At 39.6% G+C, this 144,179-nt stretch overlaps 1 protein-coding gene and 1 pseudogene across 1 annotated transcript; one reads left to right on the top strand and one right to left on the bottom strand.

The window, feature by feature from the left end:
• The first annotated feature begins 34,113 nt into the window (after nt 1-34,113).
• On the top strand, nt 34,114-133,517 carry Arih1 (ariadne RBR E3 ubiquitin protein ligase 1). The gene is made up of 14 exons (XM_021638793.2): nt 34,114-34,811; nt 66,832-66,899; nt 84,994-85,138; nt 94,935-95,027; nt 95,438-95,493; nt 106,487-106,553; nt 108,519-108,625; nt 112,265-112,307; nt 112,753-112,824; nt 115,362-115,492; nt 119,703-119,760; nt 126,904-127,164; nt 128,867-128,979; nt 130,221-133,517. The coding sequence occupies exons 1-14, from the start codon at nt 34,443-34,445 to the stop codon at nt 130,303-130,305; spliced, it is 1,668 nt and encodes a 555-aa protein (XP_021494468.1). The 5' UTR covers nt 34,114-34,442; the 3' UTR covers nt 130,306-133,517.
• On the bottom strand, nt 69,896-70,686 carry LOC110549564 (large ribosomal subunit protein eL8-like; annotated as a pseudogene).
• Nucleotides 133,518-144,179: the final 10,662 nt, after the last annotated feature.

Genomic DNA, 144,179 nt, shown 5'->3' with positions numbered 1-144,179 from the left:
AACTAGTAGATTCCATCAGATTCTTGACAGGCCTGTGACCTCTTTCATTCCTTATACGTCAATTTTGTTTTACTGAGCAAGATGGATAAAAGCTCTTCTTCAGCATGAGTCCATATGTTTCTTTAGGACCAAGTTGAAAAATTTCCATATCTTGTATGTTCTAGAAGATGCCAGTATTTTCAGGCAATCATAGACCTCTATTTTTCAAGATTTATTTTTATTAGTGTGTGTATCTGTCCTGAGTGCAGGTTCCCCCAGTGGCCAGGAGCATCAGCTCCTCCTGGCGTCACAGGTAGTTGTCAATTATCTGACATGGTTGCTGAGAACTGAACTCAGGTCTTCTGCAAGAGCAATTATTTTGGTGTGTGTGTGTGGGGGTGTTTGTTTTGTTTTTTTGAGACAGGGTTTCTCTGTGTAGCCCTGGCTGTCCTGAACTCACTTTGTAGACCAGGCTGGCTCTGACCTCACAGCAATCCGCCTACCTCCGCCTTCCGGAGTGCTGGGATTATAGGTGTGTACCACCACACCCAGCTAAATATTTTTTTAATTGCAGGTATATAGGAATTCCAAGCAAATGTTTACAAAAACCTAATAGTCAACAATAGACTATTAATTCATTCTACTGAATTAATTTGGGGGGTACACATGACAAAAACTTTAGACTAAAAATGAGAACAAAAAAGAGCAAGCCTATGAAAGAGAAAGAGAAACAAAATAAAAATAATGAAGTTATTTATGTTTAATCTTCATGAAAAAGAACTAGTTGAAATCATAGACATTTAAAAAGTAGGCATTGGAAAAAAAAAACAAAAAAAAACAAAAAACAAAAAAAAATAGGCACTGGAAATTCTAGGCATGGTGGCTCACGTCTGTAATCTCAGCATTCAGGAAGCTAACGCAGTAAGATGAAGAATTTAAGATTATCTTCTATTACATAGCAAGTTGGAGGGTACTGGACTACGTAGGACTATGTTTCAGACTTAAAAAAATCAGGCCTTGTGTGATGGCTCAGATGGTAAAACGGTTTCCATGCGAAGAAGATCTGAGCGAGCACCTACATAAAAATCTGTGCAGGCGTGGCGAGGCTGGGCACACCTGTGTCCCACAATTGACTGCTAGCTTTACTTGTCAACTTGATACTATCTAGAATCACCTGACAAGAGAGTTTCGAGGAGGAATTTTATACAATGGTTTATGGGCGTATCCTTAGGGGACTGTCCTAAGTTAAGGGATGTGGGAAGACCAAGTCTGCTGGTGGTGCCGCCCTTCCCTGAGCAATCAAGAGTGGAGAAAATGAGCTGAGCAAGGTCAAGCAGGCATGTGAAGGTGTACGCACTCACTGCTTCCCTCTCCTGCTAATTTCCAACGTGATAGGACCAGCTGTTTTAAGGTTCAGCTGTTTTAAGGTTCCGCCATGTTGTTTTTTGTGCTCTGATAGACAGTTATATGGAATAAAGCTAAAATAAGCCCTCTCTCTCTTAAGGTGCTTTTTGCCAGGTTATTTTATCATTGCAACACAAATGAAATGAGAACATAGAAACTAACTAGAAAACACACTAATTAGAACAGAAAATAGGCAGGCTTAGTGCTCCGTACTTTACAATCCCAGGACTCAGGAGACTGAGGTGGGGGGAGGTAGAAAGAGAGAGAGACAGAGAGGAAGATTTTATTTTCAAATATCTAGAACATTTACAAAACTATTATAGTTTCAAGAAATCCTAACCACCGTCTTGTAAAATGCAAGTTTTTCCCCATGCCTGCCCTAGCTTTCAAATAATGACATGAAGATTTATTTATTATTAGCTTAGAGCACTAAGCTGGGCAGAGTCTGATCTGTTCTAACCAAATAACGGCCTGGCCTACTTCGAAGCCATGTGGCCCTTTAACCTGGCGGCTCAGTCTTGCCCTGGCTGCTTCTTCTTACTGCATGTCCTCCCCCTCTCTCTCTCTCTCTCTCTCATCCCCAGCTGGGACACCTACCCACCCACCCAAAAGTCCCACTTCATAATCTTGCCCAGGTTATTAGCCACCATCTTTTCATTAAAACCAACCGGAAGATGATGGACAACAGTGTTTACAAAACGTTGAGACAGGATATGCTTCATAAAAATGACAACGCCAAAGTCTAGCCTGAATCAGATCTGCACCTGCACAGAAATCAGCATTTGAATAATACAGAGACAATCAGTGTAAAAAGACATTACCCCACACTGTCACTTTATCCTAATTACAACAAAATTAAACTTAAATTCAGTTAACAGGATGATTTTTAGGAACCTCTTCATTTTAAGAACTTTTAAAAATAGATAAAAGATGGCACAATGGGAATGATAAACTATTTGGAATTAATCAAGAATGAAATAATTCAGAAAATCAACCCCCCAAGGTTATAGCTCAGTGTTGTCTGCTGTGATAGAGGTCTGTGTTGGGGCTCCAACACCACACAAAAATTAAATGAAACCCTAAAAATATTTATCAGAAAAGATATTGATTAAAATAAATGAGTGATGCATTCAGTTTTTCAAGCCTGCAAAATAATTATCTCATTTTCTTTAAATATGAAAAAAATATGTTCAAATATCATCTTTTGAATTAGTTACTTTTTCTGTTGCCATGTTAAAAGTAGCCTGACAAAGGCAATTTAAGGCAGGATTTATTTTGGCTTATAGTCTGTGGGTGAGGCCTGTCCTGGTGGAGAAGTCAAGACAGGAGTTAGAAGCAGCTGGCATCGCATTGTATCCACAGCCAGGAGAAAGGGAACAGTGGCTCCCATTCAGCTTCCTTTCTCATTTTTTAAAATGCAGTCCAGGACCTAAGCCCAGGAAATGGTGCATCCGTACCTAGGGAGGATCTTCCCAGTAAATTAACCTAATCTAGATAATTCCTTGCTGGCATGCTAGCGGCTTTCTCCTAGGTGACAAATGGTCCTGCCAAATTCATGATTACTTTCACAACCAGAATCTAATTCTTTAGATGAAAATGAAATAAAATCAAACTAGAGCACCTGGACAGACTGTCGGTGGTGAAGAGCTTTGACTGCTCTTTGAGAAGACCCAGGTTTGGTTTGTAGCATCCACATGGAGATGCGTAACTGTCTGAACTCCAGTTCTAGGGACTCCGATCTTGTCTTCTGGCCTCTTCTAGTGCCAGGCACACACATGGTAGATAGACATAGAAGCAGACAAAGCATCTGTACACATAAAATTGATTAATCAATGTTAACGAAGACAAGTCACAAACAAGTATAACTGAAGGCAAAAGAGAAGAAAGCTTAAATAAACAGCAAGATCAAAAAGGAAAACGTGGCACACTCCTTTAATCCCGGCACTGGGAAGGCAGAAACAGGCAGACCTCAGAGTTTGAGGTCAGCCTGGTCTACAGAGCGAGTTCCAGAACAGCTACACAGAGAAACCCTGTCTGGAAAGACACCTCCCCAGGAAGGAAGAAAGGAAGAAAGGAAGGAAGGAAGGAAGGAAGGAAGGAAGGAAGGAAGGAAGGAAAGAAAGAAAGAAAGAAAGAAAGAAAGAAAGAAAGAAAGAAAGAAAGAAAGAAAGAAAGAAAGAAAACTTTGGGGCTGGAGAGATGGCTCAGTGTTTTAAAGCACTGTTTGCTCTTCCAAAGGACCAGGGTTCAGTTCCCAGCACCTACATGGCAGCTCACAACTATCTGTAATGCTAATTCCAAGGAATCTGACACCTTCACACTAATGCAAAGAAAACAAAATTAAACAAATTATAGAAAGAAAGAACTTTAAGGACCTTCACAGGGTCATCTGGCTCAGCAGTAGACCTAGAACTCACTGGGCAGAAACTGGAGAATCACTTGAGTCCTGGAATTTGAGATAAGCCCAGACAGCACATTGAGGCTTGTTACTTTAAAAAGTCAGGTAGTGGGACTGAAGAGATGGAGGAGTTAAGAGCACTTACTGCTCTGCCAGAGGACCAGAGTTCAGATCCCAGAACGCACATCAGGTGGCTCACAAAGGCCCTAACGAATGCTCCTTTCTGGTGTGTGTGTGTCTGAAAAGAACATAAAAAGTCAGAGAAAAATTTCAAATCCTTATTTTATCACCAGTACAATTCAGGCCAGTGGCAAGTTCTTCAGAAACAGAATATCAGGTCAACACCCGCCCCTCCCAAATGTTTGTTGGCTGCAAGGGGGAAATGCACCTTTGCAATGGAAGTATCCGGCAAGCGTCACAGTACAGGGGTACGCGTCAGCACTGGGTTGTTGCACTTAGCCACGTCTGACCTGGCTCTCAAGAGAAAGAGTCACACAAACGCAGGGTGTGGGCATCCTCGAAGATAACTGGCCCAGAGTATTCAAGGGCATCGCACTGTGAAGAGCAGAGGGAGCCAAGAGAATGTTCCCACTGGAGGCTGGAAACACTTGCAGCAGGCAGAAGGAAGGAATCCTTTGGTCCTGAACTTCGCGGAGGTGTTTAAACATTCTTTTGACGAGTGAGAGTATGTTGGTAGTTGTATTAAGGTGGTGTTTCCCTCCAAATTAGCAACGATGTGGGTATGTAGGGGACTATCCATCCTTGCTGCTTAGGAGGCAGACGGAAAGGTCTGGAGGTGAACTGTCATGCTGTGTACTTTCTGATGGTCTGGCAAAAAGAAAAAGAAATATATATGTGGCGGCTCAGAAAGCAAATAGGCCAAGATGCTGATAGCTGAAAATACGCAGCCTAGAATAGCGCCTGTTCAGTTTTTCTCTGGGTTTGAAATGTTAAAAGATAAAGTGTATTTTTGAAAGAAAATTTTCTTTTTGGAGACAGGGTTTTTCTGTGTAGCCCTTGCTGTCCTGGGCTCACTTTGTAGACCAGGCTGGCCTTGAACTCACACCTGCCTCTGCCTCCTGGAGCGCTTCCATTACAGGTGTGTAGCACCATACCCGGCTTCCACCACCATTTTTGAGACAGGATTTTTCACTAAATCTGGAGTTTACGGACTTGGCAAGACTAGATGGCTAGAGCACTCCAGGAGTCCTCCTATGTCTGCCTCCCCAGTATGGGGGCCTGTTTTCTTCCACATACACTGATTCTTGCTCCCAACACCCTCCTTTCCTTATTGTGTTCAATCCTAGGATCTTGAGACAAAGAAGAAGAATATGAAATGGGAAAATACTGACATCATTTGGAGCGTTAGGTTCAGCAACTAAGAATAACATGTATTAATGAGCTTTGTGTTTGTACAATGGAACACCAGAGGGAGGATGACTGATAAAGAGAAAAGTTTTTATTTCTTTTTCAAGACAGGGTTTCTCTGTGCAGCCCTGGCTGTCCTGGAACTCACTCTGTAAACCAGGCTGGCCTTGAACTCGAAAATCTACCTGCCTCTGCCTCTAGAGTGTTGGAACTAAAGGCATGTCCCACCACTGCCCAGTGAGAAAAGTTTTATTAGATCCGTTATGAAGGTTCTCCATCTAGGATCAAGCAGAAGGGGCGCTCATTTGGCTTCTGGAGAAGGTGGCACTGGTGACATGCCATGTTGGGAGAACAAGTTTGCTCTTGGGTGCTGGCATTAAAGGCACTCACCACCACAATTTGCTCGATTTCTTTTTTTTAGGATTTGTTTGTTTTATGCTATGTATATAACTGCGTTGTGGTTAAGGGCAACACACATGTACAGACGTAATAGAGGCCAGAAGGAAGATAGAGGGCTCCCCTTGAAAGCAGCGTTTCAGACAGTTGCGAGTTTCCCCTCGTGTGCTGGGAACTGAACCAGGTCCTCACCAACAGCAGCCTCTCAACAGCTGAGCCATCTCCACAGCCCTGTGATTTATGTTGATGAGACCCTTCCGATAATCCTCCCACAAGTTACTTTTTCCAATATTGTTCCCTTGGGGACCAATCATTTGACCTACAGCCTTCGGGGAACATTCAACCTCCAAATCATACCATGATATAATGGAGGGGAAAAAAAGATGAACCAGAAAATGGGGTAAATTTCTTCTCCAGCAACCACTGAGAAAATTCTGCCAGCCAAAGTCAAGGAAGCCTGAGGAGGATGGACTACTTTGTCTTTGCACCATTGCAATAAATGTCTCCATTTATACATGTGTATTTATGTACATATATATACATGCACACAGTCAAACATAACATGCATGCATGCGCATACACACATGTATTCATATGTATAGATACACATTCATACATGCACAACTTTCTCACATAAATATATACAGCTACACATATTCATACATACACACAAATGTCAGGGTTACTACTCAGAAAGAGTCGTAACATTTGTAATTCCAACACTCAGAATGAACAAGAATGAGAGTTTGAAGCCATTCTAGATTACATGAAAGCTCCAGGCTAGCCTGAACTACACACACACACACACACACACACACGAGACAGACAGACACACAGACAGAGACAGAGACAGAGTCAGAGAATCAATTGCCCCAGACTTAACTTTTTGAACTTCTTCACTTTCTTTCATTTATTTTAACAAATACTGCTTGAGTATCTAAAAGGGATCTCAAATGAGATAGATTTATGCCCTGTTTTCTGGAGCTTATGACTTAGTAGCTGAGGCCAACTCTATCGCAGACAATTCATTACTTACCATTGTGCTAAATGATGGGAGGAAAGGCACGGAAAGCTGTGAGTGCGGGACAAGCTGAACCATAGTGCGAGGGAGGATTGCACAGAGGAGGTATTTAGTCTAAGGTTTGAAGAGTGGAATTTGGCCAGCAGGACAAAGAACAGAATTGACAAGGAAGAGCCTGGGCCATTCTCCAGCGCACAGACAAGAGTGTCCTAAGGCGGAACTGGCAAGATGGCAAGAGCTGGCTCCCACAGACAAGGACAAGAGGGTTTAGGGGGTGCTGAGGTGGTGAGAATGAACATCAGTTTTTGGTGTTTTAAATATTTACGTAGGTGGACTCATCAATACATAGAGAGCTGGGGTGTAAATCGGGTGGAGGAATGTTTGCCTAGCATGGCAGAGCCTAGCATTTGATCCCCTGCCCTGCATAACACCAGGGGCAGTAGAACCCACCTGCAGTCCTGGCACCAGGAGGGTGGAGGCAGGGGAATCAGAAGCTTAATCCTTAGGTTGTCCTTACATACATAGCAAGTTTGAGGTCAACCTGTGCTACACGAGACCCTGTTTCAGGATACACACATATACATGTATGTATGTAATACTCCTTTGTGTCTGGTTTTTGGCTAAATGTCCATGAGCCTCATGCATATTTCTGTGTGTGCAACACTTTATTCCCCCTTTTCTCTACTGATTAGTTATTCAGTTATACGAATACACAGACTCTTCATTGATCATTTAGATTGTTTTCACCTTCGGCCATTATGGATAAACTTGCTCTGAACATTCTTGTGAAACTCTTTTGTGGACATAAATGCTCAGTTCTCTTAGAGAAACATTTAAGAAACAAATCTCGGACTGGAGTTGGCTCAGTGGTTAAGAGCACTGGTTCTCTCAGAGGACCTGGGTTCAGGTCCCAGCACCTACACTGCAGTGTATAATCATCTTCAATTCCAAGTTCAGGAGATCCACCTCCCTCCTCTGATGTCCACGGGGACCACGCATGCAAATGGCACACATACACACATGCATGAGGCAAAACACTCATGCACATTAAATTAACATTTTTTGAAATCAATGCTCTCAGGACAGAAAGATACCTTGAAGTACCCCAAGCTTTTTTCTTTCATGCTCTCAGTAGGGATGTATGAGTTTCAGCTGCTCCACACCCTTGCAAATGCTGTGTCTATCAATTTGTTTGATATATGCATTTGCCTGCACATGTGTCTGTGCATCAAGTGTGTTCCTGGTGCCGGGTGATGCCCAAAGAAGGCATCTGACTCCCTGGAGCTGGTTAGAGATGCCTGTGAGCTGCCGCTGGGCTGCTGGGAGCTGAACCCGGGGCCTCTGCAAGAGCAGCCAGTGCTCAGCAGCCCTGTGCTTGTCCGTCTTTTTATTACTTTGTAGTGGAGATTGACTCTAGGGCCTTGCCCCTCGATAACCCCCTACCAACAAATGCCTCTCTTTCTTTTACAGTATATGCTACTGGGTTAGGTTTCTAAATTCAGCTTTTGTTTGTTAACGAGCAAAATTCTGATTCCATCAGTTCTAGGTGGGATCTGAGGCTCCGACTCTTGAGGGCCTTTCAGTAAAGCAGACCTCACTGCCCCACAGACTATGGTCCACGTGGGAAAGTGTTGGAATGGGTAGCCTTGACGCCACATGGCAATTACATGTAATGCTGCTTTGCCCTGATGGCCAGACCGCGTTTGGAATTCCTGTAGTTCTTCCAGCAGCTTTCCAAAGCCCGAGTTACATTTCCTTTCCAAAACTTTTTCCTCCTGCTTCCTTCTCATTTGTGTCTTAATGGCCTCCCCTTTCAGACTTTGTGTGTGTCTAGAGAACAAATTTTTCTTGGTGATCTGTTTACATATTGCTAGGCGTACGCTAGTGTAAACGCCACGCCTGGATCTCCGTGAGATGGAGACAGCAAACCTTCTACAGTGGCTTCTCTGTAGTGGGACTTGGCACAGGGACTGGGGCATGTGGCTCAGCAGGAGAATGCTTGTTTTGTTTGTACTAGGACCCAGGTTTTATTCTCAATAACCATCAAGCAAAAAAACTAAACAAAACAAAAACCAGCAAGGACTTTGTAGACTGTATAGGTAAGCCAACAGCCATTTGAGTGACACTGTAGTGATACACCCAAGGACCCCAAAACTCAGGCCATGTGGTCATTGTTTATCAAGTTTTAAAATTTTTTTTAGCTGTGTGAGGTGTCACACATCTATAATTCCAGCCCTCAGGAAGGCAGAGGCAGCAGATCTCTGTGGGTTCAAGGCCAGCTTAGTCTACAAAGTGAGTCCAGGGCAGCCAAGGCTACACAGAGAAACCCAGTCTTGAAAAACAAAGAAAGAATGATGAGGGCTGGCGTGATGGCTCAGTGATTAGAGCACTTGCTGTTTGTGCAGAGAACTCAGGTTTGGTTCCCAGCACCCATTTGGGAGCTCATAGCCATTTGTAACTCCAGTCCCAGGGATCTGACACTCACTTAGATCTAAGTTCCAGGAAAGCCAGGGCTACACAGAGAGACCCTGTCTCAAAAAATTAAAAAAATTTATACATAAAATTTATTAATATTAGTGTGCATTGTATGTGTGTAGGCATGGGTGTGTCACAGTTAGTGTGTAGAGGTCAGAGAGCAACTTTTTGGACTTGGTTCTCACTTTTCACCTTTTTGTGGGTTTTAGTGCATGGACCTACATACAGGCAAAACATCTATATGCATAAAATAAGAATTAAAAAAAATATTGCTTTCTTGTACTTGTACTGGACCTGGAGGGAGAAAGGGCAGCCTCTCCATGGGAACTACACTAGCAAGTTTGTGGGCCTGTACTTGCTGTGGAAACGCTCTGGGAGCAGCTGCATTGGTGCCAAGGCCCACACCTCCATCCAGGTGACTGTGGCTGAGGCTGATAGGGCCACAGGTGGGTTTAAGGGCCAGTGTAAAACCCACGCTTATCTGCAGGACCAACCTCAGGATGGGCAAGTCAATGATGCTATTCACTGACTGGCTCAGGCTGATGGTGTTGTCTCAGAGAACTTTTGGCCAGAGAAAACTGGTGAATATTTGTCAGAAATAGCAAACAGCCAGATAAGTAAAAAGGAGTTTTGTTTCTATGTGTGAGTGGTTTGCCTGTGGGTATGTGTGGGCACCATGTACATGTAATCTCTAAGTGCCTTTTCCCCAGCCACGAGAAGATATTCTTAAAGGGAAACTGGGGCTCTGGCTCCTTTCTGGCCTCTCTCTTTGCTTCTCAGCTCCAATGAAGTGAATAGGCCATATGCTCCCTGCCTTGACTGATTGCCTGGCTTAAAAGAGAGGCAGATGACTACCAGCTGAAGCCTCTGAAACTGTGAGCCCAAATAAACCTTTTCTTCTTAGAAATTCATTTGTGCTGCTGCTGCTGCTGCTGCTACTGCTGTGTGTGTGTGTGTGTGTGTGTGTAGTCTTTCTTTTTGTTTAATCTGTTTGTTGGTTTTGGTAGAGTCTCACTGTGTAGTCCAGGCTGGCTGGACTATACTATTCATAATCTCCTGACTGAAGCCTGCCATGTGCCTAGGACTGCAAGCATGTACCACCATGCCAGATTATTACATGATGATTATTTCAGATACTTGTTACAATTATGGGAAGATTATTCACTAGGTCATGACTTATCAAGGAAATACCTGGATAGTTTTTAACAATGCAGAGCTCATATTTTCAGCATTTTAAAGAAAAAAAATATCTCTGGAGATGGGCCAAGAAGTGTATCTCTGTATAGTGGAAGTTTTGTTTTCTTTGTAAACTCAGTTATATTATGTAAATATGTTTTTGTTTCAGTCCCAAGTGTGGGATTTTAGTTGGGCTATAGTTTGCCCACAGCTGTTAATTGTTACAGTGAGGGCGTCATCTTTGCCAGCTGGAATAAGGCCTTCTGCTTGTGGCATGGAGAGGGGCGTGGTCTAGAGCTGTGAGGCTATAAATTGAGAGCCCAGAAACAGAAAGGGTGGCATGGCATGGCGTGTGGCATGTGGCACGTGCCGTTTGGAGAGACCAGAGAGACAGATGGTGTGGTGGTTTGGAACAGACATACGAAGAGAAACACTTCAGGGTACAGCGGCCTTGGAGGAAGCTGCTGACTGCGTCTGCTGTTGGAGATTGGTATAGAGCCCTAAAAGACCCATTGACCCATCCCTGAGAAGTAAAGGGGCCTTCTCCCTCCACCGACCTTCTCTCTCCTCCCTAGGTTTGGAAGACTGGGAGGGAGGGTGGCTCAAATGTAGCAGAGTTTAAAGTGAGGGCTACCGCTCTGAGAAGCTATTCATATTTTTTACCCTGGGCTGGCAAGAGGATGACCTGAGTGTGATCCCTGGGCCCCGAGTAGTGGACAGAGAAAACTGATTCTTGAAAGCTGTCTTCTGACCTCCACATGCCACTCCCCAGATAGACAAATCATTGATAAAAATAAGAGCCTTAAAATACAGTCGGTCCCAAGGAATTTTATTTAGGAATGCATGTACTAAATTTTCTTTTTTTTTTTTTTTTTTAGCAGTTGACCCATTTTATTTCTTTTTTTTTATTTTTCTTTATTAATTACACTTTACTCACTTTGTATCCCCCCATGGTTCCCTCCCTCCTCCCATCCCAATCCCTCCCTTCCTCCACCACCCTCTGCCTGCATGCCCCTCCCCAAGTTCACTGATAGGGGAGGACTTCTTTTCCTTCCTTCTGATCCTAGTCAATTAGGTCTCATCAGGAGTGGCTGCATTATCTTCTTCTGTGGCCTGGTAATGCTGCTTTCCCCCTCAGGGGGAGGAAATTAAAGAGCAGGCCAATCAGTTCATGTCAGAGACAGTCCCTGTTCCTATTACAATGGAACCCACTTGGATACTGAACTGCCATGGGCTACATCTGTGCATGGGTCTTAGGTTATCTCCATGCATAGTCCTTGGTTGGAATAGCAGTCTCAGGAAAGACCCCTGTGCTCAGATTTTTTTGGTTCTGTTGCTCTCCTTATGGAGTTCCTGTCCTCTCCAGATCTTACTATTTCCCACTTCTTTCCTAAGATTCCCTGCACTCTGCCCAAAGGTTGGCCATAAGTCTCAGTATCTACATTGATAGTCTGCAGGGCAGAGATTTTCAGAGATCCTCTGTGCCAGGCTCCTGACTTGTTCCCTCTTTTCTCCTTCTTCTATTGTCCAGCTTCTTTGCCTTTCTGGATAGGAATTGAGCATTTTAGCAAGAGTCCTCCCTCTTGATTAGTTTCTTTAGGTGTACAGATTTTAGTAGGTTTATCCTATATTATATGTCTATATGAGTGTGTATATACTGTGTGCATCTTTCTGCTTCTGGGATACCTCACTCAGGATGATCTTTTCCAGATCCCATCATTTACCTGCAAATTTCATGATTTCCTTGTTTTTTATTGCTGAGTAATATTCCATTGTGTAGATATACCATCCACTGAGGGGCATCTGGGCTGTTTCCAGCTTCTGGCTATTACAAATAAGGCTGCTACAAACATGGTTGAGCAAATGTCCTTATTGTGTGCTTGAGAATCTTTTGGATATATGCTTAAATTTTCTAAAAGACTATCAGAAATGTTGAATTTCCATTTTGAGGGGGCAGTTTCAAGACAGGGTTTCTTTGCATAGCCCTGGCTGTCCTGGAACAAACTCTGTAGACCAGGCCTCCAAGCTCACAGAAAAGAACAACAACAAAAAATCTCTTTAACTGAAATATAATGATTGGCTCTGTAAACTTGTTAGAATTTGTTAAACCATACACTGAAATTTTCGTTTTGATTTTTAAGCTTGAGGACAATTTTATTAGAATGTAAAAGAAAAACAAGGCAGGGAAGCTGGAAGTCTGAAGCTGCCTGGAGGCAGAAAGAGAAGAGGAAGAGATCTCACACTGTATGCAGCCACACGTAGAGGGGTGGGAGCGTTCGCTGGAGAGGGAGAAAGCCCAAATAGGGGAGAAAGCAGGCAGACTCAATCAAGGTCTGCCCGGCGTCTAAAGGAAAGAGACGAAGAGAAGAAAAAGAAAAAGTTAGATTTTTTCTGAAAGGGCAGGTAGACCTAGTAGCTCCCTTCATGGTTTCCTAGCTGCTGCTCAAAGCCCTTGAGTTTCAGAACTTGTGAACTGAAATCGACAGGGCTTTAAATGTCCCCTAGCTGGCTGGCTTTGCACCATGTAAATAAGCTTGAATGCCATAGGGCTGTCCTCTCCGCGGATTGTGACAATTTTTTTTTATTGTTTTGTTTTACATTCTCATTCTCAGTTTAGCCATAAATCATGACTATCTTTCCAGATGAAATTATCGCTTACAACACCGTGTGTGTGTGTGTGTGTGTGTGTGTGTGTGTGTGTTTGTTTGTTTTTAAAGATAGGGTTTCTTTGTGTGGCTCTGTCCTGGAATTCAGTCTGTAGACCAGGCTGGCTTCAAACTCAGAGATCCACCTGCCTCTTCCTCCTGAGTGGTGGGATTAAGGGCGTGCACCACCGCCTAGCTTTAACACCATTTTAATGACATGTCATTCACTGAATATTTTCACAACTGAATTTTAAACAAATTTCTTTAGATCAAATATTGAATTATTTAATTAACTATTCCCAGGTCAACAGGCATCCTAATGAAGCTTTTTTTTCTTTTTCTTTTAGTCTATAAATTGCCTTCTAGAAAAGCTGCCCCAAAATGCATCTTAGCAAGTAATCATTCTCTAAGTACCAATCAGATGATCCTGCTCAGCTTTTGAGAGCAAACAAGATTGGGTGCATATGATCATAGACTCAGCAGGTAGTCATTTCATCCCTGTTTTTGTTTTTTGTTTTTCTAACAACATCCCAGCATTAGCACTTTAGAGATTTGATTTTTTTATTTTATTTTATTTTATTTTGAGACGGTTTCTCTGTGTAGTTCTGGCTGTCCTGGAATTCACTCTGTAGACCAGGTTGGCCTCAAACTCAGAGATCCACCTGCCTCTGCCTCCTCCTTCCCTAGTACTGAGATTAAAGCTGTGTGCAATAACCTTCCAGTGAGAAATGCTAAAATAGGTTAAACTGGTAGTTTTTCTTTTTAAATTACACTTATTTGCCAAGCAAGGTGGCCCATGCCCGTGATCTCAACATTTGGGAGGCAGAGGCAGAGGCAGCAGATCTCTGTGGGTTTAAGGCTAGTCTGGTCTATATAGTGAGTTCTAGGACAGTGAGGACTACATAGGGAGACCCTGCCTCAAAAAACAAAACTAACTAAACAACAACAATAAAGTTGAATTTTTTGTAATTTTCTTGGCCATTTGCAGTTGTTTATAGCCAACTTTCAAGCACATTAATATGTATAAATGTTTCTTTAAAATTTATATGAAACTTGTACACATCAAAGACAAATGTACCATGTTATAACTATTTCCCTCAATTTGTCTCTTTTATTCATGGCATTGTTTTTGCAAAGGAAATCTTCCGTGTATGTAATCACACACATCACCATTTTGCTTGGAGACACTGCCTTTAGCACCGTTCTTCAAAGCTCTGGCCACCCCTAGTTGTTCAATGTTCACCTCGTTCTACTAATTCTGTATTTACTTTTATCTTCATAGGACACGGTTCTAAATTGATACAATAAATGGAGAAGCCAATTTTCCTCCTTGTTTTATGTCTTCTGAGTATCAGACCCCATACTTCCTCTGTAGTTTAGAGTGACAAATGCAGTAGATGGGTCTTCTGTTATACTCCACAGGGCAAATTTAATGAAAGCTAAGAAGCACAAGTTCTTCTGGCAGTGTATACTCAGTATTACTTGTTCTCTTCTCCCTGGAGCAGTTGGTCGTTCACAGGCTAGATATTGGTTGAAGTTGAATTAAATAACAGGGGCTAAGGTTGTAACTTCATTGGTGCAGTCCTTGCCTAGCATGGGTTAATACCTCAGTTTGATCTCCAGCACTATAGGACTGGTTGTGGTGGCACAGGTCTGTAATCTCCGGAGACCTGCATCCCGTAATGCAGGCAAGAGGATTGCAAATCTAAATTCAAAGTCATCTTGGAGTACATGGAAAGTTTGCTTTGTTCTGTTTTTTTCTTTTGGTTTTTTGAGTTAGGTTTCTCTGTGTAGCCTTGGCTGTCCTGGACTCACTTTGTAGACCAGGCTGGCCTTGAACTCACAGAGACCTGATTGCCTCCTGGGTGCTTGGAGTAAAAGCATGTGCCACCACACCCGGCTGAGTGCATGAAAAGTTTAAGGCCAGCCTTGGCTACTTGAGATTTTATCTCGAAAGTAAACAGAAATAATAACAAATACTTATCATTTCAGTGTCTGTCAGTCAAAATCTGATTGTTACTTGTCTGGGTTGCCTATCTCAGTATCCATTAAAAGGGTGCAAATAAAGTATTGGCTAGATCTCCCACCTGTATGCCTGGCTGCAGAAAGGTCTGATTCCAAGTTTGCTCACACTGTCCTTGGCACGATTTAGTTCCATAGGCTGCTGGAGTCTTGAGCGTCTCTGTGCAACTTCAGTTTCTCACAGCATTTATTGGCTAAAAACCTCCTTCAGATCCTTGGCTTATAGATCAGGAGAATTCTTTTTTACTTTGGGGCAAGTACTTAAGTTTTGATAAACTGATTTATAAAGACTGTCTTTGCAAAGTAAACAATTAGCATCAGTATCCATATCCTTAGCTGTATATTCAAAAGTAAAATGAATGAATTCACACTGAAAATCCTAATTTGTATTCATTTCTGGTCTACATAAAGTAATATATGCACTGTGCTTGGCTTTATTTTAAACTATTCTTTGTCTCTGTTCCGTACAAAAGTGTGCTTGTCCTATGCAATGTGAAATGCTTTGTGAATGCTCAATTCATCCATCTATTACTTTTACTCATGAATATGGAATTAATAATATAGATACTGCTGCTAATTGTTTACTTCACAAAGTAATGCCTACAATACTGTCAGCATCAGATTTAAAGAATCAGATGAATGTATAGGCACACGCTTGCATGGCCGAGTTCAGGGCTGCCAAACTGCACAAGCCCAGAGGCATATATTCACAGTAGAGCTTATATAATGGGAAGGAAAGGAGAAATAATAATGAGGCTCTAACCATGATATGTTTGGAAGAGAAACTCAAGTTTATACATTATTTCAACGTCAGCCCATTTTATCTAAAGCTTTCTTGTCAAGTTTTTTTAAATATATTTTTCGATGTAGCCCAGGCTGGCCTTGAATTCATGATCTTCCTACTTTGGTTTCCTGAGTGCTAGGATTATACAGGATTATGGGTGAATTGAGCATTCACAAAGCATTTCACACTGCATAGGACAAGCTCACTTTTGTATGGGACAGAGACAAAGAATAGTTTAAGATGAATCCAAGCACAGTGGCATACGTGCAGGGGGCCTAGGTCCAGCCCATGCATGCTCTTTTGTTGGTGGTACAGTCTCTGTGAGCTCCCGTAGGCCCAGGATAGTTTATTCTGTAGGCTACGACTGTTCTTGATAATGCCTTTAAATATTTTCCTCAGAAGCATTTTTTTTTTATTTTAGTTTGTTTCTGAGATTGAAAGAATGTTAATTTGTTTTTCCAATGCTGCAACAAACCACATCCCCATAAATTCATGGCTACATTAGCCACATAATGGCTTTAATTTTTCTATTTGTCGTTCTGGCCCTGTATACTTGAGCCGTCTTGCACTTTGTTTTACCTGAGATAAAATTCCAATCCCTAGAAGCTGAATATTTACCTCCTGAAGAGGCCAATATGGAAGCTAAGATTCTGGTGAAATTATTGTTAAATCTGCTCCTGTGTCTACTAAACCTTCAATTTCAATGCCATTTATTTGTACTTTTAGCTTTGGTCTCTTGTAATTTATAGCAGTTTGCCAAAATTCTTGTCTTCTGGCCTCTCCTGAATTTTTTGTTCTATCTACTGAAGTTGTTCTATCCTTCATTACATCCAGAGTTGTTTTTAATAAGCATTAACATTTTCAGTTTCTCTGTGGATTTTTTTTTCTGCTGACAGGAAATGATTGAATTTGATATTTGATATTGGGGCCTTCTGGAGAAAGTTTAGGGTGTTTCACAATGGCAAAGGCTTGCCTTGCCTGCCCTCGTTGATATGCACCCATTAGTCCAGTGCCGACTTTTGCCACGCCTTCTGCATGCTCCAGAAGGTTGGGGCCTCCTGTTTTAACTACCTCTAGAAAAGATGCCTTGCCTACAATCCCTTTCCAAATGACCTTTTCAAAGGATCTTTCTTACCATAATTAAAACATCTGGGGCTGGAGAGATGGCTCAGAGGTTAAGAGCACTGGTTGCTCTTCCAGAGGTCCTGAGTTCAAATCCCAGCAACCACATTGATGGCTTATAATCATCTACAATGAGATTTGGTACCCTCTTCTGGCATGCAAGCACAATACTGTATACATAAATGAATAAATCTTTTAAAAAATCTGAAAATTTGATTTTTTAAAAGAACTTTTACAAATTCTATCAGAGTAGCATCAGAAATGTGAAATCCAATGTCAGCCATATTTTTAATCCATTCATCTATTGGTACTGAACTAGTCTTTAAATATCCAATCATCATTTTGCATTCTGAAGTAGAATTTTCAAAAGCCAAAGATTCTATTAAAATTTGTCTGATTTCTGAATCTGATACTATTCTATTTACAGCTGAAGTCAATCTTTGCAAAAAAATTAGTGAAGTCTTCTTTTGGGCCTTGCATAATTTTAGTAAATGATTCAGACTCTTTCCTGATTCTTCAACCTTATCTCAAGCATTTAGAGCTGCTAAAGGACATAGCACCAAGTTATGATTATCAAATTCAAGCTGCCTATTGGCCTTTATCTAGCAACAGATGGGAAATATCAACACCTCTATGCCTGTTTCATTCTTCTATGGCCCCATCTTTCCACCACATTCACCACTGTAACTGAGAACCAGCTTCCAATATTGTCACATTTTTCTAGTCTTAGGGGATAATTCTGAGTTGCCCATGAATTTAATATCTGCTTTACATACAGTGAATGCTAACCATTTGAAATGATCATTTCCTTAAATATTCTCAAAGTCAATATTTCTATATAGGATTCCATTCAACTTCTTCATAACCTTGGGGGTGCCTCTCACTTGCTGGTAGGTCTTGTATAGTAATTGGATAAACTAAGGTTGGTTTCCTAGCAACCTTAGGCTGTCCTTCCATTCTGTCATGCAATGGCTTGGTAGGTTCTTGTCTAAATTCCTCTCTGTGATTATCTTATTTTCATTTATAAGTCTTTCTAAAGCTTATATTTTATCAATACACTTTCCATATTTTGAACAAAAAGCCACTGTGACTATTAAGGATGAAACATGAATTACCAGATAGTAATTATATTTGGCATTATATCAATCTCAGTGAAGTCAATTATCCTTTCATTTTCTGCTTCTATTTTCAAGCCATCTGAAGTAGCATTACACAGCGACCTGAAACCTTATATTATGGTATTTTCCATATTTAACTCTCTCTTTGAGAACTTTCCAGGTGACTTACCAAATCTGATGGCTTCTCAGTTTGTCCAAAGCTGGAGTGATTTCTCTGTCCATGAGATCATGTCCCACATGGGCACCAAATTTAGTTTTTGTTTTTTAACAAAATCTTGATTGTTTGATTTTACCAGTAAAGACTCTGACAGATGTTGGGGTGGAAGCCTGCATTCTCAGAGACAGAGAAAGCGCCCAATGATCTTTCTCCTCATCTGATATCCCCATAGGAAGTTCTCCTCCAGGCCACCTCAAAAACCCCTCAAACTCAAAGTTCCTCCCTTCTACTTCCTATGCATCTATCTTTCCATCCTCCTGACTTTCTCTTACTCTCTATGTTTTTTTTTTTTTTCCTATGTTCACTTTCAGTCAACTGGTTGCTTGTTCCACCTCTTGTCTTATGTTGATTTTATTTAATCCTGTCCAAGCAGAAAGCTCGCGGATTAAAGGTGTGTGATAGGGCTGAGTCACAGCACAACTAGAAACAGGTTCACAGTGATCAAATATCCTGCAACACACATACATTCAAATTCTTTCTTTACAGATCATTATTTATTCTCCCAAAAATACTCATTTCAGGCCTTTCACACCCCTAAAACGTTCTGTCAATCTTGTCTGCTTCCTACTCTGAGGCAGATTCCTATCATCTTGTTTCTCAATATTCAAATCATCATCTACTATGGTATTAATCCTTACCATTTTGAGCTTTTTTGTTTTTTCAGACAGGGTTTCTCTGTGTAGCCTTGGCTGTCCAGGCTAGCCTTGAACTCCCAGAGATCTGTCTGCCTCTGCCTCCCTGAGTGCTGGGATTACAGGTGTGCATCACTGCACCCGGTACTACTTACCAAATCATAGTGTGATTCATGGCTTACAATGTGTCTTACTGGTTTGTGACTATGCCAATGGCTGAAATGATTTTATTCATTATCTTAATCTAAATATCTAGCAGTCAAATACTGCTTGAAACTGTTCTAAGTGCCACTACTTTAAAACAGACCAAGTGGGTATTTTTATATATATTTAGGCCAGAACAAAGCTTTGTGTTTCTACGTTGCAAATGATGTGAGTCCTTTACATGAACTTATTCCTCTCTTACAATTCAGGGAAGAAAATAGTTACTATTTTGTATTCAGATGATAGCGAGTTCATAAAATAAACTGCTAAAGGTCCCCTACTTAATTCGTGGGTTTTCCACCTCTGAAGCCTAAAGTGTTAACTGCTGTGTGACAGTACTTTTAAAAGCTGAATAGAGCCAGGAATAGTAATGTATTCCTACGTAAGTCCAGCACACTGGACACTAAGGCAGGAAGGCCTCAAATCTGTCCAGCATGGGCTACACAGAGAGACTCTTATCTGGAAAAACAAACAAAACAGAAAACAATTTCCCCAAAGCTGTGTGTGGTGGTGTATGCCTTTAACTCCAGTACTTGGCAGGCAGAGGCAATGTGGTATAAGATCCAGCTCCAGGACACCCAGAGCTACAATAAGAGGCCTCGTTTCAAAAGACAAAATAAAAAGAGGTGACCAAAGGGAATGGGCTTAGTCATAAAGCCCTTGGTTCAATATCCCAGTATCTCAAAGAAAAACTCTCAAATATCTAATTCTTTACAACATACCTGTCTGAGCCTCTCCATTTGCAACCTTTTACATATATTTATTAGAAAGTTATAAAGTCCCACAGCTTTCATATGCCTTGAAAAAAGTGCCCACACATCTTGCTTTGCATTATATAAAGGAATATGCTAATTGATAATATAGCACTTTGGGACTATTTTATTTAGTAAAACTGAGAGACAATGTAATGACTTTAGTATTTTATTGTCCTTTCAAACTCTTTAAAATGGGAACTCTACTAGTGTTTTGGCATCAGAGTATGTTAATCATGCTTCTAAGCATGTTAAATTCTTTTCTACATCTAGTATGTGTGCATGCATGTACATACATGTGCATGGTATATATGTAGGTCAAAGGACAACTTGTAGGAACTGGTTCTTCTTCCACCCTATGGGTCTCAGGGATCAAGCTCAATGCCATCAGGCTTGGTAAGAAGTGCTTACCCGGAGTGCAATCTTACCAGCTCAAAATTATCTGTTCACAAAAACACAATGTGAAACAATTCATAGAAAAGTCTAGACAAGAAGTCATATAGCACAAGCTTTCCATTATTACTATAATGTTGACTGAGGGAATAGAGAAGCAGGTTCTCTGCCATCCTGAAACACGACTCGAAGAAGTAACATTTGGGTCGTGGAGCTAGAAGAGGTGACATTCAGTTCCTGGAGTTGAAAGCAGTGACTGTGCTGCTTGTGTTGTTGTCTTTTGTTGTTGTTGTTCTGGGGAATCAAGCACAGACCCCAAGTGTTTGCTCGACAAACGTTGTAGTACTGAGCTGTGTCTCCAGCCTAACTATAACTTTAAATCATGGTATTGTTTCCAAAAGAAGAAACCAGAAGAACAAAAAAACCAAAACAAGTAAAAGACAGAAGAACAGCTTTTTCATTTTTGAAATCTTTGATGTTCTGTGGACACAACCCAATGCTGCTGTTTTTGGGTTATGGCAATTAACTTCAGTCTGTAGTCCTTCATTCATTGACAAGCAAGCTGCGCATGGTCTTTGTATCGTGTCTACTTTAGTTCCTGTGTCAATCTTAACTTGCAGTGCAGTATTAAAAGATGGAGAGATGGGAGGTTGGATGGACATGTGCCTCAGATAAGTCCTGGATAAGGAGCGGTGCAGAAGCCGTGGATATCCGGCCTCATCGCCTCCTTTTTCTTCTCTTTCTCACAGCCTTCAAGTTTTCATGGAGACCTAAGAGAATTAGCAGATGAGATATCAATGTTTATTTAATGTTGGCAAGATCCACTATACCTTGAAGTAAGAAATCAATGTTTATTTGCTTACAGCTTCAGGTTTGGAATTAACTAATCCCCATACTAGTGAAAGCCTAGATTCTTGTTGCAAATCGGAAATAAAAGGATTCACAATTCTGGAATGATTTGAAAAACAGTTTTGAAATACATGGATTAGAAAAACAGAGAGATTAGGCAGACAAGACAATAGATTAAAAAAATGTTGAAGCTGGAGAAAGTTTAATGTGATTTCTTTTTAAATTACATTTATTTATATTTATGTATGTGTGTGCACACACATGTATGACTATATGCATACACGTGAACATGTGTGCATTTGGATGCACATACCACTGCAAATATAAAGAAACCTGAGGACAAGTTTCTGGAGTTGGTTCTAGCTTTCTACCAGTTGTGTTCCTGGGCCTGAACTCAGATCATCAGACATAACAGCATGTCAGTGTCTCTCCTCCCTGAGCGCCTCTCCAGTCTGCACATTGTGATTTCTTAGAATAACTGAGCCTAGTGACCCTGCCCTTAGCACCTCCCATTTTTTTGTTTGTGACAGCTCTTCAATTACATTTATAATTAGACTTTTAATTTTAATTGCAATCTATTTCTAAATGAAATTGTGACCGTTTTTACCTTTTCTTTTTCCAGAATGCCTAAAAATGTGTTATATGTACAATACAAGTAATTACTGATTGGTTGAAAGAAAAATAGAACTTGGGGAGGTAGAGGCAGGAGGATCTTTGGGTTCGAGGGCAGCTTGGTCTACAAAGTAAGTCCAGGACAGCCAAGGCTACACAGAGAAAACCCTTTGTTGAAAAACCAAAATCCAGAAAGAAGAAAAGGAAAACATTAACAAAACATGGCTTATGTATTTTAAGTTTTCATTAAGAATGTTAGCTTTATATCTATAAAAACAAAATAGCCAGGCATGGTGGCAGACACTTTAATGCCAGCACACGGGAGTTAGGTGGGCAGATCTCTGAGTTTGAGGCTAGTCTTGTTTACAGATCAATTTCCAAGACAGCCAATGCCACAGAAAAATCCCATCTAGGGGAAAAAAAGTACTCTGAGAGTAAAAGACAACACATTTTGGAATTCAGACTAATTCTATGCTAATCTGTTGAACAGTAGGGTCAACAGCGATTACTTTAGTACAAAGTGATTGTATTAATATGAAGACACATTTTAGAATAAGAACAACACGTCATTACAAGAACTGTATAGAAAACAATGGACCTAAACTCCACAGACTTGGATTTGAATTCAGGTTTTGTGACCTCTTAGGCCCTTTGGCAAATTACTTTCCATTAGTGAACCTCTTTTGTCATCTTTAAATTTCTCATTGGGAGCATGCTGTAATTCCAGTACTACAGAAGCTGAGGGAGGAAGATCATAAATTTGAGCCCAGCCTGGACTACACTGTGATTTCCTAATTAGCTCATGTAGATTTAACATAAGGAGACTCTGTCTCAATAGCAACAACAACCTAAAACAATAAAACCAATTCTATCTTTGCAGGAACAGACAGAATAGCCAGGCATGGTAATGCATACCTTTCATTCCAGTACTTAGGAGGCAGAAGCAGATCTGTCTATAAAGCCAGTTCCAAGACAGTCAGGGCTGTTATACAGAGAAACCCTGTTTCAAAAAGACTAAATAAATAAATAAATCAGAATAAACTTTAAAGTGCAAACCAGGCATGGTGATTTGCATGTTTAAAATATACCTGAAATCCTGGTACTTGGTAGGCTGAGAAAGAAACATTGAGAGTCTAAAGCCATCTGAAGTTACAAACTTATCCAAAACAAAGGCAAAAAGAATAGATGGTTGCCAAAAGCGGTGACCCACACGTTTGGCAAAAAGAATAGATGGTTGCCAAAAGCGGTGACCCACACGTTTAATCTTAGCGCTGGGAGGCAGAGGCAGATGGATCTTTGAGTTTGAGGCCAATCTTGAGTGAGTTCTAGGACAGCCAGAGCTGTACAGAGAAACCCTGTCTCAAGAAACAAGAGACAGACCCTGTTCCCCTTACTAGGGAATCCACTTGGATACTGAGCTGCCAGGAGTTACATTGGAGTAGGGGTTCTAGGTTATATCCATGAATGGATGTTGGCTGGAGTATCAGTTTAAGACCCCTGTGCCCAGATATTTTGGTTCTGTTGCTCTCCTTGCAGAGCTGGAGCTCCTGTCCTCTCCAGGTCTTACTAACTCCCCCTTCTTTCACATGATTCCCTACGCTCTGCCTAAAGTTTGGTTATGAGCCTCAGCATCTGCTTTGATTCAATGCTAGGCAGAGTCTTTCAGAGGCTCTCTGTGGTAGGCTCCTGTCCTGTTTCTTGTTTTCTTCTTTCATTGTCGTCCATCCCATTTTGCTTTCTAAGTGAGGATTGATCATCTTACCTCGGGTCCTCCTTCTTTGTACAGATTTTAGTATGTTTATCCTAAGTGTTCTAGTATCCACTTATAAGTGATTATAAACTGTGCCTTTCTGCTTCTAGGATACCTCACTGGAGATGATCTTTGCCTGCAAATTTCATGATTTCCTTGTTTTTAATTGCTGAGTAGTATTCCATTGTGTAAATGTACCACAATTTCTGTACCAATTCCTCCACTGAGGGACATCCGGATTATTTCCAGGTTTTGGCTATTACGAATAAAGCTGCTATGAACATGGTTGAACAAATGTCCGTGTTGTATACTTGAGCATATTTTGGATATATGCCTAGGAGTGGTATAGCTGGATCTCGAGGAAGCGCTATTCCTAGTTGTCTGAGAAAGCGCTAGATTGATTTCCAAAGTAGTTGTACAAGTTTACATTCCCACCAGCAATGGAGGAGGGTCTCCCTTTCTCCACAACCTCTCCAGCATGTGTTGTCACTTGAGTTTTTGATCTTAGGCAATCTGATGGGTGTAAGGTGAAATCTCAGGGTCATTTTGATTTGCATCTCCCTGATGGCTAAGGACACTGAGCATTTCTTTAAGTGTTTCTACGCCATTCTGTATTCTTCTATAGAGAATTCTCTTTTTAGCTCTGTACCCCATGTTTTAAATGAACTCAGTGGCTGACTCTTTGATACCTCCCCTGAGGGAGGAGCAGCCTTGCCAGGCCACAGAGGAGGACATTGCAGCCAGTCCTGATGAGACCTGATACGCTAGGGTCAGATGGAAGGAGAGGAGGACCTCCCCATCAGTGGACTTATGGAGGGGCATGGGATGAGATGAGGGAGGGAGGGATGATGGGGTTGGGAGGGAATGAGGGAGGGGGCTACAGCTGGGATACAAAGCGAATAAAATGTAATTAATGTAAAAAAATTAAAATTTAATAAACTAATCAATCACCAAAGCCTGAAAAAAAAAAAAGAAATAAGAATGTGTGGTTGGTTTAGCAAATACAAACCAAGTCATTCATTCACCCAAATACATCTACAAGGCAACACAATAAATTAGGGAAATTGGGAACCATAGAGAAGTCTTTTTGAACTTTATTAGAAAATACACTTTTCCAGTTGTGGCACATGCCTATAATCTCAACATAAAGAGGCAGAGGCTAAATGATTGCTACACGTTTGTGGCCAGCCTGAGCTCTATAGCAAGACTCATTCTCAAAAACAAACATATAAACAAACAACATAACATCTGGGTGTGGTAGCTAATCCCAGCACTCAGAGGCAGGTGGATTTCTGTGAGTTCTAGGGATATAGTGAGACTCTGTAATAAACAAGAAATGATAAAGGATAAGTAAGGAGTAGAGGGTGAGGAGAGTGGAGGAAGAATAAAAAGAAAAATCCTTTTTCCTTCAAGTTCACTTTTGGGAGGGTGTGTGTGTGCGTACATGACCCAGGTGTGTGCACCCATATGCGTGCTGGATCCCTGTGCAATGTGGGAGCCAAAAGTTGACATTATGTGTTTTCTTCAATTACTCTACTGGAGATAGGATCTTTCTCTGAGAGCCCGGCAGTGGTGGCACACACCTTTAATCTCAGCAGAGTCAGGCTCATGTCTGTTCAAGGCCAGGCTGGTCTATTCGGTAAGTTCCAGGACAGCCAGGGTTACACAGAGAAACCCTGTCTCAAAAACAAAGACAAATGAAAATAAAACAAAGGATCTTCCACTGAACCTAGAGCTTACAAATTCAGCTAGAACATGTGGCCAGCGAGCTCCAGGGGTTCATCTGTCTTGTTGGGGATACTTAAAGACCTGCATTATCGTAACTGGCTTTTATTTTTACATGGGCGCTTCAGACATGACTTGTCTCTCATGCTTGTCTAGTGTTTTCCAGATTCCAGCTTGTTTTTGTGTTTGTTTTTGTCTATATGGTAGAAGTACACAGCCAAGGACTATGGGAAACAGATACTAGTTCTATTGTCTAACTACATGTAACTTTACTTCTAGATCTCTGCTGGTGGAGGTTCAGCAAGTGCAGACATCCTATGTTCTGACCCTGGTTTGTTTTGGGGATACCTTGTAGCTCTGGTTGGTCTGGAACTACTTTGTAGATAGGTTGGCCTTGAGCTCAGAGATCTGCTTGCTTCTTCCTCTGAGTTGCTGGGATTAAAGGTCTGTGCCTGGTAGTTATTTTATTTCTTGAGGCAGGTTCATATATATTCCAGGTTGGGTTTGAAATCACTATGTAGTTGAGGATGACCCTGAATTCTTGATCCTCCTGCCTCCACCTCTCAAGTGCTTGATTAATAGGCATGTGCCACTGGGCCTAGTCATGTGGTGCTGGAGTTTGAATACCAGGGCTTTGTACACCTAGTCAAGCATTCTACCAGTTGAGCCAAGTCTGAAGCTTCACCTTGTTTTGAGACAGGGTTTCTCTGTGTAATAAGCCCTGGCTGTCCTGGACTCACTTTGTAGACCAACCAGGCTAGCCTCAAACTCAAAGAGATCCACCTGCCTCTGCTGGGATTAACGTCATGCTCCACCACTCCCGACCTCTCTATTTTTTAAGATTTCTTTAAAAACTGTAATAAGAAATATTGGGTTATATTTTTACTTATTATGCTACTATCTCTACCAGACTTCCAGTGAGCATGTTTCTTTATGTTTTAGTATTTACCATTCAGAATCAGTAGAATAAAATCTGCCTCTCAACAATGGTGTAACACTTAAATATGTGTGTTCAATATCTGATTTGAATAGATGTATGTTTTTAAAGAAATACAAAGAACTCAATTAGTTTATCACATTGCTCTGTACTTTCGCTAACATTTACTTTTAAATTAAAGTTAAAATTTAATATTCTTCCAGCCTGATAGAACACAGGAATAACTAGTCACCCGAAAGCAAAAAGGCGGATGGATAGATGAATCAGTGGTTAAGACTACTTGCTGCTCTTCCAGGGGACCTGGGTCTGATTTCCAGCATCATATGGCAGGTAACCAACCTGTTAATCTAGTTTAGTATATATGACACCTTCTGGCTTCCTCAGGCATCTCAGACATTTGGTGTACATAGATACATACGTACAGATAGACCCATACATGTAAAATGAAAATGAATAAATCTTTTTAATATTTAACTTTTATTAATTACAGTTCATTCATTTTGTATCCCCCCACAAGCCCCTCCCTCCTCCCCTCCCGGTCCCACCCTCCCCCCTTTTTGCATGCATGCCCCTCCCCAAGCTCACTGATAGGGGAGTCCTCCTCTCCTTCTTTCTGATCTTAGTCTATCAGTTCTCATCAGAAGTGGCTGCATTGTCAGGGTTCTAGGTTATCTCCGTGAACAGTCCTTGGTTGGAGTATGAGTCTCTGGGAAGTTCCCTGTGTTCAAATTTTCTTGTTCTGTTACTCTCCTTGTGGAGTTCCTGTCCTCTCCAACTCTTACTATTTCTCATTTCTTACATAAAATTCCATTCACTCTGCCCGACAGTTGGCCATCAGGCTCAGTATCTGCTTTGACAGTCTGCATGGCAGAGGCTTTCTGAGGCCCTCTGTGGCAGGTTCCGAGGTTGTTTCCTGTTTTCTTTTTCTTCTGATGTCCATCCTCTTTGCCTTTCAGGATGGGGATTGAACATTTTAGTTAGGGTCCTCTCTTTTGCTTAGTTTGTTTAGATGTACAGATTTTAGTGGGTTTATTCTATGTTGAATATTTATATGATTGAGTATATACCGTGTGTGTCTTTTTGCTTCTGGGACAACTTAACTCGGGATGCTCCTTTCCAGGTCCCACCATTTACCTGCAAATTTCATGATTTCCTTATTTTTCATTGCTGAGTAATACTCCATTGTATAGATGTACCACAGTTTCTGCATCCATTCTTCAGTTGAGGGGCATCTGGGCTGTTTCCAGCTTCTGGCTATTACAAATAAAGCTGCTACAAACATGGTTGAGCAAATGTCCTTTTTGTGTACTTGAGCCTCTTTTGGATATATGCCTAGGAGTGGTATGGCTGGATCTTGAGGAAGTGCTATTTCTAGTTGTCTGAGAAAGCGCCAGATTGATTTCCAGAGGGGTTGTACAAGTTTACATTCCCACCAGCAGTGGAGAAGGGTTCCCCTTTCGCCACAACCTCTCCAGCATGTGTTGTCACTTGAGTTTTTGATCTTGGCCATTCTGATGGGTGTAAGGTGAAATCTCAGGGTTGTTTTGATTTGCATTTCCCGAATGGCTAATGAGGTTGAGCATTTCTTTAAGTGCTTCTCTGCCATTTGATATTCCTCTACAGAGAATTCTCTGTTTAGCTCTGTTTCCCATTTTTTAAGTGGATTACTTGGTTTGCTGCTTTTCAGCTTCTTTAGTTGTTTATATATACTTGATATGAGTCCTCTGTCAGATAAAGGGTTGGTAATGATTCTTTCCCAATCTGTAGGCAGTTGCTTTGTTTTGATGACGGTGTCCTTTGCTTTACAGAAGCTTTTCAATTTCATGAGGTCCCATTTATTGATTGTTGCTCTTAGAGCCTGTGCAGTTGGTGTGCTGTTCAGGAAGTTTTCTCCTGTACCAATGAGTTCTAGGGTATTCCTCACTTTTTTTTTTCTAGCCGATTTAATGTGTCTGGTTTTACTATAGAGCAACAGTTATAAAAACTGCATGGTACTGGCATAGAAACAGAATGGTGGATCAATGGAACCGAACAGAAGACCCAGAAATAAACCCACACACTTATGGACACCTGATTTTTGACATAGATGCCAAAACCATACAATGGAAAAAAGATAGCATCTTCAACAAATGGTGCTGGTCCAACTGGATGTCTACATGTAGAAAAATGAAAATAGATCCATACTTATCACCCTGCACAAAACTGAAGTCCAAGTGGATCAAAGACCTCAACATAAAACCAGAATAAATCTTAAAAAGAAAAAGAAAGGAAAAAATGAAGAAAGGAAGGAAGGGAGGGAAAGAGAGAGAGAGAGAAAGTGGTAGTGGTACATGCTTTTACTCCCAGCATTCCCAGCATTCAGGAGGCAGAGGCAGGAAAATCTCTGAGTTTTAGGCCAGCCTGGTCTACAGAGTGAGTTCCAGGGCTACACAGAGAAACCCAAAAAAATAAAACAAACAAACCAAAAAAAAAAAAAAGCAAGAAAAAAGAAACCAAAAAACAAGAAAAAAGAAAGAACGAACAAGAGAAAGAACGAGGGGCTGGAGAGATGGCTCAGAGGTTAAGAGCACTGCTTGCTTTTCCAGAAGTCCCGAGCTCAATTCCCTGCACCCACGTGGTGGTTCGGAATAACGTAGAATGAGATGAGATCTGGTGCCCACTTCTGGAGTTCTGGTGTACAAGCAGGCAGAAAAATTGTATACAGTATAAAATAAATAAATCTTAAAAAAATAAAAAAGAAAAAAAAAAACGAACGAATGAACGAAAGAAAAGAGCCATGAGATGGCTCAGTGTACAGTTCTGATAACCTAAATTTAATCCCTGGAACCCACATAAAGATGGAAGGAAAGAACTGACTGCATGATGTTGTCCTCAACTTTCTCATGAGTTATATGGCAGGTGTACTTCCTCCTATTACACACACATACACAGCAAAATTTTAGTGGCGTGCCTGATAGGGTGAATGAGGCATCCCTCACCCCAGGACTTGTTTTCCAGGTCCTGAGCTACTGAACTGGTTATTACTTTAGTAACTTGCTATCATTCTGGGCTTTTGTATAGGTTATGGCTGTATTATCCGCCCTTAAAAAAATTACAGTGTTATTCCAATTTTATCTAAAAAGCATCTCATATTTTTCTTGTTGATATTTAGTTCATAACCATTTCATAAGTAAGTACTGATTTTACAGGCTTTGTTTCATGGGTAATTAATAAATTCATGACAATATTCTGTGGGGTTTGGGTTTGTTTTTGAGACAAGGTTTTTTTTTTTATAGAACAGACTGGCCTTAAATTCACGGTCCTTCTGCTTCTTCCTCTCAGTTGCTGGTATTAGGTATGTTGCTATGCTGAGTGAGGCAATATTAGGTTGTTTAGCTTGGCTTCAAACTTCTACCTCAGCTGTAGACCAGGATGGCCTCAAACTCAAAGTTGTGCCTGTCTTTGCCTCCCAAGTGCTGGGATTAAAGGTCCATACTACCATTGCCCTAGTAGTTCTTAAAAGTTGTAATTTCGTGAGTATCTAACATATATATGTCAAGTACTGACTCTAATATATATTTTCTACTGCGCCCGGCTATGATTCTAATATCTATTTATTCTGAGACAGAGAGTACCTAAGACTACAGATATCCATTACTGTGCTTGGCTAGTGTTTGTTTTTCTTCCTTTTTTTTTTTTTTTAATTTTTTTTTGAGGCAAGTTTTCTCTGTGTAGCATTGGCTGTCCTGGAACTCACTCTGTAGACCAGGCTGGACTTGAATTCAGAGAGATCTCTGCCTCTGCCTTCCAAGTGCTGGGAGTAAAGGCGTGCACCACCACTGGCCCATGCTAGTATTTTTCTTAACCTCATTCAGTTAAGATGAGAGTACTGCACTGCCAGAAATGATTCCTTCCTACACCAAGGAAGCATTAGTTTCTCTATTTTTTTTTCCCCAAGGGCCATGTTCTGTTGTTTACAGAGTGCTATACTTCCACCCAGTAATCATCATACTTGATACAACAATAATAGCACAGGCAATGCCTCTCAGAGCAAATCATTAAAAGGAAAAAACAAAACCTTAATAATGTATGTAGGTCATTCTTTGGCCAATTTGGGACCTTAGAGAAGTTGTTCTACTAGTTTTCCTTAAATAGCACCATACATCATAAGCTAACCTCAATCTAAGAGAGTTTCCAAACATGAATGGAATGGCTATTGCTAACAACCTGATTATGAAAGCTTATCCTGGAGTAGCAGAACAAAAATTCAGATGCATTCTGATACTGCTTATAATATTAGCCTTAACAAGATTCAAGAGATCAAAGAGAAAATTTCTGAGAAAAAAAAGATCAATTTTCTTTTCTGGAAACTGTGGGGTAGGGGGCTTAGGAGATGGTTCAATTGGTCAAGTGCCTGATTTGAATTTGATCCTCAGCATTCATCTGAAAAGGCAGGTAGGCTGCTAGCACCTGTAAAACCAGCATTGGAGGAAACAGGTGGATCCCTGGAGCTCACTGGCCAGCCTGCCTAGCCAAATGAGTGAATTCCAATTTTGGTCAGAAACCATGTGTCAAAAACAAAGGGGAAAAGCAACTGAGGAAGAGACGGATCCGTACGCCTACACACGCACACATAAACGTGAGTGTGTACCATACATATATGCAGACATACACTACATATACATATCCAAAAAGGAGGGTCTAGGGTGTACACACATTAACATAATATAAATAAAAGGACTTGTTCTTTTAGATGCTTAAATCTGTTTGGGTATAGTTTTCCCATGGTTGCAGGTGATTACAAAAGGGTTTTGTTTTTGTTTTTTGAGACAGGGTTTCTCTGTGTAGCCCTAGTTGTCCTGGAACTCACTCTATAGACCAGGATGGTCTCAAAGATCTGCCTTCCGCAGCCTCCCAAGTGCTGGGATTAAAGGTGCATACTACCACTGCCCTAATAGTTTTTTAGAGTTGTAATTTTGTGAGTATCTAATATATGTCAATTGCTGACTCTAATTTTTTTTCCCACTTTGCCTGGCTATGATATCTAATATCTATTTATTCTCTGAGACAGGATCTTACTGGGTAGCCTCTGCTGTTCTAGAATTTACTGTGTAGACTATAATGGTCTCAAACGCACAGAGATCCAATTGTCTCCCCTCCTAAATATTGGGATTAAAGGTATGCACCTGTTCTCAAGTACTTTAGTTTTTCATTTGATACAAGTAGTGTGTGTGGTAGAGTGTAAGTGTGTGTGTGTATGTGTTTGTATGTTGCTGAGAATTGGACCTAGAGCTTCATTCATGCAAACGCTCTATTAAAGAGCTATACTCCCGCTATGAGTAATTCTATGAGACTAGGAATTATGATCCTTTAAAGTAAAGCTCATAGAGAGTCAAATAAGTTTCTTAAAATTACAGACAGCAACTGGAGGCACAGAGGTACATTGATTGCCTTCTCTCATCAGAATGGCCCTTTAGGCTCTGCTTACAACATCCTAGGGTTTATTTTGCCCATGTTGTCAAACTTTTTCAAGTCCCTCCTGAAACCAGTTTAGAAAGCCCAAGAATCACATGGCCAGGCTTATCACAGCTTCTTGGTTCCAATTTTCTATAGCACTTTTCTTGTTGCTGTAACAAAAATAAAATCTGATAAAATCTTTTTTTTTGATAAAATCTTTTTTAATTCATGGAAAAAGAGCTTATTCTGGCTTCTGGTTTAAACAGGCACAGGCTCATCATGGCAGGGAGCGCATGACTGAGGAGGCTTACATTGAGGCTGTGCTCTGTGACTGAAACTTAGTAATAGAATGCATATTGCTAGCATTTTCCTGATAGTAGCCAGCCACTTCAGTACCTAAAGAGGTGGAGGGCATGGTACTATTAAAAGAAGGAGGATGCAAAGGTGTAAAGGGTTTTTTTTTTTTTTTTTTTTTTAGAGTATTGACAAATTGTTATGGTTAATATCAACGCGATAGACTCAGAATTACTCAAAAAATAAACTTCCGGGCATGTCTAGGGGACACTTTCTAGATTCAGTAACTGAGGTGGGAGAGCCATCCTAATGTGGGCTGTAATATAGCATGGCCTGGGGTCCTCGACTGAGCCTCACTGCTGATCCAGTGTGACAAACTGGCTCATACTTCTTTCGCCATACTTTCCTTGCCAGGATATTCCTTGTCCTCAAATTGTGAACCAAATTAATCTCCTTTATTAGCTTGCTTTTGTCTGTTATTTTGTCACAACAGTAAGAGTCATAGGGAATTAATGAATACACAAATGTTCCTAAATTATTTCTACAGGTATAACACAACAAGGATGGAGAAGAACAAAGGGTGTTTGTGTCTATGGCTTGTCCCAGTTGTGGTGATAACATGATGACTCAAAGGACCAAGATAATGGTGAGCGGATGTCAAGAGTTCTGATTTGAGCTGGGCACAGTGGTACATGTCTCAAGTTCTAGCATTGAGACAGAGGCAGGACGGTCGGGAGTTAAGGCTCATCCTCGGCTACATGAAATCTTATCTTAAAAAAATTAAAGATGACAATGCAGCCACTCCTGATGTGATCTGATAGACTAAGATCAGAAGGAAGAAGAGGACCTCCCCTATCAGTGGACTTGGGGAGGGGCATGCATGAAGAAGGGGGAGGTAGGATGGGATCGGGAGGGGAGGAGGGAGGGGCTTATGGGGGATACAAAGTGAATAAAGTGTAATTAATAAAAAATAATGAAATAATAAAAAAATTAATCTATAAAAAATTAAAATAGCTCAGCAGGTACCGAAAAGGAAATAAATCTTATCACTTGAAAACAAAACTGACCAATCAATACATACAGCCATATATATATTATGTATATATATATTCTAGAATATATATGTATATTCTACTTCCCAAAGTCAATTTCTAAGGTTCTAAGGGGGATCTGTATCTTGCACATTTGTTAAGCTTTCCAATAAATTAAGGATTCAGTTTCTAAATGGTTTTCAGTCTGGCGGATTCTTCCAGTTACTGGAATGGGGAGGCTTCTGCTTCCTTCAAAACACTTTCCTGGCTCTCCTGTCCTATTTTCAAGGTATTAAGTCCAAAGTAAATGAAACAAGCCAAGTTTTGGAAGGCCATAAAATGCTTTGTCATGACCTCTAAGTAAACTGCCCAATGTTTCCCATTTACCGATTGAATTTTAAGCTGTATTGTAACTATCATGAACCTTCGGTTTTGAGTCGAGGCCATCTTCCCCTCTTCCTCTGCTGAACAGAGGAAGAGATGCCATTCATCCACCCAGCTCACTTCTGCAAAACCTCCAGGTAAGCAGTTTTTTTATTTTTTGCTATATTTGGTCCTTGTAGATGTGGTTTGCCTGCATGGTTTCCTAGAATGATTACTGTAATTTACATGCAAAGTAATATATATTATGTATCAGAAAGCCCGTCTGCTCCACTGCTGGGGACTGAAACTGGGGCCTTTGTTGGGCAAGCATGCCACCACAGGGCTACATAAACTCTTGGCTTTTTTTTTTTTTAATTAAGATCCTCAGGTGCCTCTGCTATAACATGGGTACTAGCACTCAGTGAAAATGAGCGCGAATCTATGGAAGGCCCTGAGGGATCAGTTGAGGAAAGTCATGACTGTTCACATTCTTTAGGACCCTCTTCTAGAAGTGCTTGTCAAGATGACTTCGGGAACCGTCTCACTGCGATGACGTCACTTCACTTCAAGGGGCCCCTAGAACCGCCTCAGGTCCACACTAGTGGACAGCAACACTCCAACTACCTGTCACACAACTTGGAGGCTCCGCATACTACCACCTTCCAGTCAGTAACTTGGGCAACCGGGATTTTAGCTTAGCAGGAGACGTCTTTCCGGAACTAGCCAGGGTGGGCGACAAGCGCCTGCGAGGCCCGGAAGCGAGGAAGGCCCCTGGCGAAAGCCTTCGCTCGGGCGCTCCCCGGGCTCCTCCCCACGGCCCGGAAGGCCTCGGCCCCTCACGTCAAAGACCTACAGGTCCCGAGTCCAGCCCAGCCGCCGCCGCCGCGCCGCCGAGCTCCCATCCGCCTCCGGCCCGGCCGTGGGGTCTCCCCGCACACTACGCAGGGGCGGAGGGCGTGGCGCGGTGACGCTAAGAGGGCCGACGCGATGACGCAGCACGGCGCGGTGACGCACGCCCCTTTGTTGGCTCAGTAGCGGTAGCAGCGGCCGCGGAGGTGGCGCCGGGGACTGTTTTCCGTCCGAGGCCGGAGCGGAGCGGCGTCTGACTGAGGCGGGCAGCAAGAGGCCCCCGCGCTCCCTCCCGCCCCCCTCCGCGCCCTCCCGGCCGCCGCCGCCGCTCCCCTCCAACCGCCGCCCCCGGAGCGCAGCCGCGGCCCGCGGGGCCGGAACCAGGCCTGCGTCCGGACGGCAGCGGGAGCCGGAGCGAGAGCCGGGGCCTCGGCGTCCCCGCCCTCTCCGCGCCGCGGCCAGCGTCCGCCGGGCCCGCGCGCGTCGCGCCATGGACTCGGACGAGGGCTACAACTACGAGTTCGATGAGGACGAGGAGTGCAGCGAGGAGGACAGCGGCGCCGAGGAGGAGGAGGAGGACGACGAGGACGAGCCGGACGATGATAACCTGGACCTGGGCGAGGTGGAGCTGGTGGAGCCCGGGCTGGGCGTCGGCGGGGAGCGGGACGGACTACTGTGCGGGGAGACGGGCGGCGGCGGCGGCAGCGCTCTGGGTCCCGGAGGAGGCGGTGGCGGCGGTGGCGGCGGCAGCGGCCCGGGGCACGAGCAGGAGGAGGATTACCGCTACGAGGTGCTCACGGCCGAGCAGATCCTGCAGCACATGGTGGAATGTATCCGGGAGGTCAACGAGGTCATCCAGGTGAGGGGCCCAGCACGCCGTTTGGCCCCGGGATCGGCATGGGAGCGGACCCAGGCGGCCCGCGCGGCGCCCAGGAGCAGGCTTGGGCCTGGCTCGCCCCGGGCCTGTCCGCCCCGCCGGCCGGTCGGGAGGTGCGCTTGGGCGGTGCTTCCCGGAGTCCTGGCATGGCGGAGGCCTGGGGCTGCCCGAGCGGCTATGGCCGGCAGTTCCTGCATGACTACGGCCTGGTGTTCTTCCTTAGGCCGGAGGGTGGGCTTGCAGGGGTGGGCTGGAGGAGGGGTGAGGGGGGCAGTGTGCAGGAGGTGTCAGAAAGAATCCGGCCCTTTTCTCCAGGTTTATCCTAGCCCTTGAGTCTCGTGAGCAGTTTCAGATGGGATTAGGGCAGGCCCTTCAGAGCAGCTTTGGTGTATGATTGCCCCAAGTGGGCACTGGCTAATAAAGAAATGGATCTCCCTGGCAGTCTTAAGTGGCTACTTAGAGGTGGGGGAAGGGAACCAGTTCTCGGAAGAGGTGTTGATGGACCTGGTTTTCTGATGGTGAGACTTGCTGCCTTACGTTGTTTTGGGGGCCAGGGGGTTCTTTTCTGTTTGGGATCTCACTGCTACTACTTCCTGTGTTAACATGTAACTTGATGGAAGCTGTTGGAATAGTTAGCACGGATTGCCTCTCCACTCTTGCAGCTTTAGCAACAGTAAGACGCACTGTTAATTGTCCAAAGCTACTGTGAGTTAGGAAGTAGAGGCCTTCAGCTTCCGAACTTTCTTTTAAGTTTTCTATTTCGTGCATAGAAAGTTAGACTTGCTTTGAGCCAGTAACTGCAACGCATTTAACATTATATACATGAGGTTTTGTATTTTTGAGCTGTAGGAAATAAGTTCCATTTGTTTGGGGAAAAGTTGTCTGGAATGGAGTATGATTGAAGAAAATGACACCCGGCCCTGTGGTGAAACGTCAGAAATTTCAGCTACTTAGGAGGCTGAGGCAGGTGATGGCAAGTTAAAGACCCACTTGGACTGCAGAGTGATGTCAAGGTTGTTCTAGGCAGCTTGGTGAGACCCTGTCTCCAAATGGAGTAAAAAGACTGCTGGGGATGCAGCTCAGTGGTAGAGCGAGAGACTGGCGTGTTCGAGGCTTAAATTCAGTCCTCACTATTATAAAAACAATTGAAAATGAAATCTTGATTCAGTTTAACTTTTAGAAAACAGTAGTTCCATGGGAGGAACTACATGGGAACAAGAAGTTACTCTTGTTTTCAAGCACATTACTTTGTTTTTAACTGTAGAATGGGTTGGCTTAATAGTCATGAACAGATCATCAGTGTCACTGCCTGCTTGCTGACTTCCCATTAACGTGTTTACGTTCTCATCCAGTAGTCTTTGCAGATTAAGCCATCTAGGCATTAAAGAATGTCTTTGGAAGAATGGAAAAATCTCATCTAGTGCTGTTAGTGGAAATTTCAAGTTTCATTACAGATAATGTCTCAGAAATAAATGGGAGGGTTATAGAAGTCAGATAAGTTTCATTGCTCTATCTTAGTTCTTAGACGATTGAGATTTAAAAAAAAAACAAAAAAGAATTGTGTGAGTAAGGAACTTAGTTAAAACTTGAATTCTTTTTATTTACATGTAATTATATAAAGTCTGATGTTTTCAAACTTAGTACCTAGCTTACTAGGGTTATGTTTTGAAATAACTCAAGAGTATTTATCAGAAATAACTTATGTGTGTTTTACTATAGTAAAGTCTCATTCAGTTTTGTCAGTTCTCACATTTGTCTTAGTTACCTAGGTCACGTTGCTGATGTGTATGACAGAAGATTTTCTTAGAATTCATGAATACCTAAGCATGTATCCCTTGATTAAAATTCATGTTTAAAAATACCAGTCAAGTCAAAGGTAGGACAGATTGCAGACCATCTTTCTTGAACTAGTAGACTTACACATCAAAACTAGGCCTGATTATGTTTTAGGTTGTTAAAACATGGAGCATTGCAAGTGTAATACGTGCACATTGTAAGAAAAACCTCATGAGTAAAGAGAAACTTAAAGAAAAATAAGCCACCAAGAGATGCCAAAATGTGAGCTCTATATTCTTTTCTGGATCCTGCATAGTTACACATATTTTTAAAAAACAACAATGATTTTATGTGATGTTTTGAGTGGAGGAAAAAAAGAAAGAATCTCTGAGGAACTTTCAAAAAAAAGTAACTTTTAAAAGAATTTAGTGATTACACATTAATTTGTTTAATCAACCTATTGCTGGCTTTTTGTGGTTTTTGACTTACAAGCATACATAACCTCACAGGTCAGTCATAGAATGTTTTCTTGTTTCTTGGTATAAGTTCATTTGCAGAATTAGAGAGAAGCTCATTTTCAAGGTGGTGGTGTTTTCAAGTTACACTGATTGCCTAATTGCCATCAAATGGTCATTTAAAAAATTTGCTTTGGAGCCAGGCGTGGTGGAGCACACTTTTAGTCCCAGCATGGGAAGGCAGACACAGGCAGATCTCTGAGTTTGAGGCCAGCCTGGTCTACAAAGTGAGCCCAGGACAGCCAAGGCTACACAGTGAGACCCTGTCTTGAAACAAAAACAAAAACAAAAAAGCTTTGGGGAGCAAGTGGTAGTGGTGCCCACCTTTAATCCCAACATTCAGGATTTAGGGTCAGGTGGATCTCTGTGTAGTTGAGGCCAGCCTGGTCTATGTAGTGTGTCTAGGACAGCCAGAGCCACACAGTGAGACCCTGCCTCAAACAACAAAACAACCCCCCCCCCCCCACAAACAACAACAGGATTTTGTATATAGCTCTGGCTTTTCTTGTCTTGGAATTCTCCCGCAGTCTGATTCAGGTCTGGCATATGCTAAGCAGGTATTCTGTCCCTGAGCTACCCCCAGCACTGTAGATATGTATATTATATATATGTGTGTGTGCATGTCTATACGCACATAATGTGTGCACACATATATACATACACACTGCACACACATAATATATATATGTGTGTATATACACACACAGACTTTTGAAACAGGAGTTTCTGTACAGCTCAGGCTATCCTGGAACTCACGGTTTCTTCCCTCTAGTAGCTGGGACTTAATGCCATTATGCCCTGTATGTATCATCATCCTATTTATGACATAGTGAGCATATATTTATTGTCTTTCCCTCCTTCATGCTTTTTAATTTAGTTCATTTTTTTTTTTTTTTCACATGCAAGAACTGTGTGAGTGTATTGGCGATCGGCTCAGGTCAATAGAGGAAGCTTTAAAAATGGGGAGACAGCTGAGCAAGGTGGCAAAAAGCCAGTAATCCCAGCACTCAGGAGGCAGAGGCGGGTGGGTCTCTGTGAGTTCGAGGTCAGCATGCTCTACAGAGTGAGTCCAGGAGAGCCAGGGCTGCGATGCCAGCTTAGTTAATTTTTTGTTGTTTGGTTTTGAGATTGCATTTCCCTGTGTTGTCCAGGCTGGTGTGCTCCTGGGTTCAGATGATAGTCTTGCCTCAGCTTCTTGGGTGTGTAACTACATTAATACTAGAAATAGCTTAATTATTCCTATTAGGTGTGATGTAATTAGTAGAATAAGATTATGTTTAAGCTGCATTTGATGATTACTACCTTTTAAATGAGAAAATGATTTACTTCTAATTTAAGATAGCTGGATTCCTTGGAACCCATGGTGGTGATAGTGGCAGTTTTTTTATTTTTATTTATTTTTACTTTAAAACATAAAACTGTTCCCCCCCCCCCCCTTTTTTTTTCTTAGAGGCAGGGTCTCTATGTATTCCTGGCTGTTCTGGAACTCTAGATATGTAGATCAGGCCAGCCTTGAACTCAGAGATCCAGTTGCCTCTGATGCTCAGCTAAAAGCCTTCCATTTTTAGCTGTCAAGTAGACTTTTGCAATCATATAATTTAATTTTTTTCTAAAAATTTTGTTCTTTTTCTCAGCTTTAATTGAGGGATAAGTGATTGAAGAGCTTTGTTCTGAATAATGTCACTTCATGTGTTGCTGTGTGTAGTAGGTAGATGGCCAGTTAAGTTGATGGAGAGTGTGGAATTGTAGAATGCAGCTTGGGAGTTTTTACTCAGCTGTTCTGGCAAATCAGCTTTTCAGAGCTTCACTTCAAAAAAAAAAAGTCTGCTTTTCAGGCTAAAGTTTAGGATTAAAATAAAGAGTGCCAAATATTGTTCTGGGACTTCTCCCCATGTAAGGTTTTAAAATGTCCACATTATTCTGTAGAAATTTTTCTTTCCTCTTTTGTTATGTCCCTTTTTTTAAAGGAAGTGTCAGAAGTGACTTGATACATAATATGCTTTGGAAAAAATTACACAAAATAATGAAATATTAAATAACATTTCCTTAATATTGAGCCATTTATTTAGATAATACTAAAAACATATGTAAATCCTGACACTTTTCCTCATGCTTGATTCTTTTTTTAAATCATACTTTTAATTAAGATAGTTCTAATTTCAATTAACTTGACAGTATATCTAACTATGATTTTCTAATGTTTAAAAAAGCTAAGTATTAAAGTCTAAGTATCTCGATTCTTAGCAAGAATTTACAACTAAAAGTTGCTGTTGTTTTTTCTTAGCACTGTGGCATTTTGAACAGGTAATTTTTTTTTTTGGCAGCTCTTCTTTGACTTATCCAATCTTAACTTTTTTAAAATTGATTATTATTTTTAATTGGTGTTTTGCCTGATGTTTGTCTGTGGGTGTCAGACTTGGAGTTATAGTTGTGAGCTGTCATGTGGGTGCTGTGAATTGAACCCCTGTCCTCTGGAAGAGCTTACCTGCTGAGTCATCTCTCCATCCCCCCAGTTGTAACTCTTTGTTCTGTATTTTCTACCGTCCAGTTAGCCCAGGTCAGAATTCCTTTTTTCCTCTTTCTCTTTTTAATAACTAACCCTAATTGTAGACCTCTAATTTTATTTTGGCTCCTCACTCTAGATGTTCATTTCATCTGTTGTACTGCTATCAAACACATGTGGTAGTTATTTTTTTGCCCAAAAGATTTTGTTGTTGATAGTCTAGACCCCTTGTGGCATTCGTAGTTTCCATCTTAATGTCATCTGATTTTTCATACCAGCTGTTCTTGTGCCTTATCTCCCACTGCACTGCTTATAATTATAACATATACTTTTCCTGTTTTTTTTTTTTTTTTTTTTTTTTTCATGCTGTTACCTCTTCTTGTATGAAAGAACATTTCACTTAAACTGCTAGAGTATTTCTTCTTCTCTTTCTGGAGTCTCTTCATCTACCTTTCCAGTGCTTCCTCATTTGTTTAGCACTTTATATGGATATATCTCCATATAAATGATTTCTTTGTTTAGCCTTGGCTAACCTGGACTCCTTTGTAGACCAGGTTGGCCTCAAACTCTGAGCCATCTGCCTGCCTCTGCCTTCCTGAGTGCTGAGATTAAAGGTGTGTGCAGCCCATGGATATTTTGTGTAGCCCACAATAGCCTGTGATACAGCTGTCTCTATATCTAAGTCTTTCTAGTTGGCTAACTATGAGGGCTTTGAGGGTAAAATCTGAAACCCCTTGGACTTTGCACAGTGTACAGCATACTTGATATAGTCTGACAGGAAGCTACTAGGTAAACATTTTAACATTTGTTCTTAGCTAGTAAATACTTGTTACCTCACTTTCTTAATCTGTAAGAAAGCCAAATAAGTTTTTTTTTTCTGATACTAGTAAATTTTGTGTCTTTTAGATGCTGCAAATGTGAGTGATGTAAAACTACAAGCAGTGTTTGAATTCTAGGAGGACCAGCTTTTTAAAAAATTATTTTATTTATTTATTATATATAGTGTTCTGTCTGCATGTACACCTGTACGCCAGAAGAGGGCATCAGGCCTTAGTATAGATGGTTGAGAGCCACCATGTGTTTGTTGGGAATTGAACTCAGGACTTTTGGAAGCGTAGCCAGCTCTTAACTTCTGAGCCATCGCTCCAGCCCGAGGACAAGCTTTTATTTATTTAGTATTGGATCTTTTGAGACAGGGTTTCTCTTTATCGCTCTGGATGTTCTGAACTTGCTCTGTAGACCAGGCTGGCCTTAAAAGAGATGTACCTGCTTCTACTGGGAGGGGTGCTACCACACCCAGCTAAAAGACAGCTTTTAAAAGCCCCTTTATTTAATCTTTGTTTCATTTTTGAGACCAGGTCTATCTGAGACTATTTACCCTTGGCTGGCCATGTAATGTAGAGTGAGCTGGCCTTGAACTCACGGAGCTCTGCCTGGCTCTGCCCCCTGAGTATTGGATGTAAAGGTGTGCACCACCATGTCTAGCTGTTTTAAAACGGGGGTGGGGGGAACAAAAACTGCACACCATTTTCATAATGGAAACCATAAAACAACACAGTCATTTTTTAAAAATCTTCTGTGTAAATATGGTGGTGCCAGGGTCTTGCACTTGCTAGGCGAGCACTCCTCTCTGAGGGACATCCCTAGCCAAGATTGTTTGTTGAAAAAGGAATCTTGCTCTATACCTAGCTCAAGACAAGCCTTAACTTGCTACACAACCCAAGCTTGCCTTGAATTTGTGATCCTTTTGCCTCAAACATTGTTTGGAAGTATAGGCCTATAATCAAACCAGGCTAACAACAGAACCTTTAAGATGCAAAGAACTTAAACTTCAAAAATACATTTTAGGGAGCTGGAGAGTTGGCTCAGTGGTTAAGCTCACTGGTTGCTCTTCCAGAGGAAGATGTTATAGTTTTCAGTTCTGAAATTTCCATTTCTTGTATATTTGGTAATGTTGACAGGGTTTCACTATGTATTGCTCTCGTTGGCTTGGAACATACAGTGATTCTCCTGCTTCTGCCTCTGAAATACCAGGGTTACAGGTGTGTTCCATGCCTGTCATTCTGTTTGATTCATTGATGTTCAGTGTTCTGCTGATTCCGTCTTAGGTATTTTTGTGTGTGCATGCGTGTGAGTGCTGTAGCAATCATGTGGAGATCAGAGGACAACTCTGAAAATCAGTTCTCTCCTTCCACCTTGTTGAGGCAGGGTCTCTTGTGGATATTCCAGGCTTGCTGACCAGTGAGCTGTTCTAGGCAATTCTCCTGGCCCTTCCCCTCCATCTTGCCACAGGAGAACTGGTATTATATACGCATAGCACAACATCCTGCTTTTTTTATATGGGTTCCAGAGGTCAAATTCAAGTCCTCTGACCCAGTGAACCTTCTCACAGGTTTCTCTTTTTATAAATTTTTTCTAGGTACTAAGGATTGAACTTTAAAGCCTCATGCATGCTAGGCAAAGTACACTGACATTTAAAAAACAGAAACAAAGCTGTTTTGTTTTGAGTCAGAATCTCATGTAGCCCCCACTGGACTTTTGAAATTGATACGTGGCTGTGGATGACCTTGCTTTGCCTCTTGCTTTTACCTCCCAAGTGTTGGGATTATAGGCATTTGCCACCATACTTTGTCTTTTTACTTCTAAATTTTGAGATAGGGTCTCTATATGTTGCTCAGGCTGGCTTTGAGCTTGTCATCCTCCTACTTCAGGCTCCTGAGAGCTGAGATTATAGGTGTGCACTTTCTCAAACTGCTTTGGTTCCTCAGGTTTTGCAAAAGTGTAGTATGTGTAGTATTCTAATCAGTTAAGTCATCAGGTATTTATAGTGTGCCATATACTGTGTCAGACTCCATGTGATGGTAGATTCCTCCAGAAAGTACTACTGTGTTCTTTCCTCAGCTTTGTTGTCTCAGTGGTAGATGTACCTTAAACAGGAAGGCTAAGTGTTTGGCCTGTTCAGCCTCTTTTCTGAAGAGTCCCTTCTCTGGGGAGCCTGTACTTTGTGTTTGTTGTTGTTTTTGAGGCAGGGTTTCTCTGTGTAGTCCTGGCTGTCCTGAAACACACAGGGATCCTTCTGAGTGCTGGGAGTACCTGTCACCACCCCCCAGCTCCCATTTTTTTCTTTGTTACCACTCTTAAATGGTTGAAGTTATCACTCATTGCTTCAGAGATTTCCCTTTTGGTTTTTTAGTTTTTAGACCATGTACAGTCCTCAGCCAGCAAATGTCCTGAAAAGAAAAGTAGAGCATTTCTTGAGGTACCTGTCCAAATTCCACTTGATAAAAGCTCCTGTTTATTTTTCTCCCTGCCTGCCTTCCTTCTTGCCTTTCTTCCTTCCTTCCTTGTTGTTGTCTGATAGTTTCTTAAAGGTGGCACCACCACTGCCTGGCTTTATTATTTTCTTATTACTGCTCTAATAAATTACAAATTTAGTGACTTGAAATACAGATTTGTTAGGAGTACTGAAAGTCAGAAGTCTCAATCAGATCTCAGTAGGCTAAAGCTCAGGGGTGTCAGTAGCTTGTGTTTTTCTGGAAGATTGAGGGGAGATTTATTTTTTATTTTTTATTTTTCCACTTCTGGATACCACCTCATTCTTGGCTTGAGACTTTGCTCCATCCTCCATCCAGCATCAACATTTTCAGATTTCTGATTCTGCCTCTTTTTTTTTTCCCCACTCTAAAGAAAAAGAACTAACATGGATAATAAAGGATAATCTTCCTTCAGGGTCAGCTACGTATCAACCTTATTTCTTTTTGCAAGGTTGATTTCCCCTTGCATTATAATATAGTCTTGGATTCTAAGTACTAGAATGTGAACACCTTGGGATCACATCTACTATGCTGTTTTTCAACAGCTCCTTGTGATAGATGGTCAGATTGCTTGCTCCCAGAAGTTATGAGAAAGGTCCCCTGAGGAGAGAAAGTCACTAAAGATGTTAAGGTTCAACAGCCTCAGTTCTTGATACCTAAGCTGTTTCCTGTGACCATCACAAAGTTGACTTCTGGATGCTGTCTGTCTGGTTTTTCTTAGGCCACTGCCTTTAATTTGGCCTTTATAGATTTTATTACCTCTGAAATTACCATTAATCATTTTCTGCCAAACCTATCATCAATTTTTAAAGCCATATGCTTCTATTGATAACTGTGCTTGGTAGAAATTGTACAAAGATGAGCAGAGTATATTCCTTTTCTTTTTAGAGCTCAAAGTGTAGGAAAGCAGAGTACCCTGCATTAAAGGCATTGACTCAGAACTTACTTTACCCAGCTTTAGCCGTGTGTGTCCTTTGTGGTTCTCCATTTCTATACTTGGTCTTGCTCGGTTTCCAAAGTGAAGAGTCTTCGTATGAACGTGGTGGTGCGGGCCTTTAATCTCAGTGTTCAGCAGCCAGAGGAAGGCAGATCTCTGTTCCAGGACAGCCAGGGCTGCGCAGAGAAACCCTGTTCCCCCCCATCCCCCTAGGAAAAAATCTTAGTATGCCACCCTATGGGAACCTGTTCTTCTAGTTTTTGTTTGTTTATTTATTTAGTAAGTTAGTTGTGGGACCCTCATATACTGCTCTGTCTCTGAACTATATCCCCAGAACCTTAAATACTATCTCCACAGGGTGAAATTCTGGTGTGGTTCACTTTTTTGAGTATTGGCCTATTGCAGTCCTGTTTTTTAAAGGACCAGTTAGTTTTTTAGGAAAACAGTATAGTCTTACTAAATACTGTTAGCAGTTATTATAAGTCTCTTTTAAAAAATATTAAAAAATTAGGGGTGTAATGAGATCTTAGAGTAGTTGGTTATTTTTCAAACACAAGAACCTAAGTTTAGCCTCTTGAACTCAAAAAAAAAACTAGGGCATGGTGATGCATGCTTTTAGTACATGCAGTTGCTACATAAGTAAGAATGACCAAAATGCATTGTATGGAATTAACTCCCATACAAAAATAAATAAAAACAAACAGGCATTTAGAAAAAAAGAATACACACACACAAAGGAAAGGAAAATGAGCCCAGGCATGGTGATGTTATGTGCTTTTGTTCCCAGCACTCTCTCCTAGATCCAGGGTGATGTAGTGAGATCATCTCAAAAAGCAAACAAATAAAAAAGCCGAAAAGAATGCTATTTTTCTATTTTATGGATAAGGAAGTTGAAGATTAGAAGAATTAAATGACTTGCCCAAGTTATATTTTATGGCCAGGAAGTGGTGCCTTATGTCTGTAATCCCAGCACTTGGGAGGCAGAAGCAGGTGGATCTCTGTGTTAAGAGCCCGCCTGGTTTACAGAGTGAGTTCCAGGACCGCCAGGGAAATAGAAATCCATTTTAAACAGAACATCTTATAACAGTAAATAAAACACATGTGGTGAATAGTTTGTCTTGTATTGCAAGTTTTGCTTCACTAGAATTAACTCTTTTCCTTCCTGTGCCCATGAAGTTGACTTCAACAGAATTAGTCAATAGAGCCTGAGTTTTGACTTTATTGCTATGACCTATGCATCTAAATAAATAAGCCAGAATAGAATAGAGTCAGAGGTCTATCTGTCCATTTAATATTTTACATTTTTCAACTAGGTATAATGGCATGTAGCTGTAATCCTAGCACAACAAGGATTTGGAGGCAGGAGGATTACCAGTTCAAAGATAAATGTGGGTTGTGTAGTGAGTCAGCCTGAGCTACACAGTGGAACCCTGACTGGAAAGTTAGCTTGGTGCAGTGGCATGTGCCTGTAATCCTAGCACTCAGGGAGGCAGAGGCAGGTTGATCTCTGTGAGTTCAAGGCCAGCCTGGTCTACGTACTGAACTCCTGTCCTGCGTACGTGATAAGACCCTGCCTCAAAAAGAAATTTCAAGACAAATTTGCTATTCTAACTTACTGCTTTGCTTTTCATTCCAGTGTAAGCATTTAAGAAGCATAAAGTTTAATATAAAGTAATGTTTGAAGTTTAAAGTAGATCATGGTCCACAAAGCGCAGCATTCTCTTTCTAACATAAGTACCAAAAGAATGGAAGAATAGCATTGTAAAATTGTTGAGTGTGCTAGGCAACAAATGCTTGCTCTCTCTCTCTCTCTCTCTCTCTCTCTTAACCTACCCCTCCTTCTGTGAGTTTGGGTACCATTACTGACGATTTGACCCAGAGCCTTGAGCATGTTAGCCAAACACTGTACTAGTTAGCTACTTCAAAGTTGGAGAACTGCTATTTTAAGGGAGAATGCTTAGTTTGAACAGTGTGGAGTGGTGCAGGTATCTGTGAAGTGTCGTCCTTCATCACGTCTGTTTTTTTTTTTAAGGTTTATTTTCTGTGTGTATTTTCCTGCATGTTATGTATGTGTGCCATATACATACTTTGTGTCATAGAGATCAAAAGACATCTAGTTATCTAGAACTGGAATTCAGAATGGTTGTACACCACAGTGTGAGTCCTGGAAATCAAACCTGGGTCCTCAGCAGTAGGAACAAATCCTCTTAATGCTAAGCCATCTCTTTGGCCCTCTTCACTTTTTTATGAGGCAGGGTCTCACATTGAGCCTGAAGCTCACTAATTGGCTGTCAGGCCGCCTCCTGCTCCCCCCACCTCAATCCTCCTACTTCTGTCATTAGGTGCTGGGATTAAAAGCAGGCTGCCATACTCTGCTGTTTATGTGTGTGTGCTTTGGATCCACACTCAAATTCTTATATTTACATAGCAAACACTTTACCAGCTGAGCTATCTGCCCAGGCCCAAGAACATAGAGGCCTTCAGAAGTTCAGATGAACTTAATTATTGATGCTATTTAACTTCAAATGTAAGAAAGTGCATTTATCATTTAATCTTCTGCTCATTGTTTCAGCTCTTAAAAAATTTTTATTTCATATCTCTGAGAGTTTTGCCTGAATGTTTGTCTGTGGTACTACATGTCTGCTTTGTGCCAGAGGAGACCAGAAGATTTGTGTCAGGTTCTCTTAAACTGAAGTTAGAGACAGTTGTAAGCCTCTGTGTGGTGCTGGGAGTGAAAGCAGGGTCCTCTGGAAGAGCAGCCAGTGTTCTTACCACTGAGCCGCCTCTCCAGCCCCTGCTGAATTCCTTCTCAATGCCCTAAAATGTGTGTGGTGGTGCGATTGTTACTTCCTCCATCTTTTTTTAAATTAAATTTTTATTTTTTATAGTAATTACAATTTGTTCACTTTGTATCCCAGCTGTAGCCTCTTCATTACCTCCGGATCTCACCCTCCCTCCCTCTTCTCCTCCCGTGCCCCTCCTCCTCCCCTTCCATCTGACCCTAGCATATCAGGTGTCATTAGGAGTAGCTGCAATGTCCTCCTCTGTGGCCTGGCAAGGTTCTTCCCTCATCTTAATGTTTGTTTTCATCGTCATCATCTCAACTCGTATGCCTTGGTTTAGTTATAGCTGGGTTCTCAGAATATATTATAGTATCTGAAGCTTGATCAGTGTAGCATTTCATCCAACTAAAGCTGAAATGGTGAAAATAGGATTTCAGAATTCACAAAATATTTTATCTGTTATCTAAAAAGCTGGGTGTGGTGGTACGTTCCTTTAATCCTAGCACTCAAGTTCAAAGGCCAGCCTGGTCTACAGAGTGAGTTCTAGGGAGACCAGGGCTACCCTGACTTGAAACCTTGTCTTGAAAAACAAAACAAATGAGTGGGAGAGATGACTGCTCCACCAGGCTCAGCACATTTCCCACCATGTACGTAGCAGCTCACAGCTGGAACTCCAGTTCAGAGGATCTGGCACCCTCCCACAGACATGCATGCAGACAAAACACTAATGCACATAACTTAAAAAAAAAACAAACAACAACTTTACAAGAAACAAAAAGCAAAATAAAATGTAGTATTTAAGCAAGAGTTGAAAAGTTAAGGATAAACTAAGCTTGTCTAATTTAGGTTCATACTGGAGACAATATGTGGTCAGATAAACAAGATTAAGATTGGAAGAGCTCTTAGTGGGTTATGACTATACCAAGCATTGCCTCCCTGTGACGGGATCCCTGAGCTTATTCCTAAACCACCTCTGTGATTAGACTTCCACAGCTCTTAGAAGTGAGCATACTTTGATGTTGGAGGGCATTTGACTTAAGTTCTTCCATTATTCTGTCTCCCTGTAGTGTTAAAGTCTAAGCTTATAACGCTTCCTCGTAATAAGGTTTTCTGTAATTTTAAAAGACTTATTTAACACATTGGAGAATGCAATGCTTTAACCTATATCCAAGTGCCATTTGGGGGGTGGTATAGAAACCAGAATTAAACTTTCTCTTCTTACAAATTGTTGATTAGGAAGATTGTTCTGCATTGGTATTTTGGATTCATGCCTGTGTATGTTAGTTACATACAGTAGAAAGAACACTACAGTAGCATGTGGACACCATGCTCAGTTAAGTAAATGCCAGGCAAATAACTAACGCAGATTTGTTTATATCCTGTTGCAGATCCTGGTGGGTTTTGCAGTAACCAGTGAATAAGTCACTCCTCTTGTGTAACTGTTTTATTAATAGTTTTGAGTTCAGTGTACTTCTCTGACTCTGCATTTATAAAAATAAAAGCAGTTGCTAGATAGTATTAACTAGGTAATTGTGAGTTTAAAAAAATGTTTTTATCTGGAAGTCTTGGGGATTCCAGCTAGGTTAAGTGAAGAGCATTGAAACTGCCATGCAAACTTCGTGAATCAGGTAAAAGTTTCTCCTTCTGTGTAACCAAAACATTCAAAAAGTTTAATCTTGAAGATAGTATGACTCAGATCTCCTTCATAACCAAAGTTTAAAAAGTAAAATAAATAAACAAACTTGGGTCCAGTGGCTCATGCGTATAATCCTAATAGGATTGCTCTGAGCTTAAGGGCCAACCTGGGCTACATACTGAATTAGTGACAAGCCTGCATACAGCATGACCTGTTTTTTAAAAATTTAGAATAGTGCTGTTGAGATAAATAGTCTTACTTTCTAAGACTGTTTGAAACAACCTGAAACATTTCAGCTCTGGTGGAACTAGTGCACCTTTCGGCCACTGTTCATGGGAATAAAAACAAAAAACAAAACAAAACAAAAAAAACCAGGAAACCAACAGTATGATGAGAAGTCTGTTAGCGTAATCTAGAAAAAAAGGCCTGGAGTGGATGAAAAGGGATAGCATTTATAATAGTATGTTAAAATTAGTGAGAAATGGTGAATTAATTAGAAGAAAATGTAACTTGGTTAAGTGTTTGACATCTTTGAGTCCTAAGTTTCAACATTGCTTTTGATCATCTGTGTAGTTTTGTTATCAGTTTATCTTGGTGAACTCTGCTTCCTTATTTGTAAAAGTTATACTGTAACTGGAAGTTTAAGCAGCATTTTAATAGTCTTGACTTAATTGGTACTGTGTTCACTCACTGGAACATACCTGTTTGCTATCCATTGTGAGCTCCTTGCTTTGTTTTCATAGATAGCTTAAATTAAATGGCAGTATTAGCTTGGTACCGTAGGCTTCTTGCTGCATTATAATCATTTGTGTAATGTCCAGAATAGGTCAATCAGAAGAGAAAGAATTAAGTCAGTAATTACCAGAAGTTGGATGGGGAGATGGGAAAAATAGCTAGTAATTATAGGGTTTATCTTCAGGGTGATAAAATGTTCTGAACTTAATGGTTGATACCATAGTGAATATGATCAAACCCACCAAAGCATCTTAGAGTTAATTTTTGTGGTATGAGTCATAAAAATTATCACACATTTCTTTAGCTATCTAATAAGTAGTTTTGTTTTTTGGGTGGTGGGAATTTTACTTATAGCTAGGCAATAAATAAATAAATAAGCAAGCAAGCAAGCAGACAAACTAACTTTCCTTAACCACCAGTTACATCTCAGTATCTTTTAGGCAGAGATCATGCATTGTATTTGGTTATCATTGTCTTGCTCCTGATTGAGAGATAGTGTAAGCGCAGTATGAAGGACTAAAGATTCAGGTAATTGTGAATGACAGGTTCCACTGTAGAAGTGGTTAAAGTCAGAATAAACGAAAGTCCTAAACCAATGCATTTTCCATATGTTAGTGGTAAACTCAGGTAGACAAGTTACGTTAAATCTGGGAAATCTCTGCCTTAGAGTTCAGGGGCTATCTGTCTCAGCTTTTGGGTTGATGGGAGCAAATGGTCTGCTAGCCATTCCTTTAGAATATATTCTAAAGGTTTTACCTGATAGTTAAAATGATACAGAGCTGGGTAGTTAGAGGCTCTAAAATAGTCCAAGGTAATTTTGGCTCTTGGTCTGTATCTAATGTTGATTCTCCACAATCAGGGAAGTTACTGGTCAGTCTGTAGAATCTTCAACATAGGTGAAACCTTTTCTAGGACTTGAGTTAACATCATGCTTCTTTACCTACCTGTGCCTGGTTTTAATGGATTACAGGGAACAGAACTTTTTCTCTCTTAATTATGTAGCATGGATGTTTTGTTTTATGTTCATACAAAACAAAACAAACCCCAAGATTAAATTACTGCTTTTGCCTGTACACAAGCTTTTGGTGAAGACAGGTGAAATGGGCATTTGTGTTGTCTGACTAAAACTTTTATCAGTGTAATACTTAGGCTGACTTAAGTTAGCATTTGGAAGTATTAAATAGAAACCTCTTGAAATCTGACTGAATTTGAAGTTATAGGTAAGATTCTACTCAGCCTTTGAAAACTCTAGTTCAGAGTTTTGTATATAAATGTGTTACTAAATAACGTACCAGACTTTGGGCCCCTACCTTTTGCTGTTTTGAGCCTTCAAAGTAGTCTTATGTAGGTGTGCTCGCAGTCTTACTTATATAGTAAAACAAAATAGAGAATGGTGAAATGCTGAATTAGGAGGTTTTTTGTTTTTTTCGAGACAGGGTTTCTCTGTAGCCTTGCCTGCCCTGGAACGCACTCTGTAGACCAGGCTGGCCTCGAACTCACATAGATTCACTTGCCTCTGCCTCCCCGAGTGCTGGGATTAATGGATTATGAGTTTTATTCTGTGATGTTTAAGTATATTCTAATTACAAAGACATTAGCATTACATTAGTAGAAGTATTCTGCATGTGGTAATAATTTGGTAATTTAGCTTTGGTATAGAAAGTTTAGGTAGGGTATAATTTGTATATGAGAGCAACCTCTATTTGAAGAAATGGGCAGGGTTATGAAAGTGGCTGCTGTATCTGTTAACTGTCATTGGCATTAAAAATACTGCTGCATTTTTGTTGTGTGCTACGTTGGTATTTTACTGTACTTAAGGGAAATAATTTATAATTAAGAATACTTAATTTGGGATTGGGGTATAGCTGAGTTGATAGAGTCCTGGGTTCATTTTTCAGCACTGCATGAAGTCAAGCTTGATGGTACACCCCTATAGACCCAGTATTAAGGAAGTAGGGAGAGCCTCCTCTCAGGGTTGGGGGTCAGGCTAGCTTGAACTATATGAGGCTCAATTTCAAAAGAATAAACTAGAATAAAAACAGGAAAAACAAAAAAAATAATTTATTGAGTATGGAAAGGTTGCCGACATCAGGAATTTTGCTATAGAACGGTAGAGGCAGGTACTTTTTTCCCCCTTTCCTAATTTTCCCCTCCCCTTGGTATACCTTGATTTTAATTTATCAAGTGTGTGTCTCTGGCCTTTGCCGCTGTGGCCCATTGATCTGTCCATCTGTCTGTTACAGTGCATATTTGGTACTTCCAGAAGTTTGAATTCAGTGATGCAAAGGACAGGCGGGCTGCAGCAGCAAAGGTAGGACAGAATCATTCAAAAGACAAGTCATTAAAGGATCATTAAGTACATGTGCGGGTGCACACACACAACACTGGCGGCAGCAGCAGCAAGTACTTCATTATTTAAAGGCCCAACATTTATTCTGTACAACTTCATGGGAAAGCCTGTTCTAGGAAAGCAAATCTAAAGTATTTGTAAAGAGCACGGGTTTATTCTGTGGTGTTGGGGTTATGTCCATAGCACGGTTGTGTATTATAAAACTATTACCAAGCTATACACTTATTTTATTTCACTTAAACAGAGGGCTACTGCTTGGCATTTAGACTATTAAGTAAATAGGTATTTACTACTATCTTTGTTAGAAATAGTGAGGGATTGAAGATGATTTAATGGTGGATATATTAGGTTGATTCATAGACTGGATTGAATTGGGGGGGAAATTATATTGAAATAGGTTACTATTTTAGAAACTGAGAAGCAGGAAAGATGGATTGATTTGCTTGTATATATGATGAAAACAATCTATATCTTACAGGTTGTTTTTTGGTTAATGTCTCAGAAATTTTAATAGATTCTATTTAAATATTTGTAATTCTGATATGCTATGTGACAGTTGCAATAGCAGTTCCTTATTGTTTGTTTTCTCAAGGCAGGGTTTCTCTGTGCAACCTTGGCTGTCCTGGACTCCCTTTGTAGGCCAGGCTGGCCTTGAACTCACAGTGTTGGGATTATAGGCATGCCTGGCTTCCTGATTTTTTTCTGCTGCTGCTTTTTAAATATAATCGGAATGAAAGAAAAATAGCCTTCTTATGGTGCATTCTAAAACCTAAATTACCAATAACTTTTAAGAACGTTAAGTTTTATGTAGATCCAGTGGTATTCTAGCACTGGTCTTGAATACAGCACTGAATATGGTCCCCTCCCAGCACTCCAAAACATGTCCCCAAATTTCAAAACAAAACCAAACCTTAAACTGTGCAGTACAGAAAGGTTGCTTATATTGTGGAGTTGGCTGTATAGTAAGGTAATGTGGGGATAGTTGAACAGTGATGATATTTGCCGTACTTTCTTTGCTTTGTTTTGTTTCTGAAAGGAAAGGATCTGCTTTTCTTCTGGATAGATTAGTACTGTTGCTTCTTATGACTTTCCAGATAAAAATATGTACTTGATATACAGTGAAGATTAAGACTTTTTAGGATGACTAAAGTGAGATTTTAAATATGCTTGGCATGAGTTTTAGTTCTAGAGGCTCATAGTGGTGGTAGTTAATAAACCTAAAATACTAGATTGAGATATAGTTATGGAATTATTTTGAAGTGAAACTTTATAGCATATGTTATAGCATGAAGAATGTTCTGAATTAAGCATTGCAAAATGAAATTTGGGTTTAAGGTGGTACTCTTTTGTATCTTGGTTAACTTTTTTGCTTTCATATTTTATACTTCATCCCCATCCAGTTGTATTTTAGGTATTAAGTTTCTTGCAAACTTGTATTTTTAACCTCTTTATGGTATCAAACTTTAAAAAAAAAAAGTGTGTCATGAACCTAGAATTTCTTGAAAATTGTCAAGCCTAGTAGCCCAAAGCAGAATAAGTAAAAATAATTATGAATTTTAGAAGCCTGGATCTGATCGTGGCTCTACCACTTTTAAATGTAATGTAACTTCAGTTTTTACTTTTATCTTCAAAAATGGATATTGTGCATGGACTACAAAAAAGGGAACAGTATGATAACAGAAGGATGGCCTTTAGGGAAGAGCAAGGACATTGTGTGAGAGAGTAATGTGGAGGTAGGTATGATCCAGATGTATGATGTGAATGTAGGAAAATGTTACTGTGAGGTTCATGACAGTGTACATCTAACTTACATTATTAGGAATGAATGTTGTGGCTGGGGAGAGAGCTAGATGGGTAAAGACAGCAGCCACTGAGATTGATGACCTGAGTTTGATAAGACCCTAAGAATAATTTGTTGGAAGGAGAACACTGGTTTCTCAGAAGTTGTCCTTTGACTCATTTTAGTCTAGAACTGAATGATTTATGAAGAAAATATGATGTCACATTTGAGTTTATTCTTTCTGTTCAAATACTGTTTTATTTCTTCAATTCCCTTTTCATTCAACAGTATACAGTATATTTAATCTAGATTACTATAGATTAAATTTACTGTAGATTTGTACTGTGGATTAGTGTTTTCTTATATTACCATTTAAAGTTTTTAAAGTAGGGTTTCTCTGTATGTCCTCTTCTGTCCTGCAGACCAAGATGGCCTCAAACTCAGAGATCTGCCTACCTCTGCTTCCCAAGTGCTGGGATTAAAGACATGCTCCTCCACCACACTGAACTATGTCTCCAGCCCCCACTTAACTAAATTATATATATATATATAATATATATTATATATATATATAAACACTATATATATATAGTGTTTGTTTATTTTATATATATATATATATATATGATATAGTGTTTGTTTGTTTTTGAGACAGGGTTTCTCTCTGTAGCCATGGCTGTTCTGGCCTCACTTTATAGACCAGGCTAGCCTCAAACTCACAGCAATCTGTCTGCCTCTGCCTCCCTGAGTGCAGGGCCTAAAGACATGCACCACCTCGCCCGGAAATATATATATATATATATATATATATATATATATATATATTTTATAGAATATATATATTTATACATATATATATAAATATATCTAAATTCTTGATATATGATAGTTTTCATAGTTCTTTTCTTAGCTAGAAGGTAAATACAGATGCCTCTGGCCACAAATAAGAACAAAAAAAGAGTTGTATTTTCTAATGACTGCATATAACCTTTCTTTTTTTCTTCATCTTTTGGCACTCTGCCTTTTCTTTTTACATTATCTCTTCCACTTTTTTTCCTACCATCTTTGAAAAATCTACTTCATGCTACTTTTTAAATCTTTGTCTTATGACAAATTTAATTAAATTGTTTATGTTGAATTTGTTTGGAAACATGGTCTCATTTATCTGAAGCTGGCCTCAAAGTTGTAGCCAAGAGTGATCTCGCTCCTGGACTCACTTTGTAGACCAGGCTGCTCTCAAACTCAGAGATCTGCCTGCCTCTGCCTCCCCATGGGTTATAGGCATGCACCACCATGCTGGGCTTCTGTTTCTAGCTTCTTATTACTTTTGTGTGTGTGTGTGTGTGTGTGTCTCTGTCTGTGTGTCTGTGTGTGTCCATGCTCTTTTTTGTTTTAACAATCCTAACCATCAAATGCCCTGGGCCTACTGTGCACAGGTGAATCCACTCATCTAACAGCTTGCCCCAATTTCTCATTCTGTGTTTTCAGTTACACACTTTCATCACTGTTTTCCTGTGTTGGAGCCTTTGATTCTTAGATGTAATGTTCAAGACCCTTAATCTAACTTCCTCACAATCTTCAAAGGTGTTATTGTGCCCAGATAATCTTTTAAAGTCTTTTTCAGCATGATTGTGAGATTATCTAGATGGAAAATTATACATTGAATCTTTGTGGGAGACAGTGTCTTTCTGTCTTCATTGTTGTGTGTCTTCCTGAGATTTTCTTTTTAGGTTATATATCCCCGGTATTTCAAAGAGATGTTTGAATCTTCTGATTCAGTGTGCTGGGTAGGCCTTTAGCACTCTCCAAATTGGATATACTTGTGTCTGTTTATAGCTTTGGGGATTGGGGAGGGATTCTATTATTGTCTTCTATTATTATTTCCTTCTTGCTCTTCTCTCCTGACTTCTGTTAAAATTTAAAAATAAGATGGGGTTTAACTAAACATTAATAACACTAAAATTTAATAACATTAAAATTTTTAATAACATTAAAAAAATAAGATGAGGTTTAACTAAACATTATGACTGAATTTTCCAAGAAAGACTAGGAGCAGGGTACATGCAGAAGTGCCAGTTCCACTAGGATGTTGATAGATAACGTCTATAATGGAATGTAATAGCTGTGGTTACAAGTATATTATTGAGGATGAAAACATACTAGAAGAAACAAACAAAGATTACAAAGGTTGCCTTACCACATTAGAAATTAAAGCTGAAACTGGGTGTAGTGATATGCACTTTTAATCCCAGCACTTGGGAGGCATAGCCTGGAGGCCTGGTTTACATAGTCAGTTCCAGAGCTTACAGAGAACCCTCTTCTTTTAAACAAACAAAAAACTAAAAATAAAGCTGAGTGTGGTGGCAGTCCTAACGTCTGGAGGCAGAGACAGGCAGATCTCAAGAGTTCAAGACAAGCCTGGTCTACAGAGCAAGTTGCCAAGACTACACAGAAGAAACCCTGACCCCCCCCCACCTTATAAAAATTTAACTGTATGTCAATGGAGTGTTAGTTAACAGTATATATTTATAAACAATAAAAAACAAATGTCTACTTGACACCAGAAAAACAAGTTCGGGATCTTAACATGTCTATACTTTATCATTAAGAACCAAGTTACTTCCAGCATAAAGTGTTGTATGTGGCTGGGTTCTCGCCCCCCCCCCCCCCCGAAGATGATGACCTACTAAGCTATCTTCTAAGACTTGGTCCTGAATATGATCAGGAAGTAGGCAGTAAGGAGGGGAGGGAGAATCTGTTTTCATTCCCAGCTACACATGCTCAGCCAGTGTGGAAGCTACCATTAAGATACAACTCAGCCTCCAACTACTTAAGAACACATTCTCGTATCTATCAGCTTTGCACAATACGTTTTTTATCAATATCTTTCCTAGAACTGCAAGTAAAAATAGAGAATTCAGTGGTTAAAATGAAGGGGACAGGCTAACAGAGAGAGAGCTCACTGGCTAAGAGCACACACATGCTGCTCTTGCAGAGGGACTGGGGTCAGTTCCCAGCATCCACATGGTGACTCTCAACCAGCAACAACTCCAGTTCTGGAGGACCCAGTGCTTTCCTCTGATCTCCATGGGCTTCTGCACTGTTACTGAGAAGAAGCTGGCTTCAGTGCTCAGCATCCACATGGAAACTCACAGTCCAGTTCTAGAGAATTTTAGACTCTTCTGGTCTCTGGCGGCTACTGAAGCTATGCAGTGTGCATATGCTCACACAAGACTCTTTTTAAAAAGTTCATGACAAAGGAGCACATGGCATATAGCTACATGTATTTTTAGGGTGCTTAAAATGTCATCACTAAATCATCCTTGTTTAAATAACTTTGGGATTATTTTACTTAATATATGCACAGTTTTATAGCTAACACTGTTACAATGTCTCAATCAGTTTAAAATTTAATACATTATAAAAATCGTGTCTGTGTTGTGGCAGTCAGAGGACAACCTCAGCGAGTCAGCTCTCTTCTTCCAGTATGTGATTTTAGGGATCAAACTTAGTTTGTCCGGCTTTGGCTGTAGATCTGAACTATCTTGCTGAACCAAGTTTTAAATCTTTGTTTTACTTCATTCACCACTAGAATTGTTTGATTTTGGTAGTTGTTTTGTTTTTAAAGGCAGGGTCTCACTGTGTAGTCCTGGCTGTCCTCAAATTAAAAAGATTTGCCTACCTCTGCCTCCATAATGCTGGAATTAAAGGCATACATCACCATTACCCAGCTGAGAAATCAAAGTATTGTACACTGACTGATAGATCGAGAGTACTGATCTTCTAGTTGTAGATTTTCATTCAGTCAGTCAGTCATTCAGTCAGTCACATGTATAACTGAAGAGGTCATTGCATCCTCTGGAACTGGGGCTACAGCCTGGCTGCTGTGAGCTGCCATGTGGATCCTGGGAACTGAACTGGTCTCAGGTCCTCTGGAAGTGTTCTTGTTGAGCCATCTCTACAGTCCCTGTAGAAACATCTTAATTACTGGTTAAACTCACGACATTTTTCTTTTGTTGGTTTGCTTATATGTGTATAGATGTTGTGTGTGCGTGGGTATGTGCACATGCATATGGTCACTCAAGGGCTAAAGTTGTTGTCAGGAGTCCTGCTTTCATTGCTTTGTGAATGTAAGGCTTAACGTTTTGCCTAGACTGGTTGTCCATCAGGCCCTGGAGATTTGCCTTGTAATCTGTGGCCTATGGTGTTAGGGTTACGGGTGCATGATCATGTCTTTTCCTGTGGGTGCTGGGGATCAAACTCAAGTCCTCATGCTTGCTTAAGCATACAGGCCTTCTTACCCTCTGAGGCATTCTCCTCAGTCCTCATGGCCTCTTTTTCTAGAGGTTGAAATCTTTTTGCTCTTCCAAACTTGACATGACAGAAAGAAGCAATTTCTTCATAAAATGCAAGTTCATTGACAATGAAGTTCATTGACACCACGGGGACCATTGCCAGCTGTGTTTACAAGTGTTGGTGCATCAGGATCACATTTAGTTTGTGTGCACACCTTAGCAGGGTTTCAAATTGCTATGGATCTGCTTCAGTATTAATGTCAGTTAAGCAGACAATGTCAGCATTAAATTTTGATTTAAATAATCTCTAAAAATAGTGAATGAAAGTAATCTGTTGAAAAGATCTTTAGGGAATCATCACAAGGGGGAGGGCGTTCCTAACTTTCTCCTTTGTCCTTGCCCTTGTTTGCTTGGGGGTAACTTATAAATAAGCATTTATACTGGGAAGTTTGTAAGCTCTTTTTGTCAGAATGAGGGTTGAGACTCAATAGCTCAGGCTACCTTATCCCTACGTGATCTGACCCCCTTTCCCTTTGCCTCCTGAGATCTGGAACTATAGGTACGATGTTATGCCAGAATACTGAATCAGAAATTCTGGAGGCTAAGCCCATGTACCGATAGTTTTAACATTCCTCAGGAGATTCTAGTAGGTAGCCAGAAAGGGTTGCTATCACCGATTTTGGGCTTACAAAGCTGTAAAAATTTAGAGGCATTGTTTATTATCTTTAAAGGTTAGATCCACTGCTTCTATTATTGCTATCTAATTATAGTGACAAGTCAAGCTATTTTTATTTGATGTGTTTATATCCTTTAGATGATAAGCAACAGAAAGCTTTTTATTTCAACTTTTGCTCAGTTGGTCTTCTGTAAAGCAATTTACTAATTGGTAGCATATGCACAGGAATCCTTTGAAGTAATTAGTAATTCTGCTGTGGGTGTTCCAGTGCAGGTTAGATTACTTTTTTAATTCAAAATTTAAGCTATTTTGTGTGTGTTTACAATTTTGAGTTGACAAATATCTGATATTTTATAGCTACTGTTACAATTTGCCGAACAGTTTCCCCATTCCCCAGTTCCTTCTTTTTGCCCTATTCCTGCATTGTATCTGTATCTCTGTCATTAACTACCTTAGAGCTCTTCTGTATGGAAATCTCAGGTAGTAGGTTTCAGTCCTGTTTCCCAATCTTCCCCCATCTTCTCCTCTCCCTCTCCCACTCCCTCTCCCTCTCCCTCTCCCTCTCCCACTCCCTCTCCCACTCCCACTCTGGCTCCATCTCCCCTTCCCCTCCTTTAATCTTTCTGAACTTACTGTATAAATAAAGGCTGGCTTCTAGTTCAGGAGCAGTCCTTTTGTTTTGGCCCTTCTAATGTTATGGTTACTCCTGGCATCACTCTTTTGATAGCTCCAAGTTTGAGGTACCAAGAATGCTTCTTTCTTTCTTTCATTTTTTTTTTTTTCAAGACAGAGTTTCTCTGTGTAGCCTTGGCTGTCCTGGACTCTAGACTAGGCTGGCCTTGATCTCAGATCTGCCTGCCTCAGCCTCTGCCTTACAGAGGGATCACAGGTGTGTGCCACTGGGCCCAGCTGAACGCTTCATTTTTTTTTAAGTTTAACTAACTAACTAACTAACTAACTAACTAACTAACTAGTTTATTCACTTTGTATTCCACTGCAGCCCTCTCTCATCTCCTAGTCCCACCTACCCTCCCTCTTCTCCCCCTATGACCCTCCCCAAGTCCACTGATAGTCCTCCTTCCCTTCTGTGTGACCCCAGCATATCAGGTCTCATCAAGGCTGCCTGCATCATCATCCTCTGTTGCCTGGCAAGGCTGCATCCCCCAGGGGGAGGTGATCAAGGAGCCAGCCACTGAGTTCATGTCAGAGACAGCCCCTGTACCCCTTACTAGGGAACCTACTTGGAAACTGAGCAGCCAGAGTGCTTCCTTTGAACAGAGGTGGTCTAGGTACTCTCCATGCATGGTCCTTGGTTGGAGCATCAGCCTCTGCAGGCCCCCTGGGACCCAGGTATTTTGGCTCTGTTTGAACACTTCATTTTTAATGGTACAGTCCTAGTCTCTTAAATGGCAGCTGCCCGACACCCTGCAATTCTGTAGTCATTTGTAGTCTTAGTTCTCTGGCAGTTTCTGCTCCTTGCTGTTCTCTGGCACCTTTTTTTTTTTGTTGTTGTTGTTGTTGTTGTTTTGTTTTTTTCCCTCTAGACTGCATTGTGCCTGGGATTGCTGGTTACCTCTTGTTTGTTTGTGGCTGCTGTTTATTTTGGTTTTGTTAGTAGGTTTTCCTCAGGTTGGTCTTGAATTTGTGACAATCCTCTGGCCTCAACTACCCACATTCTAGAATTACAGGAATTAGCCACAGCATTTGGCTGAGTTGCCTGTTCTTTGTGATAAGGCCACAAATAGGTGGCAGAAGCATTCATCAGGCTTTACTGGGGACTGGACTTGTGAAACAGTTATAGCAGCTGTCAGGGTGCTCGTGGCCAGACAGAGGAGGGCTGTGATGAAGCCTTAGGCACTATACGTGGGGTATCTGGGCTGTAGGTGGAGCTGAGACCATGGCCTCAGCAAAGATTCCTGAGACAATTGGAGAAGAGGCCATGACAGCCCCACTGTTTCAGGTTTAGTTCCTAACACTAAAATGAAGTCTGATCTGTGTGCCTGCAGCCAGTTTGACGCCCCTGAGAAGAGTACCCTGCAGGAGCAGTGAAAAACAGCTGTGATTGTGATGGAACAGCTCAAGGAACCACCACCACGTGGGAAGCTGTTGTAGTTCTAGTTCTCTGTGTCTCCTTGCAATTGCCACCCTATGAAGTAGCTGTACCTGCACTGAGCGAGCCACTTCTGAGCCACAGCCCCGTCATTCACTGTCTCACTGACTGAATTGTGGAGAACCACATTCCTAATCCAGCCAGCATCTCTGCAGGTCTTGAGGTAGTTGCTTGTTTTTCTGCTGGGCTATCATCTGTGGGTCAAGCAGTCAAACTGTCTGCACCTGGCCATTTTAACATTTACAAGGAAAACTATGGAACTGGTAGCATGTCAGTATTAGAATGCTTAACTAGCACTTAACAAGGCCTCGGGTTCAATCCTTAAAAATAAACGTACAAACAAACATGTAAATAAAACTGTAAGCAAGAAAAAAATATTGAGGGGTGTGCATTTAAGCATACTAAATTTTTTTCAGCAAAGAAAACTTCCAGCTGGAAATTTTGAGGGAGGTTTCAGTCTGCCTTGGAATGACACTACAAACCCAATTTTAAAAAGTATTTATGTTATGTACATTGGTGTTTTGACTTACATGTATGTCTGTGTGAGGGTGTGGGGTAACAGTTTTAAGCTGCCATGTGGGTGCTGGGAATTGAACCTGAATCCTCTGGAAGAGCAACCATTGCTCTTAACCACTAAGCTATCCCTCCAGCTGCCTACAAAAACGCATTTTTAAATTGGATTTTGTTTTCTTACTGTTGCTTTTTATTTTTTAAGATTTAAAAATATATATTCTGGATACATAATATCCTTTTTGCAAATATCCCTTTCTGGTATATCTTTCTATTCTCATTGTCATTGTCTTCCTCCTCTTCCCCTTCTTCATTCTTCATTCTTTCTCCTTCATCTCACTCTGTACCCAGGCTAACTTGGAACTTTAAGTACACAGACTGGCTTCAAGTTACTTGAGAACCTCCTGTCCTAGTCTTCAGATGCTGAGATAATAGTGTAAAGCCATAGTACTCAGATAAATAGAGTCTTGAGTTTTGATGGATTAGAATTGATCACTTTAGTCTTAAGGCTTGTGCTTTTGATGTTCTATCTAAACTATTTGCCTAACTCAAGATCATAGATATTTTCTCTTCTAATTTTATAGTTTTGATTTTTATATAGTAATGATTTTAAGGCCAGCTGGTGCGATATCAGATGCTATGTCAAAACAAGTCTAGGCTATTTTCTTGTAAGTTTGGAGTAAGAGGGATTTGAGATGGTCTCTTGTAGCTGACATTGGCCTTGAACTCCTGATCCTCCTGCCTTTGCCTCTGCCTCCCTCAGTTGCATGATCACAGGAGTGCATCACCATGTCTGATTTATCAGTCCTTCAGTCATTCATTTATTTGTCCTGGAATCCTGGCTGTCGTGGATTCAATTTGTGTATCAGGCTGGCTCTAAAGGCGAGTAAATCTACCCACTTCTGCTTTTTGAGTGCCAGGCTAACGGGGTTTGCCACCACACCCAGCTCTGGTTTGTTGTTATTTGTTATAAGTTTATTTATTCACTCTACTTCCTGATCTTAGGACTCTCCCTCCTCTTCTCCCAGTCCCACACCCTTCCCTCTTTTTCCCCTCCCCTTTTCAGAAAAGGGGAGCCTCCCCGCATCATCCCACTCTAGCATATCAAGTTGCATCAGGACTGGTTTGTTATTTTTTAATGCTTATTACATTTAATGGCATTTTGATGTGATTGGATTAATATCTTTACTGTTTTTCTCTTTGCTCATATATATATTTAATTCTTCTTTGAGTGTTACAGCTTTTGATTTGATGGTTTTGTGTTTTTAAAAAGTCAGGAGAAAAGTAGCCCATAATAATTACCCAGACATTTACCCTTGTTGTTGTTTGTGTTTTCTCTTGTTCCGTGTTTCCTTTTTGTATCACTTGATTTTTTTTAAATCTATTTTATGTGCGTTGGTGTGAGGGTTTCAAATCCCTTAGAATTGGAGTTACAAATAGTCGTGAGCTGCCGTGTGGGTGCTGGGAACTGAACCCGGGTCCTTTGGAAGAGCATACCGTGCTCTTAACCACCGAGCCATCTCTCCAGCCCCTTGTATCACTTGATTTTGTTTCAGATGTTCACTCTTAAGAGATGACTATTTTACTATTAACATTTAAAAAATACTCTGTGTGCTGTGGGGGTAGTAAGGAGTCTTGGAGGAGTTAGTTTTCTCCTTCCTTCCACCATGTGAGTTCTTAGGTTGGAACTCACATCATCAGGCATTGGCAGCAAGTGCCTTTACCCTGCTGAGCCATCTCACTGGCCCCTAAAAATCTTTGATTATTGTAATATCTGGGTCATCTAGAAATGAACTTCTGTTGTCTGCTTTGAGCGTTGGTAAGAATTAGTTTTGGCTGTGTCTGGTAATTTGAATTCTGTGTTGAACACTTGAGAAGGTGATGATTTGTTACAGTAGACAGGTTAACCTGGGTAGACTATAACTCAGGTTCTTTCTCACCTTTTGTTTCCATGTATGTAGGTTGATCCTTTCTGAAAGCATCTCTTGTAATTCTTTATATCTGTCTCATACATGCACAGCTTCAGTCACAGAGGTATACCACTGTACATTTTGTCTTTGGCACACACTTGGGTCAAAACCAGGAGAAACTTTAATGGGCTATTCAGCACTGTCTTGTCTGTGTCTGTCTTTGCTGGAGATCGATTCAGGGGCTGTTGCACTGTGGGCAAGCACATCGCCACTGACGCCCTTTGTAAATCTTTGTATTTGTCCAGACTGTTCTGAATAGCTGGGATTACAGGCTTGCCCTCCCAGGCCCAGCCACCAGCATCTTATTGGTTGGTCCTGACCTCCCCCATCATACGATCTACCTGCTGTTTATTTTCTTCCTTTCCTTTTCCTTTTTTTGTTTTTTGTTTTTAAAGACAGTCTCTTTAAAACATCCAAAGTTTTTCTAAAATAATTCAGTTTCCCTAATATTCCAAGGTCTCCTAACCGTGGGTACTTGTGAAAAAAAAAAAGTTAAATAATTTATCCAAGAGGGAAGAATCAGGGCACAGTTAACATCGAAGCAAAACTCAAGTTCATTGAGGATGCAGTAATGATCTTCTGTGGTCCGTAGAGCTTCATTTCCCCAGGTCTGCTGTTGGCAGCATACACAGCGTGTTTCATAGGCTCGGGGTGGCTTCACTTTGCAGCGGCTATCCTTGTGGTGGTCCCATGGTACTGGCATCTCCAAAATGTTGGCAACTTCCAAATGTTGGGTCCTCTTCTGCCGCTAGGCTGACCTTTGGCCTGTGCATCAGTTCCTTCCTCCAGGTTCCTCTCTTGAACGCCTGTCCTGAGTTCTGCAGGCTGTAAGCTGTAAAATGCAACAGTAAACACTTGCTTTTGGTCCTGGTGTCTTACCACAGCAGTAGGAACCCCAAGACAATCCAGAGTTCGAATGTCACTGCAATACCTCAGGACCTAGGACCAGTTTCTGTCTTAGTGTTAGGGTTGGTGTTACCCGCCTGTTACTCACTTAGCCGCCTTCTTAGATGTGTCTTCAACCTCTGAAGTATTCCAGTACCTGTATTTAGACTTTGCTACTGTTTGCAGTTTTGTACAGTCACTGGGGATCTTGAAGCATATATTCCACAGCTGATGGGGCCTGCTGTTACTTTTATATGACATTCAAGATACAGAACTTTTTTAGCCCTCCAGGAAGTTCTTGTATTCTGATCACTTTACCCCATCTTGTTCTGAATAACCTTTTGGTGGGAACATACAGGCTGTTAATACATGACTAGTTAAAGATCAGTGATATTCCTTCTGGTTCTGCTACATGATATAGTGGAAGGGACAGTAGTGCCAAATGATCATACTTTAGAATTTACAGCTGTTCTACATAATACGTGAGGTTCATATTTTTCTCATATTTACAAAGGCTTTTAGAGTTAGGCATAGTTGAATGGGCCTGTAATCCTAGCACTTGGGATGCTAAGGCAAAAGAGGATCTTAAGTTCTTAGCCATTGTTAGATCTCTCTTAAAAGAAAAAAAAATGAAGAAAAATAAAAAAACTAGCTAGTCAGGAAGGTTTACAGGGTGCTTTTCTTTTGTTTTTGCTTTTTGAAATAGGGCCTTAACAATGATCCTAAAACTTAACAGATAGCCTAGATTGCCTTTGACCCTGCAGTGTTTCTCCTGCCCCAGCTTCTGGGGTGCTTGTGTGATAGACTTGAGCTAGCATGCCTGGTTTATGGCCTGTTATAGAGTAATTGTGATAGATACAGTTACCTACTACCTCTCCTCATGAAGTTTACAGTTATTAGTCAGCTACTCTGAAGCAAGTTATCTGAGTCGTTTTTGGCAATCTGTGCTTCTAGGCAATCTGACCTTGCCTCAGATATTTTATTAAATAAAAATGTGAGACTGAACATCAGAGTCAAGAAAACTTTCCATAGTAAGTTTTGATTTTTGAGACAGGGTTTCTCTGTGTCTCTGGGTAGCCTTGGCTATCCTGGAACTCACTCTGTAGACCAGGCTGTCCTCCAACTCAGAGACCCGCCTGCCTCTGCCTTCCAAGTGCTGGGATTAAAGATGTGCATCACCATGCCCAGTGAGATTCTTATTCTGGAGTATGGTGTTAAAAGAGGGCTCTGAGTGTGTCTGAATAAGAAGTAAGAGGTAGGCAGGCAGTAAGGTGAGCCCTGGTGAGTAGAAGAGTTCTTGGGTCACTGGCCTATTTGGGGAATGGAGTCGGTGAAATTTTCTTTGTGTGTATAATAAATGAGAATACTTGATAGAAATCTTTCTCATGACAATTTCTTTTTGTTAATGACACTTTAAATTAGATTATTTTAAATCAATACTTAACTAATACCATTATTAACCACAGTGAAAGAATGTTTAGGCTACATAAATATTTTTTAAAATGCTCTTTGAGTAGAAATTTGTACATGAAATATAAGTAAAATGTACCTGAGTTTAAGCTCTGCTTCCTACACTGTCATGAGCTCTTATGTCTGTGAATGAATCAGGTTTTCCTGATTTCGTAGGCCCCATTGAGTTTTTGAGTCAGGCTGTCATTCTGTGGTACAAACCAGCCTGGAACTCAGCAATACTTCTGTTTTAACTTCGCGAATTTTGAGATTGCAGGTGAGCCACCACACCAATCCCTGCTATGTTTCAAGTTTTGAAAAAGTGTGTTCAAATAGTAAGCTAGTTTGGGGAAATGAGGATGTTTGTAACAACAGTAAACTTTTATTTCTGAGTTTTAATTTTTCCTTGTATAAATAATCTAATATGAAAGAACTATGTCTAAAGTACACTGTGACTTTGGAATTCTTTGAACTGTTTGATACTTCAGGTCTTACAAAAATGTTAAAATATTATTTATATAGTATTCTGCCTGCATGTGTGCCTGTAGGGCAGAAGAGGGCACCAGATCTCATTATATGATGGTTATGAGCCATCATGTTGCTGGGAATTAAACTCAGGACCTTTGGAAGAGCAGCTGGGCCATCTCTCCAGCCCCTGGTTTTACAAATTTTATTAATTGCATTTAGAGTTCTGATATGGCAGTCTATTAAATAGTCCATACAACAAATTAATTTTAATCAATATTTTTGGTGTGCTTTTCTTCCTCTGTCTCTCTTTCCCTCTCCCCCCTTCCACCTGTCCCCCGAGACAGGGCTTTTTTGTGTAGCCTTGGCTGTTCTGGACACTTTGTAGACCAGGCTGGCCTTAAATTCACAGAGATCCACCTGCCTCCCTGCGTGCTGATGATAGGCTTGAGCCACTGTGCCTGGCTCTAAAAGTAGTTTGTCTTAGGTTTGAACCCCAGACCTCCAGACTTAAAAGTCTCATACTTTACCAGCTGAGCCAGCCACCTGAGGCTTCTTGGTTTGCTTTTCAAGATAGGTCTTGCTTGTGTAGTATGGACTGGCCTCGTTCCTCATCTTTTTTCCTCAGTTCCAGTGTGCTGAGGTTGTATGTATAGATGACTTCACTTGGCTTAGTACAGTAATTTACTTTATCGTCTTTCTTTTTGCCTTATTTTGAACCCTATAAAGGATGAGCTGTTATTTGGCAATCTGTTTAAGTAATCTTGATCATACACCAAAAATTTGTATTTCCTTGGGAACATAAGTATCTAGAAAGGGAGCTGTGAGTGGTGGTGGCTTTCATGCCTTTAATCCCAGCGTGCAGGAGGCAGAGGTAGGTTCAAGGCCACCCTGGTCTACAGAGTGAGTTCCAGGACAGCCAGAACTACACAGAGAAATCCTGTCTCAAAATAACACCCCCCCAAAAAAACAAACAAACAAAAAAAACAAAACAAAACAAAAAAAAAAACCCCAACAACTCTAGAAAGGGTGTTGCAGGTGAGACCTAGTGGTTCAACAATGCTTTTATGCTTCAGCAGTGGTGCAGAAAAGAAAGCTTGGATGCTTTAGTAGGGAACTTGAAATAGCCTATAATTTCTTTACATGTCTGTGAAAGAGCTCGGTTTGTTGTTGCATGCATACAATCCGAGCACCTGGGATACTGGAGCAAGAGAGTTGTGAATTCAAGGCCAGCCTGGATTGCACAGAAAAACACACGTACAAAGAAAGTCAATGAGATATAATTTAAAATGTTTTCTTTCCCCCTTCTTCAGAATCCAGCAACTATCACGAGAATACTCCTTAGCCACTTCAATTGGGATAAAGAGAAGCTAATGGAAAGGTAAGAAACTATATTGCTAGCTTTGTACTTAGAACAGAGGAAGCTCAAGAAATTATTTATATAGCAATATGCATATGAGCAGACCAATATGTAAGTAATAATGCTGCTTTTTTTTATATTGGAAATTTTGCAGTGAAGTTAGTGTTAGAAAATTCAGTTTAAATTCTGCTTAAAATTCAGTTTAAATTTTGGAAATGAAATGGAGGCTTTATTTCAGCTTATTAGATATATCCTCTTGAATACCACAAACTAAAAATAGATTTTTAAAAAACACTAAATAATTTCCTTGGAACACATAAGATCTTTTGTATTAGTTGCTTAAGAAGATGTACTATTCATGAATGTTAAATCTGCATTAGGCATATAAATTATATTTATTCAGTAACATAAAAAATGAGAAGTTAATTAGGTTGCCTACCTGTCAAGCTAGATGGTTGGTTTGGTTCTCTGATTTTAGAGCAAGGTTCTATTCTGTTGGATGTTTAAAGTTTGCCTCTTAAAATCTGTCCAGTGTTTAAAAAGTGAAAGTTACTGGAATGGAGACTGACAATATTAATCACCCCGTGGCTCCTTAGATATTTGGTGGCTGTTGTCAGGGTAACAGCTTCCGTTTATTCATATACTTTATTAGCAATCTTAAGTGTAAAATTTGCCGCTTATTGATGGGAACTGAGAATCTAAGTATTATGAGAAATGAATGGAAAAGTTTTCTCATTTGTTTCACATTCAAAGTGCTATTTAAGTCACATATTAAGAAATACTAGAAATATAACTCCTTTTATTATAACTTGAATCTTAGTTATAATTTAATAGTAACTCCATTGTTGAGCACTTTCTGTTAGGTACTGTTTGGTTTTATCCTTTTGGTAGTTTTTTTTTTTTTTTTGTTTTGTTTTGTTTTGGTTGGTTTTTGTTTTGTTTTTAGATAGTCTCACTGCAGTTCTGGCTAGCCTATGCAGACCAGGTTGGCCTCAAACTCACACAGATCTCTCTTTCTGTGTGCCTCTGCCTCTTTCTGCTGGGATTAAAAACATGATAGTTATCTCCTGATAGTTTTTTAGGCCTAGAGACTTGTTGCCCTCACTTACTTGGTAACTGAAGTTTTGAGACTTTTATTCAACTCAGTTTTGCAACACAAAGAATTGAACATGTTTGTTGGTCCCCAAAGCTTGTCTGAAGCACATTACATTCAGCTTTCCCTGAGTCTTGCTACCTTTTTATGGCAGTGCTTTTAATTTTCTTGTGTTTTGCTTTCAGGCTAATTTCATGATATCCCTCTCCTAAGGGGGGGGGGGCTCCTAAGACTTTTCAATTTACATTGCAGCCTTGAGTTCCTTTTGTAACACTGCTGAAAACATTTTCCAATTAAATATTAAATTTAAGTGTGATACGAATTTTAAAAAAGTTTCTTGCTGGGCAGTGGTGGTTGGTGCATTCTTTTAATTTCAGCACTCAAGAGGCAGAGGCAGATGTATCTCTCTGTGAGTTAGAGGACCACCTGACTCTACAGACTGAGTTCCAGGATAGCCAGGGCTATACAAAGAAACTGTCTGGAAACAGGAAAAAAAGAAGTTTCTGACCAGCTGTTGGGAACCTAAAGATTTATAATTGAATCTTAAAGTACTATTTTTTGATATTTATTTTATTTTTATTTATGTGTATGCCTATGTATCTGTACATGAGTGTAGGTACCCTTGAGGCCAGAGATGTAGGATCCGTCAAAGCTAGAGATACAAGCAATGTCTATTATGGGTACTGGGACCTGAGCTTGGGTCCTCTGCAAGAGAAGCAAGTGCTCTTTCTTACCCACTGAACTCTCTCTCCAGCCTCTTTAAACATTATTTCTCTGTTTGGGATTGAAGATGTAGCTCAGTGTTAGATTTGCAGGTGGCAACAACAAACAAGTCAAATTGAAACAGTGTCTTTGTCTCCTTTAGTGATGTTTGCATTATAATCTGTGTTGTATTATATTAGCACTGTTATGCTTCATTTTAAAAGCATTTTATGTGCTTTCTAATTTTAAATATTCACCTTTCATGGATCATTTACTTTTAAACACAACTTTTGCAAATAACCTGTAGGTGATTTTTAAAAAGAATTGAGAACTTTTAAGTATTTATGATAATTTCTGTTTAGATTTAGCTATTGCTATTTTAAGTTGCATTCTACCATATTTTCTGTTGGTTTATTCAGATTTGGATTTTCTTTCGCTATTCTCTAGTAATGCCCATGTTTTGTGTTTCAGTTTTCCTACTAGTTACACACAGGTGTAAAACTAAGTTTAGACTAGGTATTGAGTCTGTATACATTTTCTGTATGACAAACACTACCATACTTGTTGTTCTCTATCCTTTTCTCCTCCCCACTCACTTTGATAAATGATGATAATTTATATTTTTGGTAAGCAGCAGCTACTGTTGTTTCTGCCTCTCTACCTCCTTGATTCTTAAAAAAAACTTTGGGGGATGGACAGTTGTGTGTGTGTGTGTGTCTATGTAGTGGTCAGAAGACAGCTGCTAGAGTTGATTTTCTCTGTCATATGAGCCATGGAGATCTAGCTCTTTCATCATACATGGCAGGAAGCATCTTAACCTGTCTCTTAATTTGGATTGTTGAGATGGGGCTCATGTGGTCCAGGCAGCTCTTGAGCTCCTGCCTATATCACTTTTGTGCTGGCAGATATGCTTGTACCACCATCTTGAGCTGCTTCCCACAGCTCCCAAGACAGATTATCATTGTGTATATTCCAGGCTGTCCTGGACTCTGTATGTTCAGGCGGGGCTGGGACTTACAGGAAACCTCCTCTGAGTGGGATTACAGGTGTGTCCCACTACATCTGAACAGTTTTAATTTTAAATTAAGCTACTTTTCCTTATCCTTTCTGCTCTTCAGTTATCTCAAACAATCCCATCTCTCAATCATCTTGAGCTATTCATTTTATTATTTTTTTTTATTTTGTAATTATATTTATGTATAGAAAACTTAGCAGTGTACATTTAACCCAGTTTAGTGGTGAGTTCTTCAGCCTTTGCCTTCTCCAGCTTGGCAAATGCGAGCCAGAGATTTAGGACCCAGGACCTTGCTCCCCCAATGGCAGCGGGTCTCATTGTATCTGTCATTGTAAACGGTCCTAATAGCTTCCACAAGTTTAGCCAGAGCACCCTTGTCTTCCGAGTTCACCTGTGTGAAAGCAACAGTGGTGCAGGTCTTCCTGTGGACCAGCCGCCCAGCCTGGTCTCTCCCTGATGGGGCAGTAGGGTCCCATCTTTCCACAAAGGTCAGGAAGGAAAAGCTTGCTCAATGGGGTCTACGTCATGGACAATCACCACCAATTGAGCCTTCTTGTTCTCCACCAAGGTGGTGACTGTACTGACCCCTGCTCGAAGGACAGGTGGTCTTTTAGTTGGGATGTTTCCTTTCCCAGCAGCTTTCTTCTCAGCACGGGCCAGTAGCCTCTTCTTCCTCTCCTGCTTTGTGTCTGGCCTGTACTTGTGGGCAAGCTTAAGCATCTGGGTAGCTGTTTGCCGGACCTGGGTAAACTGGTTAATGGCAGGAGGTACTTGGAGCTGCTTATCTCAGAGGATGGCGCTTTGCCGCTGCAGCCTAATGTAAAGGGCCATTTGACGAAGCATGTGAGATCACTTTTAGGCTAGATAGCCTGCCCAATGTCAAAACTCTTGGGCCTTTCCTCAAACAAAGGATTGACCACTTTTTTGGCCTCTTGTTTCTTTGCAACAGCGGGGGCTGGGGTCACTTTCTTCCCCTTTGCCCTCTTTCCTTTGGGCATCTTGCTGGCATAGAGGAGAGTGAGCTATTCATTTTATAAACATTATTTAGTTTTGTGGGACCTATTATTTCCCTTATCCCTCTTAGGGAATAGTAGCTATTCTTGTATAGTTTTTGTTTTGTTTCTGGCAGGGGATTCTTTTTTAAAACTTTTATTTTTTGACAAGTTTTTGTACTACCCTTGTACTTCAGAATGTCCAGGAACTCACTGTATAGCCCAGGTGGTCCTCATATAATTTTCCTACCACATGTTCCTCAGTGTTGAGATTACCAAAATGAGCTACTGTGTCCAGCTGTTCACTGTCTACCAAAATAATTGGAATTAAAGAGAGTACATACAGATGAGATGTGCCTAAAGAGAACGGTACGTGGAAATGTTCAGTTTTAAGTATATTTATAGAATAAGATAATGAAATAAAAATGGGATAAGTTTTTGAAACAAGTTAGAAAAAATAAAGTATGTAGAATATTTAAGACAAAAGCAGATATGACTGAAATAGACTTTTTAAAAAACTGCACATATCAAAAAAATCTTAAAGTGAATTTTTAAAATAAACTATCAAAAGAATGATGACAAGTCACAGACTGGAAGAAAATGGGTGCTGTTAATGATAGGACTCTTAACCCAAATACATAGAACTCTTAGAACTCAGCAACAAACAACCTGATTAAAAACTGACTAAGAGCCGGCATGGTGACACACACCTGTAATTCTGGTGCTTGGGAGGCAAAGTCAGGCTAGTCTCTCGAGTTCAAGGTCAGCCTGGTCTATATAGTGAGATCTAGGACAGGCAAGACTACATAGTGAGGCTTGTCTCCAAAGGAAAGGGGAAAATGCCAGATCAGTTAGTACATTGAAGCAGTAGGATCAGGTTTCAGAAGCCTTCCTTACATAGTGAGTTCTAAACCAGTTTGAGCATTTTACTCACTTTTATCCCAAAGAAAAGGAAAGAAGAGGGGAAGGGCTGGAGGCTTTAACATATAACCTATGATGGGAATAAACATAATTTAAAGATGCTTTATGTAGGGACTGGAAAGGTGGTGTAGTGGTTAAGAACACTCATTGGGTGCTTTTCCAGAAGACCCAGGTTCAATTCCCAGAACCACGTGCAGCTCCTGTTTCAGGGTGTCTGGTGCTCTTTTTTTGGCCTCTGGACAGTGCACACTGTGGTGCACAGGCATGTATACAGACAAAATGCCTGTGCACAGTAAAGTCAAATCTCCAAAAAAGAAAAGCTCCATATATATTAAAACAATGGGATACAGCCGGGCGAGGTGGGCCACTCCTGTAATCCCAGCACTCAGGGAGGCAGAGGCAGGCAGATCCTTGCTTTGAGTTCGAGGCCATCCTGGTCTACAAAGTGAAGTCCAGGATGGCCAAGGCTACACAAAGAAACCCTGTCTGAAAAAAACAAACAAAACCCCCCCCCCACAAAAAACAGTGGGATAATACTACACATCAGTTAGAAGAGTGGACCTTAAACTGCTTACAGCACCAACTACATGCAAAGAGACAACAGTCTGAGCACTCTTTCATTGCAGGTAGTATTGAAAAATAGTGTAGCCTCATGGGAAGACTGACAGTATATTATGAAATAAAACATTCTCTTAGTATACAGTGTAAATTGTGGACTCGTTAATATCAGAGTAGGGCCATTCACTGTACCATTCTGGTGGAGTTTTCATAGTAGGTTGTACTGCTGTCAAATGTGAGGAGGGTGGCTTGTTTCTTTTTGCTATGAACCAACAACTATTAAAGAAGAATGGGTTTGTTTATTTTAATAAATCTAAAAATAAGCCCTTGGTAGATGTGATAAAGAAAGAAAATAAGGCACAAATAAAACATTAGCAGTATAGGCCGTGTGTGGTAGCACACAGCTTTAATTCCAGAAGTCTGGAGGCAGAGGCAGGAGGATCTCTGTGATTGAGGCCAGCCTGGCCTACTTAGTGAGTTCCAGGACTTACAGAGACCCTGTCAAAAAAATGGGAGGGGCTGAGAAGGAAAAAGTATTGGGCATAATTGTACTGCTTTTATCAGTAGTTTCAAATGTTTAGAGATGAAAATTTCTTAGTTGCCTACCCCCTAGAACAAGTTTAAAATTTGAATAAGCCAATAACCATAGAATGTAATAGAATCAAATAACTCTTTTAACTCTAAAAGGATTAGATGTAATAGAATCAAATATTTTTGTTGTTGTGTTACTCTAAAAGGATTAGATGATTGTATGGGAAAGTTGTAACAAACCATCAAGGAACTGTTTATTCTTAATGAAAACTACCTTAGAATATAGAGAAATGTAAAATATCATCAGTGTATTCCAAGTCAAAATAATAATCAAAATTTGATAAAGATAGCCTAAAAATCCTATTTCTTATAAACAAAGCTGTTGAATTAATAAATATTCAAACAACTGAATGAATTAATGGTCTACAATTTCTCCTAGGAATGTAGTAGATCATTAAGGACAATTTATATAGTTAACACATTAGCAGATTAGTGAAGAGAAAGCAGAACGGAATTATAACAGTGAAATTGTGCATTTGTCTAACATTTAGTAAACATAAAATTTCTTAGTAAACTGAAAAGTAATAGTAATTTATGTCAAAATTATATTTAGCAGCAAAACACACTAAAGAATCATCACTTGAGCTCTTAAGAGTTTGGGGCCAGCCTTAGGCAACCCATCTTAAAAACAAGACCACAAATAATGAATTACACTATCATTTAGATGTAATGATATAATGGGCCAGGGCTGTTGACACTTGGGATCTGCAATCCCAAGTATTTGGGAGACTAAAGTGGGATTTGACTATAGAGATTTCAGAACCAGCCTGGGCAACCTGAAAAGGGCTGGATATACAGAAATTGCTTAGTATATATGAGCCTGTAGGTCCAATCCCTAGTTCTGCAGAAAAAAACAAAGAACTTATTCTTTAAAATTAAAAATTTTGGGTAAAGGGCAGAGAAAGGGTGATTTTAGTTTTATTATTTATTATTTCCCATTGTTAAAGTAGCTTCTCAGACTTTTTTCCGTTTTTTGGTGGTCATTTGTTGTGCTCAGGGTCAAGGCAAGGATGCGTTGTGTATGCTAAGCTCTATCATGGAGCTACACACCAGCTCCCTATTCTGTTTGTCTCTTTCTCCCCACCCCTACACACCCCTCTCTTTCGTGTGTGTGTGTGTGTGTGTGTGTGTGTGTGTGTGTGTGTGGTCTGTCTGGGTGTGTGTCTGTCTTCTGCTTGTATGCCTGTGTCTACTCCCCCACATAACTTTCTGTTTAATACTAGTAGTTTAAATGGGATTTTCTGCATGCTTCTGGATGAAGGACAGCAGAGAACCAAAGCTGCAGCCACAACCTTGTTTTCTTGCTATCTTGGTTCTTATGTTATATTGCTTACTTTACTTCAGATCTTAAACCTCTTCCATTCCTTAAACCTTTCCTGGTATAATAGAGTTAGTTAAAAATGAGGTTAAGTGGAAAAGCGTTGAGAAACAAGCCAGAAGTCGGATGTCCTAGTTACCCGTAAAGCTGTGGCAGATGATACCAGTTTTGAGAGCAGGTCTGCCTCCTCCCCAAAAATATTTCCTTTTAAAGCTTGAGAGTTAGATATGAAGACCATGCCACTAGAAAATACCAGAAGCGCTGTTTATTTTAACTGGTGGTGGAGGTTGGGTTGCTGCCTGTGTTTTGCCCAGTTTGTGCGACCCCCAAAGACCACCAGGAATTGACTCTGCTGCGACTACATGAGGGTTTATTTAATACAAGCTCAAGCCCAGGTCGCAGCAACCTCCTTGGTGAAGAGGAGGAGTGCAGCAGGGCTGTCTAGAGGAACAAGATTTTTAAAGGGAAAAACTACAAGTGGCAGGTTACGTGCCTTGGTGTTACAGGATTGGGTAAGGGAAATTGACTTTTGAAATTATTGGTTTACTTAGGCTCCAAGACTATAAATGATTCTGGCCTGGCTTTCTGGTCTAGTTTGCTAGTTTCCAGCTGTATTTCTAGTGGGCAGAAAAAGAATGCAGTAAAGCTGGTTCCTCTCCGCAGGTGGACATGGCCTTTCTCTCACCTGGAGCACAGATATTACTATGCAACTTGGATCAGTATAGGGCATGGGACACTGGGGGGTGTGGCAGCATCTGAAAATGATTGTCTTTAGAATTCCTTCTTGAACCTTCTTTTAAGTACTAAGTTTTTATCTCTATTCTATCTATCTATCTATCTATCTCTCTCTCTATCTATCTATCTATCTATCTATCTATCGTGAGCTCTGCTGAGTGAGTCCCACAAAGAAAGGAGGGAGCAAATATGAGTTGTTCTTCTTTCCCTTCTTTTTATGGCAAGAGTAAAGCTTCTCAAATCTTTCTACTCTGCCTCATGATTTCTGGTTTCATATTGTACTTGAGGAGAATACAAGGTTTAAAGGGAACTGGCGATGGTTAAAGTACTTGCCACATGTGCCTGGCGTTGAGTTTGGTCCTTGAAACTCACCACGGAAGGAGAAATGCTTTCAGGTTGCTCTGACCTCCACAGATGCATTGTGCTGTGCACACACACAAATAAATGTTATTAATTTCTGGACACTGACCTTATCTTAGAGGTAATGCTTAGGTTGGGCTTTGAAGAACAGGAGAAACTAGCAAGGTAAGTTAGGTCTGAGCAGTGAGTTCCAAGGATTGGCCATGTGGGTTCTAGAAGTTCAACTCAGTTCAGGTTTGATGGCAAGTGTCTTAAGCCACCACACCATTCCACTGGCTTTAGAACATATTGTTCTCATTTTAAAAAAAATTGTATTGGTATTCTGCCTGCATGTCTGTCCTCTGGAAGTGGAGTTTCAAACAGTTATAAACTGCCTCGTGTGTGCTGGGAATTGAACTTGGGTTCTTTAGAAAAGTAGCCAGTGCTCTTAACTACTGAAGCCAGCTCAGCTTTCCAGGTCCTGGAAAATATTTTAGGTGTCTATTTTTAGGCTTTCTTTTCTGAAATAGAATTGTAACATGCATGTAAATCATGTGTTATTCTTTCAGATTTTAGGGGAAAAAAAAACCCCACCAAAAATGGAGTTCCTTTTAGAGTTGAAAACAAGTAAAACAGTCTCCTCCTCTTCTTTTTTTTTTCCCCTTGGCCTTTCAGATTTATAATGAGTACTTTAAGTCATTTTAGTTTGTAGTATATAAAGTGGGTATTAATGAATTAACTGGTAGAAAGGTGTAAGGTGAAATAAAATGTAGGTTTTTTAGGTGGGACTCACTTAAGCTTATCCATGCTATTTCTCAAATTTATGGGTTCGGGTAAACCTTCTCACTCAGAGTCCTAGGTCTCTAGGTACATGCTATCTCTTCCTGTTTTTTTCCCCCCAGATTTTGTAGTTCTGAAGCTTACCACTTCTAAGGACCAGGAAAGAAAAGTGTCCTTAAAACTGTTTTCCTTTTCTGACTTGTGTTTCAGGAAGCTTTGTGTTTTTGTTATGAACTACTAATACCTCTTCAGTGAGGAGGTTAGGTGGAAAGTTAGTGCTTATGTGTGATTATGATACTATAGAGCCTTTTAAAGCTGCCTCTGTGTAATAATATCTTTTATAAATAACTTGTTGAATGTGAAAATGAATTGTTTTGTAGTGGCATTCATTGCTTTTATAATAACAGTTTTTCTGTTCAGTTGTCTTGGCAGCAGTTGTGGATGGAAATAGATAAATAAATCTCATCACACTATAGTGTCAACATTGAATTTGATGCTCTACTTACTAGACATATGATCTTGAAGCAATTTTCTCTACTAGTTAACTTATCAGAAGTGATGGTGCATGCCTGTAATGCTGGCACTGGAAAGGCTAAGGCAGAAGGATTGAGAATCCAAGGCCAGCCTGTGCTACCTGTAAGACACTGATCAACACAAAACAACAAATTTCTCCAAACTTGGTTTTTCTTTTGTCTTTTTCTGTTGTCCCTAGTTTATCTGTATTCTCCAGACTTCATAAATTAGTATAAATTTTGAAAACATATCAGTTATGTCTGAAATACAGGTTAAGGTAGTGTAGTATTCAGGGCAAACACAGCAGTCTCTTTTCCTTATAGTACTTAACGTTGTTTGGGAATATAAAAAACATTTCTGATTTGGGTAGGAAAAGATATATTGCTGAATGGCATTTGTTAGGATAGAGAGGATAGGAAAACATGGTAGGAAAAAGAGCCAAGCAAAGGAAGAAAGTTTAAATAAAATACATATTGAACAATATATAGTTGCTGAAGAAAGAGATAATGAAAAAAAAAATTTTTTTTTGGTTTGTTTTTGGACAGTGTCTTTGTATGTAGCCCTGGCTGTCCTAGGACTCACTTTGTAGACCAGGCTGATCTCAAACTCACAGAGATCTGCTGCCTCTTCTGATTGCTGGGAGTAAAGGACTCACTCTGTAGACCAGGCTGATCTCAAACTTACAGAGATCTGCTGCCTCTGCTGAGTGCTGGGAGTAAAGGACTCACTCTGTAGACCAGGCTGATCTCAAACTTACAGAGATCTACTGCTTCTTCTGAGTGCTGGGAATAAAGGACTCACTCTGTAGACCAGGCTGATCTCAAACTCACAGAGATCTGCTGCCTCTGCTGAGTGCTGGGAGTAAAGGACTCACTCTGTAGACCAGGCTGATCTCAAACTCACAGAGATCTGCTGCCTCTGCTGAGTGCTGGGAGTAAAGGACTCACTCTGTAGACCAGGCTGATCTCAAACTCACAGAGATCTCTGCCTCTGCTGATTGCTGGGAGTAAAGGCTGCACCACCACACTCAGCTCAGTTAGAAAGTTTTTAAGTAAAGTAGTTTAACATTAATTCTGGTTAAAGGAGAATATTGTCCTGTTGTGTGGTGACAGTTAATTGGCAGCAGAAAATAGAAGAAATATAAAGTACAACTTTACATGAGAGAAAATATAGGAGATTTGGGGAAGTTTGTAGTAATTTGGGCTCTTCCTTTCTCTAAAGATAATAGGAATGGTTAGATGAAATACTGAAACATTTTTTTAAGAAGTTAGAACATCAAAGGTTTAGTAATATAGAATTGGATGGGAAAGCTCAAGAGAGTCTGTGAATCTGGAGAAAATAAGCCAAGCCTGCCAGTCCTAATTCAGAAGAGTTAGATTAAGGATGGGGGGGGGGGGGGAAGGACAGTACAAGGCAAATGAAAATGAAGCCTGAAGATTGACTTATGTCAGTGAAGTGGCTTAGAAACTCTCAAGCTTTAAACTTGTTGGACTATTGGTTTTTTCTGTTGCCTGTTATAGCTCCCACATAATGAGGTAGAGACCTGTTACTTTTATTTATCTTCAAGCACCATAACTGTGCAGATATTGTGCTAGCCTGGCCTTCTTCCTAGCCATGTGCCTTATTACCTGGCCTCTAATCTTTCCAGTCTTTCCTTGGTGGCCTCTGCTCCATCCTTGTCCCCATGGTGACTCTTTCCCTGGGACCCCCAGAATGAGAACAGAAGTCCTGTCTACTGTCTCCTCTGCCCAGTTGTAGGCTCTTAAGTTTCTTTATTAACCAATCAGAGATAATTGGGGAATACTTTTTGCATAACGTTGAGGCAGAAGATTCCTCAGTAGCAATGACAATACCAAAAATCTGTTAGCATTTTAGTTCATTGCAGGTTCAGCAGTTAGCAGTCAAATACACAGACACACCTTATATGGTGTGAATGAATGTCACCTCTACAAAACTTGGGTTAAGATGGTCACAAACTGTTAATGTCCCTATTCTTACAAATAAAAATCTGACTACAGAAAGAAAACTCAAGCCCTCAGACTACTTTCTCAAATTATAATTATACTTTCCCCAACTTTGCTTATTTGCATTAGTGTGTGCACATCTGCATGAATCTTTCCATGATGATACCTTAAAAGACAGGAAATTTGACCTACATGAAAAATTCTTGTCTTCTGGTAAAATCATGACATTTCAGGTACAACACACTTTAGATTTGAAGACGTGGTAAAAAGAAATCCATCCTGTAAAATACATTAAACCAAGTATGGTGCTGTGTGTGCCTGTAATTTCAGCACTCAGGAGGCAGAGGCAGGAAGATTTAAGAAACTCAAACAATTAAAAATATTATACTGGAGCTGCAAAAGGTAGAGAATCTCAAAAAGCATCAAAATCTAGATTACTTCAAAAACATACATATATGGGATATTCTGAAGAAGAGAGGGCTTCTCAGAAGCATTAAAAGTGATTATTAGAATAATACTTCAGTGAGTTGAAAAAATAAATCCCAGCCTGTGTTCATTTAGTGCGTTCAGAAACAGTGCTGCTTAATAAATAGGCAGTTGACCTTGGAGCAAAAGTTTGACGTATGCAGGTTTACTTTGATATTGCTATTTTCCCCCAGTGATTTATAATAATTTGAAAACCAGGCAAACTTTAGAAATGTGAAAAAATTAAAAGTTAGCTCTGTCATGAATCCATTAAATAATAGTAAAGAAGTTAAATTTTATCATAAATTTCACACAGACCTTACTGGAAGTCCTATGCAGTGAAGAGAAATGTGACAAGTGGCAGTATGTATGTATACATAGATATGCATATGTACGCAGTACCTGCTGTAGTACTTTGTAAGTTTATACCTAGCTCCTGTTGGCGGCTGCATTCAGCTCAGGCACTGTATTTACTTTGAGTAGAGTCTCTTTCCAGTAACTTCCACGTTACATGCAACTGACCTCAAGGTTTGTGTGTTGTTCACCACTGTTGTGGTTTGAATGTAAAATGACCCGTAGAGGCTCAGGTGTTTGTACTGTTGGTCCCCAGGTAGTTTGGGAAGGTTGTGGACCCTTGTTAGATGAAATAGGTCATTGGAGGTGGGTTTTGAGGCCTTAAAACCTAGTCCTACTTTTTGCTCTCTGCTTAGTCTTCTAGCTCCTGCTACTTTGCTGTTTTTGTCAGGTCTCCTCCCATGATGGACTTACCTTTGCAGAACTATATGCTAAAATAAGTCTTTCTTCCCTAAGTTGCTTTTGTCAACTAACTCAACCACAAATTATACATAGTAACATACAAAATATGTATTAATCAACTGTTTATGTCAACAGCAATTTCTTAGTATTGCAAATTTTCTAGGAGTAAAAAGAGTATCTGCAACTGGTGAAATTATAGCTCAGTAGTAGAGTGCTTTCCTGGAAAACCAAAGATACTAGGTTTGTAACAATGCAAAGGGGAAAAAACTGAGTTACAGAATTTTCACTGATTCTGAATGTTAATGATTTGTTGTCAACTGAACTTAAGGTGTGTTTTTTTTTTGCATATTTAATTCTGTATTTTTTATTTTTTGCCTACATGAATGTGAATCTGTGTATCATGTGCGCAGTGCCCTTGGAGATTAGGGCAGGGTATTGTATCTTCTGGAACTGGAGTTACAAATGTGAGCTTCCAGTAGGGTCTAGGAATCAAATTCAGGGCCTCTAGAAGAGAACCCCAGGCTTCTTTAACTGCTTAGCCATCATTTTAGCCCCAATTTTGTATATATTTTTTAAGCCTACATTTTTTTCTACGTGCTGATTGAAATTTCATTTACTCTTATTGAAACAACTTTTTGGCTTGGGTAGGGAATTCATTGTATACTGTATAACAGTACAATTTGTGGACTTAATGTACATATAAATAGAAACAAGCTTAACATTCATCTTTAAAGGATCAAGTAGTGAATTTTGTTTGGCTCAGTGAGATTACTCTACAGGTAAAAGTCTTCAGTGCCAAGCTTGAGCACACCCGAGTTTAATCTTGGATTCACATGGTGGAAGGGAAGACTTACCTCCACAAACATGTCATGGTGTACGCACACCCATACAGCCTAAAACAGTATTTTATGTTAGCCCAGGAAAGGAGCCAACCTCCTGACCTGTAAGGCCCTCACCTGGGTGCTTTGCAGTCTCTTCCTCTTATCCACAGTTGCACTGGGTCATGTGAAAAGGAGAACCTCATGAGGGAACTTTGAATCGGAAGCTGTCTCTGTGTAAGAGTGTGTGGAAACAGACCGAACTCCACATTTAAGGCATTGGAGCTGCTCACAGGCTAGATTTGTCGTGATTTGGTTATCAAGAGAAATGAAAATCTGTGGGGCAGAAGTAGTCCTGGAGAAAAGTCTGAACGTGAAGAATTATGTGTTGTGAAAAGATACTTACTAGATACTGGAAACTTTGGTTTTAGGATTCAAAAACACATTGATCTAGGTATCACATGCGACCCACATATCTACAGTCTCAACCTATGTGTGGTAGTGGTTGAGCAGGTTTCAGTGTCATAGATAAAAAGTACAATATAGCCGACATTGGAGACAAAGAGAATTAGTGGAGAGGCTATGTGCAGCTTCAAAAGAATGGGGTTATCTTCTTGACAATGGGGTTAAATCCTGTTCAAATGTTCTTATTGAAATATGGGAAGGGAGATAAGGTAACAAAACACTGAAATGAAGTTTTAAATGAAAAAAACAAACAAACAAACAAAAAAACCAGACTTCCTATACCAGGGAATGTGCGTGTGTTAGGTTCCCATTCACTTTCCTGCAGGATCTCATGTAGCTCAGGCTGCTCTCCAATTCGGTATGTAGCCAGAGATGGCCTTCAACTCCTGATCTTCTTGTCTCTATCTTCTGAGTACTGTGGTTGCTGGCATAAACTGCTGTACTGGCTTTGCCTGGGTAAGTTGGGGAGGGCGTTCTGTCCAAGACAGGGTTTCTCTGTACCCTTGGCTGTCTTGGAACTCATTCTGTAAGCCCGGGTGGCTGACCAGCTTTGAACTCACAGAGATCCTATTGCCTCTGCCTTCCGGGTATTGGAATTAAAAGCATGTGCTGTCTGGCTGCCAGGGTAATTTTGAAAGTTCTTTGACTTCTGGGTTGTATTATATAAGAAACTCCTTATATGCCATCTTCAAGAAATACACAGCCAGATGTAGTGGTGTACACCTTTAATCCCAGCATTCTGGAGGCAGAGGCAGATGGATCATTGTGAGTTCAAGACCAGCCTGGTCTACATAATGAGTTCTAGGATAGCCAGAGATATATAATAGAGAGACTTTGTCTGAAAACAGACCAACAAACAAAAAACCTAAAGTGACGGAATGCACATTGAGAGTTAGTAGCTTAACATCTGAGAATAAGCTTACTGAAACCTTGTATGCCTACAAAGTGGAGAAAGTCAGACCTCTGAGAGGAAAGCACAGTCAGAGGAGTCAAGTGTTGAAGAAGTTTGTTCTTGACTAGAGAGACTTCATATTTTAATGATTGATTCTTCAGTCATTTTACTTGGAACAATATGAAAAGTTCCAACAGAACCTTTTTTAATTTTAAGATAAAGTTATAAATTACATCAAAAAATAAATGTGGATAAATAGCTCTGAAAATTCTATAATAGAAAAATGATAAAGGGACTCTTTTCAAATATTGAAAATGCTAGAAACTGTAAGCTCAGTTAGATTGATGGAATATGCTTGTCTGCATCTAGAAATATAGTCCATAGCAAAGAGAGTTGATTAGAAAGAAGGGTTAGATTTGTCTTTAATGACTACAGTATAAAACTTTTTTGGGTCTGATTATAGCTCAATAGGAAAAAAAAGGATTCTTCTAGATTCTTGGGTGGGAGGGTGGGTGTGATTACAGTGAATAATTTGGCTCAGAGTATCATTAGGATGTAAACAGAGGAGCCTTACCTAATAGGTGGTGAAGAACTGTCACAGAAGGCTTAAGAAAGTGAAATGGGAGATAGTATTTCCACTCTTCGATAAATGTCTAGCTAGTTGAATTAAAACAAAATGGAATTGCAGCTTTATTTATGTTACCTAAATGTGTGTTCTGTGTGGATAAGAAATTGTAACAAAAACAGGTTAAAGGAAAACTCTAAATCATAAATTAAGAAACAGTCTTGGACTGGAGAGATGGCTCGGTCATTCTATAAATGTTCCTTTAAAAAAATCTGAAAATGACTGTTAAATACCCTGTAGAAACTGGGGAAAATAATCAACGAGACAGAAAGTTTTTACTCTGTTTACATACTGAACTCAAAAGAATATAGACTTAAGATACTTAGGAAACAAAATGTTCAGCTTCAGTAATGAGAGAATAGAAGTCTTGACCTTTTTTACACCATCAGATGGGTCAAGAGTTCAACTTAAATTGTGTGTATATGGACCATCTAAGTGCCAGAAAATAGGGTTTACTCAGTATATTATAGTATGCACCTGCAAAAACGAAATATGTGCAGATATGTGTTGATTGGTAAAAAAAATGTCTGCTAGATAGTGCTTAGTGAAGAAATGAATCCAAGATGGATCTGTGTATCCAACTAAGTGAAACAGTTGCTTTAGCTGTGTGGCTTTGTAGGCATGAAATGCTGTCTAGAATATTAACTGAAGTATGGAAAGTTCACCAATTGCGTGTAGTAATTTGGGATAACTTGCTTATGTCTTTATTAACATGAAATCTTTTTAGGATAAGATGTTTATGGCTTTGCAAATTCATATTTAATGTAGTGTCTTTATGTAGATAAAATTCATAAGAAAGCATTTTTTGGCTTTGGTAAATTACTCTGATTATCTCAATCATCAGGGACGACTTTATGTGAATTATTGATACTAAATTTATATGAGTTCCCTTTTATAACAAGTTGTCATTTTGATCAATGATTTGAATATTTCTTAAGAAACACTGGTAAAAGTACTTTAAAGATACTTATTAGTATTAGAATAATTAATTATAATACAATTTGTTCTCAGTTGACATTCTACAGGAACATCTATTTACATTTTTAATAAGTGTTAAAACCTTAATTAAATAAAAATATTGGAAATCTAAGCTGGTGAGATCACTCAGCAGATAAAGGTGCTTCCTGCCAAACTGGATGGCCTGAGTTAGCTCCCCAGGACCCTGGTAGAACGAGAGAACTGACTCCACAAGCTTCCGCTTCCCCATATCACCTCTCCCCAGTAGATAAACATGTGATTTAAGGAATTTTTAAAAAACAATTTGAAATCTTGGTTGAGGAGGTGGCTCAGTGGATAAAGAGCCAGGCAAGCATGATGAGCACCTGATTCCTGTTCTCCAGAACCCACATATAATGAACAAAAAGTTGGGAGTGCTGACACATACTTTTAACCTTCGGGCCACGTAGGCAGTGCCATGTGTATTCCTGAAGCTGCTGTCCTGGCAGTCCAGCAGCAAGCTCCAGGTTCAGTAAGAAATTGTAAAAAGTAAGGCAGATAATAAAAGATGCCCAAAGTTGACTTTTGGCCTTCACACACACTCTGGGGCAAGTGCATCCACACACCTATCCCACACAGAACACAATTTGTGGAGCTCACCTTTGAGGATCATTTTTTTATTGAGAGCCTTGTGTGTATAAAGAACATAATAGTGATAAAAACCTTAGAGAAAGCCAAACATAACTGAGCAGATTTTTATTAATGGTAGTTGGTTGAGTTGACCTACAAATTGAAATTACTCATTTGTACCTTGTTTATTAACCTTTGAAATGCTAAGGTAATTTTAGGTTGGGCATAGTGATGCCTGCTTTTAAACCCAACACTTGGGAGGCAGAAGCAGGAGGGCCTCTGTGAGTTTCAGGACAGCCAGAGTTACATAGTGAGGCCCTGTTTTGAAAAAATAAAATAAAATAAAAAAACATATTTCAGGGGTTCCAGTGACCATATCTTATTCTGGAAACATTTTTCTTGGCATTTACCATGTCATCTCTGAAGTAGTTCACAATTTGGTCTATAAAGAGCACTTGGCATACTGTGTTTGATTGAGGTTTGTTTACTGTGTATTTAGGTGCACACATGAGCATATAATTTATTTGATGTAATTGTTTTAAGGTATAGTATGTTCATCATTCTTAATAAATTAAGAAATCAAAGGACTATATAGAAGGCAAGGTCATTGTATACAATGAGATGTAATTATTTTTTCTTATAAAGTAGTTTAATTAAATTTATTACTAAAATAAATTTTATCTGTATAAAATACAGCCTCGTTTTAAACAGTAGCATTACTCTTTACAGTAGCTGTAGCACAACTTTTATCTTAAAGCTAAACGCTAATTGCTTAACCTTTCGTGTTGCCTACTTAAAAAAAAAGTTAAAAAGTTAAAGGAAAAGTCAGTCACACACTCACACACTCTCTAGTTTAGTCACGACCTTTTTTCTGTCTTGACCAGAATGGGTTTGATCTTGGTTTATTTTAGTTTAGCTAATTGCTTTTCCTTACAGGAAGTCGGGTTTTGGAGAGCTCTCACTGTGCTATTTGCTGGGCTCTCACCCTTTCTGTTTAAATAATGCAGGTACTTTGATGGAAACCTGGAGAAGCTCTTTGCTGAGTGTCATGTAATTAACCCGAGTAAAAAGTCTCGAACTCGCCAGATGAACACAAGGTCATCAGCACAGGATATGCCCTGTCAGATCTGCTACTTGAACTACCCTAACTCGGTGAGTACCCGGTAGTCCAAGGGCGGCACTGTGTGACTTTGATGATTACACGGAAGACAGTCCGCAAGCCTGGGGGCAGGGGCTGTAGGCGTGGCCTGTCCGTGGACTGAGACTAGGGGAAGGGGTACAGAGTCCTTGTTCTCTTCCTGTCCTGTCCCGTTATTCTTCAGAACCTGTCCCAAGTTGTCATGAAATGCCTGACTCTTTCTGGAATTTATCTTATCACCATTTGGAGAACTGTAGAAAGTTCATAAACTATTTTATACAGATTAAAATAGACTTAAAACTTGATTTTCTCAAATACTCAGAACTCTTACACATTTTTAAAGGATACTTTCTGGACGTTATAAAATGTTTTTCAATTATGTAAATTTATTCTGACGTAGATTCTTAAACATGGCAAGTGAGGGTAGAATTAGACTAGAATAGAACCAAATAACAGGTGTTTCTCTTAAAAAAACATGTTAATGTTATACTGAGTTACAGAGGTATACTTTTCGTGCATTTAGTGAATGAATTCTAGGGAATTCTAAGGAAAATTTCCTAGGAACACATGACCTTATTGGTAACCATAGGAAAATTAAACTTGTGACATAAAGATGTTCAGTTGCTTAGAATTAAGATTTTTTTTAAATCTAATTCATTAATAATTACAACCACTTTGCTGGTATTTTCTTTTAATAAACAGTTCTCATAGTGTGGTAGTTATCAGGTATTTCTCAAGTGTATTCATGTTTTAAACTGTTCTCATTGTTAATTTTAGACTTTTAGATATGTATCTAAAGGAGTTCACTTAAAAGGCACTAACTTGTTTAAATGATCAGTTTTTCTTTTCTCTTTAAGGTTTTTCTTTTTCTTTTAAGTAAGAGAAAAAGAATGCTCAGTGAACTAGTTTAGCAGGGAAATTGTAAAACTAAATTTCTCAAGCCCGGTTGTGGCTCTTGAACCAAGTGTTTTTCCTGGGAACGGATTCATCAGTTTCACTTGGGTTGATGTTTTATCTTTCAAATGAATTGTTTTGAATATCCTTCAAATCTTTATGGCCTGTGATCTTTATTACTTCCTTTTCCTTAAATCATAGTGTTAATGTATTTATACAGTCACTGGTACCTTGAAACACATTAAACTCAGGTTCTAATACTGTGTTACCTTGCATAGATTCTTTGTTTGCCAGTTAAGATTTTTACCATGCCTACAATTTCAAAAAGTACTAAGATCCAAGTAACTTGTTTCCGTTTATAACTGGCTTTCTTATTCTTTTGCCTTTTTCTTCAGCTTCAGTATAGCCAGTTTCTCTTTTATTCAGATCTTTAAAATTAAAGTACTGGAGCTGGTTGCTGAAATACCAGTTACATTTTCAGTGCCCTTAGTATTGTCCAGATTCTTAAAATTTGAAAATCAGGACAAGATATTTGTACAGTGTATTTTTGGCTTTAAATACAGCAGATGACACTTAACCACTAATGAGCTTAAACTACTAATTTAATATATCAGGAGCTATTCTAAATTTTATGGGCATAATGAAGAAAAAACATAGTTTGTCTTCAGATAACTCAGGCTAGCTGTTCAGATTCATAGGACACTCAGAAATAATGGTAGGTACTTTGAGAGAGCAGGTAAATGATACCATGCACATATCTTGGAAGAATCTTTGTATTACTATTCTCTCTTAAGTTTTACATTTATTTATTTACTTTGTGTTTGAAGGTCAGAGGACAGCTTGTGGGAATTGGTTCTCAACTTCATCGTGTGAGGTATAGGGATTGAATTCAGGCCCTCAGCCTTGGCAGCAGGCATCTTTATCCCTGCCCATCTCCTTTGCTCAGTTATTTTTCCTGTTCTATGACCATGTACCTAACAGCAAACAACTTGAAGGAAGTGTGGACTTGTTTTTGCTCATGGTGAGAGGACACAGTCCATCACGGCAGAGGAGGTGTGGTTGTGGGAATCGAATATTAGACATTTGGTTCTGTTTTCTCTGCAGTCAGGAATCAGGCAGTCCTGGCTGTTTTCCTTCCCACCTTTTGTTCAGTCCCCAGAAAGGAAAGGTGTTTTCTCTGCTTTAGAGTGGGTCTTTCTTCTTGATTAATTCTCTCTGGAAACATCTTCATAAGCAAACCTTAGGGATGTGTCTCTCCTGGAGATACTAAATTCAGTTAGGTTAACAATGAAGATGAACACCTTTTGTGACCTTGACACCCACATGACCACGTGAGACCACAGTACAGAGTTGGCTTACTTTCTATTGCTGTGACAAAATGCCTGAGATAATTAACCGGCGTCAAAACAGTGTGATTTGGCTCAGTGGTGTCAAAGGCTCAGTTTCTTGGTCTTTGCCTTAGGTATGTGGCGAGGACAGGTGATGTGGTCCATGGTGGAGTAGAGATGCTGAACTTGAGGAGGCAGAGCAGAAAGGGAGAGGAAGGGACAGGAGACCCTACATGGATAGTTATTTGACTAAATTTTCTAGGTCGTACTCCCAAAGGTTGTGCAACTTCCCAGTAGCCATGAGCTGAGTGTTAGGTCTTAACGGACAGGCTTCAGGGGATTCCTGAATCTGTCTACTGTCCAAACCACAGCAGACAGTCCATTTATGGATCCATCAGGTGCATAGGAACTGAAACTGGGGGCGTGATGAGCAAGGTGTCGCAGCACAGAAAACGTGAATGTGAAGTTAAGGAGTTTCTTGCTGACCTGGCAGTTATTTTAGGTTGTATGGTTAATTTAATGAGCTGTGAATGGAAACTAGCAGTGTTACAAACAACCTAACCACAGCAGTTCTTTTCCATCATTTCTAGGCCTTAGGCACAGATGCCAGTTTTTGTTTAGTTTCAGCAGTGTCACCTGAAATCCTTCATGGAGCTTTATTAATGTGTTGAGAGATTTCTTAAGAAACATGTTTATCTGAACTTCTGTCATACAGTTTCCTCTTACTTACGTAAATGTTCAGTACCTTTATCTTCCTAGAAGGCAATTTTTCCATTGTATAGTGGCCACATGAGTAGTCTTTTAAATAAATGGTGAGTCTGTGTTCATGCACTTTGTATGTCTGTGTATGTGTTGAAGAAGGGTTTTTTGTTTTGTTTTCTCATTTTCAGAGACAAGGTCACTGCATAGCTCAGGTTGGCCTTAAACTCTTCTGTTTTAGTCTTCTGAGTTTCATTACAGGCATACATTAACACACTTGGCTTAAATAAATCTTTTTTTTTTTTTTTTATAGGAAAGAGTTTATTGGATAGAGGTGGACAGAGAGAGGCAAGGAGAGAGACATGGTCCCCTCCCAACTCGGAAAGAAAGCGAGGCAAGGAGAGTAAGAAAGGAGAGAACAGAGAGAGCTAAATAAATCTTTCTAATAGTACTTTGGAGTTAACTATCTGGGAGAGAGGGTCTTACTTTGAATTTACTAGAGTCTTAGGTTGAGCACTGTAAATTCATAGTCACCAGCTTTGTTGTACTTGATTAAAGAATTTCTTAGTCTTGACAGTGCTTATGTATTTTGAATCAAAATAGCTTAAAATGTAGGCGAAGATCCTGTGACCCTCCAAAATACTATGTCTGTAGGCACGTTCCATCACTTGGTTTGCATGTATGCGTGTATGTATTATTTTGTCTTGTTTTTTTTAGACAGGGTTTCTCTGTGTAGCCTTGACTGTCCTGGACTCTTTCTAGATCAGGCTGACCTGGAATTCAGAGATCCACCTGCCTCTTCTCTGAGTGCTGGGATTAAAGCTCCCAGCTCCCTTGGTTTGTTTCCTTCCTTCCTTCCTTCCTTCCTTCCTTCCTTCCTTCCTTCCTTCCTTCCTTCCTTCCTTCCTTCCTTCCATCATTTTACTAGAAAATGTAAAATGTGCTATAATAGCTCACTTTTATGAAGTAATTTATATTCTTTAAGACTTAAAATTTGTTAAATAGTTGGGTGTCATGGCCCACACCTTTAATCCCAAAACTTTAGAGGTTGAGGTAGGCAGATCTGGTCTATAGAGTGAGTTCCAGGACAGCCAAGGCTACACAGACAAGTCCTGTCCCCAAGTTAAAAATCCCATGCAGAATCTTGATGCTTCTGGCATTAAGCCCCAACACTACTTGAGAGAATGTGGTCTAGTTCAAAATAATTTGTACCTTTACTTTTAATTATGTGTATGTATGGAGCAGTTTGTGCACAGAGGCCAGAAAGGTGTGTCAGATCAGCTGGGGCTTGAGGCAGTTGTGAGCTGCTGCTTGACATGGGTGCTGGGAAATGAACTTAGGTCCTTTGGAAAAGCAGTGTGTGCTCTTAATCTTAGACCCATCTCTCTAGGCCCTCTATTTTCCTTTCTAAGCCATCCCATTACAGTGTTGAGAGAAATGATAGAGGACTTGGTTATTCTATTATAAACCAGAATGGCTTTAATTTTGGAGGCAATTTCTGATGGATGAAAGCTGAGATATTTTTTAATTGAGAAAAATTTTTTTCATGATACTATCTGATCACAGTTTACCCTACCCAAAAATGAGATACTTGCTGAACTTTAGGAATCTGCTATTTGGATTAAAGGTGTATGCCAAATGCTCAGAAGGCCTAGGCAGGCAGATCTCTTTGAGTTTGAGGCAAGCTTTGTCTACATAGTGAGTTTTAGGTCTCTGTTCCCCCAACTTCCCCACAAAAGAAATTAAAAATTTGCTTTTGAACATTAAAGTTTCTTTAGATCTTTTAAGATCATAGGTGACAAGTTATTAATACTTTTTTGATATACAACATAATGAATAGTCAAGTTTCATGAGTTAAGTAAAGGGAAGCCCAAGGAAGCAAGGGAGCTTGGACATGAGGTAGTTAGAAGCAAACTTGTCAAAGAGGAAAGGAAACTATATGATGGACTAAATGGAAGAGGGTGGCTGGAATAACACATTTTTCTTCAGCATACATTCATACAGTGAACATGTGTGTTCAGACAATAGGTTAGGGTTTGCACTCTCTTTAGACAGATAAGCAACTTATTTCTACTCATTTAGGTAAAGGTTTTGCTATATTCTCAGACTGTCCTGAAATTTACTGTTACTCATAGTGGCTTTTATATCACCATTTAAAATCTTAATTAGCTCTCCAAGTTCTGAGTCTGTAGGCACACACCATGTCTTGCTAGCTAATCTGTCATTTTGTAAAATTCTCTGATAATAGACCTTGGATTAGAAAGTGCAGTGAACACAGTGATTTAGGACTTCCAGCAGTCATTCATTAATTACTATGACCGTTAATCTCTTAACTGCAGTGATTCTTGAGTGAAAGAATGACATGGAAGATTCTTGTGGTCTTGTAGCTAGTGCCCTATCTCTTTAGTGAGGGTAGCAATGTGATTGTTATACCTTTCGCGTTGACCTACTGTGTACTTGTTATTCTGCCTACAAAATCAACTCCAGGACTGGCCTATACTTCTTTACATGGCTGCTTTTTGGTACTTTAAAAAATAACAGTTAATATGCTCTATATAGAATTGTTGGTTCTCTAATTCTTTGCATCTAATACCATGAGCATTAATTTCATAAGCATATTTTAGGTAGTAGCTAATTAGAAAATGTAGTAAACTTTTAAAAGTACCATTTAGAAGAGAGACAGTAAAAAGAGCTAGGAATAAATTAGATGGGAAATTGTGAAAGAAATGTTAACTATTAGGAGAGAGAGAAGGATGACTTGAATATTTAGGAAGATAGACTAGTAGTTGGAGAGAATATTGAGGAGATTGGAATAGAGTGAAGATAAAACTGCCCAGGTGTAAGAATGGAAAGCAGTGGAACAGGGTGTACTTAGGAGAAGTTAATGTATTGTAGAGAAGGAGTTGCAGAGAAGGCAGATGGTGTAGGGTACGATCTTGAAACAATATGGAGGTAGAAACAGACTCAAAGTTGCTTAATTTAGAATCCATAGATTAATGACTGAGACTTCTACTGTCTGTAAGTAAAGTCTGCATGGCACCACAGTGTGAGCACTCAGACTCAAAACTAAATAGATTTTGTATAATTTTAAAGACCGGTTACCTAAATTAGTAACAGTTAAGTCCCTTAAGTCATTGGAGGTGGTATGGGATGACATGGGATAACACAATGAAAAATTAGCACAAACTATATGAAGAAAATGCCCAGGAAACAAAATGGACTGAATTGAACTCCCTCCCTAACACCTGTCCGCCACTTCTTGTCCCCACATACACAAAGTTGGTTGAAAAGCCAGACATTGTGGCACACACCTATACTCCCAGCACTGGAGGCAGAAGCAGTCAGATTGCTGTGAGTTAGAGGCCAGCCTGGTCTACAAAGTGAGTCCAGGACAGCCAAGACTACAGAGAGAAACCCTGTCTCAAAAAAACAAAAAAGAAAAAGAAAAGAAAAGAAAGAATAAAGTATTCAAATGGGGATTTATGTGGATGTGGGAGGAGTTACCGGGAGGAATGAGGGTAAATACAAGTTTTAAAATTACATAGTAAAAAAATTCTTAAAGAAATGCTGGGTATGGTAGTGCATGTCTAGAGGCAGAGGCAGGCGGCTACCTGTGAATTTGAGGCCAGCCTGGTTTACAGAGAAACCTGTCTAGAAAAACTAAACAAAAAACCCGAAAAGAATTAAAAATACATGTATTTTAAAACCTAAATCATTTACTTTGTTTTCACATGCTAGATTGATGAGAGCTCTGACAAAGAACTGTTGGCATGGGTGTGGTAGACTATATTCTCTTCCCAGTAAGAACTGCTACTACTGCTTACAGGAGGGGCTGGGAGTCACGGTCACACTGTATCTGTCTGTCATCTTCTCTATGTCTCTCTCCTGAGAAATCTGTTTCCAAAGGGGACTACACTCAGCGTGACAACAGTATTGTAAAAAGAGTCTTGTGTGTCCATTAATAGTGTTAAGGAAATTGCACTTAGAAAGGAGGTAAACTACAGGGCCAGAGCACCTTTTCTATTTTTCTTGGAGAGGACCCAAGTTCAATTCCCAGCACCCACCCTGGGCAGCTGTAACTCAGGCTCCAGGGAGATTCAATGAAACTGATCTCCTTGGCCATCTACACACATGTGCAGACTCTCCATTCCTTCACATGTACATGTAATTAAATAATAGAAATCTTCAAAGGACAGAATAAAAGGGAAATAGTGTGTCAGTACGGAGCCATTGCAGAAATTAAAACCCAACAACAAAAGTAACAAAATACAAAGGAGAAGAGTTTCTCTTACCCTTTGTGTGCATCAGGATGTCTGTGAAAGTACATAGCAAAAATGAAAACAGCAGTTGCTGAAACAGAATAGGGCATAAACAAGTAGAGTAAGTTTTCCACGTAAGTTACATGATGCAAAGGAATCTGCGGTCAGGCCTTCCCTGCTTTATTTAAGTGGGCCTGTCTGTGTGCAGGCTGAAGCGCAATAACTTCATGCATGGTGCTCGGTGCAGACGGATAGCTGCTGGGGTGCTGTGGCCCCGACCCCTTGTGAGTTGGAATAGTTTGTTTGCCTCCATCCCCCAAGCTGCCGCAGGTACAGGCACGTGCCACCACGAACACACCTATCTGTTAGTAGCCTTGCCTGTAAATTCTCACATCCGTGGCAACACAGCTTTACCAGGCTAATGTGATAAGTGATTTAGCTGATTTAGTTTCTAAGAGAAAGTATTTTTAAAAATTCTTTGAGAAAAATTTCAATGTTTTTAAATGTATTGTTTTAAAAGCTTAAAACTTTTTATTACTTGGTCAAAATTAATCATAAATGTTGTAAGGTTGATTCTGTTGTTTTATGTATTTATTTGGCAGTGCTAGAGAATCTAACCTAGGAGATCAGACAAATTAGACAGAAACTACCTCTGAGCTCTATCGTCAGCCCTGTAAAATGTTCTGAAAGCAGAACAAGTTAGCCACCATTTATTTGACTCTTAGACTATACTTCATGCACCCATCACCTCTAAATTATTAGTCTTTTAAAACATTGTAAGTGAAGATTAGAACAAAGTCTGTTGTTAATCTTTCTTTCTTTGTTCTGAGACCAGGTCTTTGTACTGGCTGTCTTGGGCTATCCCGGATCTCTCTGATTATCTTGCCTTAAGCCTCCTAGTATTAGAATTATAGGCATGGTGGTACATGCCTAGCTTTCCATTAGTCTTAACTATTTATTTATTTCATAGTTAACGGTAATTAATCCTAGGATCTTATGCTTGCAGGTAAGTGCTTGAATACTGAGCTGTATCCCATGTAGTCAAGAGTGGCCCTCAGCTGTTGACCCTTAGGCCTTATCTCTGAGTTCTAGATTATAGACATGTGCCACTCTACCTGTTTTTACTCGATTTCCTACACATTTAATAATTACTATTTTATTTTTGAGACAGGATTTGAATATGTAGCTTTAGCTGTACAAAATTTTAGTCGCCGTCTTTTTTGTTTGGTTTGGTTTGGTTTGGTTTGGTTTGGTTGAGACAGGGTTTCTCTATGTAGCCCTGGCTGCCTTAGACTGACTTTGTAGACCAGGCTGCTCCTGAACTTGAGAGATCCTCATGCCTCAGCCTCTGGAGTGTTGGGATTACAGGTGTGTGCCACCATGCCCGACTTTTTAAATTTTAAGTATTTTTATACCCCCATACACAAAAACCAAACCTATACCTTTTAATATTCATTCCTCTTTTCTCAAAAATCTACAGCCCTAGACAAAAACATATTTTCTTTTTCTCAGGATTTGCTTGTTCTGTACCTTTCATTTAAACAGAGTCAAACTGTGTGAGGCCTTCTGTCATTGGCTGTTTTCATTTAGCATGTGTTCAGGGTTCATTCATGTTGTGGCATCTATCAGAACTTTATTTCTTTTTTGTGACTAAATATTTGATTATGTAGTTGTTTCACATGTTGAAGAGTGAGCTGTTACTGCATTTTGGCTATTATGCCTGTCTGTTACATAGTGACTAGAATACGAGTTTTTCTAGGAATCCGTATTTTCCTTCCTGTTGAGTAGTAAACAGTGGAAGCGTCACGGTGGGTCATGTGGTGTGTTTTGAGTAAGAGTCGTCCTCCTATGTTCATCTGCTTGAATGCCTGGCCTCCGCTGGTGGAACTGTTTGGAAAAGAGCAGGGGGTTGTTGGGGGAGGTGTATCACTGGGTGGGTTTTGAGGTTTCAAAACCTCTGCCGTTTTCAGCTAGCTGTCCCTGTCTTGTGCTTATGTCACATGTAAGCTTGCCTGCTGCCATGCTTCTTGCCATGATGGTTATGGAGTCTAACCTGGAACCATGCTCTGCAGAGTAAACACTCTTTAACACATTGCTTTGTCATGGTTACTTAACCAAGACAGAAGTTATGACAACTGCATTTAATATTTTGACATAGTTGTTGCTTGGTTATTTCCCGATGTTGTGATAGTTTTTCTGAAACAGTATTTTGTAAGTGGCTTCCAATTTTTTCATCTATGTACTTGATAGTATCTTTTTAATTACAGCTTTTCTAGTGAGTGTTATATGGTCTGTCATTGTGGTTTGATTTACATCTCTATAAAAGCAAACAAAATTGAACATCTTTTGTGTTGAGTGGTAAGGTTATCATATATTTATATATTTAATTCAAGCTTGTCTACCTGTGTAAAATTTATAAATATTAACTACGGATGCATTTCTATTTGTTAGGTAGTCTGTGCTAAAAGTATTTGCATGTCTGAATTCATCATATAGAAGTCATTAGGAGCTTTTTGGTTATTGTCAAATGGGTAGTTACTAGGTATATGAAAATTGTGAGCTTTGCGGTGTTACGTAGTTTTTACTTTTTTTTAAATGTCTTTGTTAAAGTTTCTTTATTTTTGTTACAGTATTTTACTGGCCTTGAATGTGGACATAAGTTTTGTATGCAGTGCTGGAGTGAATATTTAACTACCAAAATAATGGAGGAAGGCATGGGACAGGTAATTTGATTTTCACTTATAAAATTTATATGTAGTGTTTAGGCCCTTTCATAAATATAACCAGGTAAAAATTTTCAGGATTAAACATTTTTCTAGATTAAAAGTCTTAAGATTTAAAATGTGACATTCTAGTTAATCAGGTATCACCTCTGATAATCTCTATCAGGTTTATCCTAGTAAAGAGCTTTGTTTGGTATTTTGCTTTTAACGTTCTTGTTTTGTATTTGGGGGGAAAACAATTGTTTTGAAGGACAGTTACCCCAAAGACTTACTTCATGTAATAGAAAAGGAAAGGATTGAACTCCTGCAAATAGGGAAGTGTCTTCAGAACCTAGCAAAGTGCCAGGGAATGGTAATGTCCCGTACATATTGTTGAATGAAGGCATAGTTTAAATTTCAATCTTTTTCAGACTATTTCGTGTCCTGCTCATGGTTGTGATATTTTAGTGGATGACAACACAGTAATGTAAGTATTTCTAATAGATTCTGCATGTCAAATGTTGTCTTGTTGATTAAACCAAATTAATTTTGACTCAGTACTTTTGAGAAGGTAAATTATTAAAATTATGTAAATTATTAAAATTATGAAGGGACTTTTTTTTCCTTGCTCATTCCTTTATAATACAAAAAGACACTTGCAATTTGCTTAGGTAGTCACTCTTAGGGTAAATTTGGCAATACGTGATAGCTAAATTTTGCTAACTGATGAAATTGTTGTAATAGGATAGTGAATGTGTTGATTGTCCTATGGGAAACAGGTTAAGATAGAATCAGGGAAGAGTTTTGGAGGCTAGGAGTGATGCTCAGTGAGTTGCTCAGCCTATGTGAGGTGTCCTGGCTTTAATTTCCAGCACCCACAACAAAATTAACCAATATGAAAAATAGTGAAAAGAAATGTGACTCATGAAAATATATATGTGCTGGATTAAAGAGAGGATCAGGAATGGATAGATTCAGTACAGGTACACAATGCCTGAGAAAAAGAAAACATTTACAAAAAGAAGAAATTTAGCTGTGATGAGCAGAGTCTGGCAGCCTTTGAGGAACTCCAACACTTACATTCTCCGCAGAGAACTGCCTCACTGAGCAGAAGGCTGAACCAGAGCACTCCTGATGAGGTAGTCACTCACTGCACTGCTCAGGGACACAGTGCTCTCTGCTCAAGTGCTGCTACCAAAAGTGCTCTACAGCTGGAGGCTGTAGACTAGTTCTCCTGTACAGTTTGGAGCGAAGAAAGAAACTTGGCAAAAGAAGCATAGTGAGTTCCTGGTATTGTAACTGCTTAAATTATCTAATATTTAGACCAGTAAATGTTATGGGAGGCTTAAACTGAAGTAAAAAACCTGCTAGCTCAGCGAGGTAACTTTATTTTCTGAACCATATACAAAATACCTATTTACAAGTCTTATCTACAACTAAACCACTAGCTCTTTAGAAACCTGTTTCTATCTGTGTCATTTTACCTAGCTGGTTCACCTTTCTCTTGAGCTCCTCCAAACCTAAGAGGGCCGTTTAGCTCTCTTCCCTAGCATTCTGTTTATCTTTTTTCCTGGTGGCTGCTTCTGTTTTTTGTTGTTGTTTTGTTTTGTTTTTTTTTTTGCAAGCCCAAATAGAGAAGATCTCCATCTCTTAACTCAGAGCTTTTTCCATAAAGGCTCTTCAAAGCCAAGGGTAAGGGGAGGACTATTAAAGTTCTAGTTGGTTATAAAAGAAGTCTATAGCTCCTCCCCTGTCCCCTGGGCAGGCTGAACCATTTCTCCATCGTTGGGATGGGCTTGGCTCCAAGGCAAGTGGTAGGGTAGCCTGAGGGCCCCTGTCTAACTTTGCTTGGGATCATAGGGTCACAACATGCTCCTATGACAGGCAAGAATTTTTCGTTCTTTAGCATTCTTTGAATAATGCTTTTAGAGGTATACCCAAATCAGGTATACCCCTGATCTCTTCAGGACACACGCAACAGCATCCGCCAAATGTAATGTCTATTTAGACTTTTATATTTTGCTAACAAGTAGGTTTTCTATGTGGAGTAATCAAATATCCTGTAACATGGCATAAACCCCAACTCTGTATTACTCTCGTTTGTCTTAGAGTTAGTCCTCTTTCCATTACTGTTTAAGTTACCAAAAATAAATCAGCTGCTGTCATTCTTCCGCTTGTCTTTAACTCGTTCCCTTGTGCATTCTTGTTCATTGTATTTTTTCCTAAGTGTTGTTGGTTTCATCCTCCCAGCCAGTGCACTGTGTCCTGTGAGTCATTTCAGAAATTGCTGGTGACATTTTTCGTACCATACACACAAAATGCCATTCCCCAAAAGGTTCACAATAATAGGTATAACATAACAATGTAAGTATAATATGTATATGTAAAGTAGTATTAGAAAGAAAAAGTTACTCCTTAAGACTAGAAATAACATAAAAGGAGTAAAAATTAGGAGTGAGACAATGCTTGGAAGTCAAACCTAAAATGTTCCTATTTTTAAATAGTGATGTTCTGCAGTGGCTAATCAAAGAGGGGAGGGTCCCATTAGAGATATAGATGGAAAGTTTAACAGTTGGTAATGATTTCTGTCATAGACAGTCGATATAGTCAAGACTGTAGGAATATGACGTGTATTTTAGAAATACAGCTTTGATGTAGTGGAGGATGCTGTAGAGTGGAGAAATATTTGGTTAATGAGATTTGTTTGGAAGGTTATTTGTAATGTAGGTTAAAGGGAATTTAGGAGTCGCTATATCAATGGGAAGCAAGTAGAAGAAACAAGTGACAAGGGAAGCCATCACTCCTGGGAGAAATATAGGATGAAAAAAAATATTTAAGGACTAAAAGTTTAATTGATAGAGTAGTAGTCAGACATGGTGGTACACTCGGCTGGGGAAGGTGGGTTGCAAACTTGAAGCTAACTTATGCTACATAGTGGAATGCAGTCTCCAGTTTCGACAGAAAGCACAAGTCAGATGTAGTGGAAGCTGCTTGGTTAGGTGATGCTCTAAGTGTAAGTAGAGGAACTGAAAGAGTAGAGAATGTCGGGATTTGGCTCATTTGGGAGAGGATTTACCTATAATGTAGCCCTGGGTTCGATCCCCGTGTGAGACTGCTATGGTTCTCATACCTATAATCCCAGCACTGGTCACGTCTATGTATGTGGATGCTGGGGATCTAGACTACAGTCCTCACAGTTTCATGGCAAGCCCTTTGCCCACTGAACAACAACAGCTTCTATCCTTTTGACCCCATACTAATCCCATTGCACCTACTGATATTTTTATTTGCCACAGATTTTCTGGAGGATCTGCTTATTTTCATTAGTTAATTTTCTTTTTACTTTCCAAACACTTTGGGTCAATAGATTAGAAAGTTCTTTTTAATTTATTTATTTGTGTTTATTTTTATGTATTGCCTGATTTTGCCATCTTATGTTTGTTCAACCCTTCAGTCTGTATTTTATTTCATTTCTGCTTTTTGTGTTGTTTTGTTTTTCAGGGCTGGGAAACTGAAATTATGCTTTTCATCTATACAATTTGTATCTTGATAGTTTTCTGTAGATTTTATTGAGAGACTTCGCTGGTTTCATTATTTAAAACTTAACGTAATTTCTCTATTATTTATAATAGCTTCTTAAAAGCTTTGGGAACTCAAACACCTGGGTTCCAAAAAAGAATTGTCTTGATTATATTCACTCAATTGTGGCTCAATTTTTTTTTTTATTATTAACTAACATAATCTTTAGTTGAAAATGGGGCTTTTTTTTTGCATGCTAAACTGTTGTTTTCTATACTGGCCTGTTTCCATTCTTCTCTCTGTCTCTTTCTCTGTTTTTTGTTTGTTTGTTGTTGGTTTGGTTTTGTTTTTTGGGTTTTTTTTTTTATGGTTTTGTTTTTCTCTTTTTCTTTCTTTCTTTTAATCCCCCTGAAGTGTTTAGATGCTGATAGCTCTGTTCTGTTTTAAAATCCTCATTTTAAAATATGCCTTCCTATGGATCATTCTATATCCATAAAGCAAAATATTTAAAACATTTAGAATATTAAGTCATCCAGCCTGTATGGATCACCTTGGGTTTCAGGTTGGGAATGCATTTAAAGTTGAAGACACTTTAACAAAAAAACTTACTTCCGAGCTTTGACTATTAAGTTGGTGTCTTTGTCCTAGAATAATTTAAATGCCTTCACCAGTCATACTTTGGAAATACCAGATTTGCATCTCTTACTCATACTTTTTTGAATTTGGGATTTTCGTATCCTAATTCAGCCTAAGTCATCACCTCCTTTGCCACCAGACTCACTCTTTTTGCTTCTCATTATCAAAGAAAGTTATCACTAGGTATTAAGGAGTTTCGTGAGTTAATCTTGGGTGTTCTTGATTTGCTTTTCTCCTATCTTCTATACTCACTCCTGTACCAAATTCAGTTCATTCTACACCCTAACATCTTTCAAGTTACCTCAGTAGGAATAGGTATTCATTTCTATCTGTTCCTATTGCCATTGCATGATCTAGGCTATCATTTTCTAGACGTTTGCTATTGGCTCCTAATTTATTTCTTCATAGTTCTATGACCTTCAAGTAGTATTTCACAAGTATCCTCTGTGGTCCTATGCTGTTCGTCTTTTTCTTACCTTTTGTTACAGCTATATAGGGACTTGGTCTCATGAAAATACTGTGTATTTTATTTGCATTTTTAAAGAAATTTTCTGTCTTTTTTGTGGCCTTCTGTCTTTATCATGTTTACCACTTTTAATTCTTCTAACATTCATTTTTTTGAGTCATTCAGGACTCAGTTTGATTTTAATTTTGATTTGGTCCATGTCCTATAAGTTTCTAAACTCACTCTCTAGTTACTTCCAATTAGCTTTTCTTATTGCCTATTCTTTGGAGCTGCACAACCCAAAGTTATCTTGCTTACATTGACTGAATCAGTCATTTTTGTATACCCTGAATGTACTGATCCTTGGAGTCTTAGTACTTCTTTAGACTTAGGTAACCCCTACTTCCTCTTCATCTTCCAGGGGGTTTAAATACTGTGTTTCTTACATTCTAGACTTACTCTCTACTACCAACCTGTTTTATTACTCTGACTCTCAGATTTCTTATTTCTCAGTGTTAGAGACCTACAGCCATTATGTGGGAGTCAAGAATTTGCCACTGAACTCTATCTCCAGTCCTCTTAATACTTTTTTGAGATAGGTTGTGTGTAGCTTTGGCTGTCCTGGAACTCACTCTGTAGACAAGGCAGGCTTCGAACTCCCAGAGATCCCCCTTTCTCTGCCCCTTAAATGCTGGGATTAAAGACATGAGCACCACTGCCCAGCTCCTTTTAAATACTTAATAATGGTAATTGAATGCATTCGCCATTTTAAAATTATTATTGCTTAGCATCTTTAAATAAGTTCTGAGGAAATATATCATCGTCATTATCAGTGGCATTCATAAAAATATCTCATTGAAAGTGAGTAAATAAAATGAATTTTGTTTACCATCAAGAATATTAGTCTAAATAGTCTTCCCTATATGTTGGCCTCATCTAGAGTTGTGCAGATGGTATACTTTAAGAATGTTTTCTTTGTCACAAGACTTTTTTTTCTTGATACCTTCATGAAATTAATGAAAATTATTTGTCTGAATTATGTACCATTTATTACTTGTGACCAAATAAATGTGGTTTTATTCATAATAATTGATCTTTAATTTCATTTACCTGTTTAGGCTCTCTCTCACTGTATGTAGCTTTTCTAGTGATCTCAGCATAAAGGAGAGCTTATATCTATATATTACATTAGTCTTTGAAGATATTCAAGTAGTATATTGACTCCCATCATTTTTGTAGCCTAAGTTGGTCCTGAACTCAAAGTTTTCCTGGTCAGCCTCCCGAGTGCTTTAATTACAAGTGTATTAAACCTTGTCCAGCTGTTTTGTCTCATCTTAACTAACCAGTTGTAACAACTTCATCTGGAATTGTGATGGTTCTGATTCCACATCCTATGGAGTGTATCCCCCGCCACCTGCTGCCGTAAAAAAAAAAAAAAAAAAAAAAAAAGGTTTATTTCTATATTTCAGAAACGACAGGTTGATTGCCATTCATTTATATGAGAATTATTTCATTGTGTTTATAATTTCTACTGGGGACTATGGGTGTAGCTGATAAGTATCTCTTTAACTTTAGCAAAGTCCTGGGTTTGATCCCAGAATCTTTATATTTTTTAATGGTTCATAGACTCTTTGACTTCTAGGTCACCTTTTGTTCTTAATTCTATACTTGTATGAAAAAAGAAAAATATCATTTTTGATATTAAAACACGTTTTCCATCAAAGTTTAACTCCCTGCTATTTAGTATGAGCTAACTGCTGCCTTTATACGGTCCTTCATCTTCTAACATAGGAAGTGTATAATTACCATATGTTATTGCCTTTGCCTGTTTTCTGTTCTGTCACTGATTCTCTTTATGTTTTGCCAATGGGTTGGTTAGAAAATTGTATATGTCTGTTACAAAGCTCCTAACTGCATATAACTGTGAGCCTTTTTTTTTGTCAAGTTTTGAATATCATTTAAGTTGAATGGTGTAGCATGTATTTTTTTAATTGATTACTATTGAATGCATGTGTATATTCGTTCAGCTGAGTGATGGCTCACGTGCCACTGAGCATATTTGAAAGGCAGAAGACAACCTTTGGGAATGGTTCCTCCTTTCATCAAGCTGAGCTGGCCTGTTGGGGTGTGTATGTGTGCATGCGTGTGTATTTTATGACTATATGTATATTTTCGGGTATGGTGTATGTGTGTATATCTTTATTATTTTTATATAATGTCTGATTCTCCAGATAATAGAGACTTGAAGTTTTTGATTGGCCAGTGTGTAAAATGTTAAAGGATATTTCAATATGTCTTGGCACACATACATTGATTTCCTTGGGTTATATCAGGACTAAAATATTTAAGTTTAGTAGATTTTCTAAAATACTTTTCAAATGATTTTCTAATGTGTTTGAGCATATACTATTTATGCGAGTTTTTGCCCTTTGCCCATTCTTGTGGGAATGTGGTTTTAATTTGCAGTTTCCTAGTAGATAATATAAAGCCTTGGTTTCTACATTCATTATCAGTTTAGGCAGCTCTTTAAGTTTTTTTACTACATTTATTTTATTGTCCATACATGCTATGGTACCCATGTGGAGGTGAAAGAAGAGCTTGTGTGAGATAGCTCTCTCATTCCATGTAGGCCTTGGGGGCTCAAACTCAGATCATCAGGTCTGACAGCTTGCCTTTACCTCCTGAGTCATCTCTGTAGCCCCGATACTTCTTTTAATGAAGTTCTCACTGGAATAATGTCTCCATTCTTAAATTATTTTGGTCTATTAGTAATTCTTAAATGGTTAAGAATTTTTAAAACATTATAACAATTTTTATTGTATATATTACAATATATAAAATGTGGCTTGCCCTTCATTTCTGAAAGATTATTTATTTTGATGAACAAAGTTTTTATTATGTCTTCAAAAGTTTAGATAATGTGTGGTTTAGAGTTGGTTTTTTTTTTTCTTTTTTTTTTTTTTTCTTTTCTAGACAGGGTTTGTCTGTGTAGCCTTGGCTGTCCTGGACTTGCTTTGTGGACCAGGCTGGCCTCAAGTAAATGTATCGATTGAAGTAGAGAGGGGCAAAGACGCATTAGCGGCAACTGCACAGGACAGATTTTGTAAGGAATGGCAGGTTGTTATGTGGTCTTTGGCCTTTACTCAACTTATTTGATCATGTGACTGTTTTGGACAGAGGAATTCAGAGTCAGAGAAGATTGCTTTGACTATTAGGTTTGGGAAGTGTGTGTGCGTGCGTGTGCGTGCGTGTGCGCGCGTGTGCGCGCGCGCGTGCAGTCTATAGGTCTTGGGAGGGTGATCAGGATAACAGTTTTGAGGTCTTTGGGATATTTAGTGAGATGATGTTTCAAGAAAGAAGGGGAAAGTAGGGAAAAGGAGAGATGATTGTATATTTACAAAAAGGAAAAATATATAGAATCATAAATATGGTGAGAGTTGCATGTGACGTTATTTAATTGCTGGTGTCTGTCTGCAGTTTTTATATCAAGAAAGAGTTTAAAGGAAAATGTTTTTATTGAAACTAAATTATAGCAGAGTTGTTTTAACTGAAGGTGCTTTCTATGCATAAGCACTCTCTAGTAGTTGTACTAGCTAATTTATATCACATTGATAAAACTGAAGACATCAGGAGAAAGCACCAATTGACAACATTCCTCCACAGGAAAGGCTGCAGGGCTTTCTCTTAATTAATGATTGGTTATTTGGGGACCCAGCCCATTGTGGGTGGAGTCACACTGAGCTGGTGGTTCTGGGTTGAACATGTCCTGAGCAAGCAGTAAGCAGCCTGGATCAGCTTTGCCTCCAGGTTCCTGCTCTGTGTAAGTTTCTGCCCTCGGTTCTTTCCGTGGGGAACTATTACAGAAGTGTAAGCGAAACAAACCCTTTTCTTTCCAAGTTGCTTCTGATTATGGTGTTTCATTATAGCAGAGTCACTTGATTTCAAATTGTATAACATTGTAGGGTTTGTTGTTGTTGAAGCAGGTATGATTTCTGAATTGGAGGGTAGTTAAATGCTTCTGTGTTGTACTGTTGTGTGTGCAGTAGGAGTACAGGAGAATCTTCTTGGACTATCTGAGAGATGCCCTCCACAGAGAATTGGTCTAGTGACTTTTCAACAAAGGTTATGGCAACTGGTATTCCTGAAATTCACCTATTAATAGCTGAAACTTTAATTTATCTTAATAGTGCTGTTCTTAACAGTATGAAGTCATTCTGTATCTCTCAAAAGAAATTTTAGGTGGAAACTGTTAGTCATTTTTTTCTTACAAGTCCTAGTAGAACATGCCAGGTTTATAATCACATCTTAAACTAGGATCAGCTGTAAGAAATAGTGTGTAAAATCAGAGAAGCATTATGGATAATAGATACATAAAATGTGTTTGCAACTAGAGCATCTGACTTAGAGTTATCTACTCTTATTTAGCTGTCTTAAATCCACGAGGCACTAGATTGCCCACTAGAGGTGGCGGGAGAGGGACTCACTGGTGGAGTTGTTAGGGCTTCCTAGCTCCTGATTTTGTTGTTTTGTTTTATTTTTTAAAGAAACAGTCTTATTATGCAGTACAAGCTGGAGTCAAAGGAAAAACTTTGCTGTTTCAGCCTCCTAAATGCTAGGATGATAGTCAATTCTAAATTATTTTCATTATTCTGTTTCCATTCAACCACTCCTACATCCCTCAAAACCCTTACCAAACACTTACCTGGTTTATCTGTGTATTTAGAGGTCTAATCTAGAAATCATATGTAAATGATTTGTTGTTTGTTTGGCTTTTCAAACCAGGGTTTCTCTTGGCTGTCCTGGACTCACTTTGTAAACCAGGTTGGCCTTGAACTCACAGAAATCTGTCTGCGTCTGCCTCCCGGAGTGCTAGGATTACAGGCATGCACCACCATGCCTGCCTATAAATGAAATCACAATCCTGGGATTCTGTTGTTTATTATTTCCCCCTCCTAGCTTCATTATTTGGCATAGTTGTTTTTGAGAGTCATTCACTTTGTGGCGTGAATCACTATTTAGATCTTTTTATTGTTGAGTTCATTCTGTTTCTACTAATTTGTGAAAGTTTTTATCATATGAACATTCTGTGTAAGATATAATTCCAAGTGTGTATATGTAGGAGGGAAGTTGAAGCAGTTTGCGCTAATGCTGTGTGTAACTTTTTGAGGAACTGTCAAATAGACTAAGTTTTGTTAAGCCTCGCTTTCAACATGAATATGAAGGTTAATTCATTTAAAAAATACTTATCAAACACTTCATAGTTCAGTGAGTGTGCTGGATACAGCATTTTTTTTTTTCATGGAGCTTACTGTGTGGGAATAAGCAAGCAAAACGATAGATATCAAAGCAAAAGATTATGTAGGCAATTGCTATAATTAAAATTAGGACAAAGTTTTAATGTTTGAGTGTATACTATTTGTCAGACACTTTTATTTTCACAGTACTTTACTTTTACAATTTTTTTTTCAGGTTAGTAACCTGAGGTATATAGAGGTCAAAGAGCCATACTCTTACACACAGGTTGCTTTACCTCAAGTCCCCTTATTGCTGTTTTCCTATTTCCATTCTGGGAAGGGGATGGCGGGGACCAGTCCTAGGTAGTACTATTCCCGAAGAAGTATGGATTTAGGATTTTTGAAGAAATACAACAGTATGTTGGGGATGTAGGCATGGCTCTCCTCGCGTATAAGCACTGAAAGTTGCAGGTCCACTTGGTTTCACAGTGCCTAAGCAGGCCAACCTAAGCTACCAAGAGTGATATTGCCTTCCCTGTCCCCATATGGTTTGACAAGAGTATACCTGAAAGCAGCATAAGAGAGTGGGCTCTTAAGGAAGGACAATGGGAGGATTTTAAACTTAAGGTCGAAAAGGCTGGGCATGAATGGGCATTAAGTGGCTCATGACTTTAATTCCCAGTACTTGGGAGGCAGAGGCAGCAACATCTCTGTAAATTCAAGGCTAGCCTGGTCTACATAGTAGGTTTTAGGACAGCCAGAGTACATACTGCAAAGACCCTATTTTGGTGGTGGTGGTGGTAATGAATCAACTATGAAGCCAGAGCATATAAAATTGCCTCACTCAAGGATTGGGCTATATTATGTTAAAAGGTTATTTTGTCAGTGGCCATCTCCCATTACCACTGGTTTTAATACCACCTAAACAACAACAAAAAACCCTGATAGTGGTGTTTGAACCCTGGTTCTTGAATGTGCTTGGCAGTTGCTTAACTACTTAACTATGTCCTCAGCTTCAACATCATTTTCTTATGACATTCAGAATGCTGTTTATATGAAACTAATGAGACTTCAGCCTCACGGTTCCTCACTCATGCCTTTGTGGTGTGAATTACAGAAATTGTTTTGGGGAAGTGTATAGGATAGAGAGAGAAAACCAGGTTGCTGTCATTTTTTTTTTTCCATTTCATTTAATTGCCAAGAACTGTAACATGAAGGCAGTCCTTAAAATTACATACACTTTACTATTCACAAAACCCGGGCCCAATCTTTAATATTTCTGTTGACAGCATCTGTTTCATTTCATGTACTCAGTCAAGGGTTTAAAGGAAGCTGGGCAAGAATTACTGACAAAAAAGCTGCAAGGACCACAAACTTAAAGTCTTTAGACTGCAATGTGAACTTGGCAAAATAGAATATTTAGATTATATGATATGTGGAAATTGTCTATCTAAGTCATATTACAGAAACGTTGTTGAAATCACTATTTGCGCTAATTGATTGATTGATAGAAGGTATACATTTTGACATTTTCAACTTAGTTTTATGCCATAGCATAAGCAATTTTGAAGTTACATTTTATTATTACACATGTTGTAAAACTTGGCTTAATAAACTCAATGAAATTGTTTTATTCTTGGTTTCAGGCGCCTGATCACAGATTCAAAAGTTAAATTAAAATATCAGCATTTAATAACAAATAGCTTTGTAGAGGTAAGCGGTTTATATTTCTCTAATTTTAGTTTTCAAAATTCTGTTTTTTATAGAAATACTAGGTAGGGTTTTGTTGTTGTTGTTGTAGTTTTGTTTTTTGTTTTGTTTTGTTTTTATGAAACAGGGTCTTACCATGTAGCCTTGGCTGTCCACATTATGTAGACCAAGTAGCCTTTAACTTGTAGAGATTCACCTATCTGCCTCCTCAATACCAGGTTCCCAGCATCTATAATGCTAGTCTTCGAACTAACAAGAACCTGCTACCATTTTTAGAAAAAAAGTCATTTTTCTTTACTGTTCTTTATTTCTAGCAAAGACTTACACTATGTTATTAAACATGTCATAATCATGTTGGGTGTCCTAACATTGTTAAGTTCTACAGTTGTCTTGTGATTCATTGCAGATAAACAGTACTGTAGTTACTGGGCTGGAGAGGTGATTCAGGGTTAGGAACACTGTGTTCTCTTCAGGGAGACTTAGGTTCTGTTCCCAGCGCCCGCATGGCAGCTCGCAGCTTTTCGCACTGCAGTCCCAGGGGACCCAATGCCCTCTATGTCCTCTGTGGGTACCATCACGAACACGGCTCATAGGCGTACATGCAGGCAAAGCATGGCCCTCCTACACACACATAATTTTTTAAAATTATATTATACAGGGTTTTTTTGTTTGTTTTGTTTTGTTTTCCCAAATTGTGGCTTCCCTGTGTTTGTAAATTAAGGTTTATTGGAGGTGAATATGGTGGAACATGCCTTTAAAACCCCAGCATTCAGGAAGGCAGAAGCAGGAGGATCTTCATGAGTTCCAGGACAGCCATGACTACAAAGAGATACCCTATTTCACAAAACAAACAAACAAAAATAGCTTATTGGAAAATACCTATTGCACGTTCGTTCCTACTGATTTTGTGCTCTGATGGCAATTATACACAGAACACTGTAGGTGGGTTACAAAACAATTATTTAATGTCAGGTTTTGTTGCCAGTGCCAGCACCCGTTCTAGCAGCATCAACATAGTGTGGTGTTTCATCTGTGCTAGAGACTAACTACAAAACTTAAAGTAAGGTGCACCGGCCACTTTGAGGTGATCCGGCGAGTGGAAATTTTTCGGTGCACCTGGGAATCTAGGACTCAGATGTACAAGTTTTGCATCTGATCTCCCATTGAGTTATACCCCCAGCTTGACTTTGAAGCCTGGTGTAGAATGTTACTTAAGACATATCATGCTTACATAATAAATATACTTAATAGTTTGTGTTTGACCTAGGTGGGGTGATACAAACCTGGAAATCCCAGCACTGAGTGAAATGGCTGGGGCAAGAGAATTGCAAGTTTGAGGGGACTCTGGGCCGCCTAAGAGCTCGTCTTAAAACATAGATACAGACAGAAACCAAAATTAAGGGCTGTTGAAGTCTCAGTGGGATTAGTAAGGGGAACAAAAGGACAGTTCTTACGTTTATCAGAACTTGAAAGAGAACTAATCTAGTGAGGGTCTGAGGATACAGCTTTGTGCTACAAGGCTTCCCTGGCAGGTACGAGATTTGGTCCCTTGAACCGAAGAAAACAAATAATGAACTGGCAAACCGGGCACTCTAGAGTTGGGAGACAGCTCAGCTAGTGAAGCACTTGCCTAATGCGTGCTCCTTGACTTTATTCCTGAATTCAAGTAAATACAAAGTTGCAAGAATTGCTTAACATTGAAAACCTTCAAGTCAACGAAATCTCCTGTGTTGTTAATACAGTAAAATAGAAATACTATATATCTTCCCAGATGCAGAAAAAGCTAACACTTCTGATTAGATGATGTTTATAATGACAAAATAGCACAGTTAAAAAGCACTATTGTAGAAGGCTACAGCAGGCGGTACATGGTTTGTTCTCTCGCTTCTGACCTTACCCTAGCTGTTACAACATATTTGCACAGTTTCACTTGCTGTCACTTTTAAGATGTTCTAATTTGTGTTTTAGTGCAACAGACTGTTAAAGTGGTGTCCTGCCCCAGATTGCCACCATGTTGTTAAAGTCCAATATCCTGATGCGAAACCAGTTCGTTGCAAATGCGGGCGCCAGTTTTGGTAAGCGAGTGATTTCCTAAATGAGGGAAGTGAATATAGGGTCTTTACTTTTTCTTTTTAATGTTGGTGATGAAATGGGGGGGGGGGCTTTGTGCTGGGAGATAATTGATACTAGTTTAATATATTGTTTTAAAGTAAGATACAAATCAAATCTTAAGTTTTTCTTGTTGCTTTGCTTGTTTTGAGATGTATGGGGTGTGTGTGTGGGGGCGTGTGTGTGGTAGTGGGGGCACATGTGCATGTGTCTGTGTGTCATTTTGAGTCAGTCTCATTTCGTAGTCCACATTGACCTCAAACTCAGGCTAATCCCTGCTCACCCTCCTAAGCGCTGCGATAAGCATGTGTCTCACCTACTGAATGCACTGCTCATTGTGGGAAATGGCGCTATAATCACGGCTTTCTTTGTATTTAACTTTAACTTATGATGAGAGAAAACCCAAAAATATTGATTAATTGCCCTTTTTTAATTTTCAGAAGCTTGTGTGTGTGTGCTTGATGGGGGTGTGGTGGTTGCTTGGGATCAAACTCCAAAGCTTAGTGGCCATCAATGCTTTACCCACTGTGACATCTATCTGGTTCAGCTTACTGTTTGTCTTACTGTATTTTGTTCCATCTGGCTCTGTATATTGTCACAGATTAAGGTAAAGAATGTACAGTTTATTTAAAAACAAATGTCTTGATTTGGACAAATTGTGATCTCACAAGGATTAAACGTGCAGGTCATTTTGGTTGTCCTTCTTGGTAACTTGGGTCTTTAAATTGGTAGCCTGAGAATCTTTCAGTTTGAAAGTTGTTTTCCTTTTTTTCATTATTAAATCATCTCTAAGTCCTTTACCTTCAGTTGACCACGTTGTTGTCAGTGTATTGAGTTTCCTTTTTTTGTACATTTTTACCTTTGATAAAACAATATGGTACAGGCACAGGTAACCTTACATAAAACAGTATGGTGCAGACACAGGTAACCTTACATAAAACAGTAAGGTACAGACACAGGTAAGTCAGGTTATACTTTCTCCAATGAATGGTTTGTCCTCCAGCTTACAGTAGCCTGTTCCTCATTTTCTTGAGAGACATCAGCAGAATGACTTTTATTGCCTTTAGCCCCACGTAGGTTCTGTTTAGGAGACCTCTGCCTCCACTATCAAGTCTTGCCACAATCACCCTGTATAGTCTGTTCAGGACAATGCGACCTTTGTCTGACACATCCCCAAACCTGTCTATCAGTGAGTTCCAGATCTACTGTTTTGTAGGCCTTGTTAAAAGAGTACTTCTCACTTCTCATTAGTAGTTTCCTTTCTGAGCCTGGTAATCTGCTATAACAAAATACCAAGGTATTCTGTTATTTACATAGCAGGAATTTACTTCTCAGGCTGGGAAGTCCTGGGTCAGAATGCTGTGGATTACTTCTGTCAGTGTAGTTTGTTTGTTTTGTTTTTTGGCTATATAGCGGATAACCTCATGAGTAATCTCACATAATAGAAGCAACAAGGCAGCTGTCTGCATCTCCTTGCTGTATTGTTCATGAATGCGGCCCTTTATGACATAATCAACTTAGAATCACCCCGGGTGTGGGTGTGTGTTGGGGGTGGATTGGGGAGTTGGTTTTTTTTTTTTTTTTTTTTTTGAGACAAGAGTCTTTCTACGTAGTCTTTACTGTCCTAAAACTTATTAATGGATTAGACTGACCTGTGGAACTCAAAGAGATCCACCTGTCTCCTGAGTGCTAGAATTAAAGGTGTGTGTCATCATGCCCAACATACTGGTGATTAGGTTTCAACATTGGAATTGGATCTGGGTTCATGTAGAATATAGCAAAAGGTAAAAATCTTACAATCTTCTAAAGAAAAGAGGAAATCTAGAGCTACCAATACATGTTTTGCTGATGTTTCAATACTCTTTTGATTCTTATAGAATAGCCATGGAAATATCCCCAGAGATCAAATAAGTTGACAACTGCAAATTGTGTTAAGATGAGCAGTGTGTTACTATTTTAGGATGACAGGTGGAGATGGGTCCCAGTGAGTAAAGTGATTGCTCTGCAGGAGTTAGGACCTGAGTTACAGAACCACATAAAGCTGGGTGCAGCTGAACTCCCAGTGCTCCTGTGGTGAGATGGAGGCAAAAACAAGAGAATCACTGGGAGTTTGTGAGCCAGCTAGCTTAGTATCCACAGCAGTGGACAACAAAGGTAGGAGAGAACCTGTTGGACATAAGGTCAAAGATGAAGAAAGATGTCTTCGATTTTTTTTTCAAGTGTTTACTAAAGCACACCTATGCCTATCACCACACATAACCTTTATAACGAGGAAAATGTGAAATCTGATTCCATACCTACTTTCAAATTAATATATTAATAAACATTTCTCTTTTTGTAAAGATTTATTAATATATTTGAGAGTTTTTCCTGTATGTCTGTATACCATGCATTTAGTGCCCCAGAGACCAAAAGAGAGCATCAGCAGATCCCCTTTAGGTGTGGTGCTTGCAGCCAAATCTGGGTCTTCTGCAAGAGCAACAAATGCTCTTACTCATTGAGTGATCTTCTAACTCCTTGTTTCTTTTTGTTAGAAAATAAATGTGGAATATACTAGAAGGTCCTTTCCTGCCTACCTTGTTAGAGAAATAATTTTCCTGACTTCCTTCAGTATTCTCTTTGGCAATCTTATTAACCACCCATTTCATTTTGTATAAGTTTTATTTTTTTGACACATACAGTGTATTTTGTTGACTCTTGCCCTCATTCCCTGTCTGCCATCCTTTACCACTGGGTCACTACAAATTTCACATTCATATCTCATTTTGTGACTCGCTGAGTTCCTTCTTTATAGCTATTAGTTTGCAACAGTCTATTGGAGCCTGGTGGCCTCCTTACCACTGGCTACACCATTCTGTGTCATCCCCCTGAGAGCTCCCCATTTTGAGTCAGGGTGTTATGTAGCCTTGAATTCCCTGTTTTCCCTTTCTTGAGACATAGATTTTATAGGCTGCCCTGCCCAGCTTGATGTTTGATTTTTCATGAGCATTGTGTTTTCTTCATTGACACCCTATCCTGTAAACACACATATGCTTAGTGCTAGGATTATAGATGTGAGCCACCATGCCTGCTTTTGGGTTTCTTTTCTTTTGTTTTGAATAGATTGGTTAATTGCATTTCTGTCTATGGGGGTGATTTTAATATATTGACATTATGCAAGGATGTGCCTGTTTGCTTTTAATGTATTGTTTACTGCATATTAGTGTGAATTGTGAATTAACCTGCAAATTAAGGTTGGAGTACTGAGTGAATGCAGATAAAGTATGTATTGACGAAGCGTTGTTAGAAGCGTCTGAGTATAATCTGAATGAGACAGTCTAGCGGAGCTACTGTGTAGTTGTTGCCAGGCATGTCTTCATTCTTTTAGTTCTCCTTTTATACATAGTGAATACCTGCTGTATATGCTGGTCCTAGTACACACTAATTTTTAAGAATTTATTATAAAATAAACAAAATTTCCCTGCCTTATTATTTCCCAAACATTTAGAACTTGCTAACAGTACTAGGTAACTCTAGAGTGTGATGGTTGATTTTGTTTTGTTTTGTTTTGTTTTAAACTTCCAGTAAGTAGGATTAATTATCTAAACCTTTTCTGTCTTTTTCAGCTTTAACTGTGGTGAAAATTGGCATGATCCGGTTAAATGTAAGGTGAGGTGGTTTTGTTTTGTTTTAAGCAGGATGATACATTTCTAAGATTTGATTAAAGATAACAACTGGTGACTTTTTTCTAGAAATAGAGGATTTTATTCTTTTTATTTCAAGTAATCATTGCAGGTATTTTAAGTGCATTCGTTATGGAGTCAGGCTCCTGTTTGTTCTTAGAATATCCATGAGCAGGACAGCTCAGTTGTTACATTTCGTTTTGGGGGAGCAACAATTTAATTTTCTCAAGGTTCTAGGCTCCCCCACCCAACCTTAACCAGACAAAATTCTTTGGTTGATCCTATATAAATGAGATCTTATAGCTACAAATTTCCTACTTTGAGAAAATGCCTAATGATAATCTATTGCTTGCTTTCCTTTAAGTGCTGAAACAATTTGCTATCCTTTTAAGCCTTTAGATTATATTCTGATTGTTGTTATTTTCAAATAGTGGTTGAAGAAGTGGATTAAAAAGTGCGATGATGACAGTGAAACTTCTAATTGGATTGCAGCTAACACGAAGGTTGGTCCATCTGTGTATGTCTCCCTCAGTCCACCCTGAAGCTGTTGATAATGAGGATGCCTAAGGCTAGGTGTATGAGCAGGAGCAGGAACACTGAGTTTAGGTCTCGATGGGCCTTAGGGTAGCTCTTAGTCAGCCCTCCCGCCCTGTCATTATTGCCTGGTGATTCTTTTAATTACTTTTATGTGTTCATTCTATTGAGTAGCTGTAAGGCAGTATGTTCAGTGCTCTGTTTTTCTTTTATTGTAGAAACATGAATATTCCCATATAGCAAGCTAATTTTGATAATCTCAACACCTTTTTTTGCTCCCGTCCCATCCCCCGGCAGTTTTTCTGTGTAGCCTTGGCATCCTGGACTCAGGTTTTAGACCAGGCTGTCCTGGAACTCAAAGCAGTCCTCCTGCCTCTGCCTCCTGATGCTGGGATTACAGGCGTGCACCATGGCACCTGGCTCAACAGCTTTTTATATACAAATGTTCAGAATACTCCATCCAGTTCTTTCTGGTTTTTTTTCGAGACAGTGTTTCTTTGCACAGCCTTGGCTGTCCTAGACTTGCTTTGTAGACCAGGCTGGTGTCAAAATCAGGGATCTGCCTGCCTCTCTGCCTCCCTGAGTGCTGGATTACAGGTGTGTGCTATCGCATCTGGCTCATCCAATTCACGTACCAGCCTAATGTTTGTTTGTTCCTTTTTGTTTGTGTGCATGTATGTACTCATGCTCCGGTCAGGGGAGACCTATTTGCAGGAATCAGTTTTTGCTTTCCGCCATATAGGTCCAGTGTATCGAAATGTTATACCTGGTGGCAAATACCTTAATCCTGAGCCATGTCACCAGTTAATGTACATTTTCAATCTTAAATCCCCTAGTTTTACTTTTTAGAAGTCAGTCTTTAGGGGCCAGGATTTGAGCAGAGTAACTTTTTTATATTTTGATTATGTAAAGTGTGTCTACCATAATTGCTTTTCTGAATCTACTTTATGCTAACCATCTAAAGGGTGAGAGTGCTTGCTGCTCAAGTATGAGGAGCTGAGTTCAGATCCCTGACATCCATGGAAAGACAGGTGTGGCCGTGTGCACTTGTAACCCCAAGTGCTGAGGCAAGACTAGTGGATTCCCTGGAGCCCCGTGACCTAGCTGACTTTGAGGATCTCCAGCTTTAGAGACTTTCTCAGAGGACAAGGCTGCAGTCTGTAGAGCAGGACCCCAGCATCATTCTCCAGTCTCTCGCACACACGTGTACACAAGTGTCCGTGCCAATCAAAAATTTAAAGAAGCCAGGTGTAGTGGCACGTGTTAGTCACACACTTGGGAAGCAGAGATAGCTCTGTGAGTTTGAGGCCAGCCTGGCCTACATAGTTCTAGGACAGTTGGGGCTTTGAAAAGAGACCCTATCTCAACAACAAAACCCTCTTAAGTACGTAAAAACAAAGAGGAAAAGTGTGAACTTAAGTATGAATTCAATTGAAAGTCAAGGCCTGATTACCTGCTTCTCTGACTGTGGAGGCAAGATTCCTTGTATATGGATCCTGTGTGACCTAAAATTAGTTTCATTGTTTTTTCTATCTTGTCATTCATGAGACAAATAGGAATAAATAACATTAGAAGGTTAATGGGTTTATGGTGCCTATAAAGCCCTAAGAACAGTGCATAGGGGCTGGAGAGATGGCTCAGTGGTTAAGAGCACTGTGCTCTTCCAGAGGTCCTTGAGTTCAATTCCCAGCAACCACAGGGTGGCTCACAACCATCTCTAATGGGGTCTGATGCTCTTTTCTGTTGTGCAGGTGCACATGCAAATAGAGTGCTCATATATATGGAAAAGAAATAAATCTTTTTTAAGAAAGAAAAGAATAGTGCATAGGATAGAGTACTCTGTAGCTAGGTGACACCAAGCAGTGTGTTGAGTGAAAGTTACTGTGTGTGATTAAATGTATTTTGATTGTTTTTATTTGGGTGGGGATATAGCTCAGTGTCTGCTCTTGCATAGGACTTGGGTTCAATTCCCAACACATGCATGGTGTCTTCGCCACCTTCTATAATTCCTTCTCTAGAAGATATGCCCTGTTCTGATCTCCACAGGTACCTGCATACAGATGGCAAACATACAGACATAAATACAAATAAATATTTAGAAGAAAAAGTGTTATTGTTGTTTCCATTAAACAACCCAGTAATAGCTGGGTGGTGATGGTACATGCCTTTAATTCCATCACTCAGGAGGCAAAGCCAGGTGAATCTTTGTGAGTTTAAAGCCAGCCTGTCTACCAATCAGGAAGTACTGTTAACACAGGGAAACCTTGTCTTGAGAAAAAAACAAAAAAACAACAATAAAAACAAACAAACAAAAAATACCAAAACAAAGAAAAGAACCAGTAATGATGATACAGGTTATTTTAAATGGTATTTATTACATGATTAGTAGTGCCTTATGTGTATTAATTCTAATAAATAAAAACAATCTACAGCTGGCTTCTGTCCTCAATGGTAGCAGTGCAGCTTAGTGTAGCATTGACACCAACTTTATAGTTTTTTTTCATAGGAATGTCCCAAATGCCATGTCACAATTGAGAAGGATGGCGGTTGTAATCACATGGTCTGTCGTAACCAGAACTGTAAAGCAGAATTTTGCTGGGTGTGTCTTGGCCCTTGGGAACCACATGGATCTGCCTGGTAGGTTGGACAAATGGTAGAGTATGTTTATATAATTATGGGATGTATACCACATACAAATGGTATTTCTGCCTTTGATTATCACCTCTCTTGAGCCAAGTAAACGGAAGTAAATACTCTGTTTCGACAGAGGAGTACGTTGAAGGGAACCACAGAAAGGGATTAGATAGTCATGTTTCTCACCGGAATTAATAATAGAGATTAACCTTTGGATTGAGATTTCTTCGGTTGTAAACTTGGGAACAGGAAAAGGAACACGGTGAAGAAAGGTGGAGTTCTTGTTTTAAGTGCATGATTTCAATTACATTGGTATGTCCTCTAGGTAGAAGTTGTAGACTGTAGTTTATTGACAGAAACTTACCCTCTACATCATTAGACAACAATTTTGTTATCTTTAAAAATTGGAAAACTACTGAACAAAAATCTATTTTTAGCTTCTCTCTGAAATAAGCTTGCATTCCTGTTTGGAAGAATTACCTAGAACTGGGAAGTAGTCCTTCAAATGGACCCTTACTGTCCCGTTTCATAAGCTTCTCAAGACTGACAGTTAATGATAGACGCACATGCAGTTGTCCCTCAGCATCCGTTGGGGATGGGCTCCAGGATACCGGTACCCAAATCTGAGCATGCTTACGCTCCTTTCACAGTAGCAGCGCAGTATTTGTGTATAAGTGCCTCTCTTTGTGTACTTTACTTAAAGTACACATAGATTACTTATAATGGAAGTAAACAGTATTATTTGGGGAACGATGACAAGAATAAAGAAATCTCTGTGCGTTTAGTACAGTTGAGTTTCCTTCAGGTATTTTTTTGCTTCTGGAAGGATTATTGCCATGAATGCATAATCTGGACAACGGCTAACCTTGTTAAGTGGGTTCCATATCCTTCTGTATTAATCGATAATTTTGTTACATGTGTGTTTATTTGGGAAAATGAAAGCTAAACTGTAGGTGAGTTTTGAGAAACATGAGCTAGCTTATTTCCTGATAGAGAACTGAAAGTGTTTCTGAGTATAATAATATACAAATGAACTACTTTTATTAATTTATATAACCTTCCTACTTTCTGTTGATGCCCTGGTAAGTTGTGGGGGATAGAGAGAGTTAGGAATTAGGCTGCAGTATAAAGTAGAGATGAAGTAGTTTGGGTGTTTTGAGGGTTTAGATGAAAGGGGCACAGTTAGATTAGAAGGGTCTGCATTGTGTGCCTTACATTCACTGTCAGATAATCCCTGTGCTTTGTGGAGACTGGATGGGAGGGGGAAAGTTGCAGGGTCAAGACAAGATAAAGGAGATGTGAACCTAAGAAAAAATGTGAACTTAGGAAAAAAAATAGATTTTTGCTTTGAGTTAAATTGGGACTTGTATCAGTTACAGTAAATAAAGGAATAGTAATAGGCATTGCTTCTGAACCTATTTCTAAGGTAAAAACTTATTTGTTAGTGGGGAATTAAAAAAAAAGACATTGTCAGAGCTGAAGACAAATTCTCTGTGCTTTAAGACAGCAAACTGTAGGATTCCTAGAAACTAAGATAAGGTAACTATGCTTTTCTCTGCGAGCCTAATGAAGCAGGGAAGAGAGAATGGAGGAGAGTGATTTAAGACCTGTGAGTTTGATGACATCTCTAATTACAACCCAGCTCTTAAGTATGTTATATAGAGCAAAGGAGAGCTACCACAGACTGGATGATGACCTGAGTGAAAGGGCATGCCTTTTTGCTTGTTGATCTTCCAAATGTATCTCCCTTTTTTTTCTGTGTATGTTTTAAAATGCGTCTGATTTGTCAAAACTACAAGTAGTACCATCTGTTATTTGAGTTAGAAATATAGATAGACTTTAAATATTTCCTCTGCTAGCCTTTAAATTTTTGAAGGGAATATATATATTTTTAAAAAGCACAAGGAGGCTGGTGTGGTACACACCTATAATTCCAGCAATCAGGACGCAGCTGGAAACTGAATGACAGCCCAGCCTGGTCTGTATAACTAGTTCCAGACCACCCTGGGTTACTTAGAGAGACCTTGTCACAGAAACAAATTAGAAAGAAAACTTGTGAAGTTTAGAAGTTAGGAAGAAGAGAATGTTACCAGTTAACCAAAAGAAATCAAGGGTAGTGATCTTAAATTTAGTACATTGATAAGAATGGATGATGAGGTGTGTTGTCTTTGTTACTTTAAGATAAAGTCAATTGTGAGTTACTTCTGAATAGTGGGAAATAGGCTAGTATCCAAGATTAAGCAATTAAGCCAAACGTCTTGGTGCACACCTTTCATCCCAGGACAGCAGAGTTGATCTCTACGAAATGGAGGACAGCCAAGTCTACCCAGAGAATCTGTCTCGAGAAAGCTGGAACAAAGAAAGAGAAAAGATTAAGCAACTAAGTATAATTTGTATAGACTATATCTGAACCATATTATTTCAGCAAAATATTCCATTGGGACAGAAGTTTGTAGCCTATGCAGTAAAAATAAGCAACAATATTTGGGATTGATTAGCCATTTCTTGGCATAAACATAATGGATTTGCATTTTTCCTTGGTGAGCGTTATCTTTAAAAGCTTCTTGAAAGCCTTCCCCCTTCTGCTTTCTGATATATTTTTGTATCAAATATATTTTGATATATTATCTCCAAAAGCTGTGTTACTCAAGCATGTAAGTCAAAAGAAAGTTATTGTAAATATGTGTGTGTGTGTGTGTGTATGTACACACATACATACAAATGCACACGAAAATATGTATACATCTACAAATAATTTTCTCAAAACTGCTTTCTGATACATATTTGGTAAAATCAAAGATGTGTTTTTGTATATTATGTATACATACAGATACATACATACTTCTGAAGAGCTGAGGATACCTCAGTGGCAGAACATCTGCTTAGCATGCAAGAGGTTATTTTACATATCAATCCTTAGTTCCATGTGCACACGTGTGTATTCAAAAACAATTCTGAAAAAGTTGATAAGTGTACAGCAACTCAGTTTTAAATTGACATTTTTTATGAGTGTTCATGTAAGCACATGTGTCTTATCACACGGATGCTCAGTCATTGTTCAGCAACTGCCCACAAGGCCAGAAGAGGGCGTTAAATAATTTGGACTTGGAGTTCCAGAAGGTTTTGAGCGGCCTGCTGTGTATTCTGGGAATCAAATCTGATCCTGTGCAAGTGTAGCAATTGCCCTTATCCATTGAGCCATCTCTCAAGCCTTATGCAGTTTACTGTAACATTTACATTCAGGTTTTTTTCTTTTGGGATGGAAGAAGGAATGGGGATTTTTAAAGTCTTCCTTTAGCTCTAAAATAAAGGTTCACTGTTAACAGATGCTGCAGCATCGTGTTAGCTCTTGACTTCCTGCTCTGAACTGCCTCTATTAATCAACTCTGAATCACCTATTGAAAGCACACTGCAAGTGGTTGGTTAAACATTAAATAAATAACAAAAATCAGAATATAGTCTCTAATACAAAATGCATAGTGGCCAGGTATGGTAGCATGTAACCTTAATCCCAGCAGTTGGGGTACAGTGCTAGGCAGATCTCTTTGAGTTCTAGGTCAGCTTGGTCTGCATAGCAGGTCTCACTCAAACCAGCCAGTGCTTAGTGAGACCCTGCCTGACCAAAAAAAGATACATAGTAACAACAACAAATCATTTCCAGTCTGAGTTAATTTTTCTGGACATGTTCCCTCCTCCTTCCTTCTTTTGTGTATCATTTCTTTTTTCAGTGTCAGTTAATAAATCATAGTAGTGTGTAAAGTTCATAGCACAGCATCTTTTACAGAGTAACTTGCTGATTGTTGGTTCTCTGGTTTATAAAAGGAGAGATACAGTGACAAAATGCTTAAGACAAAAGATGATCTCTTCTGAAATGGAGTTAGGCTACACATAGTAAAAATGAGCTTCTGTACTACAGAGTTCTCTAATGGTTATAGTTTAGGTTCACGATGAGCTATCTAGAAGGTGCAGAATTGATCTAATATTTTAGGCAATTGAAATCTTTTGTGTTTGGATTATATTTAACCCAGCTTTATTCAGTCTTTTAGTTCTACCATTATTACAATAAAACCCTAGGTGTTTTGACATCTCAGTGTATCTGTTGTAAAATAGTATGCTGGTTCTAATTTAGTCTTTAGTACAAGTTAAAGTGCTCCGTTCTTTTCCCTTTTTATTTGATTTGTGGTTTTCTGAACTCCTCTTAATTTTCTTTAAGGTACAACTGTAACCGCTATAATGAGGATGATGCAAAGGCGGCAAGAGACGCCCAAGAGGTGAGTGCAGCCATGGCAGGGCAGTGCTGGCTAGGAATTCCTTAGGCACATTTTTCAGGGGTAACTTTGCAGAAACATTCAGCTCTGAATTACTTGTATATAGACACTATATTAAATCCTAGTTGTCTGCTTACATTTAGAAAGGCACTCATACAATACTTAGGAGAAACATTCATTTTTGTTTTCTGAGACAGGCTCTGTAGCCCAAAATGACAGCAACCTCATGTTCCTTCTGCCTCTGCTTCTTCCTGAGTGCCAATTATAAGCATGTGCATTGTGTTCAGTCTTTTCTGTTTTGCTGTTATTGCTTTATTTTGAGACAGCCTCTTGCTTTGTAGCTTGAATTCCTAATACTGCCTTCCCAGTTGTGAGATTACAGGAGTATGCCAACCATGCTCCTTTGTAAGGACGGTCTTGTTTGCTTTCTTTTAGTTGAGCTAGTTATGTTGCTTATTTTCATGTCCCAGTGGTGGTGTGGTATCAGCATTCACATATACATTCAAGCAGTTGAGCTGGGCACAGTGGCACATGCCTGTAATCCCAGCACTCAGGGAGACTGAGGCCAGCCTGGTCTACAGCGGGACTTGAAGACAGCCAAGGCTACACAGAGAACCCATGTCTTGAAAAACTAAAGGAGGAGGGAAGGAAGGAAAAGCAGCAGTTGGGTAAACTGCTGCTGTTCTGTATGGAGCACACAGTGTGCCACTGATTAGTCATTGCTCGTGTAGTTCTGACAGGTTAGCTGATTTGAAAAAGACTCTTAGGAGTTGGGAAACTTCCTGTCATAGAAATGACCTGCTATTAGAGAAAGGATTCAAACAGTAAGTTTGGATTTATAATACTTTTTTGTTGTTGTTTATACAGCCATTTCTTTTTTTTTTTTTTTAACAATTTATTTATTATACATCCCGATTGTAGTTCCCTCCTTCAACTCCTCCCAGTCCCACTCTCCCTCCCTATCCTCTTTCCCTAGTCCACTGAAAAGGGGGAGTTCTCCTCCTCTGCCATCTGCCCCTAGCTTATCAAGTCTCATCAGGACTGCCTGGATCCTCTTCCTCTGTGGTCTGGCAAGGCCACATCACCAGTGGCAAGTGATCAAAGAGCAGGCAACCAAGTTCATGACAGAGGCAGCCCCTGCTCCTCTTACTTGGGAACCCACATGGAGACTGAGCTGCCAGTCAGCTACATCTGAGCAGGAGGTCTAGGTCCCAGTACTTTTTTTTTTAAATCTCATAACTTTATTATGTGGTAAAACCATTTAGCCATTCTTTATTGACGTATCTAGAGACAAAAAGACATGTTTTGTTGTTTTTTTTTTCCAGCTGGGTACAATCCAAGTTATGCTTTGCATCTGTTCGTTATTGTTTAGTTTTTTAAAAGGCATTTCTTTAAAGTTTCTAGGAGTTGCATATAGTTGTGTGCTTGAAATCCCAATACCCTGGAGGCTAGGAGGATCTCAAATTTGAGGTCAGCCTTTGGCTATATAGCAAGTTTGATACCAGCAAGACTCCTCCACTCAATACACGTAGACCTCCATCATTCTAATTAAAAAAAAAAAAAAAAAAGAAAGGCCCGTATACATAATACTATATACTCCCATACTGGTAAAAATAAAGGGTGCTGTGTCTTTATAATTAAAATGATAAATGTTTCACAGATGTCTGATATTTTGGTCCTTTTGGGCAATTTGATTTTTTGAGTCTTTCGTTCTTTACTGTTTATCTCAGTCTAGGTTCAGAATACTGTAGTTACATGCATACATACATTCTTACAAATTGTAGTGCTGGTTTAAATATAGTCACTACATATTATTTAAATATGTGTAAATGTAAAACCACTTGCAAATATTTATATACAGCTGTGCAGTAAAATTACAAGTCAATGAAACTTACGGACATTGATTTAATATTGTAGATTTTTGAAATGAAATAACACCATGTCTAGTTATATGTGCTATAAGGGGTGGACCCTGGAATTCCTGTATTGCAAAGCAAACATTCTACCATTGAGCTCATCTCCCATCTTAAATTGTTGTTATTAAAAGTCTGTGGTCTGAGGCCAGGCATGGTGGCACACACCTTTTAATTCAGCAGGGACAGGGAGGAGGATATCAGAGTTCAAGGCCAGCCAGGTCTGAATAACAAGTTCTCAGACAATAGAACTACATAGACTCTTGACTCAAAAAGCAATGCATTTCAGTGGTTTGCTATTACCAGACCTTATGGTACTCCTACTCCACTCCCATTTAGCTGGCCTCAGATTTCAGTTTAAGATGCTGGCTTAGTTAGGATCACTCTTGCTGAGATGAAGCACCCTGACCAAAAGCAACTTAACAGAGGGAAGGCTTATTTTACTCTTAGTTCCATGTAACAGTCCCGTCCTCAAAAGCAGCGAGGCAGGGGCCTGGAGGCAGGGGCTGGCACAGGGGCCATGGAGGAGTGCTGCTTATTTCTTGGCCTCAAACTTACAGAGATCTGCTTGCCTTTGCCTCCCTGAGTGCTATGCATGCCTCTTAAATTTGGGTCTGTGGTTTTTCTATGTACAAGTTAGAACAATCTGGACTCTTAAGGTTTTGTGGGGACATAGGGAAGACTTTCAAATCAGTGGTTTTACTTATTTGATGGGTACGTACCATTACATGCCTGTTTAACCTTGACCTTTTCTTGTGCTCCTATTCTAGAGTGCTGACCTGATATCTCTTGTGTTATTGTAGTTTTCAAAAGTACTAGAAATTTGGTCCAGAAATATTCTTGTGGTACTTTGAGTACCGTGTCTTGTAGAAAAGTTTGTATTCTTGTTGTGCTGACAGTGGTAAAATTTGAATCTTTTACCCTTGGAAATCATAACAATTTTTCTATGGAAGGCCAAAGCCATGCCTGATGGCACAGGTATGTAACTTCAGCTACTTAAGAGGGTGACACAGAGCACCATGAGTACAGGTCTCCCTGAGCTACAGAGAGAAGTTAAAAGCCAGCCTGAGCAATTTAGTGAGATGCTGTTTCAAAAGGGTATGTGTGTTTATGGTACTGGGGAGATCTACATGGTGTTTAAAACGTGAAATACAAGGACTCAAATTTAGATCTCTAGCATCCACATGGCAACTGCTTATGATCCTAGCATTCAGGAGGCAGAAACAGGATTCCTTTAGCTAGCTATCCAGGTAGATAGCAAAATCAGCAGGAACCCTATTCAGTGAGAGTCCATACCTCAATAATGATCTAGAAAGATTCCGTATGTGAACTTTGGCTCTTGACATGCACACATACATATGAAGGAGTTGGGAGTTAGGGAGAGAGAGGACCGTTGAGATAGCTCAGTGAGTAAAAGTATTGGCATTTGATTCCCTGAATCCACAGTGTAGAAAGAGAGAACTGATTCCTGAAAGTAAACTGACCTCTTGCTGGCATGTGTATGCATGCATGTGTGAGCACACGCACACACAGTGGGAAGAGAGATTAAGACAGAAAGAGGGTTGAAGCTCAGTGTTAGAGTTTTCTAGCATGTGCCAGGCTTTGAATCCCAGCACTGGGGAGGGAATCAAATACTACCTGCAGACTGTATGATCTCCATTATGGTTACTCAGTTCTGTTTCTCCCTTTATTGCTAGGAAGCCACAGGCTTTACCAGATGAATGGGACTGTGTTTCACAAGCTTTACTTACAAAAAGCAGTTGGTAGCTATACTTGGCTGGTAGAACAGTTTATTTTGGGACTCTCTTTCAAGTCCTGAAGAATTTGTTTTTCATTCTAGATCCTACCATTTATTAGAAAGTTGTTACTTGCATTGAAAGTTCTCTTTTATTTTGAGGGTTTGTTTATAAACTTGATTTCTTTTTTTAATCTTTCATTTTTACTTTATTTTTGACATAGAGTCTCAGTATATAGTCCTGCTAGGCCTGCTTACTATGTAGACCAGGCAGGCCTGGAAAGAAATTGGAGATGCACCTCCTTCCTAATCCTGAGTGCTGGGATTAAAGGCAATAAGTCCTTCTAGCATCCTATGTGGTAATGTGATAAGTTGGTTTTTCAGTTAGATTTTGGGAATTTAACAGTTTTGCAATCTGGTCATGGTATTACATACCTTTAATACCAGTACTCAGGAGGCAGATGCAGGGGATGGCTTTGAGTTCAAGGCCACCCTAGTCTACATATAGATAGCTTTCCAGGACATCCAGGGCTGTTACATAGAAAAACCCTGTCTGGACAAACAAAAATCAACAACAACAAAATTGCAGATAATAGTACTTAGTTGAAAGTTAACATACCAGGCAGATTAGTTCCCCCATTGACATTTTTAGCTCATAAGCATTGGTTTTGTACATAACTGGCTCTTGAAATAATCTGGTTTTGCCAGGCATAGTTGATGCATGCTGTAAATACAGCTCTCAGGAGGTGGGAAGCAGAAACAGGAGGATCTCGATTTCAAGGCCAGTGTATTCTCTGACCCTCTCAAAATAGACAAGGGGCAAAACAAAAATATAATTTTACTTGCCCCCTCCCTTCTGTTCTTCAGTGTTGTATGTGATATTAGAGCATCTGATTGAGAATTTTGAGGTTCAGGGTTAATATATTTAGAGACCAACTATAGAGTCTTCTGCTTAAAGCACACACACACACACCCTTTTTCTTTCTTTGGTTTTTCGAGACGGGGTTTCTCTGTGTAGCCTTGGCTGTTCTGGACTTGGCTTTGTAGACCAGGCTGGCCTCAAAATCATAGAGATCCTCCTGCCACCCTACCTCCCAAGTACTGGGATTAAAGGCGTGTGCCACCTTTATTTCTGTATACTTGCATGCGCTCTTTTTCTCTAGATACATACATATGTATGTGTATGTTTGTATGCATATATGTATATGTAGCTATGTGTATATGCACATATACATGCATATATATGCACACACATACTATAGAAGATCTATATCATAGAAGCCACCTGGATGTCTGTTATTTCTAGACTTGAAAGCATGAAGAAAGAGAAATAGAACTGCATGTATATGTGTGGTAAGATCACACTTAATATTTACTAATCATTTTCTATATATCATACTAGAGATTCCAAGTGTACATTTTAAAATAGTTCTAGAGGCTTGCAGAAAAACTGGAGGAGACTTTAGGTCAGTTAATTTTATAAGACAATAATAATGAAAAATATATTGAAAGTCAAAAATTGTATTGTTTCATTAATGAAGAGGCTTTACAGAATTCCATTATTGTATATAGATGTGTTGGGACCCAGTGACTAATGCCAAACAAACGTGTGCTTTGCTCCTGAATTGCATCTCTAGCTCTCCTTTGATGTTAAGATTGTTGTTGTAAATATGTATACATTTGGTTCCTTGAGAAACGGGAAGGACAGGCACAGACAGACAGAATCTAGCTCTGTAGTTGTGGCTGCTCTACATTTATGCTTACCTTGATGTCTTCAATTTTGAATCCTGTCTCTTGTCTTTTGAGTGAGTTCTGACATTATCAGCATGAACCTCTCCACACAACCTCCTGATTAAATCCACTGTTGTTCAGATGGTTTCAAATCTGTTATACATTTCTTTCAGTTTTCATTTTTTTTTTGAGACAGGATCTCATGTTATAAATTACCTATTAAAAACTTAATTGTAATTGTGTGTACCCATGTGTGAGTGCATGTTCACAGAGGACAGTACTCTGGATGAGTTTTGTCAGGCCTATGCACAGGTACACTGATCCACGTTACTTACTTGCTAAGATTTTCCTTATAGTTAGTTCAGATCGGGTCTATAAATTGGATGTGATTAATAATCTCATTTCCCCTTTATATTATCCACCTCTCCCTCCTGCAGCTTTCCCAACCTTCAGGATTTATTTATAACCTTGCTGTCATTTAGTAGTTATGTCTTTGCACAACTTTTTTTTTTTAAGACAGTATCTTACTGTGTAGCTCTCTAGAACTCTTTAGTAGATGAGTCTGTCTTCATTTAAGTCCTTAAAGCTAAGCAAATGCATATTCTGTGAGAAGCCATTGAACGCTTAGTTAAAGGCTGAAGAGATGGCCCAGTGGTTAAGAGTGCACTGGGTGTTGTTCCAGAAAATCTGGGTTCAGTTCCTCGCACCTACATGACAGCTCCCAGTCTCCTCTACCTCTTAGTTCTAGGGGATCTGCTGCCTTTTTCTGGCTGCCTCAGGCACCAGGCACTCACATGATTGATACACATAAAATAAGTTTAAAAAATTATTTTTAGCCAGGCATGGTGACACATGCCTTTGGTCCAAGCACTCAGGGAGGCAGAGGCAGGTGGCTCTCTGTGAGATTGAGGCCAACCTGGTCTACAAAACAAGTCCAGGACAGCTAAGGCTATACAGAGAAACCCTGTCTCGAAAAAACAAAACAAACAACAGTTGCCATGTGGTGGTATTTTTCACACCTTTAATTCCAGTACTCTGGAGGCAGAGGTAGGTGGATCTCTAGGCCAGCCTGGTGATTTCCCTGGACAGCCAAGAGTGTACAGAGAAACCCTGAGCTAGAAAAGACCAAAACAAAACAAAAACCAACAAAACAAACACTTAGTTGACTGTACTACCTGCTTCGGTTACGTTGTCTTCGGAGCTGTGTGATATCTTTTTGCCTCAGGGTAGTTATCTACTTAAAATATTTTTTTCCTAAACTTGAGGGCCGGGTTGTCAGTAAATTTGCTAAGCTTGCACAAATCACTGGGTTCAGCTACCACCAATATATACAGCTGCTTCTTGTTTTCTTTGAAAAGTATGTACAACTTTTTTGTGATGCTAAAAAATATTCTTTAGCACCATTGTTTAATTTGTTGGCCACTAATTGTAGAAGACATTTTAATGTTAAGGTAAAATAGGCAAACATGTGATTCATGGTTAAGGCAGTCCGAAGCAGTATTAAGTAACACTGATGGTTTTACTTTTACTTTTCTGAGAGCCTTCCTTGTATTTTCCCATAGTGACTCTACTAATTTACATTCCTCCCAGCAGTGCTGTGCAAGAGCTCCCTTCACTCCACATTATTGCCAAGTCTTTGCTTTTTCAAGTGATGAGCTGCTTTAACGTGTGAGGAGCTATCACGTTGTGGCTTGGTTAGACAGCAGCTTTTATATATGATTTTGCATGTCATCATTACAAGACTTTTTGTTTTTCTCGCTGGGTCAGCGATCTAGGGCAGCCCTGCAGAGGTACCTGTTCTACTGTAATCGCTATATGAACCACATGCAGAGTCTACGCTTTGAGCATAAGCTGTATGCTCAGGTGAAGCAGAAGATGGAGGAGATGCAGCAGCACAACATGTCCTGGATCGAGGTGCAGTTCCTGAAGAAAGCAGTCGATGTCCTCTGCCAGTGTCGTGCCACACTCATGTACACTTATGTCTTCGCTTTCTACCTCAAAAAGAATAACCAGTCCATTATCTTTGAGGTAGGACTAGTTCCTGGGACGGGAAGGGTGAGAGGGGGGAGGGGGAGACAGAGAAAGGCCACCTTTTTTTTCATAGAACAGAGTTAACCCCATTCTATTAAAAAGGTGGTGATGGTGCACATCTTTGATCCCAGAACTTGTGAGGCACAGGTAGGCGGATCACTGAGTTTGAGCCCAGCCTGTTCTATAGAGCAAGTTCCAGGTTAGCCAGGGCTACACAGAGAAACCTTGTCTCAGTGGGGCAGAAAAAAGGGTGCTGGAGAGATGGTTCAGAGGTTAAGGGCACTGGCTGTTCATCCAGAGGTGGTGAGTTCAATTCCCAGCAACTACACGCTGGCTCACAACCATCTATAATGACATCTGGTACCCTATTCTGGTGTGCAGGCACACATGTAGGCAGAACACTGTATACATAGTGAATAAATATTAAAAAAAAAAAGTCCTTACTAGAAAGCTATGAGAAACTTCTTCGTTATACTAATCTGCATTCAAATTAGTGGGGTTAGCTATCTAGTTAACTGTACTAGTTCTATAGTCAGCCCTAGATTTGAGTTTTTCCTTATATCACCGTTTAGCTCTGAAGAATTACAGCAAACTATTCATCCTGGTGGTTTGACATCTTTTCTGAAGTCTTTGTTTTGTCTTGTTTTATTAAGACAGGAGGATTTAGCTGTGTAGACCAGGCTGCCCTCATACTCATAGGGATCCCCCTGCCCAGCCTCCCACATATTGGGATTAAAGGTTTGTGCCACCATACCCAGCTCATGCATCTTTACTTGAAAAACCTTTACTGCTAAAACTGCCTTTTTAAGCCATTGTATCAACATAAAAGCCAACTTCTGCATGTTAACATCTAATGTAGAGTCTAGTCTTATGCTTATTGAGAACTTACAGTGTGCCACGTGCTAAGAAAGTGGTATATATGGATTGTGTCACTTAAGCCTCACAGTATCCTAGTATGGTGTATACCCCACTCTGACCTAAAATAGAGAATGCCCAGGTTTGATGTCTCATGCCTGTAATCCCAGGAAGAGACATATCTCTGTTAATTCAAACCTAGCCTGGTTCTAGGCCAGCCACAACCACATAGTGAGACCCTTTTTTTTTTTTTTTTTTTTTTTTGGAAAAAAAAAAAAAGGACAAAAAAAAGAATCATAGAATACTGACCTTGCATATGGTGTAAAATAAATTTATTCAGCTGAATATGAAGGTACATTCTTTTAATCTCAGAACTCTCGAGGTAGATGATCTCAATGGATTTGAGGCCAGCGTGGCCTACACGGAAAATTCTATGCCATCCGAGGTTTTACAGGTAACATGTCTTAGAAACATCTCTCTGTGTGTATGTATATATTTAAGTTTATGGAAATGGCTATAACCAGATGTGGGTACGGTAAGTTTTAGTTTTCAAAATAAGCAGCTCTTAGATCTAGAAAATCCTAAAGACTTTCAAATTGTCCCCAGTATTCTTCCAGAGGTAATGGTTGAATCTTCTCTAACATTTTCAAAATTGTTCTGGAAGAGAATAAAAAAAAAAAAGGTTGTCACAAGGTGAAAGCCACTTATCAGAAAGTAAGCCTCTTATCAGAAAGTAAGAAAGTAAGTGTTGAAAGTAAGTGTATAGTCAGCAGACTGACTAAAATGGGTTATATTTTAGCTTGATTTTGGAGCCAGAATTTACTTTATATTATTATTCTTTCAGAATAATCAAGCAGATCTAGAAAATGCCACAGAGGTGCTTTCGGGGTACCTTGAACGAGATATTTCCCAAGATTCTCTGCAGGATATAAAGCAGAAAGTTCAAGATAAGTACAGGTGAGATTTTAATAACTGATGGACAAAATTTTCTGCCAGTGTTGACGTTTGTATGTTGACCTAGCTGACAGATTCCTTCTGTCTGTTGGGCAGGAAGTGGCAGAGGGTATACTGATAAGCATGGGGGAGCCATCTAGCCATTTATTCTAATGGCTGACTGTACCTCAGTTGAAAGCCCTACACTATAGGGAAAGTGACTTTAAGAGAAATAAGTAGCCGTTAGCATGAGGGGGTGCAAATAGGGTTTTGCCCAGGTTCATGGTTCTTTCAAAATAAATTATGCATCCTTTTTTAGAGTTTTTGTTAGCTTTTATCTCTTAGATGAAACTTCGCTTAGAGGGAAACAGAACTTCAGAATTCAATGCCTTTTAAGTTATGGATTAAAAAAAGTGGATTTCTCTGCATAAAGCTCTCTCCCAAAGTGTGTTCCTCACATACTGTCACCTCTTTTTTAAAATGTCTTATTTTTTTTTAAATTTATGTGTATGCATGTATGTCTGTGTGTAGGTATGTGTGTGGATATATGCAGAGAGGCTAGAAGAGGGGGTCAGATTTCCTGGAGCTAGAGTTAACAGGCAGTTGTGAGCCACTAGGTGTGGGTACTGGGAACTGAACTTGGATCCTTTGGAAAAGCAAGGAATGTTCTTAACCCCTCAGCCATCTCTCTATCTCCTGGTAGCTTTTGTTTTGTTTGGGTTTCTTTTTATTGCTATGTAACCAGGCTGACATCGAACTCAGATCTACCTGCCTCTGCTTCCCGAGTGCTGGAATCAAAGGTGTGCGCCACCACCACCTGGCCCCTGGCATCTATTTAATAGTAGTACAGAAACTGGGAAGGTAGAAGGCCTGGAGGTTTAATCCCCAGTATCTTTACTTTCTTTGGCTAAATGTAATCACTACATTTTATTTATAATGCTTTTACAGTTAACCAGTATGTTATTTTATAGATAGGAATAAACGACCTATGAACTAAACTCACTTCATAATTTATGGGCTTGAGTCACTGTTTTGAAGGCCCTTAGGAACTGCTAACATTTGAGTACTCTAAAATTAATTTCTGGCTCTGGGAGTCTGAGTTTAAAATAACCTTGGGCTGGAAGGATAGATTGTTAGAGTGTTAGTCTAGCATTCACATGGTCCTGGGTTTGATTTCCAGCAGCAAAAGAATGCAAAAAAAAAACAAAACCCAATAGTGTCATTATCAGAGGTTGATGACAAGCTTTTTTTCTCTTTGATTCCAGATACTGTGAGAGCCGACGAAGGGTTTTGTTACAGCATGTGCATGAAGGCTATGAAAAAGATCTGTGGGAGTACATTGAGGACTGAGAATGGCCCTGCATAAAATGAACTCTGAAAACTTTGCCATCTAGAGTGCTCATGCAATTAAAACACAACAAACACAAACACAAACAAGGAGGCACTAAGCCTGTTCTGACACCGCTGGTCTGCAGTACCAGAATTCTGTTTTGTTAACGGAAAGTTTAAGTAAATTATATTGTAATAAAAAAGGTAGATAAACCATTGTACAACAGTATTCTAGGCCGCCAACAAAGTGTGACAGACACACAAAAAGCCCTCCAACTTTAACTTGTAACGTAGCTTCATTCTCAAAGCTGATTTCCTTTTTCTTTTTCCTGAGTGTAGTGCAGTTAAAATTTCAAAAAGCTTCTTGACACTGCTTTTCATGTCCAAACCAGCCATTTTGTTGTACTTTGGTAAGGACTCTTCCCTTCCTCTCCTGCACATACACACCCCCACTCACAGTTGCACTCACTTTCTCTCATACCCTAAGGTCATGAGTGAATAATGATTATTAGCTACTTGTAAAGGAAATTCTTGGGAGGGGGAAGGGGGTAGGCAGCAAGAGGATTAAACAAACAAAAACACAAAAACTTTGTATATGACTTTTAAAACAAGAGGACAACACAGTATTTTTCAAAATTGTATATAGCGCATATGCATGGATAAAGCAAGCGTGGCACGTGTTTGCATAATGTTTAATTACAAAAATATTTATTCTTTAAAAAGCTTCAAAATTATGTCTATTTGCTGTGCATTTTCTTTCAGTTGGCTTTATCTTTCTAGGGTTGGGGTTGGGATAAAGGTGTGTGTCTTTAAGCCCCTCTGCAAGACCTAATTAGAACGCTTTCCCTTTCCTGAGGTCAGTTTGCCCTTTCTGGTTTGGTTGTGTCTTTTGCTGGCCATGGGCCTCGTGCCTTGAATTCCCAGCTTCTGGATCTAGAACCAGGAAGTTTAAGTTCTGAACAAATGCCTCAGCCTGTTAAAGACTACAAGGGGTTTAGTTGCTTTGATTCATGAATGATGCTGTCCCAACCTACTCCTCCTCTGTGGCCTTGATGCCCCTATCCCAGCCCATGTCCCCATGTCATGCAAACAGCTGTAGGCTTCCTAGGCTCCCCATCACCTCTAGAGGAAGCATTTCAAAATTCTTTTTCTGTTTTTCCTGAATTGCTGCTTTGAGCCTTTTAAATTTTTAGTTGTGGCTCATCTCTCATCCCTTCTTTATGTTAGGGTGTTGAATACAATGTTTTCACTTTATAAATAAATAGCCATTCACTTAGTCTGAGATTGTGGATTTAAAATGGTGGATACCGAAATTGTTTGTGTGTGTTGCGGTGGGTTCATTTTGAAGGCAAACACCACTAGAACATGATACTCCCATCCAGTGCATTTGAGTAGGAATCCCTAAGTTTACTTCTTTTCTATTGTCAGCATATAGGAGAATTAATAATGCATTTTAGCTGTGATGTCCATTTTTATGAAATTTCTACTAAAAGCTATGTTAAAAGTAAAGGATGGTGGTGGTTTTATTAACTATATACCTATTTAGGCCATTCTGCCTGTGGTATTTTCCAACAGGTCAGCATCCCTAATAACTGTCAGTTTTATATAAGAGTGCAGAGTGAACTAGGCAACTAGATCAAGAGGTAAAACTATTAAATGCCAGCTTTGGCTGAGGACCTCTTCGTCTTCCTTTAACTGTCTTGTGCCTAGGGAGTGTTTACCATTTGTGAGGCAGCTTTGTCTGTTCTTGCATTGTACATCTTATTACTCCATTGGGAAGTAGGTTCACTTTCCTCTGGCTTTTTGCCTAAGTTAGGCTTTGCTGAATCACCCTACTTTTCCTTTTAGAAAGGTTGTTACATGAGATGTACTTGCAACTGTTCTGTTCCCATCAAAAATCAGTGAATGTTTGCTGAGTGTATTATGCTGCTTCCTTAAACACTTGTCGCTTTAGGATCAACTTGTATCTTTTTTCTTCCCTTTTCTTGTCACCTCAGGTGGCAAATCTGAACTCAAGTGTCTGCTTTTCCATTTTCTCTTTGCCCTATTACTCTCCCATTATCTGTTTTAAATAATTGCATCAATCTTAAAAACATTTATCAAAACCAACAAGATTTCAAAGAAAGCTCAAGTAAGTTCCTTTTCCTGGTGACTTTGAAAAGCAACCAGAATTGTCACATAGATATATACGGTTCCTTAAAGTGCTTTGTGTGTGTGGTGTTTAAAGAGTTAACTTTGCAGTATCTAGGTCTGAGTGTCATAAGTCCTCTTCACACCCTGCCCTTGCAAAAAGCATCTGAAGGAGTGTGTGGATCTCATAGTCTCAGTCCCCAACCCGTGGAGGGGTAGTGTAGTTGGTGACACTTCCTAGTCCAGTGTTGGCATGGGACCTGAGAGTATCGCATTCGCAGTTTGTGTGGATCACGGTGAATTGGCCTTTCTGCTACGTCCAAGCTTTTAACAACCGTCTCCAGATCTCACAGAACCTAACTGCTTTTGTTAGTAGCCAGCCTCAGCGTCCCCAGCTGGGATAGGCAAGCCATACTGTTAACAGCTTCCCTATTTGACCTACCTACATTTCTCAGAGGGCTCTACTTACAGTAAGCACCAGGGTCTCCCTGTGTTGTTGAGATGGGCTACATTGTCAGTGCATGCTTCATTTGAGCAATTCATTGCACAGCAGGTGAACTTTCAATGATTTACAATAAAACTTTGATCCAAAGCTCAGGAGACACCACAGTGGTAAATGGAGTAGCATTTAACATCACCAGACTCTAAATTCCTTGTAATTTGCTGCAACTCAGATTGTATATGTTTATGTGTGTTTAGATAAATATATTAAAGACACACTTGTATACATACACAAGTAGATCCAAGACTGACTGACTTGATGTGAAATGGTTGAATCTGCAGTGTAATGTGTGGTTCACCCGTGAGTTCAATTAGGAGTTGAAACTTAGAACAAGAGAGTAAAAGGACTTAATGTAATGAATTCTTTTATTAGCTACGTATCCCGGTATAGAGCACTTGGGGGATGGGATGGGGTGGGTTGGTGAGACAATCAGATCGATAAATTGATTAAATGCTCCTAACCCTGTAATTTTGTGCATAGAGCACCTTGTGCTGTGGAAATAACTGTTCTTAGATTTTCATTGTAACTGGACTGTTGAGGTTGCCCAGAGGGAAAGAACATTCCTAATTCTAATAAAATAAACTTTTATTTTGTTATTTCATTAGTTACTTATGTTTATTTTTATAGATGGAAACAGATGACTTAGGTGAATAACAGCCACCTGTATAATGTGCCTTATTCACTGTTCCTGTTTTACTATAAACTGTCAAGATTTGGTTCAGGTTCTGTGTAGGGAACTGTGAATGAGACCATCCCCAACATTTAATTTGGCTAAAGAGACTTTCAGAACTATTTCTGAAAGCTTTCTGCTTTCTGCATCTTGAACATAAACTTTAGATGGTTGTTTGTGTTGTAATACACATTTAGATGCTCAGTAGATCATGGAATGCCATTTTTTTTAAATGTAAGACCTCAAAAGTACTCACAAAGTAAGTTCACCTTTCATCTAGAAGCTGATAGTCACTATGAAGCAGTCTCAGCTGAAGAAACCTGTGGATATTGTTAATGACATTTATAATCAAGTATAGACTTAAGGACAGTTGAGTCTTACCACATCTGTAGTGTGATAATTTGCCACTTTCATGTTCAAAGCCTAAAACAAGTTTCATGGAAGAGGAAAGTAAGACTCCGTGAGATTAAATAACTTGCCTAAAGTTTCTTCTATTTGGAACCAGAGTGACATCCAACTACCTCTGTACATTTTGTGGGGGTTTTTGTTTGTTTGTTTGTTTGTTTGTTTTTTCTCGTCACTGAATGATGTGGCATCCAGGACCAGAAGTGGCTTTTTTATGCTGTGCTTCTAAACTGTTTTTTGACAACATAATGCCTGGCAGTGCCCCTTTGAGAGGCACTTTGAGAGGTTATTGCGTCATCCACCTTTGTCCTGATTCTCCTAAAAACCAGACTTGAGTAGAAAAGAGCCCTTCCTTGCAGTTTGGGCAGCCAGGCCCCTTGCGTTACATCTGAAGTCACAGTCCCCAGTGACAGCAAGACCACAATTGACAGTTGGGAAAAAAAAATAGCTTAGTGTAATTTCATAGGATATCTGCAGTTGCTGACCATGCTCCTTCCAGTGCAGAGAATGTGGACAGCCTGCTGGGACTTGCTATAGGATCTTTCTCACAGATAATAGCTGAAAATGAAAAGAATCTTTTGGATTCTTGTCTCAATGTAGCCAAGGATGGCCTTCAAGTGCTGATCTTCCTGCCTCTACCTCTTAAGTGCTAGGATGATAAGTATTCGCCACTAAGCCCAGCTTAGCAGGTAACTGTTTGATCTCAGCATTTATCCCTGCAACTGGAGAGTCTGGTAGGTGTTTTGTTTTTATTTTTAACGATAGTTTCAGCACTGTAGTCCAGGCTGACCAATTTAGAGTTTCCTCCTGCCTCCTGGGTGCTGGGATTACAGGTGTGTACTACCACACCTATGCTACGCCCTTGGGAGTTTTGTTAAATGTTAAACAGCATGATGGGAAAATTTTGCCTCCTTCAGAAATGAAAAATGTACACTCTTAAGATTTTCTTTTCCATCTATCTTTGGGGAAGTTGGTACATATTAAAGAATATGCATCTGTTAGTTTTTCAAGTTGAATTAGCTCTCAACTTAGAAGTCAGTGTGACTAAATAAAGGTAACTAGGATTTTCTTGGGGTATGTGTCAGGTTGATTTTTTTCCAGCTGTACTACTGATCTTTCTCTAAACATTTAACAGACGTGGCAGTGATTTCTTCAGAAAAACTTCGACTGATACTGATTGGGCCCATTAGAATGATTTTTAGTGTAGTTGCCAATTTATAAACCAGTCACTTTGTAACTTAGCATCAGTAAAAGTGAAACAATGGGGGATCCAGGGACCTCAAACTCAAATACATATGTAAGTCAGGTAAATAGGGGGAGATTACTCCCATTAGCTGGATTCTAAGAAAATACTGTCAGACCACTAAAATGTTAAACTTTGAGTTCATACTATGTCCATACTTGTCCTGCTTGTCTGATACCATATATCTATTTTTCTAGTAGGAATATGGTGGGGATCAAAGCTTAGTTATAATCGTAATAAATATTTAACTTAGGTCTTTTATTTGCTGATTACTTTTCTGTTGCTGTGACAAAATGACCAAAGCAACAAAAAGAATTTGTCTATGGTTTCTGATGGTTACAGTTGGTGAGAGCCGGGTTCACATATTGATCCTCAGAAGGCAGAGCACAAATGATGCCATGAGATTTTTTAAAACCGCAATGCCTGCCCCCCAGTGACATACCTCCTCCATCTAGGCCATACCTCCTAATCTTTCCCAAAGAGTTCCACCAACTACAGATCAATTAATGAAATATGAGCTTATTCGGACCATTTTCATCCAAATCACAACTCCCCACCCCCACCCCCACTTGTGTGCTATTAGCAAGGGGTAGAAAGAAGTTACTTCAATACAGTGTTGGGCACGGGAGGTTGAGTGGTCAGGGAAAGGGGTCTGTTGAGGCTGTCCATACAAATGGGCAGTCCTGTTACCCAGCCAGTTACCGTGTGGAGCCACATTTGGCCACGTGGCACTATTCAGCCTTACCAAAGTACCTGCTTGAGATTTAAAGACTTCTTTTTCTTTTCCATCTATCTAATCTACCCATCTGCTGGTTTTTCGAGACAGGGATTCTCTTGTGTAATAGCTCTGGCTTAGAGATCCGTCTGCCTCTGCCTCCCGAGTGCTAGGATAAAAGGCGTACATCAAGGCCAGTGGCCAATTCTTTTGATTCTTTTCTATTCAAAACAGGTTGCTTTTGTTGAAAACCTCAGATAAACTAAGCAATTCCTCATTTTTAGAAGCCACCCTGATTTTAATGGGTTAAGAAATAGGTCCTTACATTTCCAGACCCTTCAAAGATGGCCAGTCCTGATGGCGTTGGTTCTATATGCATAAAGTGAAATTTCCTGAGGACTACTTTGTGCCTTAACTAGCACCTGTAAAGCACTCTTCACTGACTACACCTACCTGCTATCTGCCAGAAATGTTAAGTGGGTAAGATTGCTGTATGAAAAAAGAGTGCCATGTAAATGCTTCACGTAAACAGCTATTTGAATCTGGCCTTGGGGAACTAGCCCTCTGAAACTGTTGGTTCAGACTGGGATGCAGGAATTTATATCCTAAAAATTTTAGGGACCCTATCCAAAACAGAAAAACAAATTTCTTAGCTTGCTCTTACAGGGAGAACTCATTCTGTAGGTATCATTTCCTTGGGTTATAGTATAAAATGATTTGAAAAAAAATGATCTGCACTTACAGTGACCTTTTGTGGGCTTACCTGGACAGTAGACATTCTAATGGATGCTCCAAAGTTGTTAACCACATCCACTCTCAAGTCATTTATAATTGCCGGTATTCCTGGTATGAATGAAGATGTTTGCATATTAATAAATTTTTATCACATATTCTGGCTTTGTGGTTCATTTCTACCTGTACAAGACAAATATTAGAATTTTCTAATAGGAAAGTATGACCTGATTACTCACCTGATTTGGAAAAGATGTACTCCCAAGTTGTAACTCTCAGTGCTGGGGTTATGGGTTTGTGCTACTATGCCTTATCTAGGGAATGATTTGGAACACTGTAAAGATCATGGTGGTAAACACCAGAGATATGCCTCCTGAAGGTTGGTGATAGTGTTCTTTATGCCTTCCCCCTCCCAGAATTTGTTTTTTGTTATTTGGAGTAGCTTGCAAGAAAGTCCACCAAGTATTGAAGTTTAAAAGAACTCCCCAGTATGTTGTAAAAATCAAATGGTTACAGTCAGTGCCTTCTAACTCATAGATGGCTGCTTCTATGACAGTGCTTCACAGGTTCTGATTGCTGTTTCGTTAAAGGACATGCGAGTGTGTATCTCTAAAGCAAATTTCATAATCCAGGGCATTGCTCTGAACAGATGAGAGCCCACAAATCACATTCAAGAAGAGTTGCAAACATGCTTCTGGAATGGGAATGCCATATTTATCAAGTGTTTAGGTGATACAGAGATTTCTCTTTCTTTGATAAATTGTATACATCTTAGGTTTAGTTGAATGTTTAAAAAAAAAAAAAACCTGTAAACTTGTGTAATAATACCCCCCTCAAAAAAAAAAAAAAAGATGCAGGAGTACTATTAAGCTCTGTTGTCTTTAAAGACACCTTTGAGGCCCCTTTCCAGTACTCAATTGCTGGTTTTTAGTCAATGTCACTTCTGAACTGTATGTAAATGGGTCATCTGTACTCTTAAATTGCTTCTTTCATTTAGAATGCTTTAAAAGAGTCTCCATATTATGTGTTAGATCATTTTTTGGTTTTCAAGATGTTTTGTGTGTGTGTGTGTGTGTGTGTAGCCTTGGCTGTCCTGGTTCTCCCTATGTATAACAGGCTGGCCCTGAACTCAGAGATTTCCCCTGTCTCTTGTCTTCCCTAGTGCTGGGATTAAAGGCATGGACCACCCTGCCTAGCTATGTGTTACATCCTTCTGTATTACTGAATAGTGCATTTTGTACACACACGAGTTTATTCAGTGTCTTACCAATGACATTATTATTACTCACTTTACATCCCAATCATAGCCCCTTTCCTCCTCTCCTCCTGGTTCCACCCTCCTTCCCTCTTCCCCCATTTCCTCCTACTCTACCCCTCAGAAAAGGGGAGCCCCCACCAACCCACCCCAGCACATTAACTACAAATAACTTATGTTGTTTCTCATTAAGGCAATATGGTTTTGTTTTTCTAATGTTATGTGTGTGGGTCTTTTGCCTGAATATAGATCTGAGTCTTTGGAAGGCAGTAAATTCCCTGGAACTGGAGTTGCAGACAGTTGTGAGCTGCTATATGAATACTGGGAATTGAATCTGGGTCCTCTGCAAGAGCAGCCAATGCTCCTAACCAATGAACTCTTTCTCCAGCCTGTACTGTGTTTTTGGATACATGTTAATTTTTTTTTTCCTGGTGAAATATCAAATAGTTAAAAAGAAATACTGGGTTACCTTATGTTTAAGGCCAAAAACTCCTATACAAAGGGTGCATCATTTTATATGCCTGTGAATGATGCATGCACTCCAGTTGCTCCATATTTAAACATTTCCAGTTGTCAGTGGTTGATTTTTTTGAGATTGGAGCTTGTGTAGCTCAGGCTGGACATAAATTTAAGATGCTCCTGCCTTGGCCTCCTTAGCACTAGGGTAATAGACATGCACCACCACACCCAGATTTACCAGTGGTATATAATATATACATTATATACTAGCCATCTTAGCAGGTAGGAAAACTGACTTTAATTTATGATGTTACTTTCCCTTGATCTAAGTGCATTTGCATTTGCTGGGATGTAGCTCAGCATGAATGAAATATGTAGGCCTTGTCATGGAAGTTGTTATTATTTTGCAAAAACCTGACCTTGTGCATGCTAGGCCTACTTTTTATTTCATTTTATTGGTTTTGCCCATGCTGTCTTCAAATTCGTGGGTTTAGATGATCCTCCTGCCTAGCCCCAATGTTTCTGGAACTACAGGCTCTGTACTACTGATGTCCAGCTTGGAATTTATTTTTATACATTATCTACATTTTGTTTAATGGTTTTATAAATTCAGTGTCATAAGCAGTATGTTTTATGCTGAAGTTTAACTTGATCCATCTCAAGTTAATTGTTTAAACTTTTGTGGAGTTTTACAATTAGGTAATCTAGTATCTCAAAGTCGATTTCTTGTTAACAGATTTCATTTCAACGTGGATGTTCAATCCCAAAAGCTTATCATTTAGGGAGAATTAATGTTTTATTAGAGGTAAGTTAGTCTTTCTCTGTGAACATGGTATATATCTTGCCATTTATGTTGTTAACTCTTTCACTGTGGTTTTTTTTTAAAGATTTATTTATTACTTATGCAATGTGTGTTAGCATGTACACCTGCAAGCCAGAAGAGGGAACCAGATTTCATGTTTAGATGGTTGTGAGCCACCATGTGGTTGCTGGGAATTGAACTCAGGACCTTTGGGAAGAACAATCAGTGCTCTTATCCTCTGAGCCATCTCTCCAGCCCTTTCATTGTGTTTTAAGATATGGTCTTACTTAGCTCATACTGGCCTTGAACTTATGTATAATTTGGAATGATTTTGAATACTTCCCAAGTATTTGTGTTGCAGGCATGTACTTCCCATGCTTGGCTATTTAGGGGGTTTCTTAAGTTTTTTTTTCTAGTAGTGCTTTTTATAGCTCCCCTTAGATTTTTACCCTTGGGTAGTTGATATTTTACATATATATAAAATAATATATATGAAGTAATTCCATATCTAATGTATATGAAATTTAGTTAATATATATAAAATAATTTCTCAATATTTCCTTTTTCTTTGAGACATGGTTTCATGCTTGTAGAACAAGTTTTCCTCAAACTCAGATCTTCCTGCCTCAACCATTTCAGTACTGGTATTATAGACGTGATAGACCATGTCAGTTCGGGGTTTTGTTTGTTTGTTTGTTTTTTGAAATGGAGTTCCTCCTGTGTTGCCTTGGCTGTTCTGGACTTGCTCTGTAGACGAGGCTGGCCTGGAACTCACAGAGATCTGCCCGCCTCTGCCTCCTGAGTGTTAGGATTACAGGCATGCACCACTGAACCAGGCAGTACTTGATGTTTTTAATATTAATTTTTAAGTGCCAATTCTATTTTTGCAGTTATATATAAAATTGATCTTATATATTATGAAGTCATTTGCTAAATCTATTAGTTCTCGAAATAGCTCTGTGAGTTTCATATATGCAAAATTATGACTGCAAATGATGTTTTTACTTTTTTCTACCTTTACCATTTTTTGTGTGTAGGGGACGCACATGCCACAGCCCATGTGGAAGTCAGAGGACAACATTCTTGTCAGCCACCTTGCTGAGGTGGTCTCTATTGCTACTGATGCTGTTTGACTTATGCCAAAGTAGCTAACTCACCACTTTTGGCTTTTTACCTGGGAATGAAACTCAGGGTGTCAAATTTGTGTAGCTACCAGTTTTATTTTCTGGACCATTTCTATGACTCACTTTGGATTGTGTGTTCTGTGTTATTCTTCCATCCTGGTGGCAAAATCTAGTACAATTCTAGGAGAAAAAAAAATGTAGCAGTGACATTCTCATTCTGTTCTCAGTGTCAGAGGTAAAGGTTTTCTTGTTGTTCTATTGTGCTATTTAGGGCTAAGTTTTTTAATATATGCATCTTCCAAACCTGGGGGAGTTTATTTCCCTTCCTTCCTTCCTTCCTTCCTTCCTTCCTTCCTTCCTTCCTTCCTTCCTTCCTTTTCTTCTGTCTTTCTTCCTTTTAAGCATTGCTAAATTTTATCAGATGCCTTTCTGGTTATATCAGATATGTCATAGAGTCTCTCTGTGTGGAAGGTTAACAGACTGTATATCATGGGTTAAAATCAGTTCACAGACTTTTTGTACATCAAACCCTTGACCTATTTTAAAAGGTTATGCTGTAGGCTATCCTCTAGTTACTGTCCAGCCTGCTGCCTATTGGCAGGCAAGTATAAACTATCTGGTTTAACGGGAGGGGCAAGATGGCTCAGTGGGTAAAAGTGCTGGCTGTTGAATCTGATGGCCTTAGTTCCAGCGCCAAGACCCACATGATAGGAAAGAGCCAACTTCTGCAAGTTGCCCTCTCCTAATAAGCTAAGTGCTATTTTTAGAAAAGGGAAAGGTTTAGGAAGGGGAGGGAGAGAATAGTGCTGTACAATTGAACTGTCCATGATGATAGGAATATACATTGAACTTTATGTGCTTAATTGATGGTTATTGGACAGATAAATGTGACTAGTGTAAATGGATTTTTACTTGCAATGAATTTAAATTTAAGTAATGTAGTATGTTCTATATGGGACTTGTAGAACTAGAAATATATATATATATATATATATATATATATATATGAAACATTGTACTTTTTAAATTTCTGCACATATTATTCTTCATATTTTCCTATATAATTTTTCAAGTCTGAATGCCAGAGATTGAACCACACAGTAGTCAAGTGCTCTATCATTGAATTGTACTCTCCAACTTTCCACTGCCATTTTTCTAGAAATGATTCTCTGACTCTTCTTTGGTTGAAGAATGTATTTTGCTTTTTCTTTGTGGTATATTTGGATATGGAATTATTTATTTTTATTTTATTTATTTATACAGTATTCTGCCACCTGCACACCACAAGAGGGCACCAGATGTCATTGTTGTGAGCCACCATGTCGTTGCTGGGACTTAAACTCAGGACCTTTGAAAGAACAGCCAGTGCTCTTATCCTTTGAACCATCTCTCCAGGCCCTGGATACAGGGTTGTTAAGTTGTGTTTAGGACAGAGTCTCATATAGCCCTGCCTAGCCTCAGACTTGCTGTGTAGCTAAGAAAGAGCTTGAACTTGTGGCCCTCCTGCCCCACCTCCCAGGTGATTACAGCATGGGTACAGATTTGAATCCATGCTGAGTTTTCCATCTTTCAGGATTTTAAGGAAGTTATTTCATTATACTCAGCTTTTGGGGGTTCTGATTTCAAGTTTTTTGGTTTGGTTTTAGGTTCTCTCTCTCTCTCTCTCTCTCTCTGTGAGCATGTGTTTTGTTTAGTGGTTTGTTTTTGGTTTTTGTTTTTTGTTTTCCCTGTATAGACCAGGCTGGCCTGGAACTCACAGAGATCTGCCTGCTTCCTCCTCCAGAATGCTGGGATTAAAGGCATGTTGCCACCACCACCTAGCTGAGTGTTATGTTTCATTAAACTTGGATAATTCACATATTTCTCATGTTCATAGTCTGTCTCCTTAGATTACTGCTGGATGGCTCTGCTATTACCCTTTAGATTTCAGTGACTCTCTACCTCTTGTTTTCAATGTACATACTTTTCATTTAACTGGGTTTTTTGTTTGTTTGTTTGTTTGTTTGTTTTTTGTTTCAAGACAGGGTTTCACTGTGTAGCCTTGGCCTTCCTGGACTTCCTTTGTAGACCAGGCTGGCCTCGAACTAACAGATCCTCCTGCCTCTGCCTCCCTGAGTGCTGGGTGCCACTGCACCTAGCTTTCATTTACCTGTTTTAAGTTCTCTGGTTTTCTTATGGCTCATTTATTAAAATTATCTGATGAGCTTTTCAGTTCTTGTATTCTATTGTGTCTAGCCTTCCCTTATGCTTGTGTAGTAACCATTTACTGCCAATACATCCCACTGCTTTTTTGAAAATTGTACAGAAATCACAATACTAAAACTGGAGAAATGTCCTCACCACATGTGCCGTGCTATATGCACCCCTCCTCATAATAAACATAAATTTAAAACTTACAATAAAGGCTTCTACACATTAAAAGTATTATCTTCACATGGCTCCTTCAAGGAGGTTTTATATATCGGAAAACAGGATCACGAACTTTCTAACATCATGCTTAAGGCTCTCAATCTTAGTAACTGGCTGAACAATTCACCAAATTTGTTTTTACATTTAGAAACCTGGCAGTATTCCTTTGACATGTGACCTGAATCTCCCTTTCATTTGACAACATCAACTTCTATGATCATAAATGTACTCTACTTCCTATATTTCTTCTCCCTCCCTGCTCTGGGAGATTAAGGTCTTGCTATATCGACCAGTTATGGCCTTTTTGAGTGCTCCTCCTGCCTCTGCCTCCTGAATGCTGACGTTACAGGCATGTGTCGCTGTGCCTAGCCTGTTTGTTTTGGAGATAAGGTCTTGCCAAATAGCTCAGCCTAGCCTGGAACTCACACGTAGCCCATGGTAGCCTCAAATTCATGGCAATCCTCTTATTTTTGTTTTCAGCCTCCTGAGTGCTATGACTTCAGGTATGAGCCACTGTGCCAGATCTTTCTTTTCTTCTATCTATCTATCTATCTGTCTGTCTGTCTGTCTGTCTGTCTGTCTGTGTCTGTCTATCTATCTATCATCTGTCATTGACAGGTTTCATGTAGTTATTAAGTGTTACTCAGTGTTACTAAGGATGTTTATGAATTTCTGATCTGTCTGCAGCCTCTTAAGTGCTAGGATTATAGGTATGTGCCACCATCCACCTGCTTTTTCTTTTGTGTGTGTGTGTGCCATCTCTTTTGTCCAAGCAAAGTAGTCTCTCCTAGATTTTCAGTTCTTGGTATTTTTAAATTAATATATTTGTTCTTTTGGTTTTTCAAGACAGGGTTTCTCTGTGTAACCTTAGCTGTCCTTGAACTCACAGAGATCCACCTCCCTCTGCCTCCCCAGTGCTGGGACTAAAAGGCATGTATCACCACTACCCAGCCCTATTTTATTTTTTGAGGCAGGGTCCTGCTATTTAGCACTGGCTGTCCTGGAACTCTCAATGTAGACTGGATGACCGCAAACTCAAACATCTACTTGCCTCTGCCTCCCAAATTACTGGAGTTAAGGATGTGCCACTGCACCCTGTTAATTCTTGGCACTTGTAATTCATTCTACACTAGTAGTTAACAATAACTCTTCAGCTGTTCATTCTGATCAAGCCATTCCTTCCTCAGAACTCACTGTTGCCTACCCATTGCCCTTCATGGTAGACTTCCTCATATGGTCTTGGTGGGTCTACATCATGGGACTGTACAACCTCTTCACCCATGGGAGCCAACACTTCTCCGTTTTGTTTTTTCCAGCTGTACTGTCTTCTTTTGTGCTGCAAACTAGCCAGGCTTTTTCCATCCTCGGGGTCTGGTCACAGTTTTTTTTTTTTTTCGTTGCTTTAGAATTCTTCCCTGGTTGGCACATTTCCTCAGCCTGTTTCCTTCA

The sequence above is a fragment of the Meriones unguiculatus genome, chromosome 1, assembly GCF_030254825.1.
Source record: "Meriones unguiculatus strain TT.TT164.6M chromosome 1, Bangor_MerUng_6.1, whole genome shotgun sequence".
Lineage (NCBI taxonomy): Eukaryota > Metazoa > Chordata > Mammalia > Rodentia > Muridae > Meriones > Meriones unguiculatus.
The sequence above is the reverse complement of the archived record's forward strand: the minus strand, read 5'-3'. Positions and strand labels throughout refer to the sequence as shown.

What these genes read in the sequence shown, in the direction of transcription:
- Arih1 (XM_021638793.2), top strand. Translation starts at nt 34,443, where the DNA reads ATGGACTCGGACGAGGGCTACAACTACGAGTTCGATGAGGACGAGGAG. An exon ending in ACTTGAACTACCCTAACTCG is followed by an intron (nt 85,139 to 94,934) that starts GTGAGTACCCGG and finishes TTTTTGTTACAG; the next exon opens with TATTTTACTGGCCTTGAATG. An exon ending in ATGATCCGGTTAAATGTAAG is followed by an intron (nt 112,308 to 112,752) that starts GTGAGGTGGTTT and finishes ATTTTCAAATAG; the next exon opens with TGGTTGAAGAAGTGGATTAA.